The following is a 126,422-nucleotide window of genomic DNA, read 5'->3' on the forward strand; positions in this document are numbered from 1 at the left end:
ACATCTCTGATTAGTCCAATTTCCTAAACAATGGAAACAAAACCCGGAATTAAATTCATATCTCACGAATCAAAACAGTTTCTAAATGCATTTACTTCACTGCAACAAACACACACACACACGAAAGGCAAAATAATTCAGCAATTTGCAAAATAGACCAGCGAACTTGGATGTTTAAATGAAAAATTCGTAAGATTGGAAAAAAAAAAAAAAGGAATTCAAAGGTAAGAGGTTCGAAGAACAATACTCAAATGAAAAAGTACTTTTTTACCAATCCCTTGCCTACTCCGATGAAACTATTGCCTCTTACTAGTGATACAATCCTACAAAATCACTCCCGTAGCCTCGACATAGCTTCTCCCGCCGATTAACTTCTTCGTATGATCCAAAAACTGAACACAAGAGACGCTCCCAAATTGTTCCCCCGATCGAGTCTGTGGCTCCGTCGGGCTTGGATTAAAGAAGACTTGATTTTTTTTTCCCGCCAATTAACCATTAGAATACCGGTAAAATAACCTTAACCACCAATTTAAACCGAAATTTTAATACTTTACCCAGTAATAAGATTAAACCGATCGGCTACATAAATCGGTTTAGAATCCAATTGAATGAACCACCGGTTAAAAGGATACGGTTATCAACAACAACAAAAGTTCATCGCGAAAGTTCCAAATGACCGTTAAGGTTTGTTGGGTTGTTTGTTAGGAGTAGTAGAGAGAGAATGGGAGAAGAGTCGGTTATAAATACGAGTGCGTACGTGTTAAGATTACTATAATCCTCTGCAAAATTTTCATTTTCTCCGATACAACAAAGATTCACGAAAGATGGCTCGCGGTGGAGATCGTCGTCATAGTCGTCGTCGTCAAGGAGCTGCGCCTCGTGATCACGAACGTCTCCGTCGTCGTGAGGATGGCAACGACCGAGCTTGGAATGAGGTTCTTGACGCTACGTTCAGAGTTCGACTTAAGGCTTTAGGCGCCCTCGCCGTACTCCTTCTTCTTGTCGCCAAGGTTTACACACGAATCGGCTTCGGACTCGACTCTCCCGCGGCGGTTTGGGCGGCGTACGCAGGTGTCATCGGATCTCTATCTTCCGTAGGCGCAACTTTGTTTGTTCCGAGGGAAGCGTTGGGAGGATTGGTCACGATCGGCTTAGTCTTCATCTTCTTCTCACTCGTTTCTCTGGTTTGCGTCTTTCTCACTCGGTAAACGCGATTTCGTCTCCCAATACAATACCATCTACGTTACGATTCCATCTTCTCCTCTTCTTAGTCTTGGTGATCTTGCAGTACGCACTCCCAAAGATCTTTGTGCTTTTACAAGATTTCAGTTTATTTCGTGTGTTTTACTTTACTGATTTGGGTTGATAAATAATAGATTCATCCCTTTGTGTTTTTTTCCATTTTCTTGATGTTTAGGGTTTTGGTTCTCCGATCTTTGTAACAGTTTTTGAGTGCGATTCTTAATTTCCCGGTTATCCGGAGAGGCTACTCCTCGTATTCTAAATTTGTTTCCAACTTGTTATAGAGCTGATTAAAGGTTTTACGGAGCAAATCGGTGAGCTTAAGATTGTGGAATTTTCGTTTTAATTAAAAAAAACTAAAGAAACTAGTTTTTGGATAAAGAAAAGAAAAGAATCTTATTAACTTCCAAAATTTTAAAAACTAAAACCAAAAACACATACGAAAAAGAAAAAAAAATTTGAATTAAAACAAAACAAAAATCATAGCTACTCGTCTTTCACCACCGGTCGAGTCGTCCTCCACCGGTCAAACGCTATGTAACCAAGGGCGAACATGAAAAACACAATCGCCACAACCCACAGCAGTGGGTAACCAAAGACTTGATATGTGCAATAGAATGGTACTGGTAGCTTCACTTCGTACCAGATGCAGTACACCAACGGTGCAGCTAGTACAATCGTTTGCATGGTCAACAGTCGACTCATCCGGGCCAGTTCCTTGCGTTGTTTCATACAGTATTCTGCGTCGTATATATCCTCATTCACCTGCAATTTTGTTTTGTTGATATATATATATATATACGTCTTTGTTAGAGTGTTGAGTTGAGCCTATAGGGTTACAAACCAAATTATCGACTCTTGTTTAACCAAACTCCCAAGCATGGAATAAAAATTAAATCTAGCTAGTAAACAAGATGATATACACAAAACCTGATAAGTTATTACCACGATAAGACCAACGCAAACAAAACTAACAATCAAGAGAATATTCAATCTCTATTTTAAATTGAAGAAACAGACCTCATGCAATGATATCTCAATATCTAATTTATAATGACGAAACGACATGTCTACCAGTTAACCTACGATGATAATTCACGGCAAGAAAATCAAAACTCACGTTAAATTTCAGGAAACTAAAAAGGTAACTAATGGGCTCCCCAAACTGATCAATGTGATAAACAACAAAAAAATTGGCATATATTCCAGCTAATAATAGAGTTAAACAATTGAAGAGGAAATAAAATAAGACCTCATCCTCAGACTCATCCTCAGTCTCATCCTCAGAATGTAAAAGCTCATCCTCAGACTCGGACAGTAAGGGTTGATCAAGAAGAATCTCTGCATCTGCAACCATTATCACAAACTCGGAGATCCAACGTCCGATTTAATATTTTCGTAGCTGAAAGAAAAAAAGTAAGAATCAGGAACAAGAACAACCTCACGTGTCTCAAAGCTGGAAAATAAAAAGAGACAACAATCACAAAATTTACATGAAGATATTAGGGTTTAAGAAAGAACGAGTTTTCTAGGCTGAGCTATGTTTCTTTCCTTGTGTATGCGTATATATACCTCTTCCAATGGGCCTTCGAAATAGATTTCGGCCCAAACTGTTTTTTATTTAGCGAGGATTTGTGTATGATTGAGCTCTCATAAAACATATACAAAAAATTGTATTGAAAAAATATAAAGTCACGTGCAAGTCATGCTCAGAGTAGTGAAGGTCACATCATGGCTACATCAATTAACCGTTGGATGGAGTCAAGACTCTGGAACGGACGGCTTATAATCCACTGTGGATCGTTGACCAAGTTCAAATGGCCGTTAAGGTTCGTTGGGTTGTTTGTTAGTAGAGAGAATGAGAGAAAGAGTCGGTTATAAATATAATAAATACAGTGTAATTGTGTGTTAAGATTCTCAAATACTAATCCTCTTAAAAAATTACTAATCCATACTCTGCAAATATTTCATTTTTATCCGATGCAACAAGATTCACGAAAGACGCCTCGCCGCGGAAACAAAGGTGGAGATCGTCGTCGTCAACGAGCTGCGGCTCGTGATCACGAGCGTCTCCGTCGTCGTGAAGATGGCAACGACCGAGCTTGGAATAAGGTTCTTGAAAGTACGATTGGACTTCGAGTTAAGGCTTTAGGCGCCCTCGCCGTACTCCTTCTTCTCGTCGCCAAGGTTTACACACGAATCGGCTTCGGACTCGACTCTCCCGTGGCGGTTTGGGAGGATTGGTCACGATCGGCTTAGTCTTCTTCTTCGTCACACTCATCTCTCTGGTTTTCGTCTCTCTTACTCATCAGTAAACACGGTTTCATTATCCCGATATCATCGACGTTGCGATTCATCTTCAATTCTCTCTGGTTTTGTGCTTTTATGGATTGTTATAAGTCGTCTTCGAAACGCGCTCTAGTTCAAGATTTCAGTTTTTTCGTGTTTCATAGATTCGATCCTTTGTGCTTTTTTCGTGATGTAAATCGAAATCTTTTTTCCATTTTCTTGATGTTTAGGGTTTTGCTTATCCGATCTTTGTAACAGTTTTTGAGTGGGATTCTTAATTTCCCGGTTATCCGGAGAGGCTACTCCTCGTATTCTAAATTTGTTTCCAACTTGTTATAGAAGTGATGATGACCGGATTAAAGGTTTTACGGAGCAAATCAGTGAGCTTAAAACTAAGGAAACTAGTTTTTGGCTAATTAAGGTTTTCCTATTTCATTTCAAAGAGAAAAGAAAAAAAAAAGTGTAATTAACTTCCAAAAAATATAAAAACTAAAACCAAAAAACACATACGGAAAAGAAAAAGAAAAAAGTTAATTAAAACAAAATAAAGATCATAGCTAGTCTTCTTTCACCACCGGTCGAGTCGTCCTCCACCAGTCAAACTCAAACTCTGAGTAAAGGGAGAAGATGAAAAGCACAATCGCCACAACCCACAGCAGTTGGTAACCAAAGACTAGATATGTGCAATTGAATGGTACTGGTGGTAGCTTCACTCCGTATAAGATGCAGTACACCATCGTTGCAGCTAGTACAATCGCATTCATGGTCAACAGTAGTCGACACATCTGGACCAGTTCCTTGCGTTGTTTCATTAAGTATTCTGCGTCGTATATATCCTCATTCACCTGCGATTTTGTTTTGTTGATATCAAGAGAAAGTTTTCTCAGCTTCTTCTAATAACATGACACCTGGCTTCTTATATAGCTGACACATGTCCTCATTCTCAATTTAATTCAAAACTATGGGTTAAAAAAACTTAAATAGATCTATCTCAATTCCCTAGCCAACAAGACATAAACTCATTTCAATTTTAATTCAAAACTATGGAGCAAAGAAACCAAAGAAACCAAAAAAATAGGCTTTTTCCCTAGCCAAAATGACTAATTAAAAAAGTTAAATATATTTTCTTTCGTCTCCACGCCTCTCTGCTTCTACGAACTTGGCATCATTTCCAAGCATCAACTACATAATCAAAGAAAGTATTAATGTTTTACTTATAGTTGGTTGTCCCTCATTTCTTACATCATCATCAATTTTATCACCTCCTTTATTCCTCTTTGATGATCTAATTGGTTAAAAATCACATTATTTATTATATAGAAGTACCCAGATTTATCTTCCTCTACCAAATCTTTAATTTTTTTTTTAATTTAGTATTATTTCATAGCAAGAATCTCTAAAGTTTACTTCTATTAAAGAAAAAGTAATCTATTTTACAAAAATCTATTTATTCTATTTTGTTTTTACGGTTTATTAAATTTTCACTTATTTTTTTATCGCAACCGGAACTTTATTACTTAACTATTTTTATCGGTTTCACATGTTAATATTTACGATATATTAAACTATAATAAAGTAGAGTTGTGAGAAATTGTCATTTGGCACCCTTCAATTTTTTTAAACATGTGTCATTTTTTTCAATTTTAATGAAATAAAAAATACATTATTGCTAATCTAAAACTAAATTGTTTACACACATTAATTTGGGACATTTTATTTGTTCAATTTTTTTATATTTATATTTAATTCTCTCAATCAATTACCTTTATGACATTATGGATGGACGTTTTGTTTTGTTCAAACTGTTCATGTTGCAATAATGCATATGACCAAATTAATTACAATTAATATGCTTTATAACTGTATTTATTGCCATGAATGTGATTTTTCAGAATAATGTGTCAATGAAATTCCTTACAAACTTCAAACAATGTTTAGCTATATGTCTTTCTTTTCCCATCATTTCCCATGATATTTTTTCTTAATATTTTTTTTATGAAGTTTTTTTTATTAAAACATGATGTCTTGCAATATGATGATTAACATATTAATTTCTCTAGGACTATTTGAAGAAATCGTTTACAAAGCCAGGTCAATGTTTTTTATTTTTGGTATCAGAGTCTTGTCAATAATTATTAGCCTCTTTCAAAGGATTATGTTTTATTATAGTCATGATTTAAAGTTTTTTCATTGTTTTGTAATGTGATTTTTTTAACTTTCAAACTATAGTCGGAAGTCTTAAGTGATGAAGATGAGTCTAATGCTTGACTCCTAAAGCGCAATCTCTTTGACTTTGAACATTCACTCATAATATTATAGTTATAAGTCCCTTAGATTTCTCCTCTTAAGTCCTCTGATCTTCAACTACGATATATTTCTAAGTTTATGTTTTGTAAATTTGCTTTGTTTTTTATTTTTAAAAGTTCTTTATCCCCATTACAAAAAAAAAAGCTACTTTGCATATGTGATAAAAAGATTGAACCTAATTTTACCGTGTAATACATATATAAATGGTCAAAAGATCACATATTTCTTTATGCCTCTTTGGAACCACTTCCCAAAATTTACAACATCCTTTTGCATTAAACGGAAAAACATTACAAAGACCTATTGTAAAATTTCAATATATATATATATATATACACATATTGTAATCTCAATACTTTCATCAAAGACATAAGTCAATCATTAAAAGTGGTCTAAACTATAGTAGATTAACCTGTACAAAAGCAAAACTATTTTTATATCGCATTAGTATTGTTTGAGTTGCCAATCATACCTCATGTCTATTTTCCTGTAACCCTTACTCTATTTGTCATTATGCCGAAAAAAATTTAAATCATTTCCAATGGTTATCTATATTTTTATATTTTACATTTAGGGTATATTTTTGAAGAGATATGGTTTAGTATTTAGAGTATAAGATTGAAAGCATGATGCTATTTTAGTATTTTTAGAATTTAGAAATGATTTGCTAAATTTAAAACCAAAACTTATTTTTATGCAATATGTGAAAATTGTCCTTCTTTTAACACACTTCATAATTATAAACTTGTAAATGTATGAATTTAAATTCTTTTCAAGGCATATATAAATAATATCATGAACATTTCATGTATAATTTAATAAATTTTTATTTTACATACAAAATATTTGATTTTATAACCCACGCATCGCGTGGATAACTTTCTAGTACATATATATTTTTAGTTAGAGTTGATTTTGAGCCTATAGGGTTACGTGCAAACCAAATTATCCACTAATTCTTGTTTTACCAAACTCCCAAGCATGGAATAAAAATTAAATCTAGTAAACAAGATGATATATACAAAACCTGAAAAGTTATTACCACGATAAGACTAGAACAAAAAAAACTAACAAGCAAGAGAATATTCAATCTCTATTTTAATTGGAAGAAACAAACCTCATGCAATTAATATCTAATGACGAAACGATATATATGTCTATACCAGTTAATCTACGATGATAATTCACGCCAAGAAAATCAAAACTCACGTTAAAATTCAGGAAAACAAAAATGTAACTCATGGACTCCCCAAACTCAATGTGATAAACAAAAAAAAATTGGCATCTATATATCTAGCTAGCATCTAGCTAATAACAGAGTTAAACAAAGAGAGATGAAATAAAATAAGACCTCATCCTCAGAGTCATCCTCAGAATGTAAGAGTTCATCCTCAGAATGTAAGAGCCCATCCTTATCCTCAGACTCAGACAGTAAGGGTTGATCAAGAAGAATCTCTCCATCAGCAACCATTATCACAAACTCGGAGATCTAACGTACGCTTAAATATTCTCGTAGCTGAAAGAGGAAAGGTAAGAATCAGGAACAAGAACAACCTCACGAATCTCAAAAAATGGAAAATAAAAAAATAGACAACAATCACAAAATTTACATGTAGATTTTAGGGTTTAAGAGGGAACGAGTTTTTTAGGCTGAGCTATGTTTCCTTCCTTATAATATGTATGCGTGCGTAAACAATATATCATACATCTCTTACAATGGGCCTGCGTAATAGATTTCGGCCCAAATTGTTTTAATTTAGCGAGGGTTTGTGTATGATGGAGCTCTCATAAAACATGCATATGTACATGATGAAGAAGCTTAACTGCTTAAGCATAAGATATTATGATTTGTAACCCACATCTTAGTTTTTGACGGTCTTTTTTTCTTAACGTAGTAATCTTGACTAACAAATTTGTGTATTAAGTAGTAGCTGATGGTTTGTCCTCGTTTCCAAAGTTGTTTGACAAAGAAACTTTCAGTTGGATTCTCAGGGTTCCAAAACCCTAGACACGTCGGTTTAGTTTCTGGATAACTCTTAAAATTTCGGTTTAAATTGGGTTCTAGATTTTCCGGCTTTATCTTAAGGAAAAAAAAAAATAATAATTGGATTTTCCGGTCCTCTATGGGGAAAAAGACGATAAAAAAAACTTTACCAAACAAAAAGAAATAAGCAAGAAAAAAGATAAAGTCACGTGCAAGTCATGCGTATTCATAGTCTGGCTCAGATTAGTGAAGGTCACATGCATCAATTAACCGTTGGATTGGAGTCAAGACTCTAGAACGGACGGCTTATAATCCAGTGTGGATCGTTGACCAAGTTCAAATGGCCGTTAAGGTTCGTTGGGTTGTTTGTTAGTAGAGAGAATGAGAGAAGAGTCGGTTATAAATATAATAGATACAGTGTAATTGTGTGTTAAGACTCCCCAAATACTAATCCTCTTGAAAAAATCACTAATCCTCTGCAAATTTTTCATTTTCTCCAATACAACAAGATTCACGAGAGATGCCTCGCCGCGGAAACAACGGTGGAGATCGTCGTCGTCGAGGAGCTGCGCCTGGTGATCACGAACGTCGTCGTCGTCGTGAGGATGGCAACGACCGAGCTTGGAATCAGGTTCTTAAAACTGAAAGTATATTTGTTACTGGTTGTTAGACTGAGTATGTTGATGCAACAGAGACGAGTGTGCAAAGTCTTGTTGTTCAACAAGGAGCTGTTGTGTTATGCAAGATGAAAACTAAACATGGACGAATCAGGCTTGGATTGAAAATGATGTGGCGTGATTCTATTGGAGCCGTGAAGTTTCCTTGAGTGGCTATCAAGATACTCTTGAATAAAGAAAATAAGATTGCGAGAATATTTGGAGCTTAGGGTTTTTGTCTCGAGTATATATAGATGGCAGTCGTGACAAAGATAGGTTGCGCGTCTAGGGTTTATCGAGAGAGGCACACATGTGTGTGACGTTGCCATATTAAGAAGATGAAAAGATCTTTTGATGGTTTTGTTGTGAAGCTATACTCGTCGGAGAAGACAATAGAGTAGTAGTTTCTTTCATTGTAATTCTAGAAAAGAGTGGTGGATGCCATATAGCAATTGTAGGTTGCGGTATTTTCTAGTGGATGATTTCTGGACTAGGTCCCGGGGATGTAGGTTGTTAACCGAACTTCGTTAACAAACTCTCTGTGTCACTTTACTTTATGCACTTGCAATCTCATTACACACCCTCATCATACATATTGATAGTTCTAGCACACATATGTTTTTTACAATTGGTAGCAGAGCGGGAAACCGACTTGAGTTTGTAGTCTCTAACAGGTTAGATCCTGGATGTGTGGCTAGAAGGAGAACATAGAAGCGAATGGTGAAGTCTTTTGTTGAGTTCTTCTGGAATTGAAGACTCATAGTCGAAGAAGTTACAGAGACAGAGATCGTTTATCTTAGAGGGGATAAATCATGAAGCGTAGTCAAATTCTGGAAAGAGTGGTACAACAGAAGGTCTCTGTTGCACCAACCAGGAACTCCCTCTTACTGAAAAGGAGTTGTTTGAGAGGAAACTGAGAAATCTTCAAGAAAAGTATGGTTTAGAAAAGAAAAGATCGACAAGCTTAAAAAGGGAGTTGAATGAGAATCACAAAAAAAAAAAAAAAAAAAAATCAGAATGTTAGCAATGAAGGTCAAAAGTGGATGAGATCTTATCGATGGGAATTGTAGGATCCCAACATCGAGGTCTAGGTTATGACAAGGAACAAGCTGTTGAACTGTTGTCTCCCAATAAGTCTGTAAGTTTTGTGAAAAGCAATGTAACGCATGAAGTGGAGTCTTCTGTTCTTAACAGAGTTGAACAACAGGAGAGGGTTGTAGCACCATTAAGAAACAGACAACCATATATCAGGTCCGTAAATTCACAGAAAATCTGGACAGATTCCAAACGAGGAAGAAGGACATATGTATATTTTCACTGTGGTAAAGCAGGTCATGTTCGAACTTATTGCTACAAATTCAAGAACAAGATCAAGGAGCTTTGGATGGCAAGAAAGTGTTTTATTGATCCTTATCGTTTTTGTAAAGTCTGGGTGGCTAAAAAGGATCTGTACAATAAAAAATTCGAGAATGATGAGAAAAAGTATGATCAATGTTGCAGAGAGTCTGAGGAAATCAACCTATGCTGCAATCTCTCAAAGATAATCACTGAAGACAATGTTGGGGTTGAACATCAGGTTCTACAAAAGCATGTTGCAGAACCACTTGTACAAGCCATGATAGGAAGCTTGTTGTGTTTTCGTGCTTATATGTCTTCATCCTTGTTTTTATATGAATGTGCACTCACGTTGGGGGAGAGTATGCATATTGGTGATGCTGTAGCTGAATGAAAGCATGAAGACATTGGATACTACAAGGCTGGTCTGTAGGGCAAGAAAAATCTCTGATTATTGAAAGAAGAAAGAGAAGCGAGCACTCAGTTATTGAAGTTCAAGAGAAGGATTCATTTTCACTATTAGTATAAGATGGTCGGGATCAAGCTGAGGTAGAATACTCAGAGTTGTGTAACTCCGATTCAGTTCTGCAAGGTTAGCTTAAGTGACATCAACAAAGAGATATTGGTCGTGATCAATCTGAGGTAGAATACCCATACTTGAGTAACTCCGATTAAGTTGTAACCCAGGAAGCTGAAGTGTCTTGTAGGTGAAAATTGGGATATCGCTTTTGAAATTCAAGAAGTTGTTGCTGCTAAAGTTCTAAGTTATGAAGGAATTTGTATGAGAATATGTGTTTAGTGAAGCCAGATGTACACATACTACAACGACAGCTGCTTCAGATTTTGTTTTTTAACTGAATGATTATTTGCTTGAGCATCAAACAAAGCTAAACAGGGAGAGACGGAAGATGCTAAATCGTTTGAGTTGCAACTCAACCATCAAGGGGGAGATTGTTAGTATACTTGTGATGTTGCTGAGTTGTGTATTTGCTGGAACATGATAGAACTGTTGCAACATGTGAAACATACACACTAGGTCAAAATAATCACAGATGCGGTGACAATATAGAGAGAGATTCTAAGACAATATTGAAGGTTAAAGATCATCAAAGTATAAGTTACAAGATGAGCTTGAGTTCTAAAACTCAGTAACAAAGGGGGAGATTGAAAGTATATTTGTTACTGGTTGTTAGACTGCGTATGTTGATGCAACAGAGACGAGTGTGCAAAGTCTTGTTGTTCAACAAGGAGCTGTTGTGTCATGCAAGATGAAAATTAAACATGGACGAATCAGGCTTGGATTGAAGATGATGTGGCGTGATTCTATTGGAGCCGTGAAGTTTCTTTGAGTGGCTATCAAGATACTCTCGAATAAAGAAAATAAGATTGCGAGAATATTTGGAGCTTAGGGTTTTTGTCTCGAGTATATATAGATGGCAGCCGTGACAAAGATAGGTTGCGCGTCTAGGGTTTATCGAGAGAGGCACACATGTGTGTGACGTTGCCCCATCAAGAAGATGAAAATATCTTTTGATGGTTTTGTTGTGAAGCTATACTCGTCGGAAAAGACAATAGAGTAGTAATTTCTTTCATTGTAATTCTAGAAAAGAGTGGTGGATGCCATATAGCAATTGTAGGTTGCGGCCTTTTCTAGTGGATGATTTCTGGACTAGGTCCCGGGGATGTAGGTTGTTAACCGAACCTCGTTAACAAACTCTCAGTGTCACTTTACTTTATGCACTTGCAATCTCGTTACACACCCTCATCATACAAATTGATAGTTCTAGCACACATATGTTTTTTACAAAAACTACGAGTGGACTTCGACGTGTAGCTATAGGCGCCATCGCCGTTCTCCTTGTTCTTGTCGCCAAGGTTTACACACAAATCGGCTTCGGACTCGACTCTCCCGCGGCGGTTTGGGTGGCGTACGCAGGTTCCATCGGAATTCTATCTTTCGTGGGCGCGACTTTTTTTGTTCCGAGGGATGCGATGGGAGGAGGATTGGTCTTGGACTTGGTCAAGATCGGCTTAGTCTTCTTCTACTTCGTCACACTGATCTCTCTGGTTTGCGTCTCTCTTACTCATCTGTAAACGCGATTTCATTACCATCGGCGTTGCGATTCATCTTCTCCTTCTTCTTAGTCTTGGTGATCTCTTCCACGCACGCCCATGCCCAAAGATCTTTGTGCTTTTATGGATTTGTTATAAAGTCGTCTTCGTCGAAATGCTCTGGTTCAAGATTTCAGTTTCTTTCGTGTGTTTTGCTTTACCAATTTGGGTTGATAGATTCATTCATTTGTGCTTTTTTCGTGATGTAAATCGAAATCCACTTTCTTCATGTTTAGGGTTTTACTCATCGTATTCTAAAATTGTTTCCAACTTGTTATACAAGTGAGTGATGACTGGATTAAGGTTTTACGGAGCAAATCGGTGAGCAAATTGTGGAATTTTCGTTTCCTATTTCATTTGAAAAAAAGAAAAAAAAAATTTAACTTCCAAAAATCTAAAAACTAAAACCAAAAACACATACGAAAAAGAAAAAAAAAATTGAATTAAAACAAAACAAAAATAGGTAACAAGAAAAACACAATCGCCACAACCCATAGCACTGGCACTGGGTAACCAAAGACTTGACAATAGAATGGTACTGGTAGCTTCACTCCGTATATGATGATATACACCAACAGTGCAGCTAGTACAATCGTAATCATGTTCAACACTCGCCTCAACCGGTTCAGTTCCTTGTGTAGTTTCATGAAGTATTCTGCGTCGTATATATCCTCATCCACCTGCAATTTTGTTTTTGTTGATATACATATATATTTAGTTAGAGTTGAGTTAAGCCTATCAGGTTACAAAAACCAAATTATCGACTAATTCTTGTTTTACCAAACTCCCAACCATGGAATAAAAACTAAATCTAGTAAACAAGATGATAAATACAAAACTTGATAAGCTAATACCACGATAAGACTAAAACAAAAAAACTAACAGAAGAGAATATTCAATCTCTATTTTAAATGGAAGAAACAGACCTCATGCAATAATATATCAAAAATTCAGGAAACCAAAAAGGTAATTACTAATGGACTCCCCAAACTCAATGTGATAAACAAAAAAAAAATTGGCAATCTATCTAGCATATATTCTAATAATAGAGTTAAACAGAGAGAGAGGAAATAAAATAAGACCTCAGACTCAGTCTCATCCTCAGTCTCAGTCTCATCCTCAGTCTCATCCTCAGAATGTAAGAGCTCATCCTCAGACTCGGACAGTAAAGGTTGATCAAGAAGAATCTCTGCATCTGCAACCATTATCACAAACTCGGAGATCCAACGTCCGATTTAATATTTTCGTAGCTGAAAGAAAAAAAGTAAGAATCAGGAACAACCTCACGAATCTCAAAGCTGGGGAAAATAAAAAGAAACAACAATCACATAATTTACATGTAGATATTAGGGTTTAAGAAAGAACGAGTTTTATAGGCTGAACTATGTTTATTTCCTTGTGTATGCGTGCGTAAACAATATATATACCTCTTCCAATGGGCCTTCGTAATAGATTTCGGCCCAAACTGTTTTTTTTATTTAGCGAGGGTTTGTGTATATGATTGAGCCCTCATAAAACATATACATTTTGCACATGTCAATGAACAAGCTTAAGCATATGATATTAAAATTTGTAATCATTACCAAAAAAAAAATTGGATTTTCGGCCTTGAAGCATGGCCAATGGAGCAACCCATATGGGTTGTTCAAAAATAAATTAATCATATAATTAAGATTAAACTAATGAAAGCAACCCTTTAAGTATTTTACAAAATTTATTTACACTAGAGAAACCTACATAGGTTGATCATTCAAATAATTTTAAGTAAGTCAGATACAACTCAGAAGTAAGAAGCCAATATAACTGAAAGAGACCATAAGAGTAAAATGTACAAACCCATTCTTCTAGTGACAGCTTCGAGCTTTGACTTTCAAACTGGTCTTCCAATTTTTTGACTTTGATCCGGTATGTCTTTCCCATTCACTAAGTGCTTTCCTTTTAGGTCCACAGGAGCCACACTTACATACCACCCTGTAAATAAACAACATGGAGTAAGACACTCTGAAATTCATTCATCAAAGAGACCTGAACATCTAGCGAAAGTAATTGCAATCTCTAAAGGTTCTTGCTTTATATATGCTTAAAAAAAATGACCCAAGGCAGTTGTTGCTAAAACAATAACAAAAGTAAAGAAAACGAGGCCTACTTTGACTATGAGTTTTGATATTCTGAATCTGATAGTTCAAAGTTAAATTTAGCTCTGCAAGTAGGACAGTAGTAATCTGTTTCCCCCAAATCCTTCAGACCACAAAATGAGCTTGATCTCAACACACGCAAACAGATGAGAAGAGGATAGCCTTGATGAAATAAAAAAATTAACATACCTTTAGATGCTTATTTGATATTTGGTCACACTCTGCGTGTACCCAGACTTTACAACCATCCCAGCGCACCTAATTTACCACACAGGTATCAAAAGTCAAAATAGAAAACAACCAAAACCTGAAGCTACACCTGTATAGAACTTAATATTTTTCATTTCATACCCAGGTTTGACGGTCCAAATGATTCCTTATCTTCTTGCATATACCACAAATGTGCTTTGATTTTGTCAACTGCAACAACAACGAAAATAGGCTTACACCTTGCAACCATTTCTGCATCACTTACAACTAAACTAAGCATAAACACAGAACAGGGATCATACATACCCTTGAACATGGTTTACACAACAATTTATCTCCACATTTCATTTTTTTTTTTTGCCATCTCAAAAGAAATGATCGTTCCACATCCTACACATTCCAGTGGATTTCCATATAAAAGGATATAAAGATAGACAGCCATATAAAAGTGGACCAATAGGCATGAAATTAAAATCTGAGCAGCCTTTTGAGAACTAGAACAAAATTCAACCAATGTACATGTTACAATAAAAATGAACCCCCTGAACAACGACCTCACAGACAGAGAAACTTGCCTGGCTTGGAGCATTGTTACCGAGATCCTGATTTGGGACGGCGGTCTCTTGAACTCCCTCTGATCATCATGCATGCTCCTATCGCAGTCGGAGATCGATTGCCGTCAGCCGTCAGATCCGACTCCTCGGATCGTTAAACAGAACGATTGGAACAGAACCGAACATCAATCGTTCTCAAATACCAAGATCTCACGTATTTATGCCGGAATAAGCAATCGATTCAAGTTGAATCGATTGAAATATATGAGAAGTGAAGAGGAATCCCAATTCGAGAAGGTTTCGTCGAGAGAGGGAAAAGAAAAAAAAAAAAAAAAAATGAGTGAAAAAATTATTTTTTGTCTTTTATATTTTCTCAATACCCAATCAGATTTTGCCACATAACTTTGCTTTCAGGGTTGAGAAACGATTCTGAAGAAAATGGGCCCTTTTTTATGTTTTTGATTTAATTTTGGCCGAGAAATTCTTTGAGCAACTCAAAGAGAAATGCCAGGTCTCGGGGAAAAAGGCGATAAAAAAACACTTTACCAAACAAAAAGAAATAAGCAAGAAAAAATATAAAGTCACGTGCAAGTCATGCGTATTCAAAGTCTGGCTCAGATTAGTGAAGGTCACATCATGGCTACATCAATTAACCGTTGGATTGGAGTCAAGACTCTAGAACGGACGGCTTATAATCCACTGTGAACCTTTGACCATTCTGTAATTGCATTTTTTTTTTTTTTTGCTTTGAAATATAGAAAAAAATAATAATAAAAAAAGAGTTCAAATGGCCGTTAAGGTTTGTTGGGTTGTTTGTTAGTAGAGAGAATGAGAGAAGAGTCGGTTATAAATATAATAAATACAGTGTAAAGTGTGTCAAGACTCCCAAATACTAATCCTCTTGGAAAAATCACTAATCCTCTGCAAATTTTTCATTTTCTCCGATACAACAAGATTCACGAAAGATGTCTCGCCGCGGCAGAAACAACGGTGGAGATCGTCGTCATCAAGGAGCTGCGCCTGGTGTGAAGATGTATTGGATGGCTGAAGTAGTGTCTGTGTGATTCAAGACGTGATACAGGATTGTTGTTGTTTTATGTGACTGAGAAGTTTCTAGAAGGTTTGAGAAGGAAACATTGAAAGACAGTTTAAGGATGAATTGAAGAAGAAAACTACTATTTCGTTGGTTGATTAAATTGGAGTTTTACAAGGACAAGGAAAATATCAAAAAGAAAAAAATCTATTTCTTATAAAATTTGGAAATCTTCTCCTATGCTGATTAGGAAGTCTTGATGGGTATATAAGGAGGTGTTGGGCACGTCCTAGAGAAGCAAGAGAGCTGAGGCATAAAGGTTATAATCCTAGAGAGCTTTTTGTGTTGGTGTGCGGCTTAGTTTCGCGGTTTTGTGCTTGTGTGATCAAGCTTCTTTGTTCGTCGGTGTGACAAGTGTGTGTGAAGGCTGCTCAAGAGAGTTGAAGACCTGAAGTCTAGGCTCAGGGGGAGTTTAGCCCAAAGTTAGGTTATCTTGGTTTAAATCTAGGCTTGGTGTTAGTCTAGTTAAGGGTAGAGAATTATCCTTAAGATTTCATGTTATAGAACGGAGCGGTGAATTAAGAGGTTTGTGCTTGATTTACGCGTTTGCGAATAGGTTGTATTTGCTTTCTTGTTCTAGTGAAATCGAAATCTGGACGTGCTCCCGGAGAGTAGGAAAAACCGAACCTCGTTAACAAAGTTATTGTGTTCTTTACTTTCTGCACTTTATTATTACCTCATCCGCATTTACAAGTGGTATCAGAGCGGATTCTCGATAGAGATTCAGTCTAGTTTTGGGTAGATCAAGGGTGAGGGTAGTTCAGGAAGTGAGGCAGAGCTTTGAATCAGTTGTGATGAATTCATACAGAGAAGGCACGTCTATGTCAAGACCACCGTTGCTTGATTCAACGAATTACGGATATTGGAAGATTCGTATGCAAGCGTTTATTAGTAACCTTGATGAAGATTGTTGGAATTCGATTGAGCTTGGTTGGGAGCCCCCTAAATTTGTGGATGATAAAGGCGTTGAGTGTCTTAAGCCAAGAGATAAGTGGACTGCTGCAGAGAAAAAGCTATCAAGTTGTAATTCTACAGCCAAGACTGCGATTTACAATGCTATTGATTCAAGCCACTTCAAGTTGATTTCTCAATGTGTATCAGCTCAGAAAGCGTGGAAGTCATTGGAGAATATGTTTGAAGGTACTTCAAGTGTTAAGAGAACAAAGCTGGATATGTTGGCTTCACAATTTGAGAATCTAAGGATGGAAGAAAAAGAAACAGTGGCTGAGTTCAGTGCTAAGTTATGTGATATTTCTAATGAGGCTTTTGCTCTTGGAAAGCAGTACAAAGACAAAAAGCTTGTGAAGAAGTTGAAGCGGTCATTGCCTGCAAAATTTGAGTCAAAAATTTCTGCAGTTGAAGAAGCTCATAATTTAGATGAGATGGCTTTTGATGAGTTTGTTGGGATTCTTAAAGCTTTTGAATTAAGCAAAGCATATGAAGCTGAAGGAGTAAAGAAGAAAGATGATGTTGTTAAGGAAGCAATAAAGAAGGAAGTTGACATTGAAGTAGCTCTTAAGGTATCATCTTGTGAAGATTCAATGGCTATGTTATCAAGACAGTTTGCCAAATTTCTGAAGTGTAAGGGTGAAGAGAAGAAAAGTAGAATGGGTGAAGAGAAGAAGACTTCAGCAAAGAATGTTCAATGTTTTGAATGCAAAGGATATGGTCATGTACGGTCTGATTGTGCCAATCTACAAAAGCATAAGAAGAAGGCTATGAATGTTGTTACTAGTGATTCTGAAACTGATTTAGATGAAGAAGAAGATATGAAGAATTTTGTGGCATTTACAACTTTTGAAGATAGTTCTGAATCAGCGTCTGCAACTGCGTCTGAATCTGCAGCAAAACCTGCAACTGCAACAGAGCATGAGTCTGAGAGTGATAGTGATTTAGAGGATATGAGTTATGAAGAACTTGGTAAGAGTTATGAGAAGTTGTATGCACATTGGCTTAAGGTAGTTGATGAAAATTCAGTTTTGATTAAGGAGAAGCTCGAGTTAGAGGCTAAAGTCGTTGAAGCAGAGAAACATGCAACAGAGAAGGAAGAAGAAGCATCACAAGCTAAAGTGAAACTTGAAGAAACTCAAAAGAATTTGAGGATGCTTAATAATGGTACATAGAAGTTGGATCATATTCTGAATAATGGCAAGACAGATAAGTGTGGCCTTGGATATGAAGGAAAAGTTTCAAAATCGGAACGGGTGTTTGTTTCAAGTGGAAAATTCACGTCTGCTTCAAAGACTACTTCGGATACTGCTACAGAGGTTGCTTCAGAGACTGTATTTGTGAAAGGATGTGGTACAAAAATCCCTGAATTTCGGAATGCACCTAGACAAGTGTTTCGACCTGTTTGCCATCATTGTGGTGTTGTTGGGCATATTAGGCCAAGATGTTTTAGATTGTTGAGAGAGAGAAGCCGAATGGTGAATGCTTATGATGTAAGGTTTCAAGGTCCTACATGCTATTATTGTGGAGTTCAAGGACATGTTAAAAGGAACTGTTACAGGTTCATTCAAGTGGTTAACCATGGAGGTCTAAGCCGTAACAAGATATGGGTTAGAAAAGATAATTTCAATGGAGGTGGTGTACTAGGCTATCAACCGCGTATTGCAAAGCGGGGAGAATTTTCCAGTTAGTTTTGGCCATGTTGTGACTCATTCAGCGGGAGAATGAAGATGTGTCTGGTGATGTTGTTTAGGTGTTTATACTGATGAGTTCACAAGCATAGTCAAAAAGGGGGAGAATGAAGATGTATTGGATGGTTGAAGTAGTGTCTGTGTGATTCAAGACGTGATACAGGATTGTTGTTGTTTTATGTGACTGAGAAGTTTTTAGAAGGTTTGAGAAGGAAACATTGAAGGACGGTTTAAGGATGAATTGAAGAGGAAAACTACTATTTTGTTGATTGATTAAATTGGAGTTTTACAAGGAAAAGAAAAATATCAAAAAGGAAAAAGTCTATTTCTTATGAAATTTGGAAATCTTCTCCTATGCTGATTAGGAAGTCTTGATGGGTATATAAGGAGGTGTTGGGCACGTCCTAGAGAAGCAAGAGAGCTGAGGCATAAAGGTTATAATCCTAGAGAGCTTTCTGTGTTGGTGTGCGGCTTAGTTTCGCGGTTTTGTGCTTGTGTGATCAAGCTTCTTTGTTCGTCGGTGTGACGTGTGTGTGAAGGTTGCTCAAGAGAGTCGAAGACCTGAAGTCTAGGCTCAAGGGGAGTTTTGCCCAAGGTTAGGTTATCTTGGTTTAAATCTAGGCTTGGTGTTAGTCTAGTTAAATGTAGAGAATTATCCTTAAGATTTCATGTTATAGAACGGAGCGGTGAATTAAGAGGGTTGTGCTTGATTTACGCGTTTGCGAATAGGTTGTATTTGTTTTTTTGTTCTAGTGAAATCGAAATCTAGACGTAGTCCCGGGGAGTAGGAAAAACCGAACCTCGTTAACAAAGTTATTGTGTTCTTTACTTTCTGCACTTTATTATTGCCTTATCCGCATTTACATGGTGATCACGAACGTCGTCGTCGTCGTGAGGATGGCAACGACCGAGCTTGGAATCAGGTTCTTAAAACTACGAGTGGACTTTGACGTACAGCTATAAGCGCAATCGCCGTGCTCCTTGTTCTCGTCGCCAAGGTTTACACACAAATCGGCTTCGGACTCGACTCTCCCGCGGCGGCTTGGGCGGCGTACGCAGGTTCCATCGGAATTCTATCTTTCGTGGTTGCGACTTTTTTTTGTTCCAAGGGGTGCGATGGGAGGATTGGTCTTGTACTTGGTCAAAATCGGCTTAGTCTTCTTCTATTTCGTCACACTGATCTCTCTGGTTTGCGTCTCTCTTACTCTGTAAACGCGATTTCATTACCATCGGCGTTGCGATTCCATCTTCTTCTTCTTCGTCTTGCGCCCATGCAAAGATCTTTGTGCTTTAAGGGATTGCTAGCTAGTCTTTCAAATGCTCTGGTTCGATATTTTAGTTTCTTCGTATGTGTTTACCAGTTTGTTGATAGTTTCGTTCCTTTCTGGTTTCTCTTTTGTTGCTTTTCGTGATGTAAATCGAAATCTATATCCAATTACTTGATGTTTAGGGTTTTGCTTTTCCGATGCTATCGATCCTGACTCGATTCTTAATTTCCTCCTTTTGAAAGTTTAAAGTTTTAATTACGGAGAAATCGGTGAGCTTGAAGATTCTTGAATTTAAGTTGTAATAAAAACTATAGATATACTAGTTTAGAAAAAGAAAAAAAATCTAATTGGTCTTAGACTCTTAGGTTTTCTCAAAAAAAAAAATAAAAATAAATAAAACTAAAACCAAAAAAACACAGAGAAAAAGAAACAAAAAAAAAGAAGAAGATATAGTCAATTCCACCGGTCTAGTATTTCTTGGGTCTAGGCTTCCAATAATCGAAGATGGTGTAACCAAGGGCGACCACGGCATACACAACCACCAGACTCCACAGAGGGTAACCCAAGACGCCATGCGTGTAACAGAATGGAACTGGTAGCTTCACTTTGTACCAGATGCCGTACAACATCGGCACAGCTAGCACAATCGAAGCAATGATCATCATTTGACCAGCCTGGATCAGTTCCTTGCGTTTTTTCATGTAGTATTCTGTGTCGTAAATATGCTCCCTCTTCCCCTGCAAAAATATAATATATGTTTTATTCGTTAAGAGTGTTGTTGAGCCTATACGGAATACTTTACAAACCAGATATTTATCGACTAATTGTTCTTAATTAATTTACTAAACTTACATGCATGGAATATCTGAACTTGTTACTTTGTTAATCACCGATAAGACTAACACAGAACTAAACAATAAAGAGAATATTCAAAACTCTATAGACGAAAGAAAAGGCCTCATGAAAATAATATCTATATTGCGTTCTAGCCCTACAAAGAGTCTCCCAGGTTGCTGCTCGCCAGCGTCGGGATCCCACCGTCTCATATTTTTATCGTCTTCGATCTATTTATCTTAGTGTTCTCTTTTGCAAGTTTTTTTCCCAATTTTTATTTTTGCTTAACCCTTCTTTGACTCCTTTTGTCTCTGCCTCCGACCCAAAACCTAACCAATATACGCTCCCGCTGATCTGTCTTTCATCGGAGAAGCTTCACTACAACCCTTCCTCCCCTTGGCGTTTGATTGAGAAACTAGGATTTTTTCCAGTGGACCTAGTTTCCCAAATTGATTCAATTCACGGCCACTGTCTAGCTCCGCTTATCCCTCAAGCACAAGAGAAGATTCTCGCACCGCAAATATCTCTGACAGACTCGGGCAGACATCCTCTTCAGTCCTCACTTTGGCAAGCGGTTATGAATCTAGGGTTTTCCCCAGTGGACCTAGGTTCAAACTTTGAATCAAACCACGACCACCGGCTGTTCCTTTCGATCTGTCACTCAACGGAGGAGCCCCCTGCCCCGCAAAGTTCTCTGCCTTGTACGGTCAGCCACCGCTTTCATCTTTCTCCCTGGTTTTCGTTTGTGAAACTAAGGTTTACTCGGGTGGGCCTTGTCTCAACTATCGGCCTGTTAAGCTTTTCAAACGCAAAGCCCACATCCTATAAACCCAAGTGCAAAAATTCTGAACTTCGACTAAACCCGATTTCAAGTTTCTTTAGAGATAGATGTAAGAATGTTCGACATAAATTACATCCTCTATCGATACCCTTGTCTTGGGTCAACTACTATCAACTGCAAATCCTGGTCCGATTTAAGTCCACGAAGAATTTTGTTCATCAAAGCTCAATGCTTTCGGGACCTCCGGTTCTAGTATCTAGCCACACCAAAGGAAATGGTGGTTACCGATACTTCCACAATCCGCTTTCTCCATTCCCCATGATCACCTAGCATTGTCATGTCCAATCTATTAACCTCGGGAATACCCTCCACTCAACTGCTGCTTCATATCCAATTTCTTGTAAGTCCATATATGATCTTTTGTTCCATGTGTTGAAGCTATATTTTAGCCAATGGTGTGATCAAGATTACACACTCTATGGAATCCATTTGAGGAGTAATGCATCATTGTTGCTTTGGCTTCGCTTTAATTCTCTAAGAATCATGGCATTTGTATCTCGTTTGGCTTTGTCTATTGAACCTTCTTGTTGGATGCTGGATGACATATGGATCCTGATTAGTGGCCTCTTTGGTTCCGGCTTTGTTTCGTTCAAGGCCAATCTTCATCCTGTGGCAACTCTTACATCTACCTGCAAGCTCCAGAGAACTTCCAACCACTCTCGACCTATCGTCAAGCTCCTCTTCCGGGTATTCCAACCGGTAAGAAGCCAAGCTTTGACACCTTCTAAAACGCCAAATTGTCTCATGACTGTGGCTATCTACTCATCCACTGATTTGTTCATGGAAGAGCCTGTCGGCAACCTTGACCTCACATGTACCAGTTTCTCTCATCAAGAAATTGGCTCAAAGCTCTCAAGAATCCCTTGTCGATTATTTCTATCTCTGCTTTATTTTATTGATGTTTTGGCATTGGAGAATGCCTTTCTATCTTGTATCTTAAACATTGCTTGTAGAAACTTTATCTCTTTTGAGTAATGAATCACAAGTCGTTTGACAAAAAAAAAAATATATATATATATAAAGTTAGCTTTTCTCTCTTCTCATTCATCCACTTCATCACTTCTTATTTTCAATTTTAATAAATTAATCCACATAATTAAAGTCCATAAAATCTAAAATTAATGCATCAATTAATTCACTCATTTTTAAATATTTTAATTATTATAAAAACAATAATTTAAACTAAAATGTAAAATAAAAACGAAATGAAAAAAAAATACAACCAAAAAAATAATCAAAATAAAATATGAACAGAGATTACATAAATATAAAATTAGTTATTTCTATCATAATATATAATAATTGTGTAAATATTTGTAAAAAACTAGAAAGAGGAGAAAATAGAGCTATCATATATTTAATGAAAAAACAATTACTTTCAAGATTTACATTTATTAGAATAAAGAAAATAAGAGTTTTTTCCCAAAAACAAACACAAATATTTAAAGGTTTTTTAAATCAAGAGGTTATTCAATTCTTGGTGTTAAATTAGATTAAAAGTTGGTATATATTATTATTTTCAATTATAGTATAATATAATTAATAATATATATATATTAAAACTTGAGACGATGTTGTTAGTGTTAAATTATAAATCTATGTTACGGATTAAAGCCAGAAGGATTTGGTGCATATTATTATTTAGAATTCTAAATAGTATAAATAATTAAAATAGTTTGAATGATCAATATTATCTATCCTTTTCAAAATTGAAAAATTGTGAAATTTGTTAAACAAAGGTATATCCAAAAAAAGGAGAAAATATTAATCAAGTGCTCAAAAATTAAAATTATGTGTATATTTAAGAGAAATGTATAAGGTTACTTGAAATAAAACATATTAAAGAAAACTTATTATGAACATCACACACACCAAGAAAAGAATAGTGAAAAATACTAAGAAGATATTGAGAAAGCTATTTGTAATAAAAACAATTATAATAGTAGCGGTAGATTGTAGAATTTTTTAATTAAAAATTAAAAAGAGTTATATTTTTGCATAAGTACACATATTTAAAAGTTAGATGAATCTTATGAGTTTGTAGATTTAGGAGAATTAAATTTAAAGAACACTATATAAAAAGTAGAAACATAGTAGGCTATATATATTTTAAGTATAAAATATATATATGTGAACATAATTTTTCTTTTTTCAAACAATTTAAGATAAAAATGTAATATTTGAGTTATAATATGATGTTTATGGATAGAAACAAGTCCAATTATAAGATTCATTACTAGAAAGCAAAATATATGTGTAGTACAACATTGTCAAAGAAATTTCGCAACAAATGGTGAATATATTCTCTAAGATTTCTTTACATCTATGTTACTAATTAATGATCACTCAACCGATTAAAAAAAAGTATTGGAAGATGAAAAATATGAAAAAATAGTTATGATATGTCTTCATAATCAATATATTACAAGTGAGATAATAAAATGTGAAAAGAGAGTAGTGAGTGTATACGGAAAAAAATGAATTAATTGTGAAAAATATTAAAAGAAATAGAAATTATATATCGCTTAATAAAATAAATTTGACATCTATACAGATTTTTATTTTAATATTGGATAGTTATAATTATATTTAACGGTTCACATTAATAACAATAAAAAGTATAGTCCCGCGCAACATGCGGGTTAGAAATCTAGTAATAATAATAATATCTCAAAATCACATGAAGAAACGATTTGTTTACTAGTTAAACTAAGATAACTCACTCCAAGAATAAAAAAAACTCCGTTAGAATTCATGAAAAAATTACAAGTCATGGACCTAAAGAAGACTCAATGTGATAAACAACAAAAAAGAAGCGGCATCTAATAATAGGGTTAAACAAAGTGAGAGAGAAAATTAAAACCTCATCCTCATGAATGTAACTCATCCTCAGAAAGCAAGGGTTGATCAAGAAGAATCTCTGCATCTGCAACCATTATCACAAACTCGGAGATCCAAACGTAGGATTAAATATTTTCGTAGCTGAAAGACAAAAAGTAAGAATCAGGAACAACCTCATGAATCTCAAAGCTGGAAAATAAAAAGAGACAACAACCACATAATTTACATGTATTAGGGTTCAAGAGGGAACGAGTTTCTAGACTGAGCTATGTTTCTTTCAGGTATGCGTGCGTAAACAATAGTAGTACATATATATATTACATATCATCTCTTCCAATTGGCCTGCGTATTAGATTTCGGCCCATATTGGTTTTCGCCGACTCTTATTTGATAGGTATCTAAACGATATATTGAAAAATATATATGACATTGATCATAGTTTATCTCAAAAATAAACAATAATATTCCTTAGAAAAAATAAACATCATGATTGATTGATCATAGTTTATTTCATCTCAAGATCAATCATCTCTTTCTTCAGCTATGAAGGACAAGGCAACTAAAAGTCTCGAGCACTATGCGAAGAGACAAACACCCTAAAGATAACAAAGCATAAGAAGATGGCTTCTCATTCTGACTCTTCTAACTCCTTAATGACAGCGTGAAAGGCCACATACTGTATTTAGGGTTCTCAAAAGCTCTCTCGTCTATGGTGGTTCATCTGTAAGACTCAAACCAATCGGTTTGTGTAGAGTACAACAAACAAATAATTAGGCACGAAAAATGTTCTGCTGGTTTGTTATCTGCGTGCTGAGGGGTGAGCTTAGGATGGTGGCTGCCATGTCCCGGGCCTAAATGATGATCCAGAACCTGATGGTTCTGTTGTCCTGCATCATCATCAAAATCACCATTAGCTTGATTGGATTTACGCATACCCAACACAATACACAAGCTCATGTTCATAGAGAATATATTCAGTATAGTAGCAGTATGTAACAATCAGAAAGAACATTTCATGTTTCAATGTGAACTTTAGGATTACAAAAAGCTAGACTTACTTTGGTTCTGGTGGTTCTGCAGTAACTATCTCGGGTTCATGTTCCTTGACCCTGTTAAAAGCAATGTGAGAGAACTTGGTTATGGTGGTCTAGTGAAAAATGCTGTTTTGCATCAAGAAATATAGATTGTAAGAAGATTTAACAAAGATAAGATTGGTGTCGAGATATTTTGAATCATGATGATTCACCTTGATTTATCTGCTTCTTCACTAGCTTCCTCTGGTATATCACCTTAAATAATAAACGAACAAACAAAAAAACTTGTCAATCTTACTTACACGAGATTATGGTAGAATAATAAGCTCGTTACAGTTATAGGAAAACTAGCAACTGTAACAATTTCAGGCCCTTGAATCAACAAATGGCATAAAGCGAACAATTCTTATTTCCACTCTAAGCTAGCACAATCAAAATGGACATCTTTTACTATCAGAACTTCACCAGAATCACAGACTTTAAAGTGATGTATCATTCCATGATCTATAGTTATCAGTGCAATAGTTACACACGGAAAAGCTGAAAAAGGATCAACAAAGTCCCTCAGAAGCATTTTTTTTTATCACATATGACGTCATTCCAAAGACACTTTATGAAGACAGCTTTAGATCTAATGCACCGAAATGTAATGGACACCATTCGATGGTTCAAACACCGCAAAAATACATATGCCTGTTTACAACAATCTTTGTCAAATGATTCAAGGGAATTTCAGAAAAGAACTGGAAAAGATGAAACCTAAGAAGTTAGTCTTCTACATTCTATGGTGACCCCCTTAATCAATTGAAAGAGAAAAATGTAATACCTTTAGAATCCGGTGGAAATTGGCGAACAAAGCTTGTCAAATCTGGACCTTCAACTTTACCTTCAAACAAACAAAGGAGAGCCACTTCATATATGAAAAACAAATTGAGCAAATTATGTGAGCACTAAATGTTAATTACCAATGGTCGTGACTTTGCGTCCAGTGCCTTCTATCGCTTTCCTCTCCTCCTCTTCTTTCTTGAGAACTTGACAAGGGATTGAAGGGAAACGAAAAACAAATAAACATTTGCATAGAACTTGAAGCAACATATTAAATGCAACAGAAGCAAAAAGAAACATTTCTCGACTTTGTTCATTCAGAACTTGTAGGTTCCACAAATCAAGACCTCAAAGTCATAAACTATTAGCATCAAGGATCAATGAGGCCAGGAAAAAAAGAACCTTGAGACGTTTAAAAAAAAAAATAGATAAGTTGTGGAAAAAATTGTAAAAAATAATATGGAACACATACGAGCAACATTAAGCTTGACACGCTCACGCCTTGCTTCAAGTTCAACCATTTCCTGAACCAGTAAGAAACAACCAACATAAAGGGCCAAAACAAAAGGCATATAAGCCAATCTATCCATGGAATGAAAACACAAAGCTGACAAAAAAATAATTCAGGTAAAAGAGGGAGTTGATATCGTACCTCAGGAGTAGGAGCCTTTTTGCGTTGCCCATTAAGCCAACATATCCATTCAACTACAACATTGATCAAACAAAAAACTGTAACTAGATTCCTGTATGCATTTATGTATCTTAACCCCAAACAAATGAACATAACAAACCATTTGATGGAGTTTTTTTTCAAAAGGAGAGTAGTTTAGTTACCAGGAATAGAAGTTGGGTCCTGTTCTCGTCTAAAGACAACCCATCTTTTCTCCTTAGCTGAAAAAAGTAGAAAGAAGCATATCAGAAAACATTCTTACTACTTCACAATGACGACGACTCCACATAACTCCAATCAAAATCGTTACAACACGATCACACGTAGAAAACCCAAAGAAATTGAGAAAAGAAAGACGAGAGATTTGTGAGGTTAGAAGAAGAAGAAGAAGGATATACTCGCCGAATCCGTCAATCTCTTCGAATCTGGAAAAGTACTTGTTACCAGTCTTGTCTACCCCGATGAAACTCTTGCTACTGAATAATCCCGCAAATCTCGCCCATAGCCTCGACATAGCTTCTTTCGTCTTTCAATGATGATCCCAAAAAAAAAAAAAAAATTGAACACACGCCCAGCCAGGTTCCCCCGATCAAGTCTGCTCCGTCTGGATCAAATTATCCGACCCGATTAAATCACCGGGTCTCGGTTTAGACTCTGATTTTTATAAACCAGGGATGGAGTACCGGTTCAATTTTAAAAAAAAAAAACAAACGCCGCCACTCATCAAAACCCTAAAAACCTGATTTTTTTTTTTTTCAGTTTCCCACCTCTTGAAAATCCCCAATTCTAATTTTCCCGCCTCTCTCTCCATCGCACCCGCCGCTCCTTCCTTTACAAAAAGCCATCCTTTGCTACCACCTTTCTCGTCAGGTCCACTCACACAACACAAATCCAATGAAAGGAACCTCCATATCTCCGGTGAGAAGAAACAACGATGGGTTCCACCGTTACTTGAAACCAGGGGCTTTGGCTCAGATCCGCAACTCTAGAATCAACGCTAGATCCAATTTTCCCCTGTCACTGACTCGCTCCATCTTGGTGGACCCCTCGCCATCCGAGAACTCTCTTGTCTTGGCGCCGCAGATGTTGACTATGGACCAGGTGCCCCATCTCTTGAGCAAGATCTATGGTCCGTACCGCATCGGTAGGAAGAAACTTGGCCCTGCGAGATCTGTGGGATTGGAGTCGATGTTGGATTTGAACTCTTCTCCAAACTCCGTACTTGAATCTACTAATGGTAATAGCAACGTATTGAGTAACGATGTTTTAGTTGCTCATTGAATGTAAGCTTTATTTAATATCATAGATTGCTGCTTTGTAACTGATAATATACTCTGGGGAAAGATGTTCAATATTCTCATCAGACTTTTTGTTATTACAATAAAAATCTCAAATAAATTATGTCTCCTTCACAATCTAGTATAAGATTGATTTCACTTTGTTAATTGACTATGTATGTTGTTGAATTCAGATTCCCAGTTTGGCATTAGATCATAGATTGCTCCTACGTTATTTATTCATGCTTCTCATTGTTTTTGCTCTGTTGTGTATGCTTGGTTTCTGTTGTGTATGTTTGGATCATTTCAAGAGATTGGGCTTTTAACCCAATTGTCTCGGTTTGGTTTTGAAGTTCATCAACCTTTGATAAGGGATCTCATTTAGGCAGTAACAAAGCACATCCGCATCATTGGTCATGCTTTCTCTAGCATCAACATTCCAATGTTGCATTATGTTTATTACATATTCTGTTTCTATATACATTCGGGGCAAATTCATTGGTAATGAGGAGAATGCTACTCTGATTATTGGGAGATGTTGGATATTTGAAGAGGGCTCGGTAAAGGATTGCTAGTAACAGAGTAACCATTTAAACAATTGGAGAACTAAAACAGTGTATGAGTGAGAGGAAAACCGATTCGCCTAATACAAAACTCAAATGTGGTTTTCGTTTTAGTAATATGAAAATTTCATTATGTTAGGACATTTTTACATAGGATAAGACACAGAAATCTAGATTGAAAGGTTCTATTCCATGGTTAAACGTAGCGTTTATCTAACATCGACTCCCTTCCTTGCTATAACCCACTTGTGATTTGTTAAATATTAGCTCCTTTACTTGCTAAAATAAAAAAACACACGCATAGATTTGATAGTCGTTCATCTCGCTTGTTGATACTTGAATTTGTACTATGGTGGGTGATTCTTAACTTCTTACTCACCCACTCATCAGTACCGATCCGTAGACGAATCACATGGAGAGAGTTGTTGATCTAGTTTGATTTTGGACCACAAAATGTATTGTTGATGGAGGCCCGGAATATGCAAAATGCTAAAACCCTCGCTTTCACAAATCATACCTTTCCCAAATTGATTAGGTCAGCAAAGATAAGTTAAAATGTTGAAGTGAGTGATATTTTTTTATTTAATATTAGTAAACTATCAAAGTTCGATGAATGACGGCTATACTACTATACAAATTCAGGGCCCCAAGCGCTCGTCATCCATTGAAGAATCTTCCTTTCAAGCTAAAACAACGTTTTGTTTGTTCTTAGAGAGCAAATCATATTACAACTTAGATTTTTAACTTTTTCAACTTATTCATGTTTAGTTTAATTGCAAATGCTGTTATTATATGCCCATAATTTATTAGCCGCCATGGTTAATATTTCATGTAGTTCATAACCTTTTTCTTTTCTTTTCTTTTATTTTTTTGGTAAAAATGTATTTCTTAACTTTTAGAAGAAAGAAAATAAATAATATACCTCCTTGTTAAATGAATGTCTACAAGATTTACTGCATTTTTTAATCAAAATCTTATACTATTATCTTTTTAACTGATCAGATTTGTATGAAATCTACTTTGATCAAATTTACGGCAATCTTCTGAATCAGTTAATAGGGGAAAAAGATTAGTATACTAGGTACACGAGTAACACAACCATTTATTTTGCTTAGTAGTTTATAAAACAAAACTAACTAATAATTTATTTTCTTGCTCTTTTTGTTGGATATATCGAATTCCAGATTAATTTGAGATCTATAACTGTCATGTAGATCTATAAATGTATGCTTCATTCAAAATAAGCTCTGAACATCACCAACTCTGGAACATGCATGCATGCATGGTCATTGGTCTGTATCAATGAAAACTCTGTTGTCTTTGTACCTTCGTATTGTCAAGAAAAAGAACACTATATATTTACCAAGTCAGCCGTCTGAATTGGACCTTTGTCAAGCCAACGGCTCCAAATTTTCGATCTTCCAAGGGGATGAATCTGTGAAGTACTTTTTTGGCTTATTTAAGAACAAAAAAAATGGGACATCGATACTAATAAATAACATATTGCATGTGGTACCCATTTTATAGTAGAAAACTGGTAGAGCAAATTCAATTCATGAGGATTAAATTACTTTCAGTGATGAAAGAAAGTAGAAGTAAAATTGGCCACATATGCTTTAGTGTAGTAGTAGTGTAGTGTACTTTGTTTGACCGTTTAACTCATCTTCGTCATTATGACTATAACACAACAAAATATTGATGATCATAATTAGTGTCCGGACGTATAGTGTATATAGATTCTCACGTCTTTGGAACATACCTAAAAAGACAAAATAAGAACCAATCTATTTATTTGCTCTTCAATCCCACACCTCTTGTGTCACTTTCTTCCTTTCTCTTCTCAAACTTTTAAAGCTTTGTGCTTCACTTGGCACAGATTATACTCCATATATCTCATTGTATTATTATATTCTCCCAACTCCCAAGCTCAATAAATCAAACAAAAAGGTGTGTAGAACGTCTCATATACGATTTTGTGGCTCTAAGATTTTTTGTCTAATTGAAGATTTCTCTTTGTCGTCTGTTAGATTTTGTACAAGCAGGTGAGTAAACAATGGAGAAGAACAACATGAGAGACGAGGTATGGAGTTCTTGGAGAGATGGAGATTTTCAAGAAGATGATGTATGGGATGTTCTTGATCATGGATATCAATCATCGTTTATGATTAGTAACCATACCACTAAACCTTGTTTCTCAACCCAAATTTCACTTCCAAGCGAACCAAGAATGATTCCGGAGAGGCAGAGGATAGAAGGAATGGCACCCATGAGACAACACTCGGCTCCTCTCAATGTCCCTGATTGGTCAATGGTTCACCCAAAGAAGACAAAAAAGAAAGTTGACCAAGATGATAATGTGTCACCGGAGGAATATTTCATGGGGCGTAGATCATCGTCGTCTTCAGTTATGGAGGGAGTTGGAAGGAAATTGAAAGGAAGAGATTTAAGCAGAGTTAGGAACGCAATATTGAAGCAAACTGGATTTCTTGAGTAGGCCAAGATTGTAAAAATGTTTAGATAATATACCTATATATATGAAACGAATGTCTAGATATTTACATTGGTATTAGCAAAAGAAATATTAGGTGATTTCGTTTTTGTTTTTTTTTTTGTTTTAAACTCTAGTTTGCAAAGATGTATAGATGATTTTATTTGGCATACCCATACTATAATTGTTGAAAACGGGTGAAACAAGATTTCAAAGATTTACCTAAAGTTAGGTTATCAAAAAGACTTCCAAGTAAAGAAAAGATTGTGTGAACTAAAGATTCATTGAATTACACGATTCAAACCGTCGATGACCACGAAAGTGTGAGGATCTACTCTTCATATCTATATATTCTAAAAAAATAAACTAAACAAAAAAAAAAATCATAATAATGAAAGAAAAAAAAAAAAGGGTATGGTGAGGTGAGTTGTAAGGGGAAATGGTTGATTGAGGATCATGTGGTGCACACGTGGTGGTCTGTGGTCATTGTTGATTCCCTTTGTCGCCATTCTTGGACAGCTTGGGAACATGTGATTGCAAAAATTGTAGTTCTCTATTAAAAACTTTCGTATCGAACCTACAATTCATTATCATCGTTTATATTTTCACTTTTTGTTGGTTTTACACATTAATATTGTTCATCTTGAGATTTTTACAAACTGAAAGTTTTCTTCCTGAAAACATAACTAACTAAATAAAAAATAATTAATTTTGATTTGTTTATTAGTTATATAGTTTAGACCAGGTTCGTTGGTCAATTTATTCGTCGGGTGGTCCTGTCGGTAGCTGCAATTTTTTTAATTAGTTTTTTCTCCCCCTCTTAATCAATGTTTTCACGCCCGGCCCGGACCGGCCGGTCCAACCGGTTGACCTACGATCCGGAGACTTTACCGGTTTGGGTATAATGCTAATAACTGATAGTAATAAAACCGGCAAAACCCAGAAAAAACCGTTATTAACCTGCGATTCAGTGAACCGGTTGACCCGATCGGTTAGCGGTTCAAAAAAATCTACTTGATTTTTGAAAAAATGTATAGAGATTCACAGTTTTAATTACTTTTAGAATCTTTTATTCGTTTAAAGCTTAGACGGTAACACATGACTCAAGAGTGACAACTCTCGTCTTCAATTTCTTTGTCATCTCTCGAATTTTACGTAAGAACAGTTGGTTATTTTTGAAAAAGTTTAATTAGTGTTCTTTATTTTTTATTTGGATTTAAAATTTTTAATCATTTTATTATTATTATAAAACTTTATACTTTGTTAAACATGATATTTTTTATAATATTATTAAAATATTTATTTTATATAAATATATTAAATATATTTTACTCAATTAACCCGTGATCAAACTCGGTTGGCTCAGTGACCCGAGAGCTAGGTTCACAATCCGCGTCAGATTTCAAAACATTGCTCTTAATCCAATCTACCTGATATTATTACTACTCTAAAGTCTAAAGTGAAAATTAACTAATAAAGCAAAAAAAATAAAGATATAATTTTTATTATCCCCAAACACAAAATAAAGATTCGATTCATCTTCTTGCAGCTTCGAATTCTACGCACCAAAGCCACGGCTTTTCTCTCTTTGTCGTTTTCTCATACATTCGTCTCTTTTCATAGGATCAATCTCAAATCAAAATCTATACTTTCTCTGTTTTGCATTCTCGTTTCCGAGGAGGAGGAAGAAAAAGTATCTCGATCTATTGGATCTGAAAAACTACTGAGAAGTTTTGGTCTTTTGGGTTGACTTGACTTGTGGTAGTAGACTCGTGGGGGTGAGTCGTCGTGTCTTGAGATGGAGGATGTCCCATGTTTAGTAACTCTTTGAGAGTTTTTTTTCTTGTTTAGGGTTCGATAGATTTCGTAAGTAGAAGAAATATACACACGAGAATGTCGTTGAAGCATCATAGAGGAGGAGGAGGATTAGAGCTCTCTGCTTCAAAGAGTTTTGTTTCCAAGAAATGGACTTTATTTCTCTGTATCGGTTTCTTCTGCGCGGGAATCCTCTTCTCCGACAGGTAAAACCAAAAACAGCTGCTCTGTATTTCGTTTCCTCTGTTTTACAAGATCATTTGGGACTGTCGGTGGGATAAATTTTCTCCCAGATTTGTAAATCTAACGACTTTTTTTTGAGAATTTATGCTGTAAAAGTTTTGTATATCTATTAATAAGGAAATATATATTCGGGGAAATGTGTTTTAAGGTTTCCTGTTTCAATGCATTTATAGACAAAATTACAAAAGTTATATTCTTTATATATACTTGAGATGCATTTGTAGTTCATGAAAGAGTCAAAAATCAAATCTTTGTGCTACATTTTCGTCTGAATGTCACAAGCTGTTGTGATCCCATAATTGTGCTCTAATCTGACTGTGTATGTTGTTGATAGAATGTGGCCAGAGCCTGAAGCCAATCTTGTATCAAGGGACACAGTAGCGTCAGATGAACGGATGCGGTTAGAGTCAGAGGACTGTGATTCATCAAAAGTAAGTTTTCTACTCTAAGGTGAATTTATTATACTCATGGATTTTAGAGCAATTCTTGATTCCTAAGTTGCTTATCAGAAGGGTTTGAAGCGTGAATCAAAAGACATCCTTGGAGAAGTTTACAAGAGTCCAGATGCCATTCAGTAAGTTAAATATATATATGATATGGAACTTACTTAAGCTGTTCATATTTTTTTAATCTTGATTTCGCGTTAAGCTTTTTGGTTTTTGCTTGTATGGTGTTATGCAGAACGCTTGATAAAACGATTTCAAATCTAGAAACAGATTTGGCAGCTGCAAGAGCTGCACAAGAATCCATCGTGAATGGTTCACCCGTTTCTGATGATTTTAAGCTCCCTGAAACTGTTACCAAAAGAAAGTATCTCATGGTTGTTGGGGTCAATACCGCGTTTAGCAGCAGGAAGCGCAGGGATTCAGTTCGCGCTACTTGGATGCCTCCCGGTATGTTCATCTAAGCAGCGGTTTTTTCAGCCTTATGTATAATGTTTGGGACTGAACATACGTCTTGTTTAGGTGAGGATAGAAAGAAGCTCGAGGAAGAGAAAGGGATCGTGATGCGGTTTGTAATAGGTCATAGGTAAAACTTCTACTAAGAATTGTTTGCGTGGCTGATTCATGTATATATATTTCCTGATCGAGTGTTTCTTGTGAGCAGTGCCACTCCCGGTGGAATTCTTGATAGAGCGATTCAAGCTGAAGAAAGTAAACATGGAGACTTCTTGAGGCTGGTAAGAGTTTTGCTGGTCATGTTTCTTATGGAGTTATACTTGTTGTGGACAGGTTCAGGGCATATATATTTTATCGATATCCCGGCTTTCCTTTTTTAAAGTCTTAAGTTTGTTTGGGCAGGATCATGTTGAAGGTTATCTCGAGCTGTCAGCAAAGACTAAAACTTACTTTACCACAGCTTTTGCATTGTGGGATGCAGACTTCTATGTGAAAGTCGATGATGATGTGCATGTAAATATAGGTGAATATAACCCTTCTTACTCTTTTCTGAACTGTTATGTTTTCTTGTCATCTCAAGTTTGCGCCTTTGCTCACTTATATTTACGGATATTTCTGCAGCCACGCTCGGAGCAGAATTAGCGAGGTACCGGATGAAGCCCCGAGTCTATATTGGTTGCATGAAATCTGGACCTGTTCTTGCTCAGAAGTAAGTTTCATTCACCTTTTAAGAGACCACTTCTCATTTTCAATTTTTGTCTCACTTTCATTTCTCTCTGAAATTTCCGTTGTTTCCATTGTTAGAGGAGTGAGATATCATGAACCCGAGTACTGGAAATTTGGAGAAGAGGGTAACAAATACTTCCGCCATGCCACGGGTCAGCTCTACGCAATTTCAAGGGAATTAGCGTCTTACATATCGATAAACCAGTGAGTTTTTCCCCACAAGCTAATTTTCTTTATGTGTATATGCTCATACGTTGACTGTGTGTTAACCAACGACAAATTTGTGTATACAGAAACGTACTTCACAAGTACGTGAATGAGGATGTCTCTTTAGGATCATGGTTTCTTGGATTGGATGTGGAGCATGTAGATGACCGTAGGCTATGTTGTGGCACAACAGGTAATAATTTCAAGTTCCCTTAACTATTTCCAAGTATGAAAGTTTGATCAACTCAGATGTTGATCAAATGAGAAACTGCAGATTGTGAGTGGAAGGCTCAGGCGGGCAACATCTGCGTTGCCTCGTTCGATTGGAGCTGCAGTGGGATTTGTAGATCAGCGGATCGGATGAAGGATGTTCATCGGAGGTGTGGAGAAGGCCCAAATGCTCTCTTGGCTGCATCTTTCTGAATAAAATAACAAAAGAAACACATTGAGGAAGAAGAGTCCAGAGACAAATCGGCTTTTGACACTTTGTAGTATAGACACACATCCCAAACTGCTCAACACCCTCTCTATATATGTATGTATGTATGTATCTTGTGAACTGAGATGAGAAGGGTGCTTTTTGCCCTCCTTTCTTGTTTCTGTATGATTTTTTCATCTCTCTGAAGGTCTGGAGTCCTTTGCACACAGAAAATGCAGACCTCACGAGCGCACCTTCAGAGTCGTTGCACACACCTTCAGAGTCGTTGCACTGAGGCGTATTCTCTGCCTTCGTGCTTAAAATATCCAAGTTTTGAGCTTCTCTTCTTCATTTTCTTTATGGATTTTGCTTCTTTTGTTCATTTTGTCTTATGCCATGATTATGGTGAAGCAATAGCTGTACTTGTGTGTGTGTGTGTGTAATATTAGGAACACAAAACTTATTCAATAAAAGATTAGATCATATGGCTTCATTGTCTCTTTTAATTTTGTCCGTCTATGCCGATGGTTGCACTGTCTACATGTTTTAATTCTAGATGGCATAGACCAATTACAAACAACAATATTGAATAGAACATATATTCAAATCAACTGCACATTTTTCTTTAGTCAAAATTGTACAACTTACTTCATAGTTCATACATAGGTTCCATACTTTAAGAAAATTGTGCCAATAAAATAAATTAAAAATTAAACGAATGATAGCTGGACACGTGTCTATCACAGTACAAAGCCTTTTACGAACTTTTGCCATATTCCGGTGACTTGCTCAAAAGTCATATGCGTTTCCCGATCTTCTCGATTCTCCAAATCCAAACCCTAACTTCTTGATTCGTTGTTCTGGGTTTCCCCATCCTTGCGGTTAGATTTTGTCTGACTCTTTCTCAATTTATTTTTGTTTTCTGTAGCGAGAAATATCTGAATCAGGGGGAAAAAAATATGAATCTGAGTTCGGTTTTTTAAAAAAACTTTTTTTGTTTGTAAAGGTTCTTCATTTAGGTGACAAAACTATAGATGAGGATTAAATATCCATCCTTTTTGTAATCTTTTTCCATTTGCTGATGATTTTTCCCGACTTGGGTTGTTGAGGATTAAAACAGAAGATTTGGTACCAATGATGTTGCGTTCTGTTATAAGGAGAGCTGCCACTAAAGGCTCTTCTCCTTCGGTTAGTGCTCTTTTTTTTTTTTTTTTTTTTTATTATCTCGTTTGGTGCTAATATTGATCGGTTCTATCCAAATGTGACAACTTATATCTCTCTCTATATATCTGTATCAGTTATTCGGAAAATCACTGCAATCTTCTTCTCGTGTTGCGGCATCTTCTCCAAGCTTGCTAACAGGTTCAGACACAGGGGTACGTTTTGTTTTTCCATATTTTCTGATCCCAAATTGAGTTGATATTATATGGTTTTGAAATTTATGATCAAACTTATTACTAAAGTCGGTGTTATGTGATCTTGAATCGTATGATCAGATTTCTATGTATTCTGACTTCTTTTAAGTACCTTCAAACTTTAATCGAAAGCTGTATTTTTCTATGAATAATCTAATAAAGTTTCATTTGAATTATATGTGAGAATCTGAACAGACATTACTGCATCGTGGAACTCATGCTCATAGCTTTCATAACCTTGCTTTCTCAGGTATTTCATAGTACAACTTTTTAATGTGACTTTGGGGTTCTAGCTTCTTAAGATTTATTAGTTTTTTTGTTTGCATCCCACTAGCAGGGAACTCAGGCTTCTCGAGGTTATCGAGCTCAGGTTCCTCTACCCTGCAAAGATGGGTCAAGCCTTTTTCATCTGAAAGTGGTATGAATGTTCTACCTGAGCTCTTTCTCTCTTTCACTTTAGGTACTAGGTCTGCCATATTTGGGAGGTACTAGATTTTCCATATTTGGAACCTATGATTGCGTAGAAGAAATTCAGGAGCTCACAGTTGTTCTGATATATATTCTTATGAAACTTCTGTCTTAAATCTCCTGTTAGTGTAGCTTTCATTGGATTTGTAGGGTTTTTTCACACGCTTTCTTGTTAATGTTACTGAAGGAGATACCGTGGAAGCTGTTGTGCCGCATATGGGGGAATCTATCACCGATGGCACCTTAGCAAACTTTCTTAAGAGTAAGTTTCTCGTTTGCATTGTCTTTTCTGGTTCTTTCTGATGTGTAAATATATATCTAAAAGTTCTTTGGGTGGCTCATCTGATGTTTAACTTTCAGAACCTGGTGAGAGAGTTGAGGCTGATGAGGCTATTGCACAAATTGAAACTGATAAGGTATCAATATTTTTACTTTTTTCTTCTTTATCTAAAGACATTTTGTAGATTATGGGTTAACTTCTTCAAATACTATTATTTGATTCATCTTTCTGCATTAGGTGACAATAGATATTGCTAGCCCCGCAAGTGGTGTGATTCAAGAGGTAAGCATGTTTGCTATGTGTGTTGTGTATTGTGTTCATTCGTTACTGTTGTCCTCTTTCTGGTGTCTATGGTTAACTACATTGAGTAAACTTGTTTGATTTGGTCTTTTAATGCAGTTTCTAGTCAAGGAAGGAGATACTGTAGAACCAGGAACCAAGGTCGCTATTATTTCAAAGTCTGAGGCTGTATCTCATGATGCCCCCTCTCAGAAGGTAGCAGAGACCTCTGAGCCTAAACCTTCTCCTCCTGCTGAAGATAAGCCGAAGCCCAAAGTGGAAAGTGCTCCTGTCGCAGATAAACCCAAAGCACCGTCCTCGCCACCACCACCTAAACAGTCTGCTAAAGAACCCCAGCTTCCTCCTAAGGAAAGAGAAAGACGGGTATGCAAAATCTCTCATTCAATCTTACTTCTGTTTTTCATTCTTTAAATGACTGTGGTCAGAGGTTAATATAAAGTTGGATTTGTTCCGTAATTAAAAGTTTTACAGTAACATGATTGGTGAATGACATCAAAAACAACACTGCAGGTTCCAATGACAAGACTTCGGAAACGGGTTGCAACTAGATTGAAAGACTCTCAAAATACTTTCGCATTGCTGACAACTTTCAATGAAGTTGATATGTGAGTAACAGCTAAGACCCACCATGTTGATATGTCTATACAGTTATGCGAGTACTTTTGGTGCTCTGAATTACACTAGTCAGTTTGATGCTGTTTGCTAACTATGGAGCTCCTTTCTTCGTGTAGGACAAATTTGATGAAGCTCCGATCCCAATACAAGGATGCGTTTTATGAAAAACATGGAGTAAAATTGGGGCTTATGTCTGGCTTCATTAAAGTATGCATTACTAACTTTTTCTCGATATGATTTATACAATGCCAGAGTCAAATAGTAACAAACAAATAATGCAAATTCTTTGTTATCTGTCTCAGGCTGCCGTTAGCGCCCTCCAGCATCAACCAGTTGTAAATGCAGTTATCGACGGGGATGATATCATATACAGAGACTATGTTGATATCAGTATCGCTGTTGGTACCTCTAAGGTTAGGTCACATTCTCTAGGGATCATTGGTTTGTGCTAAATTGCATCCTTCTTGCAATCATGTATGTGAGGCTGAAATTTTCTTCTTGTGGTCTCTATTCCAGGGACTTGTAGTACCAGTCATAAGAGGTGCTGATAAAATGAACTTTGCCGAGATAGAGAAAACTATAAACTCGCTTGCCAAGAAGGCAAATGAAGGAACTATATCGATAGATGAGATGGCTGGAGGATCATTCACCGTTTCAAATGGTGGTGTCTATGGAAGTCTCATAAGCACTCCAATCATTAACCCTCCTCAGGTTTAATTACAGTTCCTCTCTCTCACCGGGTCTCTATCAGGAACAAGTTTATTTAACTAAAAGCAACTTGCGGTTTTGCAGTCTGCTATTCTTGGTATGCACTCGATTGTGTCACGTCCAATGGTGGTAGGAGGAAGCGTAGTGCCAAGACCAATGATGTACGTCGCACTTACTTATGATCACAGGCTGATTGATGGGAGAGAGGCTGTATACTTCCTGCGCCGTGTCAAGGATGTTGTGGAGGATCCACAAAGGCTTCTTCTTGACATATGAAAAAAGTCGGTTCTGAGGAGCCAGAAAGTGTCTGGCTTTTTTGCCAGTTATAGACCTGCAGTGTCTTTAAAACGTTTGGGGGTTAACAACAATTTTTCTCTTTTAAGTTTCTTTACAGTTCCGGGGGGGTATTGCCCGATAGGGGAGAATAGGCCTCAGTGTCTAAGTTCTTACTTGTTACAGAGTTTGATACACATATGTTAATTTTGATTGAATAAAATCAAATAAAATACCCTTTTCTTCGACTTGAATGATCTTTTATGACTCAAAACATACCAATAGATTTCTTCATTTTTTCTAGACGAGAGAAAATTTTGTATGCTTTCTTTCCTTCACTAATAGAAATGAACATTTTACACGAGAGAACTGAAAAGTATATATTTTCGAAAACTTGTATGCTTTCTTACTGTCAAGGAAATAAAACATAAAATCCATATACTATCTTGAAAAGAAATTATCATGGTCTCGACAAAAAGAAATCAACTATAAGAGAAAATCACTCAGATCTGCTAGAGCTCCGATGGTTCCGACTTATTTGGCTTATTGAAGGTAAAGATTTGAACTTCCTGTTGAATGTGACATGAATAATGGTAACACGTAGACCAAAAATTCTCAGATCCTGACTTCTATGCCCTCCTCTTGTAAGTGCTCTTTCACAGCTTGGATTGGTACCTTCATACAAACGGTAGAATAATAGTGTTACCAGACGAGGTGTAAGATTTAGCTAAGGGTTTTAACAAGAGTAAAATAGGTTACCTCTTTTCGGTGGAAAATGCCGGCAGCAAGCGCAGCAAATGCGTTTGTCTTCTCAAACACCTCAGAGAAGTGTCCGGGAGTGCCTGCTCCACTGCTTGCGATCACCGGTATTCCTACTGAATCTGAGATTAACTTTACTAAGTCTATATCAAATCCTTTTCCTTGACCTGAAACTCGGAAAGAAGGAAGGTATCATAAGGAGAGAATTATATAGCATACAATGATCTTAACTCCTCAACCAAAAAGGTTTTAAAGTGGTTGTGTGTGTTTTTTTTTCTTTCATGGTTCGTATTCACATATTCAGATATGAAACCAAGTAAAAGTTTCGAAGGACATTTCGAGTGTACTTACCATCACAGTCTATGCAGTTCAATAGAATTTCACCAGCACCTAATTCCTCCACCGCTTTAGCAAGCTCATACGCTCCAATAGGCCGACCTTCTCGTCCTCCACTGACCTTTTAGTTGAGAACCAGTAGTCAAGGAATGAGGCAAATCAATAATATAGTGCGAAGGGTGGCAGGAATTTTACCGTGCACTGATACCACGCATACTCTTCCCCATTAGGGCCTAACACCAACAAGATTAAATCCAGGTTATTCCATTTGTATGCAAACTTATGGAGAAACTATATTCAATGCGACTGCGTTCTTAGTATAGTTCAAGGAAACGACAAAAAGCTCAAATAAGATTGATGCAAGATGAACCATATCATGTCCTTCAGGAAACTAGAGGTTTGGTTTTCATAGCAATAAGAATATTTGCCTTGGACTTTTAATGCATGAGAACGCTCAAACTAGTGCATGATATAAATAAACCAGCCTACATCATATTCGTTTAGAGGTGATAACACCAGCATACCTGGGTTAGTCACTCTGATGACTTTGTATGGCACATCATCAGGATGGTTCACATAAACTCTACGAGGGTCTATACTTACAACCACTGCCTGTGAAAACAAAAACTCTTATCAAGTATGATTAAGTGAAAAGCTGCTGCCGACTTCACACAAAATTAGAGGATATAAGAAACAGTCAAAAATATGTTAACTGTTTACTCCATCTGTAACTAAGATATTGATGTCCTTCTTAAAGCAACTAGCATCCTTTAATTTTTGCAAGCTGGGGTTTAAGTAAAAAAGAAAGCCAATTGTTCGGGACTGGGTAACAATTACTTGATTTCCATAAACTCTGGATATTTGTTCTAAACTGCTATTCCCTGTTTTCACCTACAAGAAAACAGGAAAAGGGGATTAAATGTCCCGTCAGTTATAGATACTATCATGAACAAGAACTTCGATAAATTAGACAGGCGAGTACAAGCTTACTCCTGATTTCACAAACTCCTCTGCAGCATAAACAGCGTCACTTCCTATGGAGATCTTATCAGCACCGGATCTGAAATACTCAGCAGCAACTTCCAAGCTTGAATAGTACCTGACCCATTGTAACTTGATATTATATTGAGTAGAGGATAGAAATGGCAACATCCTTGCAGGAAAAAAAAAGGAAAGAACGAGCATAATCCCTGCACAAAAATGTTCACAGAAACAAGCTGAAAAGTTTATCATGTACCTGCCGCTAGCATCTGTAAAATCTCTAATACCACCTCCAACAGTTAGTGGTACAAAGACATTCTTTGACGTGTGCCTCAACACCTATAAAGTATGGAAGTGATATAAATCGGAGATAGAAAGAAAACGGTGCGGAAGTAATACTTCAATCCTGACGAGAGAAAAAAAACTAGGTACCTGTATCATTGGCAAATCCCCTAGCGGAAAGTCGCGGAATCCAGTTATGTTTAAAAAGCTAATCTACAAACCACAAGCAGCATGTTTAAGTGCCAAATCAAATCTAAATTAAGAGTCTTGGAGCTATTAACCTGTTATTGCGACACGAACATATACAGTACTGTTAAAGCATACCTCATCTGCACCATCTTTGTAATACTGCCCTGCTAAATCGACAGGTTTGCCAAGGTTTCGAACCTGCGCAAGAAAAGTCAATAAATCCAGAGCTTATTGTTTCCGATGAGAATAACTAGTGAAATCGAAAATTCTCAGGTAAGATATGGACGTATCGAGTACATTCAGATACCAACAGTGTTTCATTTTTTCACAAAGAACAGTAGAACACAGCTCAAAATAAGACATTGAAACAACAATTTTCACAGACCTCGTTTTCATTAGATTGCTCTCTCACATCATATTGGTCCCCTTTAGTTACTACAAGATCTCCTTTATCATTACTCCTGACATCAAGACAAGCAATCACCTAAAGAAAAAAGAATAGTTAGAAAAACTGCCTACCATAATAGTTAAGAGCAATTGTGGAGGAGACAGACATCCGGTAATAATATTAAAAGCTTATTACCCTCTTTGCAAGTTTTGAAGCCTTCCCTTCCATTGGCTTCTGTCTTCAAGTGAAATGTGGTTTCCATTAGACACCAAAAAATTAGGAACCTTGTACATGTAAGGTTAGAGTGAAAGCTACCTTTGTCGCTGGTAAATTTGGATGCAAGAACCTATTTAAAACAGAAAGCCCCACCTCTGAAAATTTCCAGATTCAGAATTAGTACAAGACTACATATGAAAATAAACTCTGAATAAGAGATGAAGTAAACTAGACGAAACTTTCATACCCCCGCTCTTCTCAGGATGGAATTGGACTGCATGCACATTTCCCCTTCTAATGGAAGATATAAAGGAATCACCATAGTTGCACGTAGACGAAATCCATTCCTTGTTTTCATTTGACTACAACAATTACAGAACTGAAGTTTCAGAATACACGCAAAAGAAGTGCAAGACAAAGGTCCGTAAATAAAAATGACAGAAGAAAAAAAGAGACAAGATTATTATCCATACCGGAATGGCGCGGTACGAATGAACAAAATATACATGACGATTTCCCACATCATCCAAAATTTCAGAATCCTTGCCCACTTGCAAAGCATTCCAGCCAATGTGGGGTACTCTTATACCAGCAGAAGAATCAAAGCGTCCAACAATTCCCGGTATCAAACCAAGACCTTTGACTAACACAAATATACAGATGCTTAAGTAGAAAATACACCACAAAAATACATGATACCATAAAGTAGATCATATTGAATGTACTGACGGAAAGATTCTAGAATATATATAATATGAAGTGGAGCAATGGAGGTAAACCTGGTCCATTCTCCTCACTAGACTCGAAAAGTAGTTGTAGCCCAAGACATATGCCTAGAAATGGACGGTCATTCTCAATATATGTGCACAATGCTTCAGCCATCCTGAATCAAAGAACCGAGAAAATCGCATATAAAGAACAAGACAAAACATGATCAACTAAAAGCTATGAACATCTCAGAATACAAAGCACTTTAAACGATTTAAGCATGAGATGTGGTTACAGATTTGTTACATAAGAAGACCTCATACCTTGGGCTACTTAACAAAGAAAACTACTTCGTGGTAATTGATACACAATCAATGTAAAGAGAAATCCACAGAGCTTAGTAATACGTACCCGGTTTTGTTAAGTACATCCATGGCGGGTGCAAAAGCTCCAACACCAGGAAATATGAGTCGATCAGCATTCAAAATGTCACCTGGCGTTTGAACCTAACATTTACAAAGTTGATATCAGTCTTTGCCTAACGACGCTTTTACAAGATCACTACATTCCCCAATCATTGACTACATTTCCCAGGATTGAAAAATGAGAAACAATGGAAATAAAAATTAGATTAAAAAAAAAAAACCCTTACGTCTTTGATGGTGAACCCGAGATGGCGAAGAGCATTGCGGATGCTCCGAACATTCCCAGCTCCGTAGTCAAGCAAAGTCACAACTACTCACCACAGAGACAAATAAAATAATTATATAAAAAAATAATAATAAAAAAAAAACAAATCGAATGGAGTATAACAGGAATAAACAATAGAAAATACCAGAGTCGGAGGAAGAAGATGCACGGACGGAGAGGCTTCTCGGATACTTGAATTTGCCAAGATTCTTCCGGGAGAGGAACAAAGAAGTCGGAGAAGAAACGCGAATCGACGAAGAAGGGGAATAGGAGGAAAGGTTTTGTCTGGAAGAGATAACTGAGGAGAATGGTGCCGCCGTAGCCTCCATTGCTATCATCAAACTCACTCACTGCGAAGGAAGCTCTCTTCGATTGCTATTTCAAAAGGTTGTCCCTTCCGTCCACACTGGTCAACACTATCCCACTCTATTTACGACGTCGTTTCAAATATATTAAAGGGGCTTTCACTTCGATTTATAAACTTCGTTAACAGATATAATGGGCCTGGGCTTCACTTCACTCGACATCTCTAGCTTGCTAAAATAATGAAGGTACACGTACCAAATACAAAGAGTGAAATACTTAAATACAAGTTATTAGATTAAGACCGAGCACCGATTGAAATTCATTTTTTTCCTATTGTAATTTTCATATAAAATATAAAATATAATTTATTTGATTGTTTTTAAAAGTTTTTTAGTAAAATATTATACAATAAAATTATATGCAATAAAATTATATGCTAAATATAATGGCTTGAAAAAAGACATATATTTTGTATGTTTTATATTGTTAATGATTATAGATAAGTACTCGTGCTATAACAATGATTAAATTTTATTTTATACAAAATTTTGTATATTTTATATTTTAAAATAAAATTTTAATATGTTGTATTAGGTTATATATGTGAAGTTATTTCAACAATGTATATTCAACATCATGACTTGAATGTCATTATAAGACATAATTTTGTAAATTTAATTTTTAAAAAGCGAGTTATTATATTATGAGTAATTTAATATATTGTTATACTTTTTGTTTTAATATACTTGGTTTCTTGAAATTCTTTCATATCATTGACATTGCTATAATAAATCAATTTAGAGTGTTTATAGTTTCTAACTTTTATATCAAGTGTCAATATATTAAAAATATTTCAAAATAAATTATTTAAAGTTTATTATATTATATTAAATTATAAAATTCAACAAAAATATATGAAATTAAATTTAAATATTCAAAATTTGATCCGTTACTCAATAAAAATTTTAATTCAATAGATATTATTTTTACAGAATAATACTAGTAAAATTTGAATATTTTATATATTGAATTTGTTTTTAAAAATTCAACTTATGGTATATCCGAAAATAAAACTATTTTTTAATTATAATAAATAATATGATAATTTATTTGTTTCACAAAATAGACTCATATATAAAAATGAGAGGTGAAGTATAATGATAATTAAGAAATTAATATGTTAAGTTAGATATCAAAAGATTTTATTTGATGAATAATTTAATAAAAAAAATTAATATGATAAGTTAGATGATATGATTCTTTAGAATATTATCTTTAAGATTTTCGGTATAACCTATTTGTAACCAATTAATCTATCAATTAATGTATAACCTATTTGTAATCAACTTATTAAAATTATATAGTCTACAAAACAATGTTGTGTACTTCCATTTTATTATAAAGGGGATTCTATATTTTCATATAATATATTACATACATACATGACATAGTAGTACATATTTAAGAGCCACTAGAAACAACAACAAAAATAAAATAAAATTTCTACCAGTTTATAAACTGATAATAAATAAATGATCACAAAATAAAATAAAAACACTGATAATAAATGAGTTTTAATATTGGAATGGATAAGGGTATATAAATATAATACACCTACTCTCCAGCCATCTAATGGAAGGCATGAAAGATGATCAGAACATAAGATGACAAAATAAGAGGTTCATATATAATGATATTGTTATTGACTGCGTTTGCCAACAATAACTCTTCTCCCCATCATTTTTCTCAAGTCAACTCTTTTCATCTCTAATAAATTTATCTCAAATAATGATTTAGTACCATGTGATGTAATAGTTTCACAAGACATTAATCACGTCGTATATAACTTCAAGTTTTGATGTAGATTTTGGAACGACTGAAACAATTGTACTTGGATTGTATAATGTTAACATAATTTTATTGGTTAGATAAATGAACAACTAGAAAGAAAACTTATAGTAGGTACAGTTTCACCAAGGAATTTGTTTGCAATGGTTTTTCTAACCGGCTAATTGTTCTTACCATAATAATTGTGGAAAAATTAGTCAGACTGTTTTAATTTTGGGCATTCACCACTTACCACTATTACAAACCAATACTAACTACTCAAATAGAAAAGAAAAAAAAATGAGATGACAAATACTCTTTGGTATGTCCTGCGTTGCATGATAAAGTCATCACGACATCAGCACTGAGTCATCAATCACCAGCATCAACCCTTCACAACGACCTTCTTCTACCTGTGATTAGTTTTTCGTTTTGTAGGTAAACTATATGTTAATGCGGTTATGACATGTACTAAAGATAGTGGCAAATGATATGGTACGAGAAAATGGTTTGTAATACTATTATTGTTTCATTTTTGTTTTGTAAATTAGCTTTCAACAGTTAAGATCAATGTTTTAATGATTTAAAAAGGAAACAAAAAATTAACCATTAAATATTTTTTTATATCAATTTTAAAAGAAAAGTACTTGTACTATACACAATACATTTATTCTAAGTGAAAGTGAGAGCTTTTGTCGTCCAGAGATTTTCATTATACTAGTACTGATCAGTGGTGTTCTTAAATTCATATATTGTTTGTTGTCTTTGGCTAAGTACGGAAAATATATAATTAATGTTACAACAAATTTCCACAAACGGTACCTAATAAATTGTGCGATATTTATTTTTTGTATTTTAATTCATTTGCTTTGTTAGGTAATTGGTGTCAAAGGAAGAATGTTCAAATGATGGTAGTGCAGTAGAACTATCAACTATCAAGACCAACGAAATTGTCAGTGTCGGTGTCTATGTGTTTTTAGATTTTAGACGGTGGAAGTTGACTAAAAGGATTAATCCGCTATATTTACTTCAATTATGTATTTGGCCCTTGGGTGCTGACCAACTTAGTAAGTAAACGCCGACTTTGATCATGAACCTCAAAGAAAGAGTCGTCTGCGTTCACATAACAGGGTACCTATGCGGTTATATTAGGTGAACACCCAAAAGTTGTACGGAACTATAGACGTCGTCTGTAGTCTGTAGATACGTACGTTTCATTTTGGACCAAATCTAGATAGACTTCATCTATAGTCAAATCTCATCTATTCCATTTCCAACTTTGTAAAGATGTACAGTTTTGAATTATATTGCCTTTGTAGAGTCGTATCGTACGTAAAATAGTCTCTAAAAATCGTTAGTACTAGACTACTAGTACATAACCTTAACGTCTATTATGACATATGTTTGTCGTATATGAAATATTGAGTAATTTATGTAGTGTAGATTCTTTCATTGTAAACACATGGACATGGTTCAATGCTCATCAGACTTGGTTATTATGACTTTATAAAAACGAGCTAGCAATTTGAAAACCAAATGGTTTTTTCCTATTCCCATTAGTAGTAGTACGAAACACATTCTTTATAGGTACATTTTTATCTTCAAGACGAAAATAATAAAATGCAATTAAATTTCCTTGAATAGCAACATTAGAGTAGAAATTATTAATGATGTCGTCAGAGGAATATTCCAAGAACAAGCTGTCTTGATTCGAATTCAAATCCCCAACTTCTTCAGTCGACGACGACGTTGCTTCAACGCAAATCACGTCCTGGTCCCCGTCGCATTCCTCGGTTTCTTCATGTTCGTCCCCTCTCACTTGACACCACCCGCCGTCGTCTTCCCTATCCCAATCCGGTAAGCTTAAAAATTCATCTCCGGCGAGTTTCTTGATCCGATCAGCCGGTGAATCCCATGACTCCGTGTAACCAGCAAAAGGGTCTTCATGATCCATCGAAATTAAATGACTTTTCGAGACTTCTTCACATGAATCCCAAAACCGTTGATCCAACACAGTGCTCGGAGATGAAGTCTTCTTATTCAGACACTCACTAGATTGAGATTCTTCGTCGTCAAGAAAAGGATGTTTAAGCAATTCGTGCACTGTCCATCTCTGTTTTGTATCTTTCTTGAAACAATTCATCAGAAAGTCTTTAGCTTTCTCCGATACACACACGGGAATCTCCGGCGACTCACCAGAGAATCCAATCTTATACATTGCAGCAACGACGTCGTTTAGCTCCGGCCATGGGCTTGATCCAGTCATCATCTCGATCACCGTACATCCCAAACCCCACACATCAGCCGGAAACCTCTGTTCTTCACCACGAGCAACTTCAGGCGCCATAAACGCCGGTGTGCCGGAAAACTCAGACTCGCCAACCTTTTTAGCACAACCCATATCAGCGATTTTCAAAACGCCGTTCTCCTCGACCAGCACGTTCTGACTCTTCAAGTCGCAGTGAACAATCCCTCTCTCGTGAAGATACATCAGACCGTTGAGAATTTGTCGTGTGTATGATCTTATCGCCGGCTCCGGCAACTTCCCGCCGGTATTTTTGATTAGATCGTGAAGACTCCCGCCAGAAACGTATTCCATCAAGATATTGTAAACCGATTCATCGTTCTCACGCGTCAAACCAGAGCCTATGTACTTGACTATGTGAGGAGAGCTCAATGTGGACAAGATCGATTCCTCTTTCTGCAAGAACGTTGAGGAAGACAACTCTGCGGATTTGACAGCAAAGATCTCACCGGAGTTTGAGATTGCTATAGAGACAGTGGCGGTGGAGCCTCGACCTATGATTGGTCCTCTTGTCCAATTCATCTCCATATTAGGAACTAGGAACAGAGCAAAAAAAAGAAAACAGAGTAGATGTGAATTTTTAGAGAGTGGGAGAATTTTTTTTTGATGAATAAGAGATGTTGAATTATTTAAGCAAATGGGTAAATAAAGAAGCTTATATATGAGTTTTATGTATGTATGTATGTGTTTTGGGTTTGTAGAAGTGTGTGTGTATGTGACTTTGGCATGGGACTTTGGTTCAAAGTCTAATACGACATTCTTTATTCTTAATTTCTTGATTTCTTGATTTCTTCTCCACCAATTATGAAGCTCTATTACTTTTAGCTTATCTTTCACTTTACCTATATTTGGATAAATTATATTACAATTTGTTTACTGTTTACAGCAGTTTAATCTAATATTCAAAGTTTCCAAAATTATTGAACCTTATGACAGGCGTAGCTTAGTCTGAATTTTGCAAATATTTAAGCATGATCCATACCAATGACAACCATGCTTATTAAAAAAAGCAGTTATATGGTTTAATTTATTTGTTCGAAAGTATATGCCATCGCCAAAATGAGTATGGTATGACGTTCACTGCAAGATCATCTTGTGAGTGAAAACTTGTCAATAAGTGCAAACTTTATCAATGTTGCCAACAGCTGCATGTTGAGTCATCTGTATATATTTAATGTGTAATATACTTAATCGAGGAGTTTGTTTTGAATTAATTGCAAAGAACACACACTAACCACACAGATACGTACATATTTGGCAACGCACACAGATGAAATCTGGTAAGCATTACTTGTGATAAAATAAGTGCGTGAAACAAGCTGTACGTGGCGGAATAGGAATGGGTAATGACAGCTTTGACGGCATGAAGCCAGAGTGGACGGCGCCGTTACTTCAATCCTCCGATAACGAGTTTTTAAAGAAAAGAAAAGAAAAAAAAAAAAGACTCGCATGAAACATTCACGTGACGAAGGCGCGTGGTTACAGACCATTTTAACGTGGGAACGAGATTAACCCAGTTCCAGCCTACTTAAAAGAGGGTTTAACTTGAACAAAGTTAAGAAGTAATTATTTTATGTGTGTTTATGCGGCTGTAAAGAAAAAAAAAGAAGAAAAATGTGTGGTCGAATCGTAATGTGATACAGGTGACAATGTCTTTAATTAGAATGCAAGCTGGGAATCCCAATATTTATTCCTCTTTGCTTTTGCTCCGAGAATACAGTTGGACTTCAGAGTTTACTTTTTATTTTTATTTTTATTCGGTTATGGATAGATTGATTGATGATAAGCTGGGAGTTTTGTGGGTTGGATGAAAAACGCGGATTCATGCATGTGATTTGGACAAATTGGTGTGTGTCGATATTGAGTGTGTGTAATGTAGACATCTTTTATTAACCGCAAGATTAAGTCTACATATAGAACACTAATTAAGACATAAAAATAAAATTCATGAAAACTACGCGTATTGCTTACTTAGTACTTATGTTTAGGGTCAGGTATAGATTTGTTTTATTTCAGAAATAGAAGGCCTTTAATAAAGCAAGATTAGATTGGTTTACAATTTTCAAATACTTTTCTTTCTTTCTTTCTTTTGGTTGATATGCTTTTTAGTTGCTATACTACTTTGTGACGGTTTTTAAGTACCATATGACGATGAGTACCGCAATCAATCTAACTAAAGTTAATATATGTAAGCTAACAAAGGCCATATGAATTGAGGAAACTCACTCCTTGCCGATGCTTTAGCAGTCAAAAGAATTAAGCTTTGATTATAAAATTAAACACACAGCAAAAAGAAAGAACATAAACACAATTACGTATATAACTAGTGAAATAAATCAAAAGTGACATTCGAAGTTAAAAAGTTTTGATACCTCTAGTCCCATCTAATAAGATTTTCTGTATAGGACAAGGGGTTTAACTTTTTGAAACCAGTTGAGACTATTGATTTTGGTTTTCAACTTTTAATCCATCAAATTCATCATCAGATAACTTATGAAGATTAGTTATGATTTAGGTTTCGTCAATTAACAGAGATTATCAACAAATGGGCCATTATAAATATAATACACTAGGTTAAGAAACCAGTTCAAATTATAAATTGGTTAAATAAAGGGTCGGGAAAAACCAATATTGATATGGGCCCTCAAACTAGTTTTTAAAATTTAGCAAGACAGGTATGAGCTTTATCTAATGTGCCATCTCTTTTGCTGGGTTTTGGAGATGTAATTTTCGAAAACTTGCATTATCTTTTCAGTCTACAGCAATGTGTCTCACTTCATAATGAGATTAAGTCGAAGTTTGCTTGGATCATATGGTATCTATGGAAAAACAGGAATTCCCTCCTCTTTAATGGATATCATCATGAGTCTATCCATTTAACTCAGAAAGCTGGGGAAGCGGCCTCCGAGTGGAATGTTGCACAATTGTTAAATCTAAATGACAACCTCAACTCACCTCTGCAGGTAACAACATGGCAACCTCCCTTCTCTAATGAAGTGAAATGCAATGTAGGTTTTTCTTGGCACAAACGATTGGCTCTCTCTGGTGCTTCCTGAGTTGTCAGAGACTCTGATGGGAATGTTCTTTTACACAGTCGACGATCTTTTGCTCAAGTAGGATCTGTCTTTGATGCTAAAATTAAAAGTTGGGAATGGGCATTGGAAAGTATGAATAGTCTACATATGGAGCATGTCACTTTTGCTGCTACGACTTTAGAGATTATAAAGGCCATGAACAAACCACTTCAATGGCCAGTGATTGCAAGTCATATGTCTCCTCTCCTTATCTTAGCCAGTCACAAACCTAATTGGTTTCTCCTCTTTGAACCAAAAAACTGCAATTCTGGAGCACTTCTGATTGCAGAAAGTGTGACGCTTGACATAAGATTGACTTCTTATGTTGTCTGCGGTTATCCAATTTGGTTAAAAGGTCTCTTTGATCTGGAAAAGAGACGTATTTTGGATTCCTACACTTCTGGGTAGTTTTTTTGTTTCTTTCTCTTCTTTTTGTATATTTTAATTAGTAAAGGTAAATAGGTAATATCCTCTCTAGCATTCTAAGTTGGGCAAAAACAAAAGTCCTCGAGTCGTGGTTTTTTCTGCGGTGACCATGCTCTATGATCATCGTCCTCCTTGGTCTTTGTTTTGATAAGATCTTTGTGTTCTTTTCAAATATCTTTCTTCTTCTTTCTTTAAGTTTTTCCTTTCTTCGTTTCAAAGTAATCCTATATATATTATTATTTTTGACAAACGACAAAGACAAACGACAAAGCTACTTGAGCTTTATACAGTGATTATTCCTTTTGCTAGCTATTTCTTGGTTTGCTCCCAGATGTCGTCATCCTTGACTTTTTGATTTTCTGAAAAGAGAGCCCTTTGCTCTCTGTTTTTTCACTTCTGTACCTTCCCTCTTTTTTCTACTTTTCCTCTTTCTCCCATCATGCCTCATGAAATTTGGAATGACCTCCAATACATGGTTCTGGGTCGGGATGATCCTGAACTGTTCATACCTCATTCTGCCTATGCTCGAGGTTTGGCTAGGAACAGACTGAGCTTGATTGGGAAACCCCTGAACCTAAGAGATCAACCGCTGAAGGGTGTGATTCAGGAGTTACCACGCTTATGGGGTGTATCTTCGAGAGTTCATGGCCGTATACCGGATGACAGCTTTGTTCAGTTTCGTTTTCAACTAGAAGCAGACCTGGTGTCAGTGCTGCGAGCACAACTTTGGTTGTATAATGAATGGTTTGTGGCGTTACAGAGATGGGAAGACTTCCCCCGCGAAGATTTTCTTACTTTCATCGACCTTTGGGTTCAGTTACGTGGAATCCCTCTGCCATATGTTTCTGAAAGAACTGTAAGCTTTATAGCTAACACTCTAGGAGATGTTGTTGAACTCGGTTTCAATGAAGACACTACATATCAGATTGCCTTTCTTCGGGTTAAAGTCATAATTATCTTTACGGATAGAATCCGTTTTTTTAGATGTGTTCGTTTTCAATCTGGAGAAAAAGCCATGATTGGGTTTGAGTATGAAAAGCTCACGCTCTGCAGTAACTGCAGTCGGATAAATCATCACACTCGATTCTGTCCCTTTTGTTAGTGGTAATTGAGTTCGGTCATATGCTACATGAATAGGTGTAGGTTAAAAGTTGCGTTGTTTCCGTTACTAATCGAACGGTTACGACCGTAGCACTCTATATAATTGTGTGTAATGTTGTAAGGCAAAGTTGTCGAGAATTATTGAGATGTTTTCCACTTTTTCATTCTCTGTTTTTTCTCTACCATGCTCTGTATTTGAAGCAATGGCTTCTGGTATAATACAAGAGCAAAACTTCAACACCTTTCTGGCTCCCCCGGTTAACCCGGCAGACGAAGATGATGAACATGTGGTCCCTGTTTGGGAGGAAGGTCAAAACTCTAACCACCATAGTCATGAAGCGGAGGAATAGCTTTCTGAGAGTTCTGATATTTCATCATACTCGCCTATCTCTCAACCTCCTCGACCTCCCTCTCCTATGAACAATGAAGAAGGAACTGTTGTTATGCACCCTATACGCAACCTCGCTGATATCAAGGAGTCCATGGGATCCAATTCAGTCAAAGTTTCTCAACCCAAAACAGGTTTGAAGTAGGAGAAAGTTCCAAAAGGAAAAAAAGAAAGGAGATTGATACAGACCAGGCGAGGAATACTCGTCTCCGTAGCAAGGTTACTGGAATCAAGTTTTACCCAATACCCTCTAACCCTCCTTGAATGTCTTCCCTCGGGTGCTAGATACAGAGATCGGTGATTGTGGTCTCTGAAAAGGTCTTGATTATTTAAGTTGCACTTAGTTGTTTCCAACTCTCTAGAATAATGATCTTTGTATAGTTTTAGGATCGTTTGTTCTTTTTGGTGATAGGTATTTTGGGAAGATAAAAGACATAAAAGAAAAGTATGTTGATCTTCTACTGATTACTTTTTGGAACTTTTCGGTTACTAAGTCTCTGAAGGATGCAGCTTGATGTGTAAGAACCTCTCATAACCAAAGCTTATGATGGAAGCTATAAGATCAACTACAGTCTCAGATTGGAAGTATGGTCTTATTGAGAGAGTTATGAAATCTCCTTGGTTCTTCATATTTTGCATCGGTTTGAATTAGTAGCTGATTATGCTGTTTCTACTGATGTAACTTACAGTTTAATGTTTTAATTCTCAGCAGTTTGGTTGTGTTTTAGTGGAGTTTTTTCCACTGCTCTGTAATATGTATCCCTCTGTTCTATATAAAATGAAAATACTTGGAAAAAAAAAAAATCTAGCAAAGTTCAAATGGGAGACTTGAAGAATGGAAGCTATGAAATGTTTTTGTCGTACATTTGTTTGTTTCAATATATTAAAATTATTATACATACTCCGTATCCGACTAAGAATACGTTTTTAGCATTTCTCGTATGTAAAAAAAGAGTTTACGCATCGTGTGATAATGTAATTAACTCAATATATAAAATATGTAGACGTACAGTGTAATTTGCAGAGGCCAGAATACAGCCAATAGAAGAATGATGTTGACTCTAATGCCGTAAAGTTGAAGTGTTATGCGAGAAAAGAGTTGACCATTTGACTTGCTGACCACTCACCATTATAGTTTAACTTTTAAAATTTGTCATAACACATGTTAATTAATTTTTTAAAATTTGAGAAACTAATTATAGATCATGAAGAACCACAATCCTAAAAGAATTGAAGTAATTAGATGAATCAACAAACAAAGTTTTAAATCAATCTATTTGTTCTACTGTTTTGTCCTTACTTTTGATCGTTCAATTTTATGAAAGAAATAATAATCTTGTCAATTTTTTTTTTAAAATCTGTTATAAACTATATATAAAAGAACCATATTTCAATACTACATTAAAATTGTTTTATATACTGAACTGTTTATGTTATAGATGGAAAATAATACTTGATGAACACACGACCTATTCCAGCTGAGTAGTATAATACAAAAACGTGAATGATAAAATTGAGTCAAAAGCTAATTAAGAACCATTTCGTGTCAACGGGAGCGTAGTTTAACTTCATTAGTTAACGTACGTAGTGTTGCATGCGCACTAATTCATATTTTCAAACTTGTAATGAACTTTTCATCTTCAAAGTATATATATAGATTAATTGTATTGCTGGCTGATTAAACACGGAGGAACGTGTTTTCTAATACACAAGTTAAAGCTGGCTTGTCTAATAATTTTGCCCTTATTAGAAAGAAAAATCAATGTTTCTTGGTTCTCGCTACCAAGAAAAATCATTTAAAAAAAATTGGATGCCTTTGCTTCTCCGTTCAACTCGCCTCAATTACCTCAGGTCGGCCAATGGGGAGATGGATTAAAATTATCTCATGCGGTAAAAGTTCATCTAGCAACTAAATAAAGTATAGTAGTCAACTGGTTTCATCATGTATTCATGTTAATACATATCTTTTTTTGTATTTCTTCTTCATTCCTAGAGGCGTAAGCGTAATGCACGCACCATAACAATGTATACATGCACATAGTTTGTATTCTAATTGTTTCCTTTATTTGTTTATTTTTTATCGACAAAACACACATAATCATAAAAATACTTGCAAACCTAAACGGAAAATAAATATCTAACAACATTTTTGTTACCGCATTTCCTGCGTCAACTCTACTTGACGACAACTATATATAAACCCTAACTCCATCCTCTCCTTCCTCACCAATCTCAATTCTTTCTCTCTCACAGTCTCTCTAAGAAGAAAAAAAGAAGAACAATCTCTCTCTCTCTCTCCCTTTCACACACACAACCCCAAAGCTCCGAAGAAAATGGCCCTCTTGAAGCTACTCGTGACCATCGCAATAACAACCGCAATCACAATCGCAGTCATCACAACCAGAACCACAACCACCACCAACGTGGAGCACACGAGCTTCGATGTACCGGTTACGCTGACTATAAGGCCAAGTCGGTTCTTGGCTCAGAAGGAAGTAGGCGAGCGAAACCCTAACGCTGCGGACCATTGCAACAAGGACCCTGAAATATGTAATCTCAACGGAGGCGGAGGAAGCAACTCGACGGTGACATGCTGCAACAACAAGTGCATAGACGTGAGCAACGACGACAAGAACTGCGGCGCGTGTAAGAACAAATGCAAGTTCTCACAAACATGTTGTCGCGGGCAATGCATTTACTTGGCTTACGACAAACGTCATTGTGGACAGTGTAACAATCTGTGTGCGCTCGGCGAGTTCTGCGTCTATGGTCTATGTAACTACGCGTGAATGATTGATCCATCACACGAGAAGGGCCGGGGCGCGCGTATATATAGTACATAATTAAATCTCTATAATTACAAACAAAGTTGAACTATTTACAATGGATGTTACAATATATGTCCAATCTCAGTTGGATGAATAAGTGGTTTATGTAATTTTGAATCCCATAAAGTTTTGAACGGGTATAAAAACAAAATATACGATTTTGATTTTTAGTTTATGCAAATATCAAAAAAGTCCTAACTAATTTTTGATATGTACTTAAATCAAAATCATTAATGAATTTGTGGACACCGTCGTGAATCACAATATCGTAAAAAGGCCATAAACTAATTTAATTACGTGGGGAAAAAATTGTGACCCGGCACAATTGTTAATTTCCGAAAATAGCCCAAATTGCCAAGGCGTGCGTTCTCCTACAAACGAGTGGCGATGGCAGCTCCAGCGGTGGAGGCAACCGCCGCAACTGCTCTCCGGTCTGTCATTCTGAGGGCTCGTAAAGCGGCGGAGCAAGTAGGAAGAGATCCGGAGCGGGTTAGGGTCCTTGCGGTCTCGAAGACTAAACCGGTCTCACTTATCCGCCAAATCTACGACGCAGGCCACCGCTGCTTCGGCGAGAATTACGTCCAGGAAATCATCGATAAAGCTCCACAGGTTCACCAATTTAGATTGAACATCGCGTCTCAAACTGACAGTTCAGAATTCGAATGATTCTCCTTCATACTTTGATGGTGACGAGTTTCTCGTTCGATTTTGTTTGATATGTAGCTTCCCGAAGATATAGAGTGGCACTTCGTGGGGCATTTGCAGAGCAACAAAGCCAAAACGCTATTGAGTGTGACTTTTTAAATTTCCCATTATCTTTGAATACATAATGACTCTCCAAGTTTTATTGAGTGAATTGTTACTGTTGATTTAGGGGTCAAGTGAAAGTGAAACTCTCTTTTTTTGTTTTAATCCAATGTTTGCAGCTGGAGTCCCAAACTTGGCAATGGTTCATGGTGTTGATGGCGAGAAGGTAATATAACTTCACTCATAACATATACTAGCAGTTCTGTGAGATAGTTTAAGATTTAGAGTGATGAGAAAGCAGAGTTATGTTGCGCAATTGAGTTTGCTAAGAGGTTTTGGTTTGATGTTTTATTTTGGTGCAACATTTTGGACTGATTTGACTCGAATTATATAGGTAGCAAACCATCTTGATCGAGCTGTTTCTAACCTTGGGAGACATCCACTAAAGGTTTTGGTTCAAGTGAATACAAGCGGAGAAGTGTGTGAGTGTTTTTTCCACCGAGCTTCCAATACTGTCCTGTAAATTGGTATGTGGTTGTCCTGCTTCGTCCATTGGCTGACTAACTGTTTGTTCTTTAAACTGGTGCAGCAAAATCTGGAATCGAACCTTCCAGTGTTGTAGAGCTAGCAAGACATGTGAAACTCCACTGTCCGAATCTTGTATTCTCCGGATTAATGACTATTGGGATGCCTGACTATACGTCTACTCCAGAGAACTTCAGGGTATGCCACTGATTTTACTCTATCCGTGTACATGTAATCATATATAAGGCTATTGTTCTAGCTACAACCGCGACAAAACCCTCGCGGGTTCTTTCCACACTTTTTACTTATCAAGGTTTATTATTTCCCCCTTCAACTGGGACAGACACTTTCAAACTGTAGAGCTGATGTGTGCAAGGCACTTGGAGTGGCTGAGGATCAATTTGAACTGTCCATGGGCATGTCGGGTGACTTCGAGCAAGCGGTAATATCTTTGTCTCTCTCATAATATCTTTGGCATAGAATCATTTGAATGTTCTCTTACTTTCATCCAAGGAACCACAACTGTAGAAGATGATGTTTGACTATGCTTCTTTGAACTTATGGAACTGCAGATTGAAATGGGAAGCACCAATGTCAGGGTTGGTTCCACAATTTTTGGACCAAGAGAGTACCCCAAAAAAGCAACTTAGTTACTATCACTCAAACACTTATTGTAAACTTGCTTATGTATAATGTTACTTTTGTCGATTATTAGTAATCTATATATTCTTTGTGATAAACTAATGTATATTCACGATATACATTACAAAAATATACACATTTGGTCGTTAGTGTTAAAGAGCTTGTTGTGTTTGGGTTTGGGATTGTGGACTACCATTTAAGGGCTCTGTTCTCCATCAATGGGTTTTTGAAAAACCGTTTTTTTAAGTTAAACATTTCTGTAGGGTTTCTCTTTGGCTGACTAGCAAATACGGAGTAGTTGCCAATTTTTTTTTGATAATTTGCAAAACATGAATTTCGTATTTACGAGTTGAGGTCTAAAGATCATGATGATAAAAGAAAACTAACGGTAATGGAAGGATGAGGGCGTACAATTTGTGTCGATATTGCAAAACAAATGGTGGACCACTTTATTATGTGGTTCAAGAACTATATCCTTTCCTTAGATTCCGACAATCTCCACTTGTTTTTTTACCTTCTTTGTTTTTTGTTTGTTTGTAATTTTGTATGTCATGACATAAAGAAACAAAACCCTCCAAAAAGTTAGATGTAATGGGTTGGGTTGCGTTGCGTTATTTATTTTGGAAGTGGCCTTATCGTAGGAACGCTTCCACGCGGGGTAGCTACTATCTCTAATCCGATATACAACTTACATCTAACTCTGCTAATGTCTGGTTCGTATCGACCCGATTTTGAGGAACGACCATTTGCCAAGGGGCCATGTTGGGATATGGTATGGATGAGGGTTATTAGCCTAGCCCTCGTTAAATTATGTTACAACTAAACAATTTATTTAGCATTCTGTATATATTTTATAGACAATATTTAGAAAGTAGACATTATCTAACAAAATAATTTGAAGCATAAACATTCTATTTTTTTTTGTGTGTGGAGAATAGATAATTTTCCCTCTTCTCTCTAATATAACACTTTATCTAATAGAAAACAGTAAATGATATTTTTTTGTTGTTGTAACATTAGCTGGGTTTTCTTGAAATCATCTTATCTTAAGATTATTTATGGACTTTATAATTTAGAAATTTAAGGGTGACAAAAAAAAAAAAAAAAACTCCCATTAGAAAATATTATTTATACATCATTTACTTACCAAGGTCTTATTATTTTCCCCATAATCCAGGACTGGCTGAGGATCAATTTGAACTATCCATGAGCATGTCAGGTGACTTCGAGCAAGCGGTGATATCTTTGGCATATAATCATTCTTTCTTCCAAGGAACCACAAATGTGGATAATGATCTTTGACTATGCTTCTTTGAACTTATGGAACTGCAGGTCGAAATGGGAAGCACCAATGTGAGGATTAGTTACCCTATTTTCGGACCAAGAGAGTATCCCAAAAGAGCAACTTGGCTACTATCACTCAAGCACTTCTTGTAAGTTGTAAGATTAAGTATAAAGTTATATTTGTCGATTAATTACTAGAAATATACTAGTATTTCTTTTATGATAAACCAATGTGTATTCACAATATGCATTACAGAGAAAATATATATATATATATATATATGCATTTGGTCGTTAGAGTTAATGAGCTTGTTGTGTTTGTGTTTGGGTTTGGGACTTAGATTACCATTTTAAGGGCTCTGTTCTCCATCATTGGGTTTTTCTTTATTTGGGGTTTCTCTTTGGCTGATTAACAAATACTTGCCAGAAACTCTATAGAAGAAATATGATATTTGCATGTAGATACAGAAGATGTTTCTTTGGAAACTGATGACCACAAAAACGCTTGACTAAAGAGGATTTGAGTTTTCTCCCCCTGGGTCAACCGCAATTATGATTCAATATATACCACTTATTTAATTAGTTTGATTTCATTGTTGTTGACCGCTTGAATTTTGACTTACATGCATGGTAGTGACACTACCACCGCCATACATATTCAAGTCTTTAACTACACATACGAAAAAGTTTTTTTTTTTTTTTTGGGTGCTATTTTTAATTTCTTGATGCAATATAAATTCGTATTTACATGTTGAGGTCTTAACTTAAGATCATGATAAATGGTTTGATAAAGTACAACTAACGGTAAACCGGTAATGGAAGGAGGAGGGCTTCGATTTGTTGATATTGCCAGACAAAACAATGGACCACTAATTATGTGGTTCAAGAACTATATCCTTTCCTTAGATTCCGAGGATCTTCACTCTGTTTTTTTTTTCGTTTACCTGTTTAGTTTTTTGTTCATTTGTAATTTGGTAATAATGTCATAAAGAAACAAAACCCTCCAAAAAGCTATGGTCTAAAACTATTCACATTATTTCTATATGTAAGTTTTAAAATTTAGCTTCGCAATATATCGACCGAATGAACGATGGTCCTCGTTAGCCCAATTGAGCCTCGTAGAAGTTGCTACGACCACACATCGTCTCATGAAAAAGCATGACCATAGAAAATTTTATGTAATGACAACATAAAACAAGAATAAAAACACAAACTAATACCTTGATTTTGCCGAGATCATATTATATATATGCCGCATGAACTTTATATTGCGTAGATTTAATTGCAACCTCTTATTAGCTATATATAGTCTCTCTTACGCTTGCATGCAGAAAAACTACAATCCCACTTAAATTTACTAGAATGGCACATCTGTTTATATATCTTGAGATAATGAGATATCAAAATCTTCACACATCTCTTTCTAAATGATAATTATTTTGATTAGTTTATTTTCATATCAATTTTTTTTACATCGGGTTAAAATATGAAACTTTGATACCATTGGAGAAATACGAAACTTTAAATGAAAATAACACTTATTCACATAGAGTATCAATTATGTGTATCTTTGCACTGATCCTAACATTTTCTATTCGTATATTCATTCGATATTTGTTCTTAACCTTTAATTAGCCGACTAACCAAAACATTGGTAACTAGCTAAGGTAGACAAGATAAGGAAATAACGAGGAAAAAATAGTTAAAAGGGAAAAAATAAAATAATTCAAGACGACCTAATTAATAGAAACTTCACGTCCAAATCACAACCACAGAAAAATAAAGAGAAGGAAAAAGTTATATATATATATAAAATAAAAATTAATTTTGATATATTTTTGTCGTTAGTAAATTCTATGGTTCACTCATCTCCTATCTCTATTTAAAGCCCCATTCGATATCTCCTAAGACACTGTATCCGCAAAATATACCCTCAACCCCCCCCCCCCAAAAAAAAAAAACCAAATTGTTGTAGGAATCAAATCTCTAATTGTATAAACCCAAATCAAAAGATCTCTCCTTTTTTTTTTTGCTGTTTTGAGTGTCGGGTTCGGTGAAATCTGTAAATCTTTCTCCGGCGTGCGTTTCGATTTTCACCAAAAATTGGGGACATCAGGTGATCGGCATCACGGCTATACACGGGATATCTCCGGGTGTTAGCTTTCATGTCCGTATAGTTCGACGGAAGGGTTGTTTAATCGAAACTAATCCTTTGCCGCACGGGGGACGTGGAGCTCTGCCGTCTGAAGGCGGCAGCCCTTCTGATCTCCTCTTTCTTGCCGGAGGCGGTTCCAACTTCATCTACCATCTTGTTAGCTTCTAGGTTTTAGGGTTTGTTTTAGAGATTCCTTTTTTTTTGTTTGTATGCTTGGTTCTATCGATTTTATCTTTTGGGGGGTTAGAGGGATTGAGAATGTTGAAAATTAAGAGAGTTCCGACCGTCGTATCGAACTACCAAAAGAATGAGGCGGCTGATGATTCCGTCGGCTGTGGACGGAATTGCCTCGGCGCATGTTGCATTAATGGTACGTTTTGAAAGCTGAATCGTCTTTTTTTTTTTTTATTTTTTTTTTGTTGTTGTTGTTAAATTTTAACTCTTTTTTGATTCACACTTTGTGCTACGTTTGTTTCAGGTGCTAGGCTTCCTTTGTATGCTTGCAAGAATCTGGAAAAATCCAGAGAGAAGATTGTGGTTAGCCATGAAGCTGAAGAGCCTCCTGTGGCTTTTCTCGAGTCTCTTGTTCTCGGAGAGGTAAGAATCGTTTACTTACATAGAGCAAAACGAGTTTAGCTGAGTAATCATTATATTAATCAATTCTTTATGTTTTCAGTGGGAGGATAGGTTCCAAAGAGGACTTTTCCGCTATGATGTCACTGCATGCGAAACCAAAGTAATTGTCTTTCTTATACCTTGTTTGACAATCTAGTGATGTTTGTTTCAATCCGAGATTCTGTTTTACATTGTTTTTTAAGATTGTTATCTCTTGTTGTTATATATAGGTTATACCTGGGAAGTATGGTTTCGTTGCTCAGCTAAACGAGGGTCGTCACCTAAAGAAGAGGCCAACCGAGTTCCGTGTGGATAAGGTTTTGCAGTCTTTTGATGGCAGCAAATTCAACTTCACTAAAGTTGGTCAAGAAGAGCTGCTCTTCCAGTTTGAAGCTGGCGAAGATGGTCAAGTCCAGTTCTTCCCCTGCATGCCTCTTGATCCTGAGAATTCTTTCAGTGTTGTTGCTATCAATGTAAAGAATCTTGTGCAGAGAGCTCTATTTGTTATCCTTTGATTGGTTTTGATAGCAAAAGATTAATTCTTTATTTATTTTTTAACAGGTTAGCCCGATCGAGTATGGGCATGTGCTGCTGATTCCTCGTGTTCTTGACTGCTTGCCACAGAGGATTGATCACAAAAGCCTTTTGCTTGCAGTTCACATGGCTGCTGAGGCCGCTAATCCTTACTTCAGACTTGGTTACAACAGCCTGGGTGCTTTTGCCACTATCAACCATCTTCACTTTCAGGTATACACAATAGTAACCCATGCATAATTCCTTTTTTCCCGGCGTATCTAAGATGACTTGTATTGATTGTTTTGGTGGTGATTTTGTTGTAAACAGGCATATTACCTGGCCATGCCTTTCCCACTTGAGAGAGCTCCTACCAAGAAGATGGTTACCACTGTTAGTGGTGTGAAAATCTCAGAGCTTCTGAATTACCCTGTGAGAAGTCTTCTCTTTGAAGGTGGAAGCTCTATGCAAGACCTATCTGATACTGTATCAGATGCCTGCGTTTGCCTCCAAAACAACAACATACCTTTCAACATCCTCATCGCTGATTGTGGAAGGCAGATCTTCGTGATGCCACAGGTATAAATTTTTAGCTAGCAAACCGTTGGATCACTACATGTTTTGAATCCACCCAGTTAAAGTGATTAACAATTTGATTGTATAAATTGCAGTGTTACGCAGAGAAACAGGCTCTAGGTGAAGTAAGCCCCGAGGTATTGGAAACGCAAGTGAACCCAGCCGTGTGGGAGATAAGTGGTCACATGGTGCTGAAGAGGAAAGATGATTACGAAGGAGCTTCAGAGGAGAATGCCTGGAGGCTCCTTGCAGAAGCTTCTCTGTCAGAGGAAAGGTTTAAGGAGGTTAACACTCTCATCTTTGAAGCCATAGGTTGTAGTGACCAAGAGGAAGATCCTGAAGGAACCATAGTTCACCAGCAAATCCCTAATGGTGGTGTGTTTAACCAGAAAAGCAATCGTATCCATGGAGGTCCGATCACAAACGGGACTGCGTCTGAGTGCATTGTCCTTCAGTGAACAATATCGTGACGGTTTGTATGTATAATTAGAAGCCTAAATAAGCAAACTCTCTTGCTAGTTGCATTTGAAGCTTCTTGGTGTTTTAATGATGGTTGTGGGTATTTTGTGCCTAGAATTGCTGTCTTTTTTTTAGTGTTGTTATAAGTTCGTGTTAATGATGAATATATATGTTCTTCTCGATGATGATGATTATTAATTTATAGATATGATCATTCGAAGTCATTCGAAGTCGTGGTTAGTATGTCTTAACTCTTAAGAATGTCTGTCTCATCCAAGTGCTTGTATCGAAGTCTATCTAAAATCAACGTACATGTTATTGTTAACATGTCAGAAAATGAGACAGTACTATTATAACTGCCTTACTGGTTGTTTTGAATCATGGGTGTGTCTTGTGACAGTACTGGTTGTTTTGATTATGGGTGTGTCTTGTGATCATCAACCATCACAATCTCTGTTTGTTAAGCACATCGTGTATAGACAGTACTATAATTACTAGTTGTTTTGATCATGGGTGTGTCTTGTGATCATCATCAACCATCACAATCTCTGTTTGTTAAGCACATCGTGTATAGACAACAGTACTATAATTACTGGTTGTCTTGATCATGGGTGTCTTGTGAGACAGTACTGGTTGTTTTGATCATGGGTGTGTCTTATGATCATGAACCATCACAATCACTGTTTGTTAAGCACATCGTGTATAGACTACAATCACAAACAAGACCACGGTTCAAGTTAGAATATTTTGTTCCATTGTCCGAGTGGATTTTAATTATATTTGTTCGCCCATTATCTCAACAAATTTCAATAAGGGCTTTTTGATCGTTTCATTTACTTGTTTTACCAATTGAGTTTATAAACCCAAGAAATTATAGATAATCGCCCTTTAAGCCCAAATAGTAGAGTAACATAGGAGGAGGAGCCAATAACAAACACAAGAAGACCAAAAAACTCAAACCGAATGGTTCTTTAAACCTTGAATGACCCATACACATAATTCATAGTTTCTTCTAGAGATATTAATGGCCACGATAAAAAAACACAAGTCTGGAAATCCTAATAATGCCGATAACTCCTTAAACCATTCCATATCACACAAAGCCCTACTAAAACCCGGAGGAGGAGGTGTCAAGCTATAGCCATAGCCATAGCCATAGCAGCACCAGTACCACCGCCACCGGTCTGATGGAGCATCGCATCGATCTCATCACCGTCCTCCATGTCAAGCTGTAGTAGCATCAGGATTATTATTAGCGTTAGAATGAAAAGCTACAACTTTTTAAGAGGGTAAAAAGAGCATGTAGATTGAATTATGTGTGTTTTGTTTTACTTGCCTCATCAGGGGTTTGCTCAGCGCGAAGACGACGTCCATCAAACAAGAAAGCGATGGAGTTCATGTCCTGGGATTGCCTGTCACAGTAAGCATTCATCAGCTTCTTCAGCTGAGTGCTTCTCTTGATCCTAAAGAACACCTCGTTTCCATCCTATATAAGAACACCCACATTACAAAGTATAACACTGTTAACAAAAGTTAAGAGATAGCATAGGAAACAATAATTGAATTCTAATGTCTCTTTCTTTCTTTTTAGAAGTCTCTCTGTTTTGGTTAGTGAACTGAAAAAGTATCCATATCATTATAATGTAGGCTTTTTGCTTATGAGAATTCCAAACATAAACACCACTCAAAACTTAACAAACTCATCAGCAATGATAAACCAGACAATTGTTTGACAGCATCGTTCACAAATCCTTAGAACATTCAACAACTGTTTCAACTTTACCATTGCAAAATTGTGAAATACACTCAAACAACAACAATACAAGCCACAAGCTCTATATACAACTCACATTATAATTATAGAAATTTCATAAACAACCGGTAAACGTATAATAACAGCACAATATTTTGTCCAGTCAAATCAAAAACCAAAAAGAAGAAAAAAACAAAACAAAAAAAAAGCCACCAACACTGAGCTTGTTGTACGAAACCCTAAAATTGTAAAACCAGAGAAAATAGCCAAATCGGGGGAAAAAAATAAAACCCTAAACGCAGCTACACGAGAGCTTCAAATCAGAAACCCAAATCTTCAAAAAAGAAAAAAAAAAACAAAACAAAAGTGAGTAAAAAAGTAGAAAAAGATAGATACCTGTCCCTTGACTTTGAGATTGATGTGAGCACCACCGTCTCCTGGCTTCTTTTCTTCCTCCTGGGTTGCAGACATCGTGTAAGACTCTCTCGTCCGGTGCACAAATACAAAGAATTTAGATAGAACGACGAGAGAGAGAGATTCAGACTCCGATCAAACAAGAGATATATGAAAATATATATATATATATATATATATATTAAAAAAGAAAAGAGACTGGAAAATAAAAATCTCTCTCTAATTGGCCCTCTGTGGCTTTTTGTACTTGGACGCATCGGATTCCTCTTTATCTCTTTAAAAAGTGGCGAATCGTTGTAGGGCATCTACCCTAATCCAACGGTTCATATTCTCTAGGTTTTTTTCTTTAAATCCAACGGCTGAGAGACACTACTACTACGCTTTTTAGATGATATTTATGGGCTTATGATACTTCCATTGGGCCACATCTATCTGATTCGAACCCATTAGACAATGTGATCCCCCATTTATTTGAAGAAACGAAACGACATAGCTATAAACAATTAAATCGAATTTAGTGAGACAAAAAAAAAAAAAAAAAAAGATTAGTTGAAGAAGATAAAGTGAGTCACGACGCTCTCTTCACAAAAAGAAAGGATTGCACATAGAAAGAACCAAGGTCTTTTTCGTTGAAGAAAACAATAAACCTTAAAAAGTCTTTTTCAAACAAATTCAAAATCAACTATGTTAAAATTTAGAAAATTTCTTTACCTGAATTTTATGTTTTTTAAGCTATAAATAGATAATTTTAAAATTACGCTTTTTCAGTTTATCATATTTTTTCAACAAGTCTTCCGTGTAATTAGTTATCCCACATCCCCCACTTGGCACACTTCTTTACCCTACCTGTACATATAAAAAACGATAGACCAGCTCCCCTCACCAGGCAAAACACACACACACACTAATCTTTCGTACGTCTCCATAACTTAATCAATATTCAAACAATCAAACCACAGTTCTGTTCCAAAATAAAATCAGAGATAATACTATGGCCGTTTCTTTCCTACCTTGTTTTCTCATTCTTTGCCTCTTCCCAGCCATTTCCTTCACACACGCTGGTTAGTTTTTTTTTCTTTATATTCATCACGCTAGTTTATAGATACGTCTCTGTATCCCCATGTTCTTCTCATTTAACGTTTTTGTTTCCACAGAGTCTGGAATGATCGGAGTTAATTACGGCCGGATAGCTAACAACCTCCCGTCACCAAAGAATGTAGTGAACCTCCTGAAATCACAAGGAATCAGCCGTATCAAAATCTACGACACGGATAAGAACGTGCTAACCGCGCTTGCAAACTCCGGGATAAAAGTAATCGTCGCTCTCCCCAACGAGCTTCTCTCCTCCGCCTCATCAAACCAATCATTCGCCGACAACTGGATACAAACCAACGTAGCTTCGCACTCTCCAGCGACGGAGATCGAAGCTATCGCCGTTGGTAACGAAGTGTTCGTCGATCCCAAGAACACGACTCCGTATCTCGTCCCTGCGATGAAGAACATTCACACCTCTCTGGTGAAGCATAACCTCGACAAAGCGATCAAGATCTCTTCTCCGGTTGCTCTTAGCGCGCTGGCGAATTCGTACCCGCCATCTTCCGGTTCTTTTAAACCGAAATTAATCGAACCGGTTATCAAACCTATGCTTGATCTGTTGCAAATGACGTCTTCGTATCTCATAGTTAATGCTTACCCGTTCTTCGCTTACTCAGCGAACGCCGACAAAATCTCCTTAGACTACGCTCTGTTTCAAGAAAACGCCGGGAACATAGACTCCGGCACCGGACTGAAGTATAACAGTCTCTTCGACGCTCAACTCGACGCCGTTTACGCCGCTATGTCCGCCGTCGGATTTAACGACGTTAAGGTGATGGTGACGGAGACAGGGTGGCCTTCCGTCGGAGACGAGAACGAAATCGGTGCAAACGAACCGAACGCGGCGGCGTATAACGGCGGACTTGTGAAGAGAGTGTTAACGGGTAACGGGACGCCGTTGAGACCGAGGGAACCGCTTAACGTTTATCTATTCGCGTTGTTTAACGAGAACCAGAAACCAGGGCCAACGTCGGAGAGAAACTACGGGTTGTTCTTTCCAAACGAAGGGAAGGTGTACGACGTTCCGTTCACCGCGAGGTCAACGTTTCCGGTCAACGGTAAGGGAGATGAGGTCCCGGTGTCGACGTGGTGCGTTTCGAACGGAGAGATGGCGAGGGATAGGCTACAGGCGGCTCTTGATTACGCTTGCGGAGAAGGAGGAGCTGATTGCCGTCCGATTCAGCCGGGTGCCACGTGTTATCATCCTGAGACGTTAGAAGCGCACGCTTCGTACGCTTTCAACAGTTACTATCAGAAGAACGCGCGTCGTGTTGGTACGTGCTACTTTGGTGGAGCTGCTCACGTCGTCACGCAACCTCCTCGTACGTTAATCTTATAAATCCCTTTTCTCTAATTATCAAATTTATTAGTTATCCTACGATTACATTTATTTTGATTGAATTTAATTTGAAATCAAGTGTTAATTCATGAACTGGTACTCAAAAAAAGCCAAAAAGGTGAAATATTGTGGCAATATGGTTAGTAGTTGGTTGGCAGTTACGAAAGTTCAGCTATATATATCGTGCTCTCTTTGCGTTTTAGAATTTTAAGATGTTCACGTTATATCTTGTCTTCATAGTTATAACTTTAAGATATGATGATGTTTAATATTTTATTTAATTCTAATTAATATGAATTTGGTTAATTGCAGGATTTGGGAAGTGTGAGTTTCCCATCGGACCGTGAGGAGTAGTAGTTAGCGGCATTTGTTTATTTTCTGCCTTTATTTAATTAGCTAGCGCGGTGAGGTTGTATTAGAAGACGTTTGTGTTTAAAAGAGTCATATTAGTTTTTATATTTTGCAGCCATAAAGAAACCAGAAAATTAAGAAGTACTTGTAAAATCTCATTTATTAAAAGAGACATTATGTGTTTAGAGTATTACTGTATTAGACATTATTATGTGTTTAGAGTATTCTATCTCTCTTGTAAGAAATGAGCTAGATAGTAATAGTACGTAACATTTGTATTTAAGCCATATAACGTAGAAATATTACAAATTAATTAACATGAATATGTCTTGTTATTGAAAGTAATAAATAGTACAATTATAAAGAGTCTCATCGTGATAGAAAACCATAAGTAATTGTATTACATGTCACCATATTAACCATAAGTTTGTGTAAACGATTCATTTTATTAATCAAACGAGACGGAAACGGAAAGTGAGAAAACCACACAAAAAAAATCATTAGCTACTTCGTCAAAATAAAGTTCTGAGTTCTGACACTGATTTTTCAACATTTTTTAAAAATCGATTTAACTGCCTAATTTAACTAATAATTACTTCACTGATATCCATCTACTTTTTTTTCTTTTTGCCAATAGTGATATCCATCTACTTTAGTAAATTTACTAAATTAAGAAAACAAAAAACTGTTATACAGAATTAGAAGCTCAACTACGGCACTACGTGACCCGAATATAATTGGAAAGAGAGAGAGAAAGTGAGTGTTTCTATTTTCGAATATTCCAAAACTTATTAGAATAATGTATGTTTCTAATTATAGTCTGTGTGTAAATCTGATATCACGGTCTTCGAAAACCATTCCTTATTTCGTCAACTCAGAAGAAGAAGATAAAAAAAAAAGTCATAGCAGGGGAATATAGTGAAAACTAAGATGTTGAAACATTGATTTTTCACAGTAGTTTTAATTATTTTCGCTTCTTTTGTAAATAAACATTACGTACTTAATTATCCTATGATTTGTATCTAGTCTCTAGCTACTCTCTATAAAAATACACACAACTATCAAAGTTAACCACTTAGACCATCTCCACTCATGAGCAATTCATTTACATTTCTTAAAATTAAATATTTAATATTTTATTAATAAAAGAAGATTTAACCAATCAGAAGAAGAGAATAAGGAAATATTGTTTCTCTCTCAGTTCCTAAAGTACTTATATGCAAGCAACGTTGCTTTAATTTCTTTCTACTTAATTATGTACTTTTAATATTTTAATTAAAAGCAACCCTATGCATATCACCCCTTAACGAGAGAGAGAGATGTCTTCTTCAGTAGGTTTAGAGAGAGAGAGATGTCTTCTTCTTCAGTAGTGTTTCTTCTTTAGCTAACTGATCAGAAACAAAAAACCACACGAAAAAAACCACAAACCCTTCTATCAGGAAGAGTCGAAGAGATCATAGATGATGGTGAGTTCAAATGCATCTTATAATGTTGTTTTATTTGTGGCGTGTTCTCTCTTTAGCTGATTCATTAACTAATACTCTGATTTCATTTTTTTGTGTGGCTATGAAGTCTCTCTGGGTGCTTCTCCTCGTACTCACATTTGTTCAGGTGGAGGGCATTTGTTCAGATGAAATGCCACACACGACAAGTGCATCCAACCGTTGCCAAGTGTCCAGAGGGGACAGTACCAAAACGCCGAGATTATGCTAGCGGCGGCGACACTAGCAATGCCGTACATGAGGTATTTTTTTTAGCACTAAACTTATCTTTGGCTTCTTATTAAGTCAATCAAGTTTTAAAGGTCATGCCCAAAAAAAAAATCTTTTTGTTTGAACATTCGAAGCTACGGATTTTTTTCAGTATGGTCAGATACTAATACATAATGGTTTCATTACTATGATTTATATAGTACTGTTAATAAGTGAACCGGTTTCCATTTACAGTTTATATATGTTACATCTGTAATTTAAAATAGCTAAACCAAATCTATTAGTTTCATACTTTCATATTCTACGGGAAGTGTTATAGTTTTCAAAAGGGTAAAAAAATTTTTGGCAGAGGGATTAGAATTCAGAACTTAGACGCATAGTAATTAATTCACATACATTACCATAAATAAACAACAACATATATATTTACCGTCTGTTTTATTATTGATGGAGTTGTGAATTGAACACTGTAATAGTATGCGACCGGAGCTACGGGAGAACCACTTGATCTATACGGAGCAAAGGCAACAATTAATGTCTGGAGTCCAACGGTAGAAAGAGAAGACGAGCTATCTATTTCACAAATATGGATTAGCTCGGGTAGTTACTTGACCGGTGATCTCAATACCATTGAAGTGGGTTTGCAGGTTCTTTTTTAAAACTTAAAGCTATTGTTATTACTTTCTACAGTTTTAATTTAAACATGTATAAAAAGGACTAATACAATTAACCTTTTTTCATGATTTGACTTTTAGGTTTAACCTGAGTTGTATCAGGATAACAAGCCGAGACTATTCATTTATTGGACGGTAATATGATATTTTTTAATCAATTTATCTCATATATTTTCCATTATAAAGCATAGATTAACACATTAATCTATACTAATAATAAGTAATAACAAAGGAGTAAAAAAATAAACTACACGCACCTACTTTAAAAATGACTAATACTATAAGTGTATATATATAACATGAAAAAAGAGAGAGACTATACTGCAAGTCTGCAACTGATTAATATAAAATCCAGTCAATTTTTTTTTCTTGAAAATCTAGTAATTTTTCTAATAAGTAATTTAGCCAAGTTTAATACTCCCTCCTCCTTAAAGATTGGTTTTCTAGAGTTTTTGACATATATATTAAAAAAAATAATTATTTAATTTTTTGACAATTATTTTTAATAAGTAGTCATCTGAAACCGTTATCTGCTTTCAATAATTGTGTTTTAAAGTTTACAATTTATTAATGTCAATTAATAAGAATAAAGCAAAAATCTAGAAAATTAAGTATCACGAAACAAACAATCAATCTTTTTAGCTAGAAAGTAGAAAATGATCAGGAAATAGAAAATTAGTGGAAGAAACTATCTACAGAAATAGAGAATATAATAAAAACAATCACTTCTGATGATACTGTGGAAAATAATAATCAAGTATGTTGCGGTGGCAAGGCTATGATAGTGAACGATTCCTTTTTAGGTTAATATTTACTTTTCTCTCGAGAGACAGTCTTTTTATCTTAGTTGTATCAGTCGTCTATAAATATCTGTGTTGTTGGTTTCATTTACTCTATATTAATTTTTTTTGTTAAGAAGCTTATAAATTTATTTCTCTTAGACAAAGGTTATTTGTTGTAAGGGATTTGCCTTGCAGTACAATGAAGAAAATAATAATAAATTTGTATGCATTGCTTGTATTAAAAAAATATAATTTGGAATTTTCTTAAAATAACAAAAGTTATGCTTCAGTTTTCATGCTAATAATAGTAATATTTTTTTTCTTTGACAAAGAACTAATAAATAATAATTATAATATAAATATTTTTCAGAGCGACGGATACAACTTAACCGGGTGTTACAACCTAGAATGTCCTGGTTTTATACAAACCAGTAGCGACATTTTTATTGGCGGTGCTATTACTCCCGTCTCAACCTTTGAAGGCAACCAATCCGAGATCACCATTTCTGTATGGCAGGTTGGTTTTTCAATACTGTATTATAAATTTTACTTTACTTTATGAAATTTAAAATTGATTTAAATAGTTACATATTCGATTTAATAGATAAATAAATTATGCAGGATCAAGGGAATTGGTGGCTAAGTTTGGGTCCCAACAATTCATTGGTTGGATATTGGCCGGGTGAGATCTTTACCACTTTAGCTAACCATGCGACCGTAGTGCAATGGGGAGGAGAGATCGTGAACTTCCGTAGTTTCGATCGACATACACGACAACGCAGATGGGTTCAGGGCACTTTCCTGACGAAGGCTTCGGCAAAGCCAGTTACTTCCGCAATTTAGAGATCGTCAATAGCAACAACAGTTTCCAGCGGGTTGAAGATTTGAATGCAAACGCAGACCACCCTGAGTTCTACAAAATCAAGAACCTGTTTACAGAAGATTGGGGGATTCACTTCTTTTATGGAGGACCAGGGTTTATCCCTAAGCATTCGGGAGTTGCTTCTCTAGCATCGAGTTCATTTGTCCTATACTTCAGCTTCAGCCTTTATTTATCATTTAGTTTGGGTCCATATTTTAATTCTAAACTTTTATCCACATGAATTTATGACTTAATCTACCCTTGGGTTGGTTGTCTCCATTGACCTTATTTTCTGAAATTGGTGGAAACATTGCCTGAATCGAGCTCTCTATGTTGAATTGATCATCTCCCTTTGTCAATTGTTCAAAGCCATCGAATTCATCTCCAAGGTACAAAAAGGTTTGTAGGCGATCGAGTACGAAAAGTTAGCCGTAAAGATGGAGAACAATCGTTCACTGCCATAGAATTCATCTTCCGGGAGTCGAATGTACGCTGGAGACTGGACTGGAAAAAACCCATCGGAGGCAGGCACATCATCCGGTTACAGGTTGTCTCCATGGACGAGGTGTCGAAAAGGTTGATGTGGTCTATCAAAGGAGTAACTGATTAGAGTTGAGAATATTAGACCTTCTCCAACGGTTAAAACCCCTCATGGGGTTTTAACAATTTTTAAAGAATAAATTTTGCTTTTATCAAACTTCAAAACTTGAAAAAGGGTTATTAAGTTTTCTCTACTCCAATGGTAGAATCCTAATGGAGCTCTTATTTTATGAAATTTAAATTTTGTAAAAAAGATAAACGTTTATTAAGTAACTCCAAAGGTTGTAGCTGTGATGCCTATCCCTATAACAGCATCTGAGAATACAAAAAAGATACCATTTAGTAACCTCTTGTGTCAAAACCATTGCAGTCAAACCAATCTTTCAGGCCATGGTTTGCACAGAACAAGATAGGAATGAACAAGAGCCCTTTACACACCAAAACAAAAGAAAGCTGATGAAGTTGACAAATTGTGGTTGGCACAACATGAACAACAATTCATCGAGATTCATCAATAAGTACACCATTAAATCATATGAAACTTGGAAATCGATTCAAAATTTCAAATATCCCCCAAACTAATTCATCAAGAACCCTCAATATATATGCTACTGCTATTTAATCGAATCAGCGAGGAACTTGCATGGAAAAACCTTAATTTAAGGTGTTATTGCTATGAATCAAATCAACAACTTCAATTTGGTTAAGGAATTTGAAATTTGAAATTACCTGTTTGATAAACAATCCTCCAAAGCTTATCTTCTACCTCTCAACCTCTCTACTCTTCTCCTTCGGCGTCACCGCCACCGGATCGAGATGATTCTCTTTCAATTTTTTTTGCCGTTGAGACTCGGCGTCGGTGTAGATGAAGATGTAACGAGGGTCAAACAGCCGGATAACCTCAAAGATCGAATCAATCTCCTCCGATTGCAACTAATCTCTTCCGACTTCGAGAGATTCGCGATAGAGAGAGAGAAGAGAGGAGGAAGGAAAAGAAGCCCGTTCTTATTAATTACCCCATTTCTGATTTATTTTTAATCCCCTTTTCCCTTGGCAAAACCTCCCGTTGGACATGATTTATTTATTTTTTTAATTCATTGTATCAGATGGTTTTTTTTTTTTTTTTTTTTTTTTTTAATAATATTGAGAGTTTTTTTGTTCTTTTAATTTGACAAACAAAAACACACACACACCAACACCAAACAATATATGTAAAATTAGTTTTCTTCCAAATTTTATAATTAAAAGAAAAAAAAACATAAATTCTTTAGACCAATTACTTAGAAGGATGATTGTAGATTTCTTCTATCAATGATCGCAACAACACTTATTATTCCTACACCCTCCTGCGTGTTTGAACCCGAATGCTATACAGTCATGGAAACATTCATGATCCCCGTACTTTGGATACACACATGGTGCAATGCATTGTGATGACTCCACCACTGCACCCAAATTTACATAGTTTGGTCAGCAATTGCTAATATGTATAATTATCAAAGATGATTGTCAATATATAACTAACATAATTTACCTGATGATGCGCCCAAGACGTTGGAGTTGGACAACGAAAATGCCATTGTTACTACAAGAAAAAAAGCAACAGACATTTTTGTGATATCCATTATTATTTTTTTTCTTTCTTATATTAATTTATGAGTAAATATGACTATGAAGAAGGAAGATGTCTATAATTTGCTAAATCTTTATGAAAAAACTTTATTTATACTGGAGTATTTGATCAATTTCCAACCAAATCTTCCATATTTTCTGAAGTCAATGTTCAACTTTCCAACATTAACTGGGGTTATTGGTTTGACATTTGAATAAAATTTTAAAGATTTTAAATGTTATTTAGAATCTGTTGTTATTAGATCAAAATTTTGTTAAACCTCTGCTAAAGTTTAGTGTTATTAGTTTGTGATTTGTAAAAAATCATTTAAAATCTTAACCAAATTTGGGTTATTGGATTCAGACTTTTATAAAGTCATTAAAAGTTTTGTGTTATTCAATTAAAACAAAAAAAAATCTAGGATTGTTAATGAATTCAATAATTTTGTTATTTGTTCATGATTTTTTACATTTTCTTCACAAAATAAATGCATGAAAATATCACAAAAATACAAAAACAGTTGGGAGTATTTTACAAGATTTTAGAAAACTAAACAACAAAACTATAGAATACTCTCAAACAATCCTTAAAAATCTTTTACTTATTCATTTTTGATGATTTGTTGAGGTCTTCAAATTTTTTTATAAATTAAAATCCAATAATTGAATATATAAAATTTAATGCAATATATCATTGCAAAAATCTGATGTTGAAAATATTGAAATAATAATTACTAGTAGTATAAAGATACAATATAAATCAATAAAACATTCACATTGTTTTACTTCATAAATTATAAGTAAGTGTTAGCTTTTACCAAATGAAAAACCATTAATGAGAAAATTTATGCCAAGTTTGAATAGTAACATTAATTAATTATTTGATTACTTTGCTTTAATTTAATTAAATAATGTAACAGCACAAAGTTTTTTCTTTACTAACTTACCAAGTAGAATAATATTTCCGATCTATGTATTATCAAAAATTTATTTCCTACAATTTTGGTATCTTTTCATACTTTTGTGGTAATCATTTGATTATATAGTTCAATAATTGTGAAATAACGCATATTAAAAAGAAAGACGAATTTGTCAAAGAAATATTCCCACTAAGTAGAAAGAATCTTAAAATGGATATTCAATATATCAAATTAAAGAAATTGTCTTCTTTTCTACTATATTTTTATTTAATTGGATCTATATATATATGTATAGAGAGAGAGACTTTCATTTATTTTTATTATCTTTTCAAAATGGACAAAATCTCAAATACTATAACTGAATATATCAAAATTAATGATGGAAATCATATTTGATTAATGTGGAGTTTGACTAAAATTGATTATGTATCATACATTGGCTATATATTTGATTATTTTTTAATTAAATTTGACTAGATAATAAATGTGAGCATGTTAGAAGAACAAGTACACATATTTAGACAGTTTTTATATAAATGGATCTTTATATAAGTTTTGATGATGATGTGAGAAAGATTATTTATAGGATTTCATGGATGGAAGTTACATTTCTAAAACAAATTAATTAGAGGAGTTACAATTATATATATATATATATATATATTTTTTTTTTGTCAACAACAGATCAGCTCAAACGAGCCAATTGGGTGGGAAATTGTTTACAAACAGAACATGATGCGGAGATGTACGCGCTTGGCGTGCCAAAGAATCCGCACTTACATTAGCAGTTACAATTATAATTTACAGTGTGTTTGAATGAAAATGAATGGAAAATAGTGAATTCATAATTTATGTAATTTTAGTTATAATTTAGTGGTAAAGTGTGGATTTAAAGTATAAATTAATGTACATTCTTACATTTTTATTTAATTAAAATAAATCTTAATTAATTAAGGTAAATATTATATTGTTAATTAATTAATATGTAGATTAACTTTATTTTAAGGTTTAGGGTTGTGTATAAAATTAACAAAATTCATCAGAAATACCTTTTATGTTGTTTATATATAGTTTCTAATTAATTTTATGTATACATATCTTTTTTTTCTTATAAATCTTCGTATGTAAAAAATAAGCAAAACATATGTAAAATATGAATAAAACATAAGTAAAATATTTTTATATATGTGTTTTCATAACAAATAAAATAAACTCTTAGAAAAATCAATATTTGAAAGATATACAAAGCCTAAGCTCCGGATCCGAGGACAACAACGTCCCACCCCGCAGACCTGTTCTGGCAACGGTAACTTACCGTAACAACCTTTACCAGTATCACATTCCCAACGTTAACAGCCCCGAAAACAGTGCAAACTACTTACCTTGGTATCAGCATTCCCATCCAGCCAACGCCTCCACTGTTTTCGTGGAGCGGATGAACGCCCTGACGGACAACGTGGCTCCATGGAATGTGCCCGTTCCACAAAGCCGTGTTGATCCCAACCAGTATCAAGCTGAACTGGATGTTAGTTTATATATATAATCGTAGTGTATATATATATATATAGTAGATTGACACTTTTTTATGTTTTTATAACCATTTTTTTTTTGTAAATTAATGTATTCTTAATTACAATAAACATTGTATTTTTCTTTCTATTAAAAAGATGATTAATCCTTTATTCTAAAATATCTCTACCCACCAGTTTTTTGCCCTAAACAGCTTGAAACTACCTAACGAAAGTTGAGAACAATAATTCAACGAGAGGAAGAGAGAGTTTTAGACACAAGAAAACACTCTCCTCTCACAGAGATCATCAGAGTTCTGAATTCATAGATCTAGCTAGAAAATTGAATCAGGAAGAGATCACTGCATACACTCTAAATGATGGTGAGTTCAGCTGATTGGTCAGTAAATTCGGTCAACAATTCTGGAGAGCGTAAGAGATTTGTGGTAAGTGTTCTCATTCTGCTTCTTGTTTTGAAAGCATCAAACAAGAATTTTAGTTATAGTTCAATAATCCGTGTGACGCATGAATTGATACATTCAGGTAATTAATCTTGGTTGTAGCTCTAGGGAATTTAACAGTGGTTTGTAGCGTAGTGTTACTTTAAAAACCAACAACGTTACCGTATATTCAGTATCCAACAAATTAAAATGCATCTTATAATGTTTCTGGACCGAATGTTTTATTTGTGGCGTGTTCTCCTTTAGCTGATTCATTAACTAATACTAAATACTCTGATTTCATTTTTTTTGTGTGGCAATCTGATATTTTTAATCAGTTTATCTCATGTATTTTCCATTCTAAAGCATAAATTAACACATTAATTTATTCTAATAATAAGTAATAACAAAGGAGTAAAAAAAAAATAAAAATAACAAAAGAGTACTACACGCACCTACTTTAAAAAATGATTAATGCTATAAGTGTATATATAACTTGAAGAAAGAGAGAGACTATACTGCAAGTCTGCAACTGATTAATATAAAATCCAGTCACTTTTTTTTTCTTGAAAATCTAGTAAATTTCCTAATTAGTAATTTAGCCAAGTTTAATAGTAGTAATTTATTTTGCTTGAATTTAATTTGGAATCAAGTGTTACTTCATGAACTGGGATTCAAAAAAAGCCAAAAAGGTGAAATATTGTGTCAATATGGTTAGTAGTTGGCATTTGCGAAAGTTCAGCTATATCGTGTTCTCTTTGCGTTTTAGAATTTTAAGATGTTCACGTTAGGGCATCTCTAACTCTACTCTATTTTAGAGTCAAAACTCTATTATAGAGCAACATTTGCTCCAACCATACTCTATATTTTACTCTAAAATAGAGAAAATGATGAGATTGCTTTATATTTAGAGTAACTCTATTCTCAATTCTATTTTTTTACACTACCTCTATTTTAGAGTCAAGTATAGAGTAACACATTGGAAAAAAATCATGCTCTATTTTGGAGTTACTCTATGACTGTAAGATACAATGATGTTTTATATAATTCTAATTAATATGAATTTGGTTAATTGCAGGATTTGGGAAATGTGAGTTTCCCACCGGGCAGTGACTCAGTGAGGATTAGTAGTTAGCGGCATTTGTTTATTTTCCGCCTTTATTTAATCAGCTAGCTAGTATTTTGTTTGATGATCAAGAATATATTTTATATATTGTATATAAAATATATTAACCATGTCTAACGATTTCATACTTTTTAATTTAGAATGATATGATATATTTATTATCTTAAAAGCAGCTTCACATTGAGTTAAAATGAGTTAAACTCGAGAATCAATATCTCGTTAATTTCGTTGTTGTATAATGGATGAAATCTTTTACATTAGCATAGAAGGGGATGAGATCTTAATTAGTACCGGGGATGGAATATTTTCCATAATCTCAACTAAATAAATATTATCCTTTTCTGTCTAACTATTTTGAGATATCATATATATAAACAAGTAAAAACACCAATACATCATCAACCCAACATGGATAATGAACAAATCATCGTTGAAAAGATGAATGAACCGCTTCTAGTAACCTTAACCGATACCGAACAAGTCCCGGACCTCCGAGCAATATCATCACCTAACGCCCAAGAATCCGAACCAGCTAACATCTCACAGTGGTCACTACTCTTCAAACTCTTTCTAGCCATCACGATCATCGGTCCTTTCATCATATGTGTCTCGTTTTTCATATGGATTACTCCAACTCCACCCACCGTACAGGTACACTCCATGCATATATCATTCGCCAATCACAATCTCCCGGTATGGTCCGCAATGTTCTCCATCAAAAACCCTAACGAGAAACTCCACGTCACGTACGAGAATCCCTCAGTGTGGCTGGTTCACCGGAGAAGGCTCGTGTCAACGGTAAGAGCCGATTCGTTCGGGCAGAAAGGTGAAGAGGAGAACGAAGTGATCGTGAAGGGAGACGAAACCAAAGTTATTGACGAAGAGGCGGCTTGGGAAATGGAAGATGAAGTTGCGGTAACAGGAGATGTGGTTGGTCTTGATATGGTGTTTTTTGTGAGAGTAGGGTTTTCTCCGGGGGCTTCTGCTCTATGGGGAAAACAGTACATGTCGGCAGTTTGTGAGAATGTCATGAGAGCTACGTTACCTAATGTTGATGACAAAATCTATGGGACAAATAGATCGAGTTTCTCTTTTGATGGTCGACTAGAATGTCGTGTACGTCTCCCTAAATATCCTTAGGTTGTACATTTTGTTTTTTGCATTTGTTAAGGTTGATTAACGATGCTTAATGATGATGATGACAATCGAAGACATTTATCAAGTTAGTTTCAACAGTTGTGTGAATCTTTAATGGTGAAACAAAAAGACTGCGGAAATTGATCATACAATATTCTTTGTAGTTGGTTCCAAAATTATATTTGACTATTTACTATTTTGTCTAACGGAAGCAACTGAATATATTCTTTTTGGATTTTGACAAACAAGTCAGAAGAATTGAGATTTTATTGTTAATCTAATTGGTAGTACTCTGTCCCTGATAAATTGATGTTTTTAGGAAAATTTTATTGTCTCTCAAAAATTGATTTCATAAATATTTTTAATATTAGAAAGGTGAAAAAGTAAAAAAAAAATAGATAAAATATCAAAAAAATAAATCATCACCATATACAATGAGATGACCAAAAATAAATCATCAGTGAAAAGATAATAAATTAATCATATATATTCCTGTTTTAATATGTGTGAAAATTACTAAATATCAGGGACATACGGAGTATTACTTCACTTGATCACTTCATTCTAAAACCAGTTTTAGAATTAATTATTTTTATTAAATTTAAATACTCCGTAGTGCATTTAAATGATTTATTGTATATATTTATAATTATATGTAATGTAACCTTTGACGGTTTGACTTTCTCTTTTATATCACAGCTCCAGCGTTTATAAACGCGAGAATACCTCCAGTCCAGGCTCCAAGGTCGACGCGTTAAAATCGCAACTATTTGCGGTTTAAAAGCTTTAGTTGGTTTTACACTGACTTGTTGTTGCTTTCAGTTTCCTCTACCAATTTACCCGGGTAAAGTGTTTTGTCAGTAGGTTCATTTGCACGCCACATGTTCGATGGAATTCCCCAAAGGGACTTAGTGGTAATAAATAACGTTTTCTTTTGCTAGAATCTGGTGTTGAGTTCGTTGTACTCGTGGGTTAAGAATCAAGATGCTGCCGCAGAGGTTGAAGAAGGCGATCACAGATAATCCAAAGAAACTTGGGAATTTGATTGACCTCGTGAATCTTCCGTCTACTCTACGTGAGTTCGTTGGTCAATCTCAGATCTCCCGTCTGGGTTGTTTCATGCGTGTTTGGTCCTATATCAAGACCAACAATCTTCAGGTTTGAACATGGGATCACTTCTATGTTATTTTGCTAAATAGGTTTGAACATGGAACATTGAGTGATTGGTTTTGTTTCTTTGTATAGGATCCTAAAAACAAGAATGTGGTGAATTGTGATGAGAAGCTGAAGAGCATTTTGCTCGGTAAGAAGCAAGTGGAGCTAGTCGAGCTTCCTTCTCTTATCAAGTTACATTTCCCGAAAGAACCAAAGTAGAGTTGTCTGCAAATGTAACAGAGTTCAACATTGGCTTCTTTGGGGTCGTTTGTTTTTTGTTCACAAGATGTTCGTTTATGTTTATGGGAATGCTTAAAGAGAGATATGAATGATACTTTTGAGTTCTAATGAGTTGAATACAAAATTGTCTTTCTGGTTTCTGGATTCAATTCCATTTCTGCTTTCTTATGTGAATAGTTTCTCCTTGTTGGGCGCTGATCTGATCCGTTTCCATAACATCAAAAGAGCATCTTTTAAGTAGTTACACTTCCACGATATAATGGGAAAAATTGGTTTTGTTACAACATTACAACACTTCCACGATATTATTTGTTACAAAAAAATTGGAAGCTAGTAACAAATAATATCAAGCAACCTGAGTGATCATTGGTTAAGTATTTGTAAGGAATACAGCACATAAACAGTTTAAGTTAGTAGAGGAAAGAATGTAGCATGTTAAGGAACATGTTTGTTGTATGGGCTGTACATACGACGAGTCCCAAAATACATATATGCTTGCGTCCGAACATGTTAAAGGGTTCAATCTACAATCCAGGTAGCTCATCACCTAGTATCCAGTTGCAGTGTGGAAACCTGCCAGAGAATTAACAACACAATGAGAAGAATTCTTGATTTAAAGAGTAGTTGATAACAATTTAAATCTAAGTCTATGTCTTTGGAGGGATACAGTGCTTATTACTAACCAAATACTTCATGATTTTTCATGATTCTAAGACCATGTCATGTGGATTTGAAAACACCAGCCGGATTCGGATTCTGTTCAGCACATTGTTCAACTTTGCGTTTGAATTTTCTGGCCACATTGTTGTATTCTTCGATACACTGGCTTCCATCACAAAAGATTTGTGTTCTTCTTTCCAGGAGCAGGCATCCGATAAGAGGGAGCCCTGAGTCCATACATGTCTCTCAAGAAAAATCCCCTATGATACTTCAGCTGATGCGCTTTCGTTTCAGTGCGCGTGCCTTTTCAAAAAATCTATTCAACGCATTTGCTTCAGTCCTCATGCCGCCCCTATTCAATCCCGAGATCATTGTCGTGTATGCGGCAAAATCAGGCTCAACTCCTTTGAACTTGAGCGTACAGAACAAATCATATGCTTGTTCCACCATACAAGCCTTGCACATCCCATGAATCATGATAGTATAGGTAATAATATCAAGATCATTTCTAGTCTTTTCCATATGTTGGAATGCTTTCAATGCCTTCCCTACCTCCCCATTAGCAAACAGACCAGCTAACACAATGTTGTAGCTCCTAATATTGGGAGGCAGACCAATAGAAGCCATCTTCCCAAAAACGCCTAGAGCAAGAGCTATCTCCCCCGCTTGAAAATAACCCTGGATAAGAGTGTTGCAAGAGACTGTGTTTTCAGCCACACCTCTTTGAGACATCTCGTATAAAAGGTTAATCCCATCACGTAGCCTCGCTGACTTGAAAAACCCATTTGCAAGAGTACTGTAAGTGACTACATTTGGAGTGCACCCATTGCTTATCATCGAGTTAAGCATTTTTCTTGCCTCATCTACCCGACCAACCATGCAATGCGCATTGATAAGTGAACTGTAAGTGAAAACATTAGGATCTATACACATTTGGATCATCTTCTCGCACACACCATCAGCCTTCAAAAGCTGCCGACACCTCACATAAGCATGGATTAACGCGGTGAAAGTGATGACATTAGGGTAGATATCCCTGGAGTCCATTTCTAACAGTAGCCCCTCAGCGTCAGTCAATCTACCAACATTACAAAGACCAGTAATGAGAGAGCTGTAGGTAACAACGTTAGGTTCAACTCCTCTGTTTCTCATACGTTTGAAAAGCTCCAGCGCACTATCCACAAGCCTCTTTTTACAAAGAGTATCAATGAGTATGGTGTCAACCACAACATCACGTTTAATTCCCATTTCCTCCATTTGTTCAGCAACATACACAGCATCACCAATACTATTACTGAGACAGAACCCATTAACCAGGGAGCTAGCCGTTACAATGTCAGGCTCAATACCAAGTTTCATCATTTTCCCAAGGTAAGATAAACCCAAAGAGGGTTGTAAGCATCGGCAGAAACAATTCACTAAAATGTTGCAAGTATAAAGATCAGGCGAAATCTCCAAACGTTCAGTGTTCTCAACACAGTTCCAGAGAGTGATTACAACATCATACCTCTTAATCTTGGCGATAGCAGTCAATACTTTATTGAATTCAACGATTGAAGGAAGAGGGTAAGACTCGACCATGAGCACGAACAAATTAAACGCATCTTCGCAGTCAAGATTGTGAAGCCCACTTCTCAATACGACTTTGTAATCAGTAGTGGAACCAGAGAAAGCTCGTACCCAGAGACGGAAAGGGAAAAGTCTCGACGAAGACGGAGCAAGAGCAAGAGCAAACCCAGGATCAGTGTTCTTCAGAAAATGACGATGAAGATGAAGAAACCCTTTAGCCGTTGAAGCAATCGAAGCCGCAATCGACCACCGCATCCAATCAAGTTTACTTCAGCTTGATTTGGGTTCGTTCCCAAACTCTGTCTCGGAAATTGTTGAATCATAAACCCTAAACCCTACAAGGACATAGTCTTGTTTAGTGTTTTTGAGAGAGAGCTGAGAATTGTGAAGAGAAGGCGAGAGACAAAAAAAAATTAAAATAAAACTCTTAACCGGTTCAGGAACAATCGATTTTTTTTCTTTTAGGTTTTTGGGTTAAAACGGTTTACATAACCGAACCGGATTTCACAATTTCTAATTCGATCTTGTCGAAAGGTTTCACTCATGCTCTTCTTCACTCGTCCGTTTTGTCGGAAAAGTGTTGCATTCGTTCTTCTCTTTCCCTCTCTGTGGTTCGTATCTCTAAAACACTCTTCTTCGTTTTGGTTTTGAACATTGAAAGCATGGTTTTGTTTTGGAAATTTAAGTGATGATCATAACTCAAAAGGCTCTTCAATCGATGACGAACTATAATGTACCTGTGTTCACCTTGTTATGTATTTTTCACTAAAAATGTTTGAGATTAGTCTTTCTTTTGGAATCAAATGGTAATACCAAGAGAAACTCTAGATTGTGGAATGTGAAATACATTGAAATATATATATTAGTGTTTTTGGTTTCTGCATCATGAGTCAATTCCATTTTTGCATTCATCTTTTATTATAGTATATGATTCCTTTTGTATATAGTTTATATCATTTTTGGTTCAATTGGAGTCTGTATATTTTAGGATTAGCTGGTTTAGAGGCTTTGGTTTAGGCCTGGTATAATGTATATAAAACCCCAATTGTACATTTTACATTACATTGATAAGGAGAATGAGATTCTTTACTCATATGGTATCAGAGCGAATGCTTTCTCATTCTCTGTAACAAACTTTTTCCGATCATCGATTATAATCGGAAAAGTTAGTTACGCCGCTGTATTTTTTTCCGATCTAGATCCTTCCGTAGTTCTTTGCGTCTTCGTCTCGCTTTCGATTCCTTTTCTGATTCGCGTTGTTTTTTGTTTCCACTTTGCTCATTTTTCAACTCGATTCAGCTAATTATGGGAAAACGAAAGACCACTTCGAGGTATCGCTCTTCTACACCAGATCTACCGGAAATTTCTTCTCCGACTCTCCGCGACAATTCTCGAAGCTCGTCGCCTTTGCGAGTTGCCTCTGGCTCTACGCATCAGGCACTCGATACTCGACCACGGTCGTTCTCTGCTCCGTTTACAGTCTCGGATTCTCCAGATAACATTCACAGCCCATATCATCTTCACAGCTCCGATCATCCAGGTTTGGTTCTTGTTCCTGACCTCTTAGATGGAACAAACTATGGAACTTGGATTGTAGCCATGACTACTAGTATCGAAGCTAAGAATAAATTGGGATTTGTTGATGGATCTATAGTCCGACCTGCGGAGACAGATCCTTATTATCCGATATGGAAACGATGCAACAGCATGGTCAAATCCTGGATGCTCAATAGTGTGTCGAAGCAGATTTACTCTAGTATTCTTTACTTTGCCACTGTTGCAGAGATATGGAGAGATCTATACACTCGATTTCACAAATCCAACCTTCCTCGTTTGTACAAGCTGCGTCAGCAGATTCATTCACTTCGTCAAGGTAGTATGGATATGTCTTCCTATCATACTTAAACTCAGTCATTATGGGAAGAACTCTCTAGTCTTCAGGTGACTGCAAGGACTGTTGATGATTTGTTGGCTGAAAGAGAAACGAATCGTGTCATTGATTTCCTTATGGGACTTAATAGTAACTATGACACAGTGCGTAGCCAGATTCTCATGAAGAAAAGCTTGCCATCTCTCTCTGAAGTCTACAATATGTTGGACCAAGATGATTCTCAGCGATCGGCCAGTTTTCCACCTGCTTCTGGTACTCTCGACACTTCTGCTTTTCAAGTGACTCAACAACAGTCTCAGGGTGCATCTTCTGGTGGTTATCAGATTCAAAAGGGCAACAAACCATTGTGTACCTTCTGTGGAAGAATTGGCCATGTCATGGATAAATGTTACAAGAAAAATGGTTATCCGGTTGGTCATCCTCGTTTCAAGTCAACACGAGTGGTTCCCACTGCAACCAATATCATTTCCGAGAGTGTGAGTGAAGGAAATGTTGTTGCAGAGACTCTGAGATTGACTGATGATCTCTCCACATAACAGATGCAGCAAATAGTCTCTTTTCTCAACACCAGGATCCAGAGTTCTACACTTACACCTGAGGTTCATGCGATTTCAGTATCTTCCCTCCCTTCTTCTTCTTTAACCAATGGCCCAACACCTGGTAATTTTTATCCCTCTATCATTTGTTCTTTTTCCAGTGTTGATAGGCCAAATCCTTTTTCAATTACCAAACGTTATGTTTGTTCTGCGAATAGCAATCTTATTGCTATCAATGCTTGGGTGATAGACACATGAGCTACTAACCATATTTGTCATGATAAAACTTCCTTTTCCACTTTCAAATTTCTCTCTAATACCAATGTCAATCTTCCTAATGGTGGTTTAGTGAGCATTGTTGGGATAGGATCTGTTCATTTGGGCAATCATTTAGTTCTTCATGATGTCTTATACATCCCTCAATTTAAATTCAATCTTTTAAGTGTCAGTTGTTTGACCAAATCTATGGGTTGCAAAATCTGGTTTGATGAAAATTCTTGTTCTCTTCAGGATCTTTCTCGGGACTTAATGATTGGAATGGGTAAACAAGTGGCCAATCTTTATTTTCTGGACATTGAGTCTATAAATCTCCCAGTTCATAAAGCTTCTTTAGTCGCTGCTTCTGTTGTTTCTCATGATCTCTGGCATAAACGGTTAGGTCATCCTTCCTTTTATAAACTTCAGTCTCTTTCTTCTGTTTTACATTTTGTAAAAGAACCAAAAATACAAAAGGATTTTTATTGTAAAACTTGTCATTTGGCAAAACAAAAACATATTCCTTTTATCTCTCATAATAATATAAAGAAAATTCCTTTTGAATTGGTCCATATTGACACTTGGGTTCCTTTTTCTGTTCCTACTCATGATGGGTTTAGATATTTTCTCACCATTGTAGATGATCATTCAAGGGCTACTTGGGTTTATTTGATGAAACAGAAATCTGATGTTCTTCATATCTTTCCTTCTTTTATTGCTATGGTTGAAACTCAGTTTGAGACTAGGGTTAAGGGGGTTAGATCTGACAATGCTCATGAACTTAACTTCACTCAGTTTTTCCAATCTAAAGGCATTATCCATTTCCATTCTTGTCCTGAAACTCCACAACAAAATTCTGTTGTGGAGAGAAAGCACCAAGACATTCTCAATGTTGCTAGAGCACTTCTGTTTCAATCACATCTCCCACTTCCTTATTGGGGAGATTGTGTTCTTTCTGCTGTTCATCTCATTAATCGTCTACCAGCTCCTGTGCTTGATGAGAAGAGTCCTTTTGAGATTCTCACTAAGAAAGCCCCTAACTATGATGACTTACGAGTCCTAGAGTGTCTTTGCTATGCTTCTACCTCACCCAAGAATCAACATAAATTTGATCCTCGAGCTCGAGCCTGTGTTTTTCTTGGTTATCCTTCCGGATACAAAGGTTATAAACTTCTTGATCTAGAAACAAATGACATTTTCATTTCTAGACATGTAGTTTTTCATGAAGAGCTCTTTCCTTTTGCTAAGTCAGAGTTATCTCAGGAAGCCAAGAATTCTTTTCCTGATCTGCCTAGCAATTCTCCTATGCTTCCACATTTATCCGATGTAGAGGCTTCTCCTTCTTCATCATCCCTAGAGACTATGCCTTCTGCTAGTCCTAGTACAAATGTCCCTGAACCTTCTGTTCAAACATTGCATAGGAGAATCAAAAAGCATGCTTATCTTCAAGATTACTACTGTCATTCAGTGGGATCTTCAACCATTCATGAAATTTCTCAATTTCTTTCTTATAATAACATATCAGAACTTTATCATTCTTTTTTAGTTGCTAAACTGAAGCCAAAGAATTTGAGGTGTGGTGTGGAGCTATGGATGTTGAGGTTGATGCTTTAGAGATTACTTGCACATGGGACGTTTGTACCTTACCTCCGAATAAGAAACCCATCGGTTGCAAGTGGGTTTTCAAGATAAAATACAATGCTGATGGCACTATTGAGAGGTATAAGGCGCGTCTTGTTGCCAAAGGATACACACAAACTGAAGGGGTTGATTTTCATGACACGTTTTCTCCAGTCTGCAAGCTTACCTCTGTGAAGCTTCTCTTGGCTATTTCTGCTATCTATGGTTTCACTCTTCACCAATTGGACATTTCTAATGCCTTCCTCAATGGTGACCTTGATGAGGAAATTTACATGAAGCTTCCTCCAGGATATGCAACAAGAAAGGGGGACTCTCTTCCACCTAATGCGGTTTGCAGATTGAAGAAGTCCTTGTATGGTCTTAAACAAGCCTCTCGTCAGTGGTTCTTGAAGTTCAAATCTACTCTGATTGATTTGGGTTTTGTGCAGTCTCATTCTGATCATACTTGTTTTTTGAAAATCACTACTGATCTCTTCTTGTGTGTTCTAGTTTACGTGGATGACATTATCATTGCTAGTAACAATGACGTTGCTGTAGAGGAGTTTAAGGCTCAGCTTAAGTCCAGTTTTAAGTTGCGTGATCTTGGTCCACTTAAATACTTCCTGGGTTTGGAAATCGCAAGATCTGCTGAAGGTATTCATGTCTGTCAAAGGAAGTATGCTTTGGATCTTCTTGATGAAACATGTCTTCTTGGTTGTAAGCCTTCTAACATCCCAATGGATCCCAGTATCAAGCTCTCTAAAGATACTGGTGGTGATTTTGTTGATGGTAAAGTCTATCGGCGACTCATTGGACGGCTCATGTATCTTCAAATTACTCGTCCCGACATCACCTTTGCCGTCAACAAGCTCAGTCAGTTCTCTGAAGCTCCTCGACATGATCACCTCCAAGCAGCCTATCGAGTTCTCCATTATATCAAAGGCACTATTGGGCAGGGTTTGTTCTATTCTTCCAATGCAGAATTTCAGATTCAAGCTTTTGCAGATGCGGATTATAACTCTTGTCCAGACACAAGACGTTCTACTTCAGGACATTGTATATTCTTGGGCACATCCTTGATACTTTGGCGATCCAAGAAACAGCAAGTTGTGTCAAAGTCCTCTGCGGAATCTGAATATCGTAGTCTTTCTTTGATTACTGATGAACTTGTCTGGCTTGCCAAGTTTTTTAAGGAACTTCAGCTTTCTCTCCATAAGCCGACTCTTCTGTTTTGCGACAATGAGGCGGCTATTCACATTGCTAACAACTCTGTCTATCACGAGCGCACAAAGCACATCGAATCTGACTGTCACAGTGTTCGTGAAAGGTTGGTTGCAGGTTTGTTTAAATTACTTCATGTTAACACTCATTTGCAGCTTGCTGATCCTTTCACAAAGGCTCTTCATCCTGTTCCCTTTCAACAGTTGATAAGCAAGATGGGTCTTCTCAACATCTATGCCCCATCTTGAGGGGGACTATTATAGTATATGATTCCTTTTGTATATAGTTTATATCATTTTTGGTTCAATTGGAGTCTGTATATTTTAGGATTAGCTGGTTTAGAGGCTTTGGTTTAGGCCTGGTATAATGTATATAAAACCCCAATTGTACATTTTACATTGATATTGATAAGGAGAATGAGATTCTTTACTCATATTTTTATATAACATCACAGCAGCATCTTTAAGTAGTTACATGAACATAAAGTAAGAAAAATGGTTTCTTTTACAACACTCTGGAAGCTTGATTTTTACTAATATCAAGTAACTTACTGAATTATTTAAAAATATTCTGGAAGAAAGAATGTAATATGTTAAATATTGTGGCTGGTGGTATGGACCTTTCTTATCTATCACTGAAACCGAGACAAGTCGTACTTCAGAACATGGCTTGCCACTATTGCGTTTGTCTTCTCTGTTGGGTGAAATGAGTCCCAAAATACATATTTGCTCGCATCAGAACATGTGAACGGGTTCATTTTATCACACAAGTAGCTCATCTCATAGTATCCTGTTCCGCAGCATGCACTCCTTACATTTTCAAAACCTGCAATGCATTTAAGATATTATCAGAGGAATTCTTGATTTGAGAGCCTTATGTCTTTGTTAGAAAACTTTTGTACTAACCGAATGCTTCAGGATGGTTTAGGATTTCTGAAACCAGATCATACGGATTTGAAAACACAAGCTGGAGTCCGTCCAGTTCTTTGTTCAACTTGGAGACTTTTTCATTCATCTTGGTGTTGAAATCTCTAGCCACATTGTTGTATTCTTGGATGCATTTGCTTCCATAAAAGATCTGAGTTGTTCTTTCCAAGGGCAAGCATCCAAAAGGAGAGAGTCCTGATAGAGACATCTTCCGAGCTCCGAGTCTGTAAATATCTTTCACGAAATCTCCTGCGATTCCTATGAGGAAGTCTTGGTACTCACTCACAGAGTACTTCCTCAACTTACGAGGAAGAAGATAGTAATTCTCCAGGAAATCGTTGGTTCCAATACTAATCAGGTATAGTGACTCCTTAATTATCTCATTAGCTTTCTCTTCACCCAAGTAGCTTCTTAGCCTGGTCTGGTATTCTTTGTAGTACTCCACTTCCTTCCATAGCGGCATCACAGACTTTAGAGAAGTCATGACATTTAAAAAAAAAAACATGTCAGTTTTGTCTTGACTAGGAGTATGAAATCTAAATTCACTACTATTAGGACATATATATGTTTTAAGACATATGAGTATGCTTGACTTGACTTACTAACACAGAAGAGGTTGCATTGTCTAAGCCGGTACCAGCTGAAGCGAAACAGACACCAGTGGCAAAGTCTGCGATGTTGTATGCTGGATCTAGGTATGCAGGGACTGCGTTCTTGAGTCCCAAACCTTCAGAAATGAAATCTGGTGCAATCCGACCGTTTGAGAATCTCCCGGTTGCTTTGCCATCTAAGTAATCTCGGCCATACGGCTGGAAGTTACTCTTTAGAACTGTAGAAATCTGGTTGTTGTTTCCTGAATCCACAGTTGAGTCCCCAAACACGATAAGTGCAAGAACTTTCGCACTTGTTTCAGGTACCATCACCAAGAGCTGAGCTGTGAGCACCAAGAACGCAAGAACTCTGTTTCGCAGCATGATTTTACACAAGTTTGTTTCTGCAAAACAAGAACCTCACGATTTGATTGGGAAGAAACAAATGGATCAAGCATTTAAAGTTGGAGAAAGAGAGGTACCTTCTATCGAACCTAGCATAAAAAGATTTCGATTGTGTAGTAGTTAATAGGCTAGGCCCTTTGTTAGATGATGCTTATTAAATACTCCTTAGTCTGATTTGTCTCTGTATGTTTTTGGCCATCAGAGAGTTAGTTGAGGTGAGTAATGGAGCTGAAAATGATTTGAGAGTTTCTTTATTAGTTTTACAGCAGAGGGCCGTATTTATAGCTACTTTAAAAGAGAGACAGACAAGCCAGAATTACTTTAAAAGTAGAGAAGGGTTCATCATACCCTTGCATGCTTCAGATATATGTAACGCATCTTCCTTTTTTACCGGGTTCACGCACAATGCTCTACTCTCTCTTCTCGTCTCTTTTACTAGATATATATTATTTTGTTGCAGACATGGAGTATCATTTGATTAAAATGTGAGATATTTTGTAAACTCTGTTGCACGTTTCAAGGCTTTTTAGTTCAACCATAGATTTTGGTTGTTGGCTTGCTGCAACGACAAGACAATAACAAGTAACGGCAAGAAAAGCGTCTCTCATGCGTCAAATGTGACATTGGCCAAAAAGTAACTTTAAATTTGTTTAGTCTCAACCAAAGCTCATATTTATTGTTCAACTTTTTGTTTTGTTTGTTTGTCTCTTAAAAAAGCTATAGATGTGGACTAGCTTCCCATTGACAGGTGTGTTCTAACTTCTAACACAGGTTTGCGTTTTTGAATTAACGAGAATAGTACAAGGTAAAAACAAAAGAATTGTAATACTCCTATAGGCTATATCAGCCCAATTAAGTAGTCATTTATAGTTGTTGAATTATAGATAAGTAAGTAGTTGAACATTAAATTTTTCACATTCTCCCATCCAAATGAAGTCAAATCTACACAACCTCTATAATTTTTTACTTGAGTAGTAGTATATGAGAAACATACTATTGTAGTATTATTGTACTACTAATTGTTCTGATTAAGTAGGTGTAGATGTGCCCAATCAGGACCAGGAGTTGGGTGGACTGTGTCTGTCCCAAAAAATACCAAGTGCCTTTTCTTTCTTTCTAGAGACTTCTCAAATTGCTATATTGAGTATTGACGATATTACCCTCACTGACTCGCCGGATCAAATCAGTCAGTCTCAGCCACACCGCTCGTGCATCGGTAAGGGTATTTACGTAAATTGTAAAAAAACCCAAAGAGAGAGAATTGAGTTCTCCCTTCTCCACCAAGCACGACTGTGTGTGCCTATTAAGCAATTTCCTCAATTCAATTTACATTTCGATTCGATTCTCTTCTCTTCTCTACTCGTCTTGATCTCTGATTGTCTCCTCCGTGATGTTGGTTTCGAGAATCTTGTCGCGAGTTTCCCGCAGCGCGGGTCTGCGCTCTTCTCTCTCCGCCGTCACTCTTCAGACGAGGAACCAGACTCCTATCTTCTCGAGCCGGTATCACTCCCTCGTTCGCGACTACTCACACAAGGTTTGATTTTTCACTCAAATTTTATCACTTTCCTTGCCGAATTTAGATTCAGGGTTTTGTTAGGGTTTAAGGGTTTGACCTCAATTCAGTGTTTTTAGGAATGATGTTTCCTTGATCTCATGTGGTTTGAATTGTCAGATATGTATGTGTAAATGAGTTGATGCTCTTTCGTTTCTGCCTTAGATTTCTATAGGGTGTTTGCTTTGATTCATTTCACTGAGATTTATTCATTTTGCATCGTTTTATTGGGGGCAGCTTGTTCCAGCTCAGGTGTCTATGGATTCGTTTGCACTTCAAAGGTTCTCTTTTGCTTCCTCTACCTCACCTGAATCAGATGAGAAGAAAAGCAACACTGAGGCCTCGAATACAAGTGAAGAGAAAGCTGCAGCCGAGGGAAATGAATCAGGAATTGATTCTGAATCGAAAGATTCTGTGACTGGTTCTGCAGAAAGTAAGCGGAAAAGTGCTAAACGAGCTGCTGCATCTTCTAGTTCAGATTCTGAGAGTGATGATGATGAGTTGTCAGTGGATGATTTGGTGAAGCTCGTAGCTGAGAAGGAAGAGCTACTGTCTGAAAAGGATGAACAGATTAAGCAAATGAAAGATAAAGTTCTTCGTACTTACGCTGAGATGGAGAATGTCATGGACAGAACAAGACGTGATGCTGAGAACACCAAAAAGTATGCCGTACAGGTTAGTCTTCTACTAGAACTTGGTTTGCAGCTTTTGCTTCGTATAATAGTTTGCTTAAGTTATATATGTACACTATATTATGTATGCAGAATTTTGCAAAGAGCCTTTTGGATGTGGCGGATAATCTTGGAAGAGCTTCTTCGGTTGTCAAAGAAAGCTTCTCAAAGCTTGACACTTCGAAAGAAGATTCGACTGGAGCTGCGCCATTATTAAAGACCCTTTTAGAAGGAGTGGAGATGACTGAGAAACAGCTAGCTGAGGTAAATATCAACTTATGTAGTTATAAGACCTTAAAGTTAAGCAATGGAGATGAGACCGGTTAAATTAAATCTGTGTGCTACTGCAGGTATTTAAGAAATTTGGTATGGAGAAGTATGATCCTACAAATGAGCCGTTTGATCCAAACAGACATAACGCAGTGTTCCAAGTCCCTGACCCTTCTAAGCCAGAAGGCACAGTTGCTCATGTCTTGAAGGTAAATATATAAAGTTTGCTCAATTCTTTCTCTCTGTTTATTCCATATTGTATTGTAGTCTTAAAAACCAATTAGTAACTATGGGTGTCTATATGTGCAGTATGGATACACGCTCTATGATAGAGTTATAAGACCAGCTGAGGTCGGTGTTACCCAGGGAGGAGAGAGCGAAGAAGAAAAGAAAGAGTCTGATGCTTAAGAAGAAGTTAGTTGGTTTTCATAAATTTTGCTACGGTTCTATGTTTCGAGTTCATGAACATCTTCTCGAGACTTTTGAGTCATAGTTTTCTCTTGTGGTTTGGTTATTCATTAGATGAACAAAGATCTCGCATAAGCTGCTTGACATGGCATTTGCAGGAGAAATCCTGCTTCTGTGTCCGTTTCCTCGATCTCCCTGAAGCTTTAATTGCATGGGAAAATACAATTTTACAGTTTTAATTGATTAATCTGATACAAATTACGGTTTTACATGGTCTGATACAACCAGAAGCTAACCAAAGGGAAAGAAGCTGAAAACAGAGTCACCCTCATTTCTTTAAAACATCTCCTGTAGCTTATCTTGAAGAATCTCTCCGAGCTTTACATAAAGCATTTTCTGCTCCTCATGTCCCAGACCCCTTGATATCTGCAGGTATAGTACAATCAAATATTTACAATGCCTCTTACGTAATTTTAAGTGAATTATGATTCTAACCTGGTCTAGGATCATCTCGACGCTGTACTGATTTACAATGAACGAATGGATGTAGATGTATGCGAAAAACGACATAACATTCTGTTGAGGCAACAAGACTGGGTTAAAACTATGAAAAATCATCATATTTCATCTGTTGTCAATGTCAATCTTAGTAGCTCTTACTTCGCAATCCATTCTATCTGTAAATCCTCCATGTCCTGGTATGCTGTCTCCGAAATCCTGTTAAAGCGACAAAGCCAAGTTAAGATTCGCTCTGTGGAAACAAAACCTTCTGAATGTTTGAAATTGTCTAACCTTGATCTTGAAAGCTCTTTTGAAACCGCTTGCGAAGAAACCACCAAAAGGTGCTATAGCGGATGCGAATAGACCGAAATAGAAAGCATGCCATTGGACAGGCAGAATCGAGATCTCTTTCCAAGGAGACTGTTAAGCAACAGAGCTCAGTTTCAAAACAAAGACATGTACAAGACAACACCGTTGTCTAGTTCATGAAAAGGTAATAAATTGCTTACAAATGGAGCAATCCAAAAGGGCAATGAGTAATACTCTGGCCTGAAGAGAGGGCCTGGATCACATTGAAGCCAACCAGTCGAAAAATCCTGGAAAAGATGCAACATAACGATTAAGTAAAGGCCAAGACGAAAACATCGCAATGGAGACTTCATTTTTGGTTACCTTCCTTGGACATGTAAGCCATTGGAATTGGCCTAAGACATTTGCAAACTGTTGTAAGAAGCAGATACTCTATCAGTCTTGAGACAAAAAGAAAGGGTCACAAGTATAGCGATCAAATGATTGAAGATGATTATTACAAAAAACGCAGAGATTATGGTTGCCACTGATGCTCCAACGTAACCTTCCCATGTTTTCTTTGGAGACAACTTGATGAGCGGAGTTTTCCCGAAATAGAAACCGAAGAAATAAGCCGCTACATCGTTCATAGCAATAACCGCTGCTGGCATAAGAAACCTGAATATATTTATCCATTTTAGAAGCAAGAAGTTAGGAACCGGGGAAAACGACTTGTTACATTTAAATCCATTTTACCAGAAGATCCCTTCAAATATATTGGCAACGATGAAAGAAGATTGAGCAAGCACAACGATAAGGATCATATGTGTCCAAGCGTATTGCCCAAACTGATACCTATACGTCTTCTTCTTCAACGTAAGGATAAACCATATGAAACCTTAATGGAAATGAAACTGTTAGCAAATTTCAGAATGTGAGTGATATTGGTGAAAAGAAAGAAGAAGAAGAAAGAAAACACACAAACCTGTAATGTACAAGAAGTACCAAATAATCATTTGGTACTTGATTAGACCACTCACAAGCTTGTAGATGAATCTGTCTGAAGAAACAGTGTTCACAAGTTGCTGTTGAAGTATGCGTCCATAGACAAACAACATAGCCGTGAAGAAGAAGTGCCAATTCAAGAGCCTAAAACCAGGTAAGCGACGCTCTTCGTGAGCTCTTCTAAGAAGAAAGAAGAGCTCTCTAGCCATGAATATCTGTATAACCACAACCATAGCCCAGATGTAGAGATGACCCATGTAGATAATAAACATAACTCCACCGAGCATCCAGAGAGATGAGCATGTCCTTATCCACATTGATTGGTACTTGTTCCTATCACCAAGCAACAGATTGCTTACTCTGCTTACATTGCTTCTGTTCACATCAGCTAAATTCTGAAAAAGACAATCAAATCATTTTAAGAATCTTATAACACATTCAACCGAAAAAGAGCGTTTGATCGTTATATATACCTCGCTTGATCGCCTGCGGTGGCGAATGCGGGCAGTGGGAGAGCTAGGAGCATAATTGTAATCCCTTGGTGAATTAGGAATGTTGGGATAATGGTTATCTCTCTGGTTACTACCCATTCGAGACGTTGTTGTATTAGGATGACTATTCTCCCTCAGCTTTCTAATTCGTGGAGAATGTGGTTTGAGATCTTTCTCCATTGCCATCAAGATCCCAAGGAAAATGCTCTCTGTTCCTGGATTAAGGATTCTTAAAAATCAGTCAACCCTGATGATTTGAGTTTCTTGTATCTTCAAACTGTCACAAACATATTCAAAAGAGATTACTTGTGTAACAAGCATTAACAGAGGATTTAGATTGAATGTTCTAAATGATGTATCAAAGCACACCGAGATGATCATATGGATAGAAACAACAAATGGGATACAAGTTGCAAATGAAAGAGAAGGAATGAACTTACAAAAAGTAAAGCTTCTGGATAATAGAGATAAATGTGGTAGGATGATAGAGATGAATGGAAATAAGAATGTGAAGAATCTCAAAGGTGAGGGGGAAGAAGAAGGAGGGAGAGAGGTGGTGGATGAGAGCACCTATATTACTTTATTAGCGGTGAGGAGCAGAGGAGGGCTTCAATCATTTTTGCCGAATTAGAAAAACCAGAATTACAAATAAACTAATCATGTCGCGCTACTCACGTTTATATAGGAATGAACGACACGTATCGTTAAACTACTATTTGGGCTGGGTCGTTTATTTCATAAAGCCCATTATAAGTAAGGCCCCTTTGCATGATGATGAGTCAACGAGGGAGTCATCACTCATCAGTGCGCTCACCTTTTTTGTAGTTGTTGTAGTGTTTTTATCTCATTAATTATTGAGTTCCGTAAAGTGGGTCCCGTTTCTCCCGTTTCCCAACCTTATAACCATAGTTTTTTGACATTTCTCTGTTTCCTATGCTCTCTTTCTCTCTCACCATCACAGTGACTATTCATCGGAGAGCTTCAGATCTAAAAAGAGAGGAAGATATAAACAACAATAACTAGTAGGATTCAATATCGATTTCGGTAAGAAAGCCATTTTCTTCTACTGCTTGATTCGATTAGTTTCAAGGCATTGACTCTTTTACTTTCTTTTTTTGACTGTTTGTGTTCTTCCTTTGTTTTCTTTATCACCAATGCAGCAGCAATGCTGTTCGATTTCTGTTAAGTTAGTTCTTCTCGTCTTTGCTTGAGTTTAACCTTATACTGCTTTCTTTTTCTTGTTAAAGAGCTTCTTCACCATTCTTGCATTTTTGGGTCTTGCTTAAGTGTTTCTGATTCAATCGGGTTTCCGATAAAGATTGCAACTTTGGTTTCTTTTAGCGTATTTTTAGCTAAAGGGTTCTCTTTTATTGTTGTAGGAAACCTTCTAATAATGGCAGTGACGGAAACTGAGAATCCTCTCGTTGGAGAAATCACTTGTGGCACTTTACTACAGAAGTTGCAGGTAAATTTTGCGACACACACAATACGACCTAGCCTTTTTATAGTAGTAAGGTTCCAGGAACTCAATGGTTAAACTTTCTTTTATAGGAAATCTGGGATGAAGTTGGTGAGAGTGATGAGGAACGAGACAAACTGCTTCTTCAGATTGAGGAAGAGTGTCTCAATGTTTACAAAAAGAAGGTTGAGCAGGCTGCAAAATCTCGCGCAGAGCTTCTTCAGACCTTGTCTGATGCCACTGTTGAACTTTCCAATCTCACATCTGCTTTAGGGGAAAAAAGCTATATTGATATTGTAAGTAATCTCTGACGTCTAGAAGTGGAATGATAATAATAGATGATTACAGGGTGATTCAGTGTCTTTGTCTTGATTGCAGCCAGATAAGAGTTCAGGAACGATCAAAGAACAACTTTCTGCAATAGCACCTGCTCTAGAACAACTTTGGCAACAGAAAGAGGAAAGGGTCCGGGCGTTTTCTGATGTACAATCACAGATTCAGAAGATATGTGAAGAGATTGCTGGCGGTTTGAATAATGGGCCTCATGTTGTTGACGAGTCTGACTTGTCGCTGAAGAGACTAGATGACTTCCAGAGGAAACTCCAAGAGCTTCAGAAGGAGAAGGTAAAGTGTTTGTTTGGATATGGTGATGTCTGGTTTATGTTTGCCTTATTATTCGTTCATTGCATAACTAAAACTGCTTTGTGTTTTGGCAGAGTGATAGGTTGCAGAAGGTGCTCGAGTTTGTGAGCACGGTGCATGATCTATGTGCCGTCCTTGGTTTAGATTTCTTAAGCACTGTCACTGAAGTTCATCCCAGCTTAGATGAGGCTAATGGTGTTCAAACCAAGAGCATTAGCAATGAAACACTTGCCAGGTTGGCTAAGACTGTCTTGACTCTTAAAGAAGATAAGATGCAAAGACTTAGAAAGGTTAGTCAAAATCTTGGTCTTTTAGATCTCTGACATGAGCACGATCAGTTAGGCTGGACATATGTTGAAATCCTTTTTTTTAGTTAAACTAAAATCTTAAACTGATGGATGAATTTGAAGTTTGATACGTTGTGCTGAAACTCTCTTGTTTGTGGATTTCAATAATGGATCTTGGTTTGTGCAGCTTCAAGAGCTAGCTACTCAGCTAACTGATCTGTGGAATCTGATGGATACTCCTGATGAGGAAAGGGAGCTTTTTGACCATGTTACCTGTAATATCTCAGCTTCAGTTCATGAAGTGACTGTTTCTGGTGCTCTAGCACTTGATCTGATTGAGCAGGTATTGTAAAATTCATAATGTATTGATCGATGAATATGATAAGTAGTTGTTTTAAAACAAATCCTGTGAATTCTTGAAGGCTGAGGTGGAAGTGGATAGGCTTGACCAACTGAAATCCAGCAGAATGAAGGAAATTGCATTCAAGAAGCAAACCGAGCTTGAGGAGATATATGCTCGAGCTCACATAGAAGTAAAACCAGAGGTTGTTCGTGAGAGGATCATGTCGTTGATTGATGCTGGAAATACTGAACCTTCTGAGCTACTGGCTGACATGGATAGCCAGATCGCAAAGGCTAAGGAAGAAGCCTTTAGTAGAAAAGAAATTTTGGACCGAGTTGAGAAATGGATGTCAGCTTGTGAGGAAGAGAGCTGGCTCGAAGACTACAACCGAGTATGTTAACATTGGCAATGCTATTGAATACGTTATGTATAAAACATATGTTTCAGTGTGATGATTCTTTTGGATTTTGTTCTTGAATAACAGGATCAGAACAGGTATAGCGCAAGCCGAGGTGCACATTTGAATCTCAAGAGAGCTGAGAAAGCCCGGATTCTAGTCAGCAAGATTACTGGTAACTTTTGAAATTCTCCTTTATCTGTTACACATGAAACTAAACCGAGACTGAAGGATATATACTGTTTTGTTTGTGCAAGCAATGGTTGACACATTGGTTACTAAAACCCGGGCATGGGAAGAGGATAACAGTATATCTTTTGAGTATGATGGCGTTCCTCTGCTGGCCATGCTAGATGAATACACTATGCTTAGGCAAGAACGAGAAGATGAGAAGCGGAGGCTGAAAGTAAGTTTTTTTTGCATCCTGTGATAATCTGTTTGTTGAACCTTATTACTCATAAACTAATCTTGCCTTTTTAATTATCAGGAACAGAAAAAGCAGCAAGAACAGCCACACACAGATCAAGACTCGGCCTTTGGGTCAAAACCAAGCCCTGCAAGACCCATCAGTGCCAAGAAACCAGTGGGAACACGAGCCAACGGAGGAGGGCTCAACGAAACTCCTATTAGACGTTTATCAATGAACTCAAGCCAGAACGGAAGCAAGTCCAAGAGAGACAGTCTCAACAAGATAGCTTCTCCTTCTAACCTTGTAGCTACCACGAAAGAGGATGGTGCATCTCCAGTTTCTCGTGCTGACCCAGTGATGGCTTCACCGTGACAATATCAAAAAGAAAGAGAGTTGAAGTGCTTACTAAAACTTTTTGTTAGTTGCTAATTGGGAGTGAGTAATGTCTAAGAAACAAGACAAAGATATTGAGAGTAGAATGTTACATAGATGTTTATGTCTCTGTATTCATTGACTCGATTTTTTAATCTTTCAGAAATGTCGTAGTGAAGCTTTGGTAGCATGACTAATGTGAAGTTTGGTGAAGGAAATACAGGGTTCTATTTGAAGTTATATAGTTTATATCTGGGCAAAATCATAATATACTTATAAAATAGTTTGGGTGTAAATTTAACAAATTTATAATGGTTGTGAAGAGATGTAAATATTAGAGAACTTCGAGGGGTTTTCCAAAAAGGTTTGAGGACTTCATTACGACGCCGTTTCTAGTTTGCAATCCGAATCAGGGATTTTGTCCCAATCAGAAGCGCGTTAGTATCAGGAAAATTTCTTCAACTGTCCTCATTAAGACATTAATCGGAGAAAAGCTACGAAGCTCGAGAAGAGAGAATCTATGTCGAACGCAAACGAACCAGCGAGGACTCTTCTGCCTTACCTGCAACGAGCTGACGAGTTGCAGAAGCATGAACCACTTGTTGCTTATTACTGTGCGTTGCGTTTTTTTTCTTTCTTATTTACTTAGCATAAACCTAGATGATGGTCGAGTTCTGCGATTGATTTTATGATCTATCTGTTCTTAGTTTTGGTGGGTTTTGTGTTTTTGTAATCGCAATTTATTTGGGTGTGGGTGATTAGGTCGGCTATATGCCATGGAGCGAGGATTGAAGATTCCGCAGAGCGAGAGAACTAAGACCACCAATTCGATTCTCATGTCCCTCATTAATCAACTCGAAAAGGTTTCTCCTTTAACTTTCTTAATTCTGATTTATTTCATCTGTCTAATCTTAGGATTTAAGGATTAATTCTTAGTAATTTTCATCATCTCATTGATTTTATTATATCTTTATATGTTGTCACAAGCCTGGGAGAGTTTATTTATGTTTTCTGTTTGCTAAGGAGGCTTTAAGTCTAAACTTAGCATAGGTTGGTTCATGTTATTGGGAAAACGCATGTGAAGCAAGAACACTTATGGTGAAATAGTTTAGTCTTGGATTTATAACCAGCTATGATGATCCACCTTATCAATTATCATATGTGTTCTTATCTTTAGTGTAACGTCTATGTGATCATATTTTTGACAAGATTTTATGAGTCAATTTCTTGACTGGTTTCAGTTTTTTTTGGTGATGCTTTTGTGTACAGGATAAGAAATCATTGAATCTGTCCCCAGATGACAATATGCATGTGGAGGGGTTTGCACTAAGTGTCTTTGCAAAGGCGGACAAGCAGGATCGTGCTGGAAGAGCCGACTTGTAAGTTTTTTTGGCTTTCTTATTTCTGATTTTCATATTGAATGGCAATTTGACAATGGTTAGTCTCTACTAATGTTAGCGCTACCGTCAACACTATTTCAATGAGTCGAATTAGATTCATTCTCTGTCTAGTATTATTGTATTTGTCAATACTGGAAATAGCTAGCATTCAAGTACATACATATATTATAAGTACGCAAATCCGGCAGACATATCGTTAGGCGATACTGTCCTCTAGAATCGTTTGATGATGACTTCTAAGTTATAGTAATAAATATATTTATTGAGTTCCAATATATATAGAATGTAAGATCACCAATCAAGTAATTAACTGAATGCATCCAAGGCTTATCACGACCTATTATCTTCTGGCGGTTCTGCTTTTGTGAATTACCTGTATCTCCAGCCTTGACGTGTTGTTCATTTATGGTTTGATATTAGTTCAATTAGTTTCCACTATTTTAGTAGTGTTAACACCTGCATTCATGGGACTCCTTTACAGAAGCTTGTGATGGATTTCCCAAATTAATTTTGTTGTTTTTGTGACAGGGGCACTGCCAAAACCTTTTATGCTGCAAGCATCTTCTTTGAAATTCTGAGTCAGTTTGGCGCGGTACCTCCTGATGTGAGTTTCTACTTTTTATATTCACTTTACAGTTAACATCTCAAATCAAAACCTCGCACCTTAATAGGCAGCTGTGTTAGATGATTGATATATTTATATGTAATGACTCCCACTGACAGATCGAACAGAAACAGAAGTATGCTGTTTGGAAGGCTGCTGACATAAGGAAAGCCATTAAAGAAGGAAGGAAGCCCACTCCAGGTGACCCTGTTGATAATGAAGATGATTTATCCATCCCATCAAGCGGTCCTAGTGGCTCCTATGTAAGTTTCTCTTCTTCGCAATTTTATGGTTTTGGAATATCTGAATATTGGCCTACCGTGTATTATGTCCCATAAATCAAAGAACTTGTATCAGCTGATCATATCATCTAGCTAGAGACACACAAATCTGCACCCACCTGTCTACTTCTAGATCTTTGCTTTATCAACTGTCGTAACACTATGATAGAACATGATTTTTCTTAGAGAACTTTTAAGATATGAACATCTGCATCAACTTAATTTATTTATCATTTGTGTATGTTAATTATCTACAGGATCTCGATGCCAGTGCTTCCAACATAACAAATCATCATAAAACAGAGCCTAATCCATCCCATGATTTTAATGATGATTCTAGCCATCATCACTTCCCTGAAGTACCACAACACCCTCTACCTCCCAGGTTTCATGACACTCCTAACAACGATTATCCCACAGATGTGCCGCCTCCACCACCGTCTTCTTACCCTTCCAACGATCACCTTCCTCCTCCCTCTGGACCATCAGACTCCCCTTACCAGCATCCTTACAACCATCAACCATATCACCAAGACCCGCCACAACACATGCCGCCACCACAAAACTACCCATCTCATGAGACTTCTCCAAATTCTCTCCCTAATTTCCAATCATATCCTAGTTTTAGTGAAAGCAGCCTCCCATCCACTTCTCCGCACTACCCCTCTCACTACCAAAACCCAGAACCTTACTGTTCTTCACCGCATTCTGCACCTGCTCCTTCTTCCACAAGCTTCTCATCTGCTCCTCCTCCTCCGCCTTACTCATCAAGCGGGCGTATCAATGTTGCTCCGGTGCTAGATCCTGCACCGAGACCAGCTCAGAAGTACCATTACGAGAGCAGCTACCAACCAGGGCCTGAGAAGGTTGCAGAAGCACACAAGGCTGCTAGATTCGCTGTGGGAGCTTTGGCTTTCGATGAAGTCTCGACTGCTGTGGAGCATCTGAAGAAGTCACTCGACTTGCTAACAAATCCATCAGCCGGCCATTGAGATTTATATTTAATCTATGAAACTTGGGGTTAACGTGTGTGCGTGTGTTTGGTTATTAACTCTTCAGGCTCAGACTTCGTGTACAAAAGAAATTGTGTGAAGTTTTCGTAATACATTATGAACTTTTCTCTACAACTTCGTATATATACTAGTACTAGCACAAAACTGTAAATGATGGAGTTCCAATGAGCAGAGCTCGAAAAATTGAATATTTTCTTTTGTTTCTCTTCGTAGAGAGCGAGTATGGAACACGTACTCAAGTAGCGAGTGGTGTTAGAACTCGAAGTTGGGCCTTTATAAAAAGAACACAAAGGCCCAATACATTGTTTGCGTTGAGATTTGTAATCTCAGATTACTACTGATTTTAGCGGGCAGACAAGAAAAGAAAGAGTGATGAAACATGGAAGCAAACGTGTCGTCAGAGTCATGTCAAGTGTAAGACAGAGGAAGAGAGAAGAGAGGTGCGTCAAGGACAAGAAAAGAGATGTCAATCGCTGCTTTCATCGGCGCGTGCATGTTCGCCACGCACATCAATCAAACCAATTCTTATTATTACCACCTCATTACTCTTTCAAAACATTCCCACATATACATTGCACTCAGTCTAGACAGAGAGAGATAGAGAGAAAGATGGGTACGAAAACGGAAATGATGGAGAGAGACGCAATGGCTACGGTGGCTCCTTACGCGCCGGTCACTTACCATCGCCGTGCTCGTGTTGACTTGGATGATAGACTTCCTAAACCTTGTAACACCTTTTTTCTTTACTTCCATTTCTATCCTTAATTGTTGTCAATACACATATACATAGGCATATACAGATTATAGACGTAGATATTTGATATATGGTTGAACTAAAGAAAACCTTTTGGATATAATTAAGGACTTACCAACCCTCAAAACTTTTGAATGCAATTCATGTGTATCTATATGCATGTATTTGATGTTCGTGATCTTTTATAAAATAGGTGTCGCTCAATAAATTATATAGACATCTGTAAATTTTAAATTGATACGTATATCTGATGGTAATTAATGTAATGTATCATGTCGAAATGTGGGTGTGTACATAAGTAAATGTATTATGTATTTATATATGACATGCGTAGATATGCCACGAGCATTACAAGCACCAGACAGAGAACATCCGTACGGAACCCCAGGCCATAAGAATTACGGACTTAGTGTTCTCCAGCAACATGTCGCCTTCTTCGATATCGATGATAATGGCATCATCTACCCATGGGAGACCTACTCTGGTATATGTCTATACATATAGTTTATATAGATATTTCAATCTCATCTTTCTCGTTAGTATATATATAAAAATTTGATTCCAACATTGTGATTAGGACTACGAATGCTTGGTTTCAATATCATTGGGTCGCTTATAATTGCTGCTGTTATCAACTTGGCCCTTAGCTATGCTACTCTTCCGGTAACACCTCTCATCCTCATTCGAAATATATCACAAATCTTTAATGATTGTACTCTACACTCGGAAATATATGTGATCGATTAGCCTAGAGATCGATGTTCTTTTATATAGTGTTTGTCTTCACTCTTGATCATGCAGGGATGGTTACCTTCACCTTTCTTCCCTATATACATACACAACATACACAAGTCGAAACATGGAAGTGACTCGCAAACATATGACAATGAAGGAAGGTAGTGACCATTCTTTTGAAAAAGAATTGGTTAGTTGATAGAAAATATGATGTTTGATGCATATGGTTTATCAGGTTTATGCCGGTGAATCTTGAGTTGATATTTAGCAAATATGCAAAAACCTTGCCAGACAAGTTGAGTCTTGGGGAACTATGGGACATGACAGAAGGAAATCGTGATGCTTGGGACATTTTCGGATGGTACAATTGTTCCTTTTTTCACCGGTTAATTAGTTTATCGAATGAATGTAGTAAACTAGAGCATTAATGTGGATGTAGTTCTAATGTTTGGGTCTACATTTGTTATATGTATTAGGATTGCTGGCAAAGTGGAATGGGGACTGTTGTACTTGCTAGCGAGGGATGAAGAAGGGTTTTTGTCAAAAGAAGCAATTAGGCGGTGTTTCGATGGCAGCTTGTTCGAGTACTGTGCCAAGATCTACGCTGGTATCAATGAAGACAAGACAGCATACTACTAGATGTATCCTTAAAATTAAGTAATTGATCAAAGCTACTTTAGGCTAATAATCGATCGATGTGAAGCTTAAGCCTTTTGTTAAGAGATCTTTGTTTGTTCTTTTTCCAAATCTGTATGTTTAAGTATACGTTGCAGCTTATACAGAAGCTTGTGTGTTTTGTTGCGTTAGTCTCTGTTAGTCTGTTTGTACCTTGTATCAACCTTTTTTTTTCAATTTAAAAGCAATATATACAACCAAAACTGTATTGAGCTCTACAGAGATTGGAGCCGACACACCGACACAGTTGCATGTAACCCCACTAAACTCTTCTAAAGTTGTTTGATAGTTCTTTACTTGTTTCCGAAGCGCCAAGATTCCTAAGAAACTTTTAGATCAGAACCCAACTTCAAAGAGAAGATAGAGAAAGCTTTCACTGATCTTTGAATTCGCAAGAAACATTGCCAGCTTCCATCAACTGTGTTGCTTCTTGAGGTATACAAAACAAGTACACAAAGCTTCACCATTTGATCTATTGAAACTCTTGCACAAATACACACATCATCAAGTATTGGTTCATCGCAACCAAAGGAGAACGAGGCAAAGATAAAAACACCTCTCATGTAGGAGAGTCTTGAACTTTGAAAAGTATACTAGTCCTTTTGGATCCTTCTAGAGTTACATTGGCAACATCAACAACCTTAGAATTAGTAAACAACTTAGAAACGTCTCTAACTTCGTCTCCACCACATTCATCAACCGCAACAACACAAAACCCTCCACCTCTCACCGTCCTCTCCATCTCCTCCACGAACCGCCACGGGAACAGAGCTTCATCAAGATGCGCCGTGAATGCAAAATCAAAAACACCGTCGAAAAACGGAAGGTTATGAGGATCAGCTCTTTTCACAATCGGAACCGAATCGACCAACTCAACCGCAGTCACATCAACTAATCCGATCTGAGAAAGAGCCATCGGAGCGTGGCCTGCGCCGGCGGATAGACAGAGAGCTTTGGTTTGATTCTGAAGGAATCCGAGATCGCGAAACCGAAGGAAGTAATCGGAGAAGGAAGAGAGACGCGATTTCCAAGCTTTAGATGACCAGGTTCTAGCGTTCTTCTTGTGGAGAGGAAGATGCTGACGTGGCGATGAATCGCAGGTGGATCTCGGGAAATGCGTATGAGGTTTCGCCGGAGCTTCTGGTGACATACAAGTCTTCGGCGTCTGGAGAATCATAATCACCATTATCAATGTTCCGATGCTTAAGAACGCGAGTGATACTTTGTTCAGCATCTTCTCGACGTTTCTCTCCATTGTCGTCCGTCGCCGATCATCAACCCAGTCTCCGATCGAATTGCGACTTTGCCGTTATCTCTTCACTGATGTAAAACGTGAATAGGCCCAACTTAGGCCCATAAAGAGGGGTTGGATTAGAATATTAATTTTAAGAAATTGAGGGCGAGTGTACAATTTAATAAAAGTAGTGGGGTGGTTTTAAATATAATCTAAAGCATAAGGAGGGAAATAAGAATAACTCACTCCTCCGGAGAGGAAGCAAAGAACTCTCTCTCCTGGGGAAGAAGGCGACGAACTAACCAACAATTCGAGAGTAGTGAATTTTTCAGTGAAGAGGGTTTGATCGATTTCTTCTGATTTCATCGGAGTAAGGATCGTTTCCGGTGGCTGAAGAGGAATTAGAAGGAAGAAGAGAAGAGGGGAGGAGAAGAGAGGTTGAAAAATGTCAGACCTAGATCGGCAGATAGAGCAGCTGAAGCGATGCGAACCATTGATCGAATCGGAGGTGAAGGCCCTTTGCCTCAAAGCCATGGAAATTCTTGTTGAAGAGAGTAATGTTCAAAGAGTTGATGCCCCTGTCACTGTAAGTTCTTGCTTTCTCGATCTGGGATTCGGAATTAATCTCTCAATTAACTAGAAAGAATTGGTTTGATTGTATCTTGGAAGTAGTATTACGAGCTTGTAATCAAGAAACTTGAAGAACTTGGGGCGCGGGTGATTTTGGGTCTTTGAAATTTTGGTTCGTAATGTTTTGTCAAATGGTAGTCATTCGTAGGATCCAGTGAACGACTTTTTATGTTTTTGTTTCCCTTTGTTACAAGTAGAAAGATTTCAAGGGCAGTGAAGTTACAGCGTTGAGAAGTAGATACCATTGATGTGTTTACGATTTGCAAGAAATGCTAATCCTTGGGAATTTTTGTCTTGGAATAGTTATGTGGTGACATCCATGGGCAGTTCTATGACATGATGGAGCTTTTCAAAGTTGGGGGTGATTGCCCTAAGACCAACTATTTGTTTATGGGAGATTTTGTTGATCGTGGATATTATTCAGTTGAGACATTTCTACTTCTACTCGCACTCAAGGTATAACTCTTAGGACTGTGTTTTACTTTGTTGTGGACCTGTGGTTTATGTGATTCTGTTTTTAAGTCGGTTTTTAGAATCACTTAAGTGGGTTGCTTTGATATACTTTAGGTTAGATATCCAGACCGCATAACTCTCATCAGAGGAAACCACGAAAGCAGGCAGATCACACAGGTGAGTGCAGTCTCATTGAAATTTTCGATTTTATGTGTTTAACTGTATGTATTCAGACTATTCACACAGTCTGCTTTTAGTAGGTTTATGGATTTTATGATGAGTGTCTGCGTAAATATGGCTCTGTGAATGTCTGGAAATACTGCACTGACATCTTTGACTACATGAGGTACTCACAGCAGCATTCTACTCTATTTGTGTTAGGTTTTTTGGTTCTCTTTGGAATGAACTGACTCCTTAATCTCTTTTTTGCTATGTACAAAAGTCTTTCAGCTGTTGTTGAGAACAAGATATTCTGTGTTCATGGTGGTCTCTCTCCAGCTATTATGACTCTTGACCAGGTTAATTGAGAGTTCTCTTTACTGATATATTAAGAAATTTCCTCCTAGAATGAGTAAACTGACGAACCCATACATTTATGGCAGATCAGGACGATTGACCGGAAGCAAGAAGTTCCACATGATGGTGCCATGTGTGACCTCCTATGGTCTGATCCTGAAGATATTGTTGATGGCTGGGGATTGAGCCCTCGTGGTGCTGGGTTCCTTTTTGGTGGCAGTGTTGTCACGTCTTTTAACCACACAAACAACATAGACTACATAGCCCGAGCCCATCAACTAGTTATGGAGGGTTACAAATGGATGTTCGATAGCCAGATTGTGACAGTGTGGTCAGCCCCGAATTACTGTTACAGGTAAATAAAATTCTCAGAGCTGTCTGTTTCAGTCTTTGTTATCTTCTTTCCTTTTAGCTTGAGTTTTGCATTTACTCCTATTTCAACTATGCTCCAGATGTGGCAATGTGGCTTCGATTCTAGAGCTCGATGAGAATCTGAATAAAGAATTCCGTGTGTTTGATGCAGCCCAGCAGGTATGACCCTTTTAGTAATATGTTACTTCCCCGTCCTGGTTCCCGATGAGCAGATCAGTGGACTGACACATTTCTAAATGCAGGACTCGAGAGGGCCACCTGCCAAAAAACCTGCCCCTGATTACTTCCTGTAATGGGCAAAACTTCGAAAACCCTATTCCCAAAATAGAACTAGCATGGATTCAACACCGTTGAAGAGGAAGAGAAGTACAATTCGTTCAGTGTTTAGGTCGCAGTGCAGAAGAATATACACTACAATTGTTTCAGGGGAGTTCTACTTAGTTCACAAGGACTGGTCGAACTGGGTTTGTCTAAAAAAGATACTGTTGTTTCCGGTTTTGGTGTAACTGTAGGCCAAAGAGTGTGTTTGTGCAATGGTAGTTAAGAGAGTGATTTTTTCCTGATTCAAGTTTGTACGTTCTTAGGAGATATATAAAGACCTGAAGCAGTTTTGGAGCTCACAATTACTTCAATAGAATTTCACAGGGAACCATTAGGACAATATGACAGGCATGTCAGTTAACGCTTGATAGGAACTTGGCAAGAACAGTAAGAAAATCTATCTATCTGGCGAATATTCTTCCAAATATTTATTTCATCAACAATACACTCATTCTCTAGTATAGTCTTTGAGTATATGAAGACTGTTTCACGAATTGAATGAGAGACAAAAGATTTAAGAGTAAAGAGGGAAAAGTTTAGTTGTTCCACACCGCGATAAAAATTACAAAGGGGAAAACAAATATGTTTGAAGAAGATACAGAAAGAGCAGCGGGGCTCTTACTCAAATTTGTGCATTGGTTTCCTAGTTTGAGTAGATTGTTTTCTACTCTACCTCGCTTAGGATAGGGACAATGAGAGGCTTCATCTGCGCAATGTATACAATTGCCCACCTGCCAATGCAAAGAAACAAAAACGATGCAATGATATAAGACAATGAATCAATGGCATATAAGGACACTTTCGCAGCAGATAGTAGAAAAACCAATAATGTTCGAGTTGTGAAACTTTCTCCTTAAGATAAGTCGAACAGATAAATGACTGATGTCCACCTAGAACTATCGAGATATTACATTGTTCTAACTTCTAACCACAAAAGAACAGGAAGTAGTGAAGCCTAGAAGGATCTATCTCTTGATGATTAATGTTGATCAAGGTTTGGCAAACAATAGCAAACAAGAGAGGCCGGATACAAAACAGAGAGGATGAACTATGAGACAAAATGCAAACCAGTTGCTAGCAAGGAAAGGAAAAAATAGTGCAACAAAGATAAACTTACATCATCCAACAGCAGACGGTGGCAGTGATGACCAAAGTAAGATGTAGCCTGTTTCATGAAAAACAAAAAAAAACACAAAGACTTGATATTTGCTCTAACGAAGAAGAATTATTATCAAATATCTATCTCCAAGCAAAGAAGTACGAAATTATTTAGAACAATGAATTGACAAGGCAAACAATAGTTATAAACCACATTTCTCCACCAGGAGAGTTAAATTAGAATTGTGAGTCTACTACTTGTTCACATATTGATCAAATTTTGAAAATTTAGGAGAGTCAGTAAACAGATTTGGTCTACCAATTATCGAATCTAAGCGCAAAGAGATAAAGAATGATTCAAGATACTCAACTGTTACCGGAAAACCTAACTGCAATCAATCAAACGAGAAGAAGCAAAAGATCACAAAATTAAACATACAGATTGGTGGAGGGGCCTTTGTTGAAGCAGATTCTAGTGCAGATTGAAGCAATGATGCCTACGACTGCGAATATTAGGGATGTTACCAGAAAAGCCATGTCTGGTCGTTCGTCCGGAGAGATAATCCTGAGATGTGACTGATTTTTAGGTTACATAAAAAATCAAATAGCGATCCGGGAGAATCCGATTGAAAAGAGAGAGAGAAGGTGTTCAGAGGTCTCACAGATTGAAATGAAGCTCCTCGAGGATGATGATCAAGGATCGTCTTCGTGCGCAGTGATCTCTCCTCTGTGTCTCTCAAATCCCAGATTTTGTCAGGGGCAATTTTGGCTTTTGCTATATCTATTTTACGTGACACATGTCCGTCGATTCTGTTAAAGTTAAAACCTTGAATTTTTTTACGCCAATTTTTACATTTATGCGTATTTTACTTTTTAGTTTTTACATGACTCTTTTCACTTTCTTTCTTTTTAGGCTGTTAGCAATTTCAAAAAGTAGTAAAATTCGTGATTTTATTCGTATAAACAAAAAGAAAAAGGTTGATCTCGAATAGAAAACATAAACTAAAGAAGATTTATTCAACTTCAGTTTTTCTATGAACGTTTTAATATTTTTTTGTTGCATAAACGACTTAATGTAATAGGAACATCAATTACAAACAATTATTTTACGTTTTTTTTTTTTTTTAATACGTATAATGTAGCCTCAAGCCTCTAGCCTGGTTGCTCTGTACGAGAAACTCTCAGCTGCTGCAGATTTAGAATGTGAAGTCAGGTTCTACGTCCATCGCCCACGCAAATTTCTCCAGAAGAGACTTGTTGAATATCTATATAAAATGAACCACCCATTAGAAAACTTTATAAGTAGACACTAGACTAGACAGACTCTCTGTTTTTTGTTAGATCAATTTTTTGTAAGTTTTGTTTTTTACCTTTTCAATGGGTACTTCATGGCGTTTGCACCAGGCTACCGTGATCCTAGGATCCATGTAATTGATCTTAGACGTCCCTAGCGCCACCGTTTTCAAATCCTCCTTTGTCTGCATGTCTCGTTCCATCTTCTCTATCTTCATCATCTGTTGAGCTATCTTCTTCTCCCACCTGAATGCCCATTTAACATCACACACAACCACATTTTTTAAGAGAGTGTCTTAATTTGTCTAGTAAGTGAGAAAGGAAGGTTTGTTTTTTTTATCTTACGCTTCTGGAGTTATGTTTCTCGTTTTCTTTCCATCTGAGCCTTCCAATGGAGCTTTTCCCTTTTTAGCCCTCTCCAGATTGGTTTTAAGTTCTTTTAGACCCTCCTGCATGTGTCAAAGATTAGATGATGCAAAATCAAGACAACTTTTCTTATAAGTTTCATATTTTGGTTATCACATATCTTGTATGTATACTCAGATTAATTTTTACCTTAAGGTCTTTTATTTTTCCAGCCAATCTCTCGACTTGTGCACCGTGAGACTTTGAAACTGTGCGCTGGTGATTACAAATGATGGCTACTTCCTTGTTTGCTTGCTGGTAAACTACTACTTTCTGCTTAACATCACCATCTCTGGTTTCTTGCCTCAACTGTTACAGCATCCAAACAGAACAAAACCGTCAAAATTGTAACACAAGACTACATGCAGGATATTACTTTAGAAGATATGCCTGAACTCACAGCTATCACGCTAAATTGATTTTACTTTATTAGTACAGATCAATTTAGAAGATATTAATATCGGTTTTTCAATCATACCATTGTATCCAGCGTGATGGATGCATTGTAAGTACGGAATACTTTAGCTGTGAGTTCAGGCATAAGCTCCTTAAGATAAGCATTCAGTTTGTGTGTGTCTAACTCATCAAAAAGATCGTCTGAATTGGATTTACCTGGATCATTTACAATTTAAACCAAGGATCAAGTTAAACCATGAGAAAATATTAAGTGTTTTAACACACAGAGTCAAGTCCATAACTCACCAGCCCGGAACTGTCCAATGGCTTTGTAAACAGCAGGTTTAACCTCCACCGTATTCACAAATTGGATTGAATCTTTACCAAGGAAGTCGAACTATATACACATTTGGAAAAAGACCAAAAGTTTGTGAGACTAACAACTCTGTCAAGATCAAGAGAAGATTTCATAGTATTGACTTAACAAGTGTGCTCTTCATATATGCAATTGATACCTTTAACTTATTTGGAGGAACACACTCCACATTTCCTACTTTTAATGTACAACAACCAACAGTGTCCGCCTCGTCATCACCCTACAAGAACACAAAAAAAGGGTATGAGAACTTCTTTCTTCATATATACTCGTAAACATTCACTTAGGAAAAAGAGAAGAATTTACATATATTACCTTCTCATTACCAGCTCTAAGTGCCAGTTTATCAATGAGATAGATAGCCACAGCTATCTGTCGCTTTGAAACATCCTTAGCAGTAAAATTTGTGGTGTACGATGCTCTTATATGGTCTATGTGGTCCTGAACTCAAAAACAAAAAGAATATGTAGCTAAGAAAAGAAAAGTGTGATAAACTAGCTAACTACAACCTTCCATCAAAATGAAAACTGAACTATTACCTTAAGCTTCCTGGCTTTCTCGTACTTCTTCTTGTCACTTTGGCCTTTCTGAGTACTGCTAGCTGACAATGAAACATACTTGAAACCTTGGTTTATAGGATCAGTCCAATAAGCTAGCCAGGTGACTGTGTCGTAATGAGTTACTCCTTTCCATCTGCAAATTAAATTAGTAGAAGCTAATTATTGTTAGTACGAGACTGACATTTCCCACTTACTATTTTCCCAAAGAAACCATGGAAGAATATAACCTTTCACCAGGGATGGGACATTCAGGGATAGGAGCATCTTTCCCAAGATTTAGAGTAACGTCACAAGGATGGATACGCTTTTTCAATTTTCCCATCTGCAAGAGATCAGGCCATAGACTTGTTAATGAAAGCATAACACGCCATAATTGCACTACCATTGAAGGCACCAAACCCAAAATGCAACTTGTTAATGAACTATGCATGCAGAAAAAACAAAACTGTAGCTAGCAACCTTGGGATGATCTCCTCGACCACGAAATAGCCCAGGAGGTTCGACATTGAAATTTCCAACCTGAAAGAGAGAAGAAAAATTGAACAAGCCTAATCCCAAAAGATAGAGAGAACATTTAATTACAAGCTATGGGGAAGCTTACCTTCTCTTTGACACCGTCCACCACAGCCCACATATATTTCTCCTCCTTCTGTCTCGAAGCCTTTTTCACCTGCAGAACATCAGTAAAGCTGTTACACCATGCAGTCATAAACAGAAAACATAGAAAGTTGTAACTGAATTCATCCAAGCAACAAAACAAATTCATCTAAGATCATAACCCTTGCAAAGAAAGTTATCCTAAAGCAATATTATGAATTAGTACCAAGTCATGAGAAAACCACATAATCAAAGGTGTAAGAATAACAAATATATTCTCTTTGAGTTTACCTTCTTCTGTTCCAAATGCCAATCATATATGGGGGTAAAGTCACAATCATCCAACTTCTGTATCACATGATTCTCGCCAAGTAGTTTCCGCCAATCATTCCAAAAGTTCTCCCTAAATTGAGGTCTACTATAATAGTTTGTCTCCCTCAACACAGCAAACATCGTTGCAACCTATCAGTTAAAAAGAATCAAATCATCAGCATAAATTAATGGAGATGTTCCTTTGGAGGATATATAAAATTCACATAAGAAAACACTCGAGATGAGATATAGACTAAGAACACGAGGTGACCTCTTCTTGCTCAGGAGATAAGTTTACTGGCGTCCCCTTATATAAAATCTTCACCCCATGAGGTTCATAAGGAGGTGGAAAAGTGACACCATTGTGTTCCAAGGTTGTCCATTTCTTTTTCCCATCGCCTGAAGGTAAGGATTTTGAAGACTTAGCATACTTAGAGTCCTTAATCACTTTCTTGGACTTTTTGCTCCTTGTCTTGGACGGAGGAGAAGCTTTTCTTGTTGTTTTGGACTTAGTAGCTGATGCCGTAGAACTCTGTTTTCCTACTTTAGGCTTTGCAGGTGGTTTCTTACTATTGGAGGAATTTGATGACTTGATTCTCTTGGCAATTGGAACATCATCGTCATCGTCAGTTTCATCTTCGTTGGTAGACAATTGTTTACCTTTCCTCTTATCACCTTGTTTTCCGGTTTTCAAAGAATCTTGTTTCATTGCAACTGACGTTGATGAAGATGATACCTTGAGCTTCTTCATGGAAGATTGATCTGCAGAACTACTCTTCTCCAGAAGCCTCTTGCCAGATACTTTTCCGGCTGCTCCTTCATTCTCAAGTGTGGAACTATTCTTTTCATCAGTAGAGTCTTGTTTACCATTCTTCTTTTGCAACCTTGACGCTATTGGAACTTCATCATCATCTGACTCATCTTCAACGATTTTACTTGGCCGCCTATTCAAAGGGGAATTCCTGAAAATCATAGAGCTTATAGGTCTAGCATCCTCAGAATCTTTATTATGATAACTTCTCCTGAACGCTATAGGCTTATCATCATCTTCATCGCTATACCCATCATGCCGAGCCTCCGTGGCCATACCCAATGAGTTCATGTTAACAAGTACTCCGACCAAACTTAACTTCTGATTAAGGAAATCCAAAAAAAAAACAAAAATAGCAAGTGTCAAAGCTTCCAAATAAAGCAAATTTTTTGACTATGACTATTGCGACGACTACTACAGAGCTTTTAAATAAAGCAAAACATAACCACCAGGGGCCAATGCAAACAGTTTTCATCATAGTGCTCATATATCACTAATGTATTATATTACATTACACAAACGTAAGCATCAAGGTAGCTGCTTATTCTACAAGAGTGTCTCCTACGTCTTCTATATACATACATTAATAAAAGATCTCAATTAAAAAATCTGGGCTATACAGAGACTTTTTAATAAATTTAATTTACTTCAACAGACACAGAAAATTGATAACAGTGTGCAATGGAAATAGAAAATCTCAAAATTCATACATGAAAAACCCTTATTTTTGTGTTAAAACATCACAATGGCGTGCTGAATCAAAATCAAATTGGGTTTGAAGCATTCTAACCTTACTCAAGAAACGATGAAGCCTAACCCTCCTTGTCTCTCTCTCTCTCTCTTCTCTCTTCTCTCCTGTAAGTTTTGTTGCTATCTCCTTGGCTTTAGATGCGAGGAACGCTGAGAGCCTAAGGCATGGAGAGACTCTTTCCCATAAAGAGTGTTTTAACCCTTAGGCGGCTGTCTCTCCTTGGCTTTAGATGCGAGGAACGCTGAGAGCCTAAGGCATGGAGAGACTCTTTTTCATAAAGAGTTTTTAACCCCTAGGCGGTTTTCCTTTCTACGACGTCGTATCGACCCGCGCGGTTTGTTAACCTTAACCGACCTATTTCAGATGATTACATATATTTCTTTCTTAATTTCACGTATTAAAGAGACTATAAGGATAATTTCCGAAATACTTAAAAAAAGTTTTGGCTTCATCGTGTTTATTTTGGGGGTCATATTGTTCTATTTTATTTGTAAAAGGAACATATACAAATCTATATAATAATAACAAACCGAATAAATGCGACTAACAATTGTGTTTTTTCAATCATATATTTTAGATATTTTCCGAAAAGTCGTGATGGATCATTAAAATAGTTATTTATGAAAAGTTACAACTGTTCACTGTAAATTTGTGTTGGTTGGAACATTCGTATCTTTTGAAATCTATATATATTTGTCTGTTTGAACTGTTTTCATTTTTTTTGCCATGACACAAAATCAACTAAAATTTCAATCTCAACGGTTTATTCATTTTTCTAAATTATTTTATAGCATTCATTCTTTTAAAAAACAAAAAATTCCTCTAATTATTGATTTAACAAAAGATTTTTGGAATGCTGAATCTATCTCGAATAAATGCCACCAAAAGTTGTGTTTTTTCAATTGTACTTTTTGGATAATTTTCCAAAAAAATCTGTAGAAAATTTAAATTGTGTGTTTTACACAAAGTTGCGATTGTTCATTGTAATGGTTTTTTTGTAAAGTTGCAATTGTTCATTGTAGAGTTGTGTCTATTCAAATATTTGTATCTTTTGAAATCTATATATATTTGTCTGTTTGAACTGTTTTTATTTTTTTTGCCATGACACAAAATAATATAAAATTTTCAATCTCAACGGTTTTTACATCTCTCTAAATTATTTTCTAACATTCATTCTTTTAAAAGTAAAAAGATTCCTCCAATTCTTGATTTAACAAAAGATTTTTGGAATGATGAATCTAATTTACAACATTTAGTTAGTTTTATATATAGAAAATTAATGAAAGTACCTATATATAATAGCAATCCGAATAAATGCCACCAAAAGTTGTGTTTTTCCAATCGTACTTTTTGGATAATTTTCCAAAAAAATCTGTAGAAAACTTAAATTGTGTGTTTTACACAAAGTTGCGATTGTTTATTGTAACAATTTTTTTGTAAAGTTGCAACTGTTCATTGTAGAGTTGTGTCTGTTTGAATATTCATATCTTCTAAAATCTATATATATTTGTCTGTTTGAACTGTTTTCTTTTTTTTTGCCATGACACCAAATAATAAAAAAATTCAATCTCAACGATTATTACAGCTCTCTAAATTATTATCTAGCATTCATTCTTTTAAAAGTAAAGAGATTCCTCCAATTCTTGATTTAACAAAAGATTTTTGGAATGGTGAATCTAATTTACAACTTTTAGTTAAGTTTATACCTAGAGTCTTTCTCCAAGAGTTAGATGGATTATATAATGAGCTTTTGGATTCGACTTTTGAATATGATAATAAACATGCCTTCTATTTAAAAGCAGTTTATATGAGTTTGTAGGTATAATCAAATGAAGACACAACAGTTGCGATTTTTCGTAGTACCTTCTCGTAAAAAATGTTTTTTTTTGTTTTTTTTTTAAATTCAAACGGTTGTATATGTTCATTGTAGAGTTGTGTCTTTTCACTATATTTTATTTATATTTCACAACTTTTCGTTCTAATAGGTGTGTTTATTTAAATAGTCATGTTTTTTGAATCCTCTTTATATTTTTCTCTTCATCACTAACTAACAAGTTCGTTGAAATAAATTTTCCATTTTATGTTGAGTCTAGAAAATTGAATATATTCTATAATCTAACTAAAATTTTAGAAATGATTATAGCAAGAGAGAAATTTTATACAACTTAATATTGAATTTACAGTTATGTCTATTTATCTTAACTTTCCGTTAAAAAATATATTTTAATATTTAAAAATAATAATAACAATCAGAATAAATGAGAACAACAGTTGCGACTTTTCGTAGCACTTTTTTGTAAAAAAATTGGTTTTATTTGTTCTTTTTAAAAACACAAACAGTTGTATTTGTTCATTGTAGAGTTGTGTCTTTTCACTATATTTTATTCATATTTTTTCATCACAACTTTTCGTTCTAATAGGTGTGTCTATTTAAATAGTCATATCTTTTGAACTCTCTATAAAGTCTCTTCATTAATAACTAACAAATCATTGTTCGTTGAATATTCTTTTTATTTTTTTTATATCTAATATTCAATGTTATTCTATCATCTAACTAAAATTTTAGAAATGATTATAGTGATATAGAAATTTGATAAAACTTAATATAGAATTTACAGTTGCGTCTATTTATCGTAACTTTTTGTTAAAAACTATTTTAATATTTAAAATTTATTTTGTTTTTTTTCTTAAGAGTTGTGTATTTTAATTTTAATTTTCTGTTGATACTGTTTCACTTATTATTAAATATATTTTTAATTATAGTTATTTAATAGAAAATTATATTACTCATTATAACCATTAGTTCAATATTTTCAGTACGGATCACTTTGTCATAATGATTCTTTTTAATTGTAGCTCTTTACCATAAATTCTTCATAAAAATATCTTATATTTATAATACATTAAACAATATGTTTTGCAAAGTTGTGTCTATTCTACATAATATTTTTTGTTATAAATTTTCATTTTGATGATTGTATTTTTATTAACAGTTTATTTTAGGTATTCAAATTATTTTATTACATTCAAATAATTTCATAATGTATAATTTTAAATTTTAATTTTAAATTATTTTTTTTCTAAAATAATTCCTTCGCGACAACGCGGGGGGGTCAGAGTCCTAGTATGTTTTATTACGTGCATGGAAATAGCTACAACACTTTTCTCCTACAACGCAAAAGTGTTTCATCTACATTTATAAACCATCCCTCCAACGCTCTTGCCTACTTGCAAATGCATAGACGTGAGCAAAACGTATATGAACAAAAAAAAGCAAAAATATAGCAAAACATAAGAAAAAATAAAGCAAAACGTAAACTTTTTTCAATTGATAAATAATAAAAATTATATATAGAAAAGCAACATTTAACTATAGTAACTACAAAATAATACTACATAAATATACAATTTAAAAGTAATGTGCAAACTAAGACCATCAATGTTTTTTGTTTTTGAAGTAGTTTTTTGTTTTAGTTTTTGCAATAATCTATTTTGTTGTCATCCCATTCATGTTTTTGAAAAAAAACAAGTTTTCCTATATAACAAAGAATATAGTTTTCGAGTGTTTTAACAATTATTCAAAGAAAAATGAAAATCCATATTTTTTGGGGTTTTCCCTATAAAACCATGGATCTGTTTTCTACTTTTTTGCAAAGAAAAATATAATACACCAACATAAAACCCAAAACAAAATAAACTTCCATTCAAGTTTTTTAAGAAATCTATATTTTACAAACTCAAAATCATAAAAATCAAATTTTTAAAACCATATTAAAACTACAACCATTAATGGCCTGAATGAATATGGTTTACACCAAATTTTCTCATATGAAACCACTTGAAGTCATGAGTCATAAGTCACATGCATGTCTTTCTTTGATAAGAATTAAGCAAAAGCTATTTTGGACTTTAAAGTTCTATTTTTAGCAATACTAGGTTTTGAACCCACATGTAGCGTGGATTTATTAGATATATTTTGATGAAAATTATATATGATTGATTACGGTAATCAAATATTATTTTATAAAAAATTAAATTAGTATTATCATTTTCATTGTCAAAATTTGTGGTAATTTTCATTGTCACTTTTACCATCTGGTTCTTCGTTATACTTTTTTTCTTCTTCTTACTCGTCAACTTCTTCACATTCTTCCACTGAAAAACTTTTTTTTAGACTACCACACAACTTGTTAACCCATCAAACTCCAAGAACAAAATTATTTATTTTCACATAAAATCTGTGAAATTCATGAAGAGCAGCATAGTTAACACATGCATCCAATTATTGATAATTTTATCTATATACTTATTTTATTTTAGATCCACACGTTTAGAATCTTCTCCAACCAAAATCCTTACTTGGTTTATAATATTTTAAAAACATAATAAAATATACTAATAATTATTTATTTAATATGAATCATATGATATATAGAAATATGAGTACACTATAAGAACATATTAATTATAAATAAATAATATCAATATAATCAATTATGTTATATCATCAAATAATATCAATTGTATCATATTCTCAAATAACCGTAACCTTATATAACCGTAACTGCTTGAACCAGAACCCTATCTAAACGTAACCGTTTAACTGTAACATATTTTCAAATAATATGTTTTATAGCTCATAAGAAATAAAAATCACAAACGTAGATAAAGAAGATAATTTATGTTTTACATCAATATTTATAGTATTTTAAACTTTTAAAAGGTTTCGAAATATAAAATTTGAACCTTTTAAAAAGTTTCAATATTTATAATATTTTAAACTTTTAAAATTGAATAATTATAATATTTAAAAACTTTTTAAAAGCTAAGAACTTTTAAAAATTTCAATATTTATAATATTTAAACTTTTAAGAATTTTAAAAATTATAATATTTTTTTGAAACTTTTTAAAGTTTTAATTTGATCAAATAAAAAACCGGATCAAACCGAATAATTTTTAAACTTTGACGCTTGATAAATCAAGCTTTCCTGCTCATTCGTTGTTGGAAGCATATTAATCTTATTTATACTGGTTCTGAACCATTGTCTAAAACTTTTCTAGCCGATGTGGGATATTGTGCATAGTTCTTTTATTTCCATAAATTTAAAATTTTCCTTTTTTAAAAAAAATTCTGGAAATTTAAAAAAATGTTAATGAATGATATATCAAATCCTGATAAATTTTTCTAAAATAATTCATAATATAGAAAATTCTGAAAAATTTGAAAAATGTTAATTAGTGACATCTCTTATTACAATTTTGGAGGTTTTAAATCCTAGGTGAACAGTCTTATAAGCTTATATCTTCTACTCTTTATTAGTATAAATTTCTTTTTTAATATTTTTTTTATCAAATATACTAATTGTGATGATTGGAGTAGTATATTTGGTAACTATATATAGTTTCTCCATTAAACTATATTAGAACTTGCTTTGACGTGTCTCCACCGAATTAGCGTGAGAGGATCATATGCACGCTTATGGTACTTGATTAATTTCCTCCATAAGCATTACATATGTACATGCATGACAGAGTTAGCTAGAATCCATAAATACAGATTACAGAAAAGTCAGTATTACAAAAGCTACTTTGCTCTAGCAAAGAGATTCATATTCAATATAACATTTTGCTCTCTTTCTATCCGATGGATGTCTCCTCTGAGACAGTGGTGATGTCTGAAACCGCATCTGCATCGTTATCATCAACGGCCAAGCTTGAGACTTCGCGGCTCAATGAGGAAACTTCCTCCTCTTCAGTGACAGATGGAGCAGGGGACGCCCCTGTACTGGTGCACGTCGTGGTGGTGCTCTGAGTCGAGGAGGAATCTGAACTCTCCAATGAACGTCTCTGAAGACTCCAGTACATTATACTTGCCGTTAATATTAGGATCATCTTCTGATTCACCTGTCACAACATCCCAAAACACATCTCATCTAAGCAATTGCTCTTTCCGGTAAAAATAAAAGAGAATACATTATATAGATCTTGGTTCTCACCTCCATGATATCTTCAGGCAACAAGAAAACCGAACAACCGAGTTTTCTTGCGACACTAACTATGTATGTAGCATTCAACCTCTTCTCGTCATCTGTACGTTTCAACAATCATAAAAATCAAATAAGCCTTGATTCGGGTAAACGGAGAAACCGAGAAAGTAAGTAGACTCAAGTTAAGAGAGTACTGAACCTGTTTCACCCTTGGTGACAAGATTCCAGTTTACAACTCTTGGCTCGACCGCCCATAGAAGGTCAAGGAAGAATAACCCGCTTGATAGACTCTTGTCCTAGAGAATTTTTAATATGAACTAGAAGGTGATGACATATTTTATAAAGGAATTGTATTATGGTAAGTGTTTGAAGTAATCATAAAGAAAGGAACCTTGAAACTCTCGATTTTCGATTTACGCCCCATGGTTCGTACTTTCCTGTTGGCCCAGCTGAGGATATCCGCATCAGTCATCTCTTTACCTTGTGTCCGAGATCTGAGACTCTTGAGAAGTTGGAGCATATGGAATCTCATCAACTGCCATAAGAGACCTGAGATAGACAACAGTATCTCCAGTTTGTAAGGCGATCATCTTCTTTCATCAAGCTAACAAATATTGAAACATGATCTCTCGGTAATGATTACCAAGAATGAGTGATTACCAAGAATGAGCTTCTTATTCCCTTGAACTATGTCATTTCCAGCTACATTTACAAGTGATAACTTCAGCTCTTTCCCGATCTTTACGACTTGATTGCAGTTCTCTACTTTTCTAAACGGCATCTTAATCGGTGGTCTGGAAGCATGCTTCCAGTTGACAGAACCGGGAGAGATCTTGTCAAGAACCTCCAGTAGAATCCATCTGCATAAATTAGTAAATAGAACAGAAAAAAGGCTTCAGGACAAAAGAGGGTTCCATTTTTTTTCAAATGCAACATCATCCAACTGCAGGTACAGTTTCTACTAATTGCTTGCTTTACTATGAGCTAAAATAAAGCTTACCCGTTTTTAACATCTTCAAATACATGATTGACATAACTGTCAATCCCGAGGCTGTTGATCCATAGTCGGTAGCATCGTTCATCTCTACAAGTTTGTAAATCTTCGGTCATCATCTCCGCAAATGAATACTTACCGTCCGTGTTTAGGCCATTCCTGTAACAAGTACAGACAGCTAGAGTTAAATCGAGTGCATAGAAAACAAAACAATTAAATCTTAAATGGAAACATCCCAGGTAAAGGGATTTCAGGTAAGAAGCTTTAAGTCATTGTATGAAAACCATTCTCCCCATTCTTTTTTCCATAACATTCAAAAGTTTGTTAGTCCACAATAACTTACAACAAGAGATATTCTTTGAGTAAACCATCACCACCCTAATCAAACAGAACATGCCATCATTTATGAACTTTTTGAGAGATGGAAGTGTATCATAATAAAAACCTTTCATGGAAAATTTGTGCCACAAATGCAAGATTCAAAGTTGGAGATCCTTCGACGATCTCTTCTGCAGTCAAGTATCGCTTGCAGTTCATTCTCTCTGCATGACTTAGAACCAGTTCAGCCCTTTCAAGAGGATCCTTTGCATCTAGAGTACCCGGGTCACAGTGTTCAGGTGCGAGAACATTGAGCAGAAAGGAATAGGCTTGTGCATCCTGCAGATTTACCAGCAACACGTTTTTATCATAGAAATATAGGTGCATCCATGAAATTACCAAAACCTTGAGTATAAGAATAAATTATGTTTCTTTTATGCCTCTTAAACAAGAACTGATATTGCTTCTGCATGTTGAAAGGAACAGTAGCACTTAAGTACAATCGTGAATTGAGAATCGCCTAATTAACGATTTGGATAAGCAACAGAGAGAGGTTTCCTCCAAGTTGTACTTTGAGAAGCCAAATACCTTCAAATCCGCAGAAAAGTTTGAGACGGTTTTCTTGTAACCTCCTTTCTTAAGATGGAAGTTCATCCATTTAAGTAAGACTTTCTCAGGGGGTAATCTCAGCAACTCCTCCACATCCTGCAACAGAGATAAATTTGTTACCACTAATTAGATTACAAGAAGCATATACATGGCTGTAAATGTGATTGGTATAGCTCAGTTACATCGCTGTCCTCAACCAACTCAACAAGCTGAGGCGTCTTCTTTAAATTGAGATCAGCGAGTAGTTGAATCTGCAGTTACCAACATTATTCAGTTAATACTCGATCCCAAAAAGGAAAACTAAGATACACAGAACGGACAAGTGGATGTGTGCGGACCTTTATGAGTTGTGAAACCAATCCAAGTACCAGGTGAGGCTGCAAAACATCATAAAACCTCCCTTGTCAGAACGTTGCACGGTCATCTCAGCCGTTAGGCCAGTAAAAACAAATTACACTTGCACAGAAACATACCCGTCCTTCGGCTAGGTCCTGTGTCCCAATATTAACAACAGTGCATCCAACGGCTTTCGCAGAGTTTAGACAAAGAGTGTGATTCTCATTTCTCTCCCACGGGTTAAGTACACTCTTCGTGTTGATTGCTCGTTCATCTATTGTCCCGGGAACTGCTACATTTATAAGCTTACTACACCAAAAAGGAAGGAAGAGAAACGCATAAAAGGCAGAAATCATATGCATTCTGTGTTGAGATGACTCTTAACATATCAAATGTGCACCTTACCACAGAAGTACGCCATCTTTGACAAGTTCGTACAAATCATTAGAGTCAGGGTCAAGAGGAAGAAACTGCTTCAAAAAGGGGTCATCCCCAAGATATCTGTTGATGTGCTGAACAAAAGGACCCTTCTCCGACTGATAGATAGTGTGAAGAAGTGTTGTTGTACAAGCTTTAAGAAACGCGGATGAGTTCTTATGACCACCAGATTTCTCAGCTGCTTTACCTAGCAAGTTAAGATATATCTGCACATAAAGATCAATCCAAAAAACCATATTCTCTAAATACACCACACTGATACTCAATCCAAAACTCCAACAATTAAGAAACAAAGAAACATGCCTTGAGAAACTCTTCAAACCCCACATCACTGCTTATATCAGAACCCAATTCACATAGCATCCCCCTGATTTCGTCCTCCTTAAGTGTAGCACTAAAAGCCTTCAGCTTTGCCAATAGAGGAGGGAGATCATCTATAGTGATACTCCCACTCTGATTCTTCAAAGATACAAACTACACCACAAAACAAAACGATTACATCCATTGTAAGACATGTAAGACTGTATATAGAAAGAAGGATGATAAACAAAAAAAGAAGAAACCTTGGAATGGAGAGTCCGAAGTTCAACTTGAGTGAACTGATTCTGCAGCCATGGATCCGAAACGACAACACCCACGAACCCAGACGACATCTCACCGTGGTTTACCATTCACGGGGAAAAGAAAGTTTCAATCTTTCCCCCTCACAAAAAACCTAAAACCCTTCTTAGACCACAAATATACAAACCCTCCGTTCAATTCTCCAAGGAAACGGATTCACCTTAAGCTCCAAGCATTAGAACTCATGAAATTTGACGAATTTTAATCTGTGGCCGAGAAAAAAAGAAGAAGCAAATATCTCACCGAATGGAAGATTTTGTCCTTAATATAGCAAAAAGAGAAGCGATGATATTAATCTCAGAACAGGACAAAACTGAGGTAACCGACCAAATCAAGAAAGATAAAAGAACAAATACGACTCCATCACGCAAACTACTATCTAACACTAATCTCGAATGATATAAGATAATCCCAATGTATAAGATAACTCTCTTCTAACCTCGGGTGAAGATAAATTGGGCGTTGAAACACTAACAGCATGTGGGAAGTGACCAAACACGGAAGCAATAAGCCGCAATGTGGAAAAAGGGTCACGTGAACCAATTCTCAATGAGACGAAGAAGATGGATTCGGTTGAGGGAGAGAGAGAGAGAGAGAGAGAGAGAGAGACGATTAATCTGCTTCGTGTGAGCAAATTAGGAAAGCCGTGAAGCGAGAGAGCCGTAGAGGGAGGGAAATAAAATCAGAGTTCTTTCTATGTTTCGTGCAAAGGCCAGAAAAAAGGCTCACTGGCATTGAATGCTTGATTTTGAGAGTTCATGGTCACGCGCGCGTGTATAGCATAGTTTTGGGAAACTCGCTTTCTGAGGAATACACGTGGTGAAGCACTGCCTCCACGTAGACAAAGGACGCTGACCTCAACGACGTAACGACTTGCTTACGTGTCAGTTCTTCTTTTCTTGTTTGACCTTGACGTATAAGGTCATATTCAATTAATGTCAGCAAACATAATTTTGAGTTTATGGTTTTCGAAAGGATGCTTGATAGTTCTTCGAAAACTTCCAAAGTGAAACGGTTATTTCAATTTTCATCCCCAAGAAGTTTTTACAAGCAATATTATGAGAGAAAGAACAAGAGAAAACTATGGTTTACGGAAAAGAGATTAGGGGTTTCCCGTTTCCATATGCGTGAACTAGACTGTGTGACAGGATTTGCGGGACCTTAGGATGCGTGCTACTTATGGGTTAGCGGGTTAAGAAGAATTGTTATTACGTCGTGTA

At 36.3% G+C, this 126,422-nt stretch overlaps 30 protein-coding genes, 2 long non-coding RNA genes and 3 pseudogenes across 51 annotated transcripts; 20 read left to right on the forward strand and 15 right to left on the reverse strand.

Moving 5' to 3' along the window:
* Positions 1-12,256: 12,256 nt before the first annotated feature.
* LOC147933707 (uncharacterized) lies at positions 12,257-13,201 on the reverse strand. The gene is made up of 2 exons (XM_087471937.1): positions 13,008-13,201; positions 12,257-12,605 (listed from the first exon to the last, which is right to left on the reverse strand). The coding sequence occupies exons 1-2, from the start codon at positions 13,128-13,130 to the stop codon at positions 12,369-12,371; spliced, it is 360 nt and encodes a 119-aa protein (XP_087328063.1). The 5' UTR covers positions 13,131-13,201; the 3' UTR covers positions 12,257-12,368.
* Positions 13,202-13,575: 374 nt separating this feature from the next.
* On the reverse strand, positions 13,576-15,330 carry LOC104722235 (PHD finger protein). 4 transcript variants are annotated; one of them, XM_087474506.1, is made up of 6 exons: positions 14,846-15,166; positions 14,577-14,660; positions 14,412-14,480; positions 14,250-14,318; positions 14,072-14,163; positions 13,576-13,896 (listed from the first exon to the last, which is right to left on the reverse strand). In XM_087474506.1, exons 2-5 carry the CDS (start codon positions 14,616-14,618, stop codon positions 14,077-14,079), a joined length of 267 nt encoding a protein of 88 aa, XP_087330632.1. In that variant the 5' UTR covers positions 14,619-14,660; positions 14,846-15,166; the 3' UTR covers positions 13,576-13,896; positions 14,072-14,076. The 4 variants fall into 4 exon arrangements, 1 of the variants encoding a protein (XP_087330632.1); XR_002034012.2 differs by lacking the exon at positions 14,072-14,163 and having other exon boundaries at positions 14,846-15,330; XR_015572074.1 differs by lacking the exon at positions 14,577-14,660 and having other exon boundaries at positions 14,846-15,155.
* Positions 15,331-16,711: 1,381 nt separating this feature from the next.
* Positions 16,712-18,556, forward strand: LOC147933708 (uncharacterized; annotated as a pseudogene).
* Positions 18,557-21,982: 3,426 nt separating this feature from the next.
* LOC147933709 (uncharacterized) lies at positions 21,983-22,474 on the forward strand. Its single transcript, XM_087472298.1, has one exon. The coding sequence runs from the start codon at positions 21,983-21,985 to the stop codon at positions 22,472-22,474; it is 492 nt and encodes a 163-aa protein (XP_087328424.1).
* Positions 22,475-24,750: 2,276 nt separating this feature from the next.
* Positions 24,751-27,552, reverse strand: LOC104722236 (uncharacterized). 2 transcript variants are annotated; one of them, XM_010440374.3, is made up of 9 exons: positions 27,272-27,552; positions 27,034-27,090; positions 26,852-26,904; positions 26,672-26,723; positions 26,340-26,405; positions 26,201-26,260; positions 25,587-25,629; positions 25,399-25,449; positions 24,751-25,227 (listed from the first exon to the last, which is right to left on the reverse strand). In XM_010440374.3, exons 1-9 carry the CDS (start codon positions 27,381-27,383, stop codon positions 25,164-25,166), a joined length of 558 nt encoding a protein of 185 aa, XP_010438676.1. In that variant the 5' UTR covers positions 27,384-27,552; the 3' UTR covers positions 24,751-25,163. The 2 variants fall into 2 exon arrangements, with proteins under 2 accessions (XP_010438676.1, XP_087330633.1); XM_087474507.1 differs by having other exon boundaries at positions 27,268-27,408.
* A 92-nt stretch (positions 27,553-27,644) lies between these two features.
* LOC104722237 (uncharacterized) lies at positions 27,645-28,276 on the forward strand. Its single transcript, XM_010440375.3, has one exon. The coding sequence runs from the start codon at positions 27,764-27,766 to the stop codon at positions 28,148-28,150; it is 387 nt and encodes a 128-aa protein (XP_010438677.1). The 5' UTR covers positions 27,645-27,763; the 3' UTR covers positions 28,151-28,276.
* Positions 28,277-30,526: 2,250 nt separating this feature from the next.
* LOC104722238 (uncharacterized) lies at positions 30,527-31,424 on the forward strand. The gene is made up of 2 exons (XM_010440376.3): positions 30,527-30,656; positions 30,737-31,424. The coding sequence occupies exon 2, from the start codon at positions 30,763-30,765 to the stop codon at positions 31,201-31,203; it is 441 nt and encodes a 146-aa protein (XP_010438678.2). The 5' UTR covers positions 30,527-30,656; positions 30,737-30,762; the 3' UTR covers positions 31,204-31,424.
* Positions 31,425-32,665: 1,241 nt separating this feature from the next.
* Positions 32,666-35,998, forward strand: LOC104722239 (putative beta-1,3-galactosyltransferase 4). Of its 3 annotated transcripts, none has more exons than XM_087470968.1 (12): positions 32,666-32,975; positions 33,049-33,218; positions 33,590-33,686; positions 33,765-33,829; positions 33,937-34,148; positions 34,221-34,284; positions 34,363-34,435; positions 34,557-34,677; positions 34,776-34,863; positions 34,959-35,084; positions 35,174-35,280; positions 35,362-35,998. In XM_087470968.1, exons 2-12 carry the CDS (start codon positions 33,091-33,093, stop codon positions 35,508-35,510), a joined length of 1,230 nt encoding a protein of 409 aa, XP_087327094.1. In that variant the 5' UTR covers positions 32,666-32,975; positions 33,049-33,090; the 3' UTR covers positions 35,511-35,998. The 3 variants fall into 3 exon arrangements, with proteins under 3 accessions (XP_087327094.1, XP_087327095.1, XP_010438679.1); XM_087470969.1 differs by having other exon boundaries at positions 32,705-32,975; positions 33,768-33,829; XM_010440377.3 differs by having other exon boundaries at positions 32,942-33,218.
* Positions 35,999-36,132: 134 nt separating this feature from the next.
* LOC104722241 (dihydrolipoyllysine-residue succinyltransferase component of 2-oxoglutarate dehydrogenase complex 2, mitochondrial) lies at positions 36,133-39,812 on the forward strand. 4 transcript variants are annotated; one of them, XM_010440380.3, is made up of 14 exons: positions 36,133-36,386; positions 36,615-36,693; positions 36,804-36,881; positions 37,116-37,170; positions 37,255-37,338; positions 37,576-37,650; positions 37,749-37,804; positions 37,906-37,950; positions 38,068-38,331; positions 38,479-38,573; positions 38,700-38,790; positions 38,886-38,996; positions 39,100-39,294; positions 39,376-39,812. In XM_010440380.3, the coding sequence occupies exons 2-14, from the start codon at positions 36,640-36,642 to the stop codon at positions 39,565-39,567; spliced, it is 1,395 nt and encodes a 464-aa protein (XP_010438682.1). In that variant the 5' UTR covers positions 36,133-36,386; positions 36,615-36,639; the 3' UTR covers positions 39,568-39,812. The 4 variants fall into 4 exon arrangements, with proteins under 4 accessions (XP_010438682.1, XP_010438681.1, XP_019087749.1 ...); XM_010440379.3 differs by having other exon boundaries at positions 36,626-36,693; XM_019232204.2 differs by having other exon boundaries at positions 36,626-36,693; positions 37,258-37,338.
* Positions 39,813-39,879: 67 nt separating this feature from the next.
* LOC104722242 (imidazole glycerol phosphate synthase hisHF, chloroplastic) lies at positions 39,880-44,564 on the reverse strand. Of its 2 annotated transcripts, none has more exons than XM_010440383.3 (19): positions 44,259-44,564; positions 44,076-44,158; positions 43,835-43,929; positions 43,495-43,598; positions 43,189-43,358; positions 42,963-43,077; positions 42,815-42,870; positions 42,695-42,733; positions 42,497-42,595; positions 42,247-42,309; positions 42,073-42,135; positions 41,897-41,979; positions 41,650-41,758; positions 41,497-41,550; positions 41,184-41,271; positions 40,855-40,892; positions 40,675-40,780; positions 40,324-40,490; positions 39,880-40,239 (listed from the first exon to the last, which is right to left on the reverse strand). In XM_010440383.3, the coding sequence occupies exons 1-19, from the start codon at positions 44,449-44,451 to the stop codon at positions 40,180-40,182; spliced, it is 1,785 nt and encodes a 594-aa protein (XP_010438685.1). In that variant the 5' UTR covers positions 44,452-44,564; the 3' UTR covers positions 39,880-40,179. The 2 variants fall into 2 exon arrangements, with proteins under 2 accessions (XP_010438685.1, XP_087327093.1); XM_087470967.1 differs by having other exon boundaries at positions 42,695-42,737; positions 44,259-44,531.
* Positions 44,565-47,721: 3,157 nt separating this feature from the next.
* On the reverse strand, positions 47,722-49,316 carry LOC104727728 (mitogen-activated protein kinase kinase kinase 18). Its single transcript, XM_010446806.2, has one exon. It carries the CDS (start codon positions 49,077-49,079, stop codon positions 47,751-47,753), a length of 1,329 nt encoding a protein of 442 aa, XP_010445108.1. The 5' UTR covers positions 49,080-49,316; the 3' UTR covers positions 47,722-47,750.
* A 3,161-nt stretch (positions 49,317-52,477) lies between these two features.
* On the forward strand, positions 52,478-53,805 carry LOC109127241 (uncharacterized). Its single transcript, XM_087472300.1, has 3 exons — positions 52,478-53,103; positions 53,354-53,448; positions 53,503-53,805. The coding sequence occupies exons 1-3, from the start codon at positions 52,491-52,493 to the stop codon at positions 53,683-53,685; spliced, it is 891 nt and encodes a 296-aa protein (XP_087328426.1). The 5' UTR covers positions 52,478-52,490; the 3' UTR covers positions 53,686-53,805.
* A 1,981-nt stretch (positions 53,806-55,786) lies between these two features.
* Positions 55,787-56,352, forward strand: LOC104722243 (stigma-specific STIG1-like protein 1). The gene has a single exon (XM_010440384.2). The coding sequence runs from the start codon at positions 55,874-55,876 to the stop codon at positions 56,327-56,329; it is 456 nt and encodes a 151-aa protein (XP_010438686.1). The 5' UTR covers positions 55,787-55,873; the 3' UTR covers positions 56,330-56,352.
* Positions 56,353-56,542: 190 nt separating this feature from the next.
* LOC104722244 (uncharacterized) lies at positions 56,543-58,439 on the forward strand. Its single transcript, XM_010440385.2, has 7 exons — positions 56,543-56,977; positions 57,092-57,158; positions 57,295-57,341; positions 57,510-57,597; positions 57,705-57,838; positions 57,984-58,082; positions 58,213-58,439. The coding sequence occupies exons 1-7, from the start codon at positions 56,756-56,758 to the stop codon at positions 58,288-58,290; spliced, it is 735 nt and encodes a 244-aa protein (XP_010438687.1). The 5' UTR covers positions 56,543-56,755; the 3' UTR covers positions 58,291-58,439.
* A 2,956-nt stretch (positions 58,440-61,395) lies between these two features.
* LOC104722245 (GDP-L-galactose phosphorylase 1-like) lies at positions 61,396-64,066 on the forward strand. Its single transcript, XM_010440386.3, has 7 exons — positions 61,396-62,091; positions 62,200-62,318; positions 62,398-62,457; positions 62,567-62,809; positions 62,898-63,083; positions 63,180-63,428; positions 63,521-64,066. Exons 1-7 carry the CDS (start codon positions 61,980-61,982, stop codon positions 63,881-63,883), a joined length of 1,332 nt encoding a protein of 443 aa, XP_010438688.1. The 5' UTR covers positions 61,396-61,979; the 3' UTR covers positions 63,884-64,066.
* Positions 64,067-64,755: 689 nt separating this feature from the next.
* LOC104722246 (small ubiquitin-related modifier 1) lies at positions 64,756-66,321 on the reverse strand. Its single transcript, XM_010440387.3, has 3 exons — positions 66,034-66,321; positions 65,221-65,370; positions 64,756-65,113 (listed from the first exon to the last, which is right to left on the reverse strand). Exons 1-3 carry the CDS (start codon positions 66,106-66,108, stop codon positions 65,015-65,017), a joined length of 324 nt encoding a protein of 107 aa, XP_010438689.1. The 5' UTR covers positions 66,109-66,321; the 3' UTR covers positions 64,756-65,014.
* Positions 66,322-66,817: 496 nt separating this feature from the next.
* On the forward strand, positions 66,818-69,081 carry LOC104722247 (glucan endo-1,3-beta-glucosidase 12-like). The gene is made up of 3 exons (XM_010440388.3): positions 66,818-67,112; positions 67,206-68,468; positions 68,798-69,081. Exons 1-3 carry the CDS (start codon positions 67,043-67,045, stop codon positions 68,830-68,832), a joined length of 1,368 nt encoding a protein of 455 aa, XP_010438690.2. The 5' UTR covers positions 66,818-67,042; the 3' UTR covers positions 68,833-69,081.
* A 1,385-nt stretch (positions 69,082-70,466) lies between these two features.
* Positions 70,467-73,253, forward strand: LOC147933710 (protein neprosin-like; annotated as a pseudogene).
* A 279-nt stretch (positions 73,254-73,532) lies between these two features.
* Positions 73,533-74,471, reverse strand: LOC104722248 (uncharacterized). The gene is made up of 2 exons (XR_757165.3): positions 74,136-74,471; positions 73,533-73,721 (listed from the first exon to the last, which is right to left on the reverse strand). It is a non-coding gene; the product is annotated as an uncharacterized LOC104722248 (long non-coding RNA).
* A 141-nt stretch (positions 74,472-74,612) lies between these two features.
* LOC147933711 (uncharacterized) lies at positions 74,613-75,355 on the reverse strand. The gene is made up of 2 exons (XR_015571804.1): positions 74,941-75,355; positions 74,613-74,851 (listed from the first exon to the last, which is right to left on the reverse strand). It is a non-coding gene; the product is annotated as an uncharacterized LOC147933711 (long non-coding RNA).
* Positions 75,356-79,419: 4,064 nt separating this feature from the next.
* Positions 79,420-80,244, forward strand: LOC104722250 (uncharacterized). The gene has a single exon (XM_010440390.2). It carries the CDS (start codon positions 79,420-79,422, stop codon positions 80,149-80,151), a length of 732 nt encoding a protein of 243 aa, XP_010438692.1. The 3' UTR covers positions 80,152-80,244.
* Positions 80,245-80,851: 607 nt separating this feature from the next.
* Positions 80,852-81,692, forward strand: LOC104722251 (upstream activation factor subunit UAF30). Its single transcript, XM_010440391.3, has 3 exons — positions 80,852-80,992; positions 81,090-81,306; positions 81,394-81,692. Exons 2-3 carry the CDS (start codon positions 81,133-81,135, stop codon positions 81,520-81,522), a joined length of 303 nt encoding a protein of 100 aa, XP_010438693.1. The 5' UTR covers positions 80,852-80,992; positions 81,090-81,132; the 3' UTR covers positions 81,523-81,692.
* Positions 81,693-81,756: 64 nt separating this feature from the next.
* Positions 81,757-84,169, reverse strand: LOC104722252 (uncharacterized). The gene is made up of 2 exons (XM_010440392.3): positions 82,227-84,169; positions 81,757-82,116 (listed from the first exon to the last, which is right to left on the reverse strand). Exon 1 carries the CDS (start codon positions 84,025-84,027, stop codon positions 82,474-82,476), a length of 1,554 nt encoding a protein of 517 aa, XP_010438694.1. The 5' UTR covers positions 84,028-84,169; the 3' UTR covers positions 81,757-82,116; positions 82,227-82,473.
* A 908-nt stretch (positions 84,170-85,077) lies between these two features.
* Positions 85,078-86,854, forward strand: LOC147933712 (uncharacterized; annotated as a pseudogene).
* A 2,845-nt stretch (positions 86,855-89,699) lies between these two features.
* On the reverse strand, positions 89,700-91,713 carry LOC104722254 (GDSL esterase/lipase At4g26790-like). 3 transcript variants are annotated; one of them, XM_010440393.3, is made up of 5 exons: positions 91,565-91,713; positions 91,294-91,444; positions 90,824-91,215; positions 90,201-90,690; positions 89,700-90,120 (listed from the first exon to the last, which is right to left on the reverse strand). In XM_010440393.3, exons 2-5 carry the CDS (start codon positions 91,310-91,312, stop codon positions 89,927-89,929), a joined length of 1,095 nt encoding a protein of 364 aa, XP_010438695.1. In that variant the 5' UTR covers positions 91,313-91,444; positions 91,565-91,713; the 3' UTR covers positions 89,700-89,926. The 3 variants fall into 3 exon arrangements, with proteins under 3 accessions (XP_010438695.1, XP_010438696.1, XP_087330102.1); XM_010440394.3 differs by having other exon boundaries at positions 91,294-91,397; positions 91,565-91,685; XM_087473976.1 differs by lacking the exon at positions 91,565-91,713 and having other exon boundaries at positions 91,294-91,539.
* LOC104722255 (grpE protein homolog 2, mitochondrial) lies at positions 91,569-94,386 on the forward strand. The gene is made up of 5 exons (XM_010440395.3): positions 91,569-92,750; positions 93,006-93,443; positions 93,533-93,703; positions 93,790-93,918; positions 94,019-94,386. The coding sequence occupies exons 1-5, from the start codon at positions 92,607-92,609 to the stop codon at positions 94,115-94,117; spliced, it is 981 nt and encodes a 326-aa protein (XP_010438697.1). The 5' UTR covers positions 91,569-92,606; the 3' UTR covers positions 94,118-94,386.
* Positions 94,245-97,057, reverse strand: LOC104722257 (phosphatidate cytidylyltransferase 3-like). 2 transcript variants are annotated; one of them, XM_010440396.3, is made up of 11 exons: positions 96,843-97,051; positions 96,385-96,679; positions 95,892-96,306; positions 95,663-95,804; positions 95,428-95,584; positions 95,291-95,338; positions 95,128-95,214; positions 94,910-95,038; positions 94,778-94,834; positions 94,613-94,693; positions 94,245-94,543 (listed from the first exon to the last, which is right to left on the reverse strand). In XM_010440396.3, exons 2-11 carry the CDS (start codon positions 96,586-96,588, stop codon positions 94,454-94,456), a joined length of 1,410 nt encoding a protein of 469 aa, XP_010438698.1. In that variant the 5' UTR covers positions 96,589-96,679; positions 96,843-97,051; the 3' UTR covers positions 94,245-94,453. The 2 variants fall into 2 exon arrangements, with proteins under 2 accessions (XP_010438698.1, XP_010438699.1); XM_010440397.3 differs by having other exon boundaries at positions 94,299-94,543; positions 96,385-96,617; positions 96,843-97,057.
* A 175-nt stretch (positions 97,058-97,232) lies between these two features.
* On the forward strand, positions 97,233-100,551 carry LOC104722258 (65-kDa microtubule-associated protein 2). Its single transcript, XM_010440398.3, has 10 exons — positions 97,233-97,446; positions 97,782-97,867; positions 97,954-98,157; positions 98,240-98,485; positions 98,578-98,793; positions 98,978-99,133; positions 99,213-99,524; positions 99,618-99,705; positions 99,788-99,936; positions 100,018-100,551. Exons 2-10 carry the CDS (start codon positions 97,796-97,798, stop codon positions 100,309-100,311), a joined length of 1,737 nt encoding a protein of 578 aa, XP_010438700.1. The 5' UTR covers positions 97,233-97,446; positions 97,782-97,795; the 3' UTR covers positions 100,312-100,551.
* Positions 100,552-100,619: 68 nt separating this feature from the next.
* On the forward strand, positions 100,620-103,720 carry LOC104722259 (protein HOMOLOG OF MAMMALIAN LYST-INTERACTING PROTEIN 5). Its single transcript, XM_010440399.3, has 6 exons — positions 100,620-100,925; positions 101,074-101,174; positions 101,581-101,690; positions 102,240-102,315; positions 102,435-102,578; positions 102,854-103,720. The coding sequence occupies exons 1-6, from the start codon at positions 100,832-100,834 to the stop codon at positions 103,586-103,588; spliced, it is 1,260 nt and encodes a 419-aa protein (XP_010438701.1). The 5' UTR covers positions 100,620-100,831; the 3' UTR covers positions 103,589-103,720.
* Positions 103,721-104,005: 285 nt separating this feature from the next.
* On the forward strand, positions 104,006-105,976 carry LOC104722260 (peroxygenase 1). The gene is made up of 6 exons (XM_010440401.3): positions 104,006-104,336; positions 104,698-104,847; positions 104,941-105,026; positions 105,165-105,259; positions 105,334-105,459; positions 105,575-105,976. The coding sequence occupies exons 1-6, from the start codon at positions 104,015-104,017 to the stop codon at positions 105,735-105,737; spliced, it is 942 nt and encodes a 313-aa protein (XP_010438703.2). The 5' UTR covers positions 104,006-104,014; the 3' UTR covers positions 105,738-105,976.
* Positions 105,977-106,222: 246 nt separating this feature from the next.
* LOC104722261 (uncharacterized) lies at positions 106,223-107,028 on the reverse strand. Its single transcript, XM_010440402.3, has one exon. It carries the CDS (start codon positions 107,026-107,028, stop codon positions 106,333-106,335), a length of 696 nt encoding a protein of 231 aa, XP_010438704.1. The 3' UTR covers positions 106,223-106,332.
* On the forward strand, positions 106,417-109,598 carry LOC104722262 (serine/threonine-protein phosphatase PP-X isozyme 1). Its single transcript, XM_010440403.3, has 8 exons — positions 106,417-107,593; positions 107,941-108,093; positions 108,205-108,267; positions 108,351-108,436; positions 108,533-108,608; positions 108,693-108,961; positions 109,059-109,137; positions 109,221-109,598. The coding sequence occupies exons 1-8, from the start codon at positions 107,453-107,455 to the stop codon at positions 109,269-109,271; spliced, it is 918 nt and encodes a 305-aa protein (XP_010438705.1). The 5' UTR covers positions 106,417-107,452; the 3' UTR covers positions 109,272-109,598.
* Positions 109,599-109,703: 105 nt separating this feature from the next.
* Positions 109,704-111,194, reverse strand: LOC104722263 (V-type proton ATPase subunit e2). 2 transcript variants are annotated; one of them, XM_010440404.3, is made up of 4 exons: positions 111,060-111,194; positions 110,837-110,962; positions 110,417-110,464; positions 109,704-110,030 (listed from the first exon to the last, which is right to left on the reverse strand). In XM_010440404.3, exons 2-4 carry the CDS (start codon positions 110,932-110,934, stop codon positions 109,964-109,966), a joined length of 213 nt encoding a protein of 70 aa, XP_010438706.1. In that variant the 5' UTR covers positions 110,935-110,962; positions 111,060-111,194; the 3' UTR covers positions 109,704-109,963. The 2 variants fall into 2 exon arrangements, with proteins under 2 accessions (XP_010438706.1, XP_010438707.1); XM_010440405.3 differs by having other exon boundaries at positions 110,837-110,973; positions 111,060-111,184.
* Positions 111,195-111,388: 194 nt separating this feature from the next.
* On the reverse strand, positions 111,389-115,462 carry LOC104722264 (DNA topoisomerase 1 alpha-like). Its single transcript, XM_087473975.1, has 14 exons — positions 114,608-115,462; positions 114,316-114,486; positions 114,029-114,097; positions 113,887-113,946; positions 113,655-113,749; positions 113,407-113,560; positions 113,183-113,308; positions 113,007-113,087; positions 112,798-112,888; positions 112,574-112,707; positions 112,246-112,404; positions 112,036-112,139; positions 111,768-111,936; positions 111,389-111,662 (listed from the first exon to the last, which is right to left on the reverse strand). The coding sequence occupies exons 1-14, from the start codon at positions 115,436-115,438 to the stop codon at positions 111,594-111,596; spliced, it is 2,313 nt and encodes a 770-aa protein (XP_087330101.1). The 5' UTR covers positions 115,439-115,462; the 3' UTR covers positions 111,389-111,593.
* Positions 115,463-121,369: 5,907 nt separating this feature from the next.
* LOC104722265 (fimbrin-1) lies at positions 121,370-125,942 on the reverse strand. 6 transcript variants are annotated; one of them, XM_010440408.3, is made up of 15 exons: positions 125,642-125,942; positions 125,145-125,408; positions 124,885-125,055; positions 124,549-124,787; positions 124,281-124,452; positions 124,146-124,184; positions 123,990-124,058; positions 123,787-123,903; positions 123,326-123,537; positions 122,887-123,039; positions 122,547-122,746; positions 122,278-122,435; positions 122,086-122,182; positions 121,896-121,987; positions 121,370-121,803 (listed from the first exon to the last, which is right to left on the reverse strand). In XM_010440408.3, the coding sequence occupies exons 2-15, from the start codon at positions 125,250-125,252 to the stop codon at positions 121,537-121,539; spliced, it is 2,094 nt and encodes a 697-aa protein (XP_010438710.1). In that variant the 5' UTR covers positions 125,253-125,408; positions 125,642-125,942; the 3' UTR covers positions 121,370-121,536. The 6 variants fall into 6 exon arrangements, 5 of the variants coding, with proteins under 5 accessions (XP_010438710.1, XP_087330105.1, XP_087330106.1 ...); XM_087473979.1 differs by having other exon boundaries at positions 124,544-124,787; positions 125,145-125,463; positions 125,642-125,929; XM_087473980.1 differs by having other exon boundaries at positions 124,544-124,787; positions 125,642-125,916.
* Between the last annotated feature and the right edge of the window lie 480 nt (positions 125,943-126,422).

Source organism: Camelina sativa, chromosome 11 (genome assembly GCF_030686135.1).
Source record: "Camelina sativa cultivar CO46 ecotype springtype chromosome 11, ASM3068613v1".
Taxonomy (NCBI): domain Eukaryota; kingdom Viridiplantae; phylum Streptophyta; class Magnoliopsida; order Brassicales; family Brassicaceae; genus Camelina; species Camelina sativa.

Coding starts and splice junctions, on each gene's coding strand:
- LOC147933707 (XM_087471937.1), bottom strand. CDS start 13,130: ATGGTTGCAGATGCAGAGATTCTTCTTGATCAACCTTTACTGTCCGAG. Junction 12,606..13,007: donor AGGATGAGACTGAGTCTGAG/GTCTTATTTTAT, acceptor ACAAAATTGCAG/GTGGATGAGGATATATACGA.
- LOC104722235 (XM_087474506.1), bottom strand. CDS start 14,618: ATGAAATGTGGAGATAAATTGTTGTGTAAACCATGTTCAAGG. Junction 14,481..14,576: donor TGTGTAAACCATGTTCAAGG/GTATGTATGATC, acceptor TTGTTGTTGCAG/TTGACAAAATCAAAGCACAT. Junction 14,164..14,249: donor TATCAAATAAGCATCTAAAG/GTATGTTAATTT, acceptor TGTGGTCTGAAG/GATTTGGGGGAAACAGATTA.
- LOC147933709 (XM_087472298.1), top strand. CDS start 21,983: ATGGCATTTGTATCTCGTTTGGCTTTGTCTATTGAACCTTCTTGTTGG.
- LOC104722236 (XM_010440374.3), bottom strand. CDS start 27,383: ATGTCGAGGCTATGGGCGAGATTTGCGGGATTATTCAGTAGCAAGAGT. Junction 26,261..26,339: donor ACGCAAAGTCACGACCATTG/GTAATTAACATT, acceptor GTTTGTTTGAAG/GTAAAGTTGAAGGTCCAGAT. Junction 25,630..26,200: donor ATTTCCACCGGATTCTAAAG/GTATTACATTTT, acceptor TTATTATTTAAG/GTGATATACCAGAGGAAGCT.
- LOC104722237 (XM_010440375.3), top strand. CDS start 27,764: ATGAAAGGAACCTCCATATCTCCGGTGAGAAGAAACAACGATGGGTTC.
- LOC104722238 (XM_010440376.3), top strand. CDS start 30,763: ATGGAGAAGAACAACATGAGAGACGAGGTATGGAGTTCTTGGAGAGAT.
- LOC104722239 (XM_087470968.1), top strand. CDS start 33,091: ATGTCGTTGAAGCATCATAGAGGAGGAGGAGGATTAGAGCTCTCTGCT. Junction 34,149..34,220: donor CGCTACTTGGATGCCTCCCG/GTATGTTCATCT, acceptor CGTCTTGTTTAG/GTGAGGATAGAAAGAAGCTC. Junction 34,678..34,775: donor TGATGTGCATGTAAATATAG/GTGAATATAACC, acceptor ATATTTCTGCAG/CCACGCTCGGAGCAGAATTA.
- LOC104722241 (XM_010440380.3), top strand. CDS start 36,640: ATGATGTTGCGTTCTGTTATAAGGAGAGCTGCCACTAAAGGCTCTTCT. Junction 36,882..37,115: donor TAACAGGTTCAGACACAGGG/GTACGTTTTGTT, acceptor GAATCTGAACAG/ACATTACTGCATCGTGGAAC. Junction 37,171..37,254: donor TCATAACCTTGCTTTCTCAG/GTATTTCATAGT, acceptor GCATCCCACTAG/CAGGGAACTCAGGCTTCTCG.
- LOC104722242 (XM_010440383.3), bottom strand. CDS start 44,451: ATGATAGCAATGGAGGCTACGGCGGCACCATTCTCCTCAGTTATCTCT. Junction 42,596..42,694: donor CTTCAAAACTTGCAAAGAGG/GTAATAAGCTTT, acceptor TTTTTTCTTTAG/GTGATTGCTTGTCTTGATGT. Junction 41,551..41,649: donor AGGAGTTTGTGAAATCAGGA/GTAAGCTTGTAC, acceptor GTTTTCTTGTAG/GTGAAAACAGGGAATAGCAG.
- LOC104727728 (XM_010446806.2), bottom strand. CDS start 49,079: ATGGAGATGAATTGGACAAGAGGACCAATCATAGGTCGAGGCTCCACC.
- LOC109127241 (XM_087472300.1), top strand. CDS start 52,491: ATGCCTCATGAAATTTGGAATGACCTCCAATACATGGTTCTGGGTCGG. Junction 53,104..53,353: donor TGAAAAGCTCACGCTCTGCA/GTAACTGCAGTC, acceptor CTGTATTTGAAG/CAATGGCTTCTGGTATAATA. Junction 53,449..53,502: donor ATGATGAACATGTGGTCCCT/GTTTGGGAGGAA, acceptor GCGGAGGAATAG/CTTTCTGAGAGTTCTGATAT.
- LOC104722243 (XM_010440384.2), top strand. CDS start 55,874: ATGGCCCTCTTGAAGCTACTCGTGACCATCGCAATAACAACCGCAATC.
- LOC104722244 (XM_010440385.2), top strand. CDS start 56,756: ATGGCAGCTCCAGCGGTGGAGGCAACCGCCGCAACTGCTCTCCGGTCT. Junction 57,159..57,294: donor CAAAGCCAAAACGCTATTGA/GTGTGACTTTTT, acceptor CAATGTTTGCAG/CTGGAGTCCCAAACTTGGCA. Junction 57,598..57,704: donor GAATACAAGCGGAGAAGTGT/GTGAGTGTTTTT, acceptor AAACTGGTGCAG/CAAAATCTGGAATCGAACCT.
- LOC104722245 (XM_010440386.3), top strand. CDS start 61,980: ATGTTGAAAATTAAGAGAGTTCCGACCGTCGTATCGAACTACCAAAAG. Junction 62,092..62,199: donor CGGCGCATGTTGCATTAATG/GTACGTTTTGAA, acceptor CGTTTGTTTCAG/GTGCTAGGCTTCCTTTGTAT. Junction 63,084..63,179: donor TCAACCATCTTCACTTTCAG/GTATACACAATA, acceptor TGTTGTAAACAG/GCATATTACCTGGCCATGCC.
- LOC104722246 (XM_010440387.3), bottom strand. CDS start 66,108: ATGTCTGCAACCCAGGAGGAAGAAAAGAAGCCAGGAGACGGTGGTGCT. Junction 65,371..66,033: donor ATCTCAAAGTCAAGGGACAG/GTATCTATCTTT, acceptor GTTCTTATATAG/GATGGAAACGAGGTGTTCTT. Junction 65,114..65,220: donor CTGAGCAAACCCCTGATGAG/GCAAGTAAAACA, acceptor ATGCTACTACAG/CTTGACATGGAGGACGGTGA.
- LOC104722247 (XM_010440388.3), top strand. CDS start 67,043: ATGGCCGTTTCTTTCCTACCTTGTTTTCTCATTCTTTGCCTCTTCCCA. Junction 67,113..67,205: donor CATTTCCTTCACACACGCTG/GTTAGTTTTTTT, acceptor TTGTTTCCACAG/AGTCTGGAATGATCGGAGTT. Junction 68,469..68,797: donor CGTCGTCACGCAACCTCCTC/GTACGTTAATCT, acceptor GGTTAATTGCAG/GATTTGGGAAGTGTGAGTTT.
- LOC104722250 (XM_010440390.2), top strand. CDS start 79,420: ATGGATAATGAACAAATCATCGTTGAAAAGATGAATGAACCGCTTCTA.
- LOC104722251 (XM_010440391.3), top strand. CDS start 81,133: ATGCTGCCGCAGAGGTTGAAGAAGGCGATCACAGATAATCCAAAGAAA. Junction 81,307..81,393: donor TCAAGACCAACAATCTTCAG/GTTTGAACATGG, acceptor TTCTTTGTATAG/GATCCTAAAAACAAGAATGT.
- LOC104722252 (XM_010440392.3), bottom strand. CDS start 84,027: ATGCGGTGGTCGATTGCGGCTTCGATTGCTTCAACGGCTAAAGGGTTT.
- LOC104722254 (XM_010440393.3), bottom strand. Junction 90,691..90,823: donor ATGCAACCTCTTCTGTGTTA/GTAAGTCAAGTC, acceptor ACTTCTCTAAAG/TCTGTGATGCCGCTATGGAA. Junction 90,121..90,200: donor AAACCATCCTGAAGCATTCG/GTTAGTACAAAA, acceptor AATGCATTGCAG/GTTTTGAAAATGTAAGGAGT.
- LOC104722255 (XM_010440395.3), top strand. CDS start 92,607: ATGTTGGTTTCGAGAATCTTGTCGCGAGTTTCCCGCAGCGCGGGTCTG. Junction 92,751..93,005: donor TTCGCGACTACTCACACAAG/GTTTGATTTTTC, acceptor TATTGGGGGCAG/CTTGTTCCAGCTCAGGTGTC. Junction 93,444..93,532: donor CCAAAAAGTATGCCGTACAG/GTTAGTCTTCTA, acceptor TTATGTATGCAG/AATTTTGCAAAGAGCCTTTT.
- LOC104722257 (XM_010440396.3), bottom strand. CDS start 96,588: ATGGCAATGGAGAAAGATCTCAAACCACATTCTCCACGAATTAGAAAG. Junction 94,835..94,909: donor AAAGAGCTTTCAAGATCAAG/GTTAGACAATTT, acceptor TCGCTTTAACAG/GATTTCGGAGACAGCATACC. Junction 94,694..94,777: donor CAGATAGAATGGATTGCGAA/GTAAGAGCTACT, acceptor TTGCCTCAACAG/AATGTTATGTCGTTTTTCGC.
- LOC104722258 (XM_010440398.3), top strand. CDS start 97,796: ATGGCAGTGACGGAAACTGAGAATCCTCTCGTTGGAGAAATCACTTGT. Junction 98,158..98,239: donor AAAAAAGCTATATTGATATT/GTAAGTAATCTC, acceptor TCTTGATTGCAG/CCAGATAAGAGTTCAGGAAC. Junction 98,486..98,577: donor AAGAGCTTCAGAAGGAGAAG/GTAAAGTGTTTG, acceptor GTGTTTTGGCAG/AGTGATAGGTTGCAGAAGGT.
- LOC104722259 (XM_010440399.3), top strand. CDS start 100,832: ATGTCGAACGCAAACGAACCAGCGAGGACTCTTCTGCCTTACCTGCAA. Junction 100,926..101,073: donor ACCACTTGTTGCTTATTACT/GTGCGTTGCGTT, acceptor GTGGGTGATTAG/GTCGGCTATATGCCATGGAG. Junction 102,579..102,853: donor GCGGTCCTAGTGGCTCCTAT/GTAAGTTTCTCT, acceptor AATTATCTACAG/GATCTCGATGCCAGTGCTTC.
- LOC104722260 (XM_010440401.3), top strand. CDS start 104,015: ATGTCAAGTGTAAGACAGAGGAAGAGAGAAGAGAGGTGCGTCAAGGAC. Junction 104,337..104,697: donor TGATAGACTTCCTAAACCTT/GTAACACCTTTT, acceptor TGACATGCGTAG/ATATGCCACGAGCATTACAA. Junction 105,460..105,574: donor GCTTGGGACATTTTCGGATG/GTACAATTGTTC, acceptor TATATGTATTAG/GATTGCTGGCAAAGTGGAAT.
- LOC104722261 (XM_010440402.3), bottom strand. CDS start 107,028: ATGGAGAGAAACGTCGAGAAGATGCTGAACAAAGTATCACTCGCGTTC.
- LOC104722262 (XM_010440403.3), top strand. CDS start 107,453: ATGTCAGACCTAGATCGGCAGATAGAGCAGCTGAAGCGATGCGAACCA. Junction 108,609..108,692: donor CTATTATGACTCTTGACCAG/GTTAATTGAGAG, acceptor CATTTATGGCAG/ATCAGGACGATTGACCGGAA. Junction 109,138..109,220: donor TGTTTGATGCAGCCCAGCAG/GTATGACCCTTT, acceptor TTCTAAATGCAG/GACTCGAGAGGGCCACCTGC.
- LOC104722263 (XM_010440404.3), bottom strand. CDS start 110,934: ATGGCTTTTCTGGTAACATCCCTAATATTCGCAGTCGTAGGCATCATT. Junction 110,465..110,836: donor AAAGGCCCCTCCACCAATCT/GTATGTTTAATT, acceptor TTCATGAAACAG/GCTACATCTTACTTTGGTCA. Junction 110,031..110,416: donor ACCGTCTGCTGTTGGATGAT/GTAAGTTTATCT, acceptor TTGCATTGGCAG/GTGGGCAATTGTATACATTG.
- LOC104722264 (XM_087473975.1), bottom strand. CDS start 115,438: ATGAACTCATTGGGTATGGCCACGGAGGCTCGGCATGATGGGTATAGC. Junction 113,750..113,886: donor GTCGAGGAGATCATCCCAAG/GTTGCTAGCTAC, acceptor GATCTCTTGCAG/ATGGGAAAATTGAAAAAGCG. Junction 112,889..113,006: donor TTCCTCCAAATAAGTTAAAG/GTATCAATTGCA, acceptor ATGTGTATATAG/TTCGACTTCCTTGGTAAAGA.
- LOC104722265 (XM_010440408.3), bottom strand. CDS start 125,252: ATGGTAAACCACGGTGAGATGTCGTCTGGGTTCGTGGGTGTTGTCGTT. Junction 123,538..123,786: donor ACTTTTCTGCGGATTTGAAG/GTATTTGGCTTC, acceptor GTAAATCTGCAG/GATGCACAAGCCTATTCCTT. Junction 122,183..122,277: donor CGAAAATCGAGAGTTTCAAG/GTTCCTTTCTTT, acceptor AAAATTCTCTAG/GACAAGAGTCTATCAAGCGG.